This window comes from Podarcis erhardii, assembly GCF_964252035.2.
Source record: "Podarcis erhardii genome assembly, chromosome: 1".
In the NCBI taxonomy this organism is placed as follows: Eukaryota; Metazoa; Chordata; class Lepidosauria; order Squamata; family Lacertidae; genus Podarcis; species Podarcis erhardii.
The window spans coordinates 133,795,092-133,939,270 of NC_138497.1; the positions used below are offsets into that span (position 1 = coordinate 133,795,092).

The 144,179-nt window shown below is 42.4% G+C and overlaps 2 protein-coding genes and 2 long non-coding RNA genes across 5 annotated transcripts in view; 3 read left to right on the forward strand and 1 right to left on the reverse strand.

Moving 5' to 3' along the window:
* Nucleotides 1–456: 456 nt before the first annotated feature.
* On the reverse strand, nucleotides 457–82,965 carry DRC11 (dynein regulatory complex subunit 11). Of its 2 annotated transcripts, none has more exons than XM_081870562.1 (19): nucleotides 82,692–82,965; nucleotides 80,937–81,264; nucleotides 79,391–79,510; nucleotides 73,611–73,802; nucleotides 71,168–71,239; nucleotides 61,364–61,569; nucleotides 44,325–44,409; nucleotides 40,798–40,938; nucleotides 37,291–37,366; nucleotides 31,912–32,018; nucleotides 30,142–30,234; nucleotides 23,489–23,559; nucleotides 21,471–21,553; nucleotides 18,499–18,606; nucleotides 15,856–16,055; nucleotides 8,281–8,367; nucleotides 5,042–5,219; nucleotides 2,917–3,155; nucleotides 457–1,280 (listed from the first exon to the last, which is right to left on the reverse strand). In XM_081870562.1, exons 2-19 carry the CDS (start codon nucleotides 81,249–81,251, stop codon nucleotides 1,140–1,142), a joined length of 2,514 nt encoding a protein of 837 aa, XP_081726688.1. In that variant the 5' UTR covers nucleotides 81,252–81,264; nucleotides 82,692–82,965; the 3' UTR covers nucleotides 457–1,139. The 2 variants fall into 2 exon arrangements, with proteins under 2 accessions (XP_081726688.1, XP_081726687.1); XM_081870561.1 differs by having other exon boundaries at nucleotides 82,683–82,965.
* Nucleotides 47,474–54,199, forward strand: LOC309335438. Its single transcript, XR_014153501.1, has 3 exons — nucleotides 47,474–47,670; nucleotides 48,422–48,537; nucleotides 54,050–54,199. It is a non-coding gene; the product is annotated as an uncharacterized lncRNA (long non-coding RNA).
* A 3,808-nt stretch (nucleotides 82,966–86,773) lies between the features above and the next one.
* Nucleotides 86,774–89,604, forward strand: LOC309328716. Its single transcript, XR_014150844.1, has 2 exons — nucleotides 86,774–86,812; nucleotides 87,298–89,604. It is a non-coding gene; the product is annotated as an uncharacterized lncRNA (long non-coding RNA).
* Nucleotides 89,605–136,877: 47,273 nt separating this feature from the next.
* Nucleotides 136,878–144,179, forward strand: part of ACKR3 (atypical chemokine receptor 3) — a 17,640-nt gene continuing 10,338 nt past the window's right edge. Inside the window, exon 1 of the mRNA XM_081848978.1 lies at nucleotides 136,878–137,021. The gene's annotated coding sequence lies outside the window, so the exon portion shown is untranslated. The remainder of the gene's footprint in view (nucleotides 137,022–144,179) is intronic.

A 144,179-nucleotide genomic window follows, 5' to 3' on the forward strand; every position in this document is an offset into this window, starting at 1 on the left:
TCTCTGTGTGGTGGGGAAATTTATATGGGAGGGCATTCAGTAATGCTCCTCCAGACGACCTGTTTATTGAGCATCCATCCCGATCTGCTTCTGCAAAGCTTACACAGATGGTTCTGGTCTTTATCGAGTGTTCATTCTGATTTGCAACTAGCATTCATCTTGAATTTGTGCAGTTAAAATGAAACCACTGCCCCCCCCCCCGGTAAGTTATACATTTTGAACTGGCTGCATCTTTTGATATTATTGAAAACTGCATGTGCATCTAGTCATTTGCTTTGTAGATTATGAACTCCAGCCAATCCAAACATTTCTGAAATTTGGACTCATTGGTTCTGGAAATCTGCGGAACCTGAGACCTAGGCAGGCCCCTGTAATTTTAAAAATAATCATCATCTATGTTCAGTGGTTTGGATACCATGTTTCGAAATGGAAGTTAAATTAAAATAGAGAATAACCTTTTGAGCTCTGAACATTTTATTGAAAAGTAGAATACATCAAGACGTACAGATACATACAGAGGCTAAAAAAGTTTTGTCAGGCATAAACATATATGATCTATAACACAGAGAAGCATCCCCATAGTGCTCAGTTGCGTTCCTACCTGCCCCAACTTCAGTGCCCAAGGAATGGGAATTCGTGTGCCTCCCTCTCTCTACACTGACAAGTTCTTCAAGTTCTGGGACTTCCCATTCACTGCTCAGCTCTTTGTGGGCTGATGAAGAAGGTGGAAAGTGAGAAATGGGGCTTTGTGGAGCCCCAAGGAGATTCCTTTGCGTGTGTTTAAGCTGCACCTTCAACGGGGGAAACGTGAAGGAGGAGGAATGATAAAAAAAGAGCGTCTAAATATGCAATTACATTTTTAGGCAGATTACCATAAATTTAATAATACATTTGTAAGAATCCGCCTATCCTATCTGAGTTTATAAGAAATAGTCTAGGTAGCAATAGTAAAGTTCAGTGGTCACTAGTTTACCTTAAAGGATTTGAGCGTCACACTGATGCCTTGTTCAATACATTTTTAGAAATAGGCTGTTCTGGGATATCAAGCAGGGAACTGCGATTTCAAAGGAAGACTCCCCCCCCCCTCCATTCAATAGGTAACAATGCTATAAGCTGTGTTGAGTAGCAAGCAACTGTTCCTACTTCTTCTTCTTCCCTTTCTTCTTCTTCTCTTTCCCCTTCCCCTTGTCTTTCCCCTTCCCTTTCCCCTTTCCGGTGTCTTCATTCACGGTCAGCGACTTGATTCGAGCTTTCCCCAAAGGAGTCCTTGCATACCAAGCCTACAGAATCAGACGGAAATAATTTTTTTAGAAGCTTGAAAGTAGGCAAGTAACATGTATTTTTCCGCCCGCTGTAGTCCTTTTCTGATAAGAACCCTAATTGTGGGTGGCTCATGTAGAAGCGGCATCACAGTCTTTAGATCTCCTGAGAACGCTATTATAACGAGAACAGTAGCAATCATCTGCTTGAAGTGGCTCATTAACATGAATACATAGCTGTGGTACTTAAGTTGCTATAGTTATGATAGCATTACAATCTCTGTGATCAACCCTATTTCCCAGGGTATATAACTGTAGTTGAAAATTCTGTTCTTTGAAATTTGGCAACGTCGCAAGATGAGTGAGTGAGTTGGGTTATCTGATTTCAGCGAGCGGGGAAATCATTAACTGTCGCAGGCTTTCCTGATTTTCTTTTCTTTTTTTTACAAAAATTAAACAAGGAATGTCAGCTAGGAATTTTAATAGTGTTTTTGTTTTTTACAAAAATGAAGTAGATGCAAGCGGGCAATGATTACAATTAGGTGATAGAAAATTTTAAAATCATTTTGCAACACTTGGTTTTCAAATACTACAGTATGTGGGAATTCTTTGGCCTTAAAACACTGCCGGTATCCCAAGAAGTAGGAAATGGCTGCTTTTGAGATGGGTCTCTTTCTTGACAGAATGAATTCATTGGGTATTCATCTCAACAAACTTGGGATAATGGATATTTCTCATTATAGACTGGCACTCTTACTATAGGCATGTCATGTAAGGCATGTCATGTTTTGTAGAGTAATAATAGAAAGCACTACTGTTATTCTAAAGTTGGGTGCCTGATTCCATAGAAGAAATATTCATTTGAAATGTGACTGTGGACTGGACTCAGGAGAATCAGAGGTTGCTGGAAGAGAGCTTAAATATAAACGTGATAAAAGAATAAAAAATATGATGTTTCTACATGTACTGAGGAGACATAGGCTAGAAGCTAGATAGTTGGTTTCAGTGCATGCTTGGTCAACTTCAGTGGGATATTTAACTCTTTGTAAATACAGGACAGTTGTATAACCAATTCATCAACAAAACATTTTCTTGCACCAACAGATTTTGCCCTCTCATCATTTTCTCAATATGGTTGGTAGAGAATATCAGCTTGCATTCCACATTATTGTATTTCCTTCATTTATTTTTAAAATTTGTTTCCTGCCCTTTGCTGGAAGACTTTCTGGTGGCTTATACAGTATGTAAAACACGGTAAAAGGCTCATTCATATATTGTGTACAGGATGCAGTGGGACATCAGGATTGACCCCACTGTACCACCCTAGTTCACCTCAGTAGGGGAATGTAGTATCTACATGCAATGTGTGAGCACTGATTGCAAGGCAGGTGTGCAGGACGCTGCGGAGTCTTTATCCCTCTAGATCAGGATGGTCAAAAGATCACAGGTTATCAGGCATATCTGCGCTGCATGCAACACACTCAGCATGCCGGCATCATGCCAAATCTGTGGAGGTGAAGGGAAATCAGGATGTTAACACACACCTCCAAATATATGTTGAGACCCTGGGGGCAAACCATACTCTTGAAAGTGCTGTGCAAAACTCTGTTTTTCTATTTAATTATGGCAAAAAGGATTATCACAAGGCAAGCACTACCTTGTATGTTTCCTCCTCCTCCTTGTAAACTGGATCCTGCCTGGCTAGGCACACCAGGAATTCCGCAGCAGTCAGTGGCTTCTTGTTCAGCTGCATCAGGCGTCGTTCAGTTAAGACTGATTGAACTGCTTTGACTATGTGTCCCTGAGTGTAACCATCAGAAACCTGTGCCAGGCAGCTGACGTTCAGATTTTTGGAGAATACCCCTCCATTCTGCTCAATGATGTGTTTCCATAAAACTGTCCAATAATAAAACACAATCAGGTTATGACCTGAATGTTCAGAAACCTGCTTGTGTAGCAGTAGCAGCTCTAGCAACACAATAATCAGTTTAAGCATCTGACTGCATGTCTACTAATTTAAGAAACAATGAGAATGCCTGGTATCCCATAATGACTTTCTTCAGAAGACTCTGAATGGACACTACAATTAATCTCAAAATTGTGGTTCCACATATCCTGATGCAGTATTTTTTAAAAAAAACTGATACAGGATGTAATAAGCTATAACCTTTGATAGTGTGTGCAAAATCATTCCCGGGACTGGCTCATCCTGCAAAACTCTCCCCAAAGGTAAAAGTACAATTGCTTCAGCACAGGTCATATGGCTGCAGGAATCTGCTCTGACTGTGCTTATTTCAGCTGCTTGCTTTGAAAATGAAGGCAACCAACTATGTGACAACTCTACAGAACTGTAAACTGTGGTTATACCACCCCTAAAACCCTGGAGAAAATTTGGCTACCCATTTCTCCACATTTGACTAAGATCCCAGGGCAAATCATCAGTATGAGAGTGATCAGTCTTAGCAGCAGAATGCAAATGCTGCACAAAGAACCTTCCCTGTGTAAAAAAAATAAAATGCCCCAAATATAATCCTTGCCCTACTTTGCATGTACCATAAAGAATGGTTTAAGACAGAGGTTCAAGACAGAGGTTCCCAAATTTATTTGGTTTAAAAAGCTAAAGGGACCCCTGACCATTAGGTCCAGTTGCGGATGACTCTGGGGTTGTGGCGCTCATCTTGCTTTACTGGCTGAGGGAGCCGGCGTACAGCTTCTGGGTCATGTGGCCAGCATGACTAAGCCGCTTCTGGCGAACCACAGCAGTGCACGGAAACGCCGTTTACCTTCCCACCGGAGTGGTGCCTATTTATCTACTTGCACTTTGACGTGCTTTCGAACTGCTAGGTTGGCAGGAGCAGGGACCGAGCAACGGGAGCTCACCCCATTGCGGGGATTTGAACCGCCAACCTTCTGATCACCAAGCCCTAGGCTCTGTGGTTTAACCCACAGCACCACCTGCAACCCGATAATCACCAAGCGGGTGTCAAAAGAATATATATAGATATTTTAGGATGTTATCATGCATATATCATGCATATATGATCCACTTCCCGGGCTGAGTGAAGACGAAAAGCGTTCACCCAAGCCCAGGAAAACCTCTTGCCGTGAGAACAAGCACCAGATTCAGGGGAGGCGTCTCATCCCGCAATAGCACCCCACTGGCAGGAAGTGTCATTACACAACAGATGAAACAGTTTTCCAAAATTTTCTCCTTTCTTTACGCTTCCACCACCCCGTTATTATTATCCAATTCCCCCCACTGCATCTGAGGTTCCTGGCGCCCTCCTGGATCGTTCCAGCGCCTCCCAGGGGACGGTATTGCCCACTTTGGGAAACACTGGTTTAGGGCCTCCAGGTTTGCATGCTCCCTCTCTCCTCTGGAGATCAGAAACTTTCACTTCTGTTTCAATTAATGGTGGTGACTTGCTACGTCTGAATGCAGACAAACTGTGGCTCATCTTAACTTTGATTTAGTGAAACAAGCCAACGGTTGACTTTTACTGTGCAGGCGACTACTGTATAGTCTGCTACTCCTGATGGTGTTTTTTTGGAGGGGGACATGTTACAATACGTAGTCCAGGGGCCACCAATCATTTTGTGCCCATGGACACATTTGAAACCCAGAGAAACTCTTGTGGGCACCACACACACTGCAAACAACTTTGTCTAGAATGCATTTCTGACAGCCTATTTAATATAATGCACTTTACAAATGTTTTGAGCACGTTTGCATAAATTAGCTTTATGTAAACAGCACATTCATCACGTTTTCAGATACTTGCCAAATCTTGATGCGTAGTCTGGCCTTGGAACCAGAATGATTTTCTTGTAAACTCTGCAAAAGGGTTTGAGGTCTGCATCGAAGGGACGCTTACTGGTTCCTACTATCAATACTCTGTCTTCAATTTTCAGGGTTTTCAAAATTTTAGGAAGTTGTTTTTTCAGTCGCCTGGGTTCCAACTTCCAGATCAAATACAAGTAAATGAAATGTTAGATAGGAGTAGGTACCATATGTAAAACTTTTATTTGGACCAATATACGATTTTAGAACAAACTCACTTGATTTAATTATTATGAAGGCATAACTTGGTATTAGATTTCTCATATATTTGCAGGAATAGTCAATTCTATTTAGCAGGACTTGCTTTGATTACAGTAAAGCAAAAGCTTTTTTGGGTAGCCTGTTCAATCTTCATAGCACAAATATCTGACATATTTGCTAGGATTTGTCACGGTGATTCTGTCCTTCCTTTTCTTGCTTAGGCTCATTTACAGGTTCAGACCCACCCTTGTTGAATTTACAAAACTCTGCCTTGAGACGCTTGCTAAAACTAAGGTTAATATTCTTGGAATAATTGCTAGTCATTCTGTTTATATATCTGCTGAGCTGCACTGTATCTAGCGACAGTATCAAAGTAATGTTCTTACATCATTATTGTGATGTTCCAATGTTACAGTAAAACATATGCTGCTACTCCAGCAGCCTATTTCCTGATGGATCACACTTTTGAACAAAGCTATTAACATACACAAGAAAGAGTGTATATTAACAGTTTTTAAGTTATGGAATCATTCCCATACCTGGTCCTGCTATCTGCACACTCACTATCTGAAAATTCACTTATCTGCACTTAAGAGAATTATGCCCAAAAACCCACTATATGCCCCACAGATTCACTTATCCAAACAGATGAATTCCTTACTTCCTTTTTTTGTGCTTTGCTGGCCAGCGACAGCCATTTTCAGGCAGAAATCAAAGGGTGGGGCAGATCAGACGAATCAAAGAGGAGGAAAAATCGGATAAATCAGGGAGCTCAGACATCTCCCCCCTTTACCTCTCTTTTGTGGATTGGCTGAAGCCATTTCAGGAAGAAATCATTAAGAGAGCGGGGCAGGGAAGAGATCAGATAAATCCCGGATTGGAAATATTTCAATAGGAAATAATGGAAATTGTGGACTCGTTATGTGAACACTCACCCAATGAACGATTTCCAGGAGAAACATTGTGTTCGCTAAGTGGGACCCACATGTAACTATTAAGTTAAAATACTGTGGCATACTTAGGAATAAAAAATACTCAATCCATAAAAGAATATACTTGATCTCTGCTGTATCTGTGGGAAACTTGGCTTAGATAGGGAGAAGTCTTGTGTAACAAGATTTCAAGGCTAGAACCCAGGAGTCAAAGTACAGCACTAATCTTGAGCACGGTCCTCCTGTCCATGCTAAAGTTATTTTCAAAGCACAACTCTGAAGCTAGTTTTTGGTTTAAATTAATTACAAGTTTGTAAATGCTGCAAATAAATTTGATAGATATACTAGTAATTAATTGGATGGTGCTTTGGTATTCTGTCCATGATTGGGACTGGAGTAAGGGTTGCTCCATTCACATTCAGGGGACTTGAAAAGTTCCCCCTTCAAGAAGCAGCCCCCATACACCAGATAACCCTACCGAAAGTGAGGGGCCTCATTAGAGCAGCATCTCATAAGGTACAGAATGATGTTTCGCCCATCTTCATCTCTTACAGTGCTATATGTACATTCATTCAACTAATTAACCCCCCCTTTTCAATATTTCAATTTGAATTAACTGACATGGAAAGGAGAAGAGGAAGTGGGTAAGAACCAGTCAATCAGCACTCTGAACTGAAGCTTCTGAAAATAGGGAGAAGCTATTCCTGTATGTCTGATCAAAATGCCCTCTCCCAGCAGACAGTGATAGCGACCAACTAGGATGACTTTAAAGGAGGATAGGACAAGTCCTTGGGAGAGAGGGCCATCGATGGCTATGAGCCAGGATACTCCTGCTCTACTTCCACGGTTGGAGCCAGCCGTGCTTCTGAAAACCCGTTGGTGGAAACCAGGGGAGGGGAGAGAGTGGGGGGCTCATGTTCTGCTCCCTCTTTGGCCACTGTGAGCTCAGGATGCTGGACTAGACGGGCTATTCTTGCATGTAACACGGCCACCACTGAATGGGCTCTTAGCTTTAACCAGCTTTAACAACTCAGCCAACTCTAAACACTTATTGCATTCACTAATATTGATGGGTGAGATTTAATCATTTGTTAAATTCTCCCTTTCAAATCAATGTGCTTCATTTTGACTTGACTGCCTCCTATGAACCTTCAAATGTTTACACACAAAGGGTACAAAATCAATGCTTGGTCACAGTTTAAGTGTTTATGTGGAACAGTTTGAGATTAACAGACTCTTTCACTTTAGGGTATGAGATACAAAACATTTAATGGAGTACTTTCTGTACATGAAAGAGTTTGTGGAAGAACATTGGCCCAATAACACGTGCAGCTTTATTCCATGAGATCAGTGTAGCAAGCTGTTTATGGCAACTTTAACCAGTAGAGGGCATCAGTCACCTCATAGCCAGGTTCAACATTTACATGCAATTTTTGAAAAGCTTCTCACATGTCTCTGCAATTACACCTAGAAACGACCAAATTTAGAACTAAAATCAAGGGGTAACATCTGTAGGAATAAAGCTTCTTTTCAACTAATATTTCACTAATAGGCAAATTTGCTGTTTTCATTTTATCATGAAAACAAATGATGAATAGAACGTAATTAAGGCATACTAATGAGTAGATAAGAGTTTCAAGATCTGAAGCTTGATACACCTGTGCTTGTTCAAGACTCACATTTGAGCGTCTTATATGTAACTGATTTCTAAAAAGTAAAAAATGAATTCAGATTCTAACATCAATACAAAACTGAAAATTTGGTTTCAATGTTCTCTATAAAGTCACCATTACCTTTACTTTAAAACTCGCCTCTCCTTTTTGCCTTTTAAAATGATTTGGTTTTTTCATTTCCATGGTGCCCAGTGAAGAATTCTGTATAAGCCAGAAATTAGCATATGTTTCGTGACTAACCAGTGGAGGATGAGGCAGTCTGTTTTTCAAAGGAAAAACAAAGACTAGCCACTCAGTCTTGTGATGCTGTGAAATGCTATCTTTTGTTTGTGAACCTGTGATTCTACTATTAAAGTATGGAAAACTGGATTTACCTCCTTTTCAGCTTTAGGCACCTTCTTGTAGAAAGTTTTCTCCGCGTCTCCAATCCATATGACTGATGGTTGTAGCTGTTTGGCGACCTGAGAGGTGAAAGAGTTTCACATCATAACATTTCAACATACCAGTCAGGCTAAGTGAAGATGAGAGTTCTGCATCTTGACCCAGCGCCATGTTCCAGGGATGGGAGCTTCTTTGTGCTTTCCCAGACCACGCAGTATCTCCCTCACTGACTTCAGTCAAAGGAGTCACAGCCAAGGGAACGACTTTCAAATGGGGCTCCTTCGGCTGCCGAAGAGGAAGAGAAGGAATCTGGATGGGACTGGAAGGCTGAGAGGAGAAGGAGCAGGAGCAGGACTTGGCTGGGCCAGGGAAAGAGACAGAGGGATAAAGACTCAGAGAGATTTGCAGATATGAAGGAAGGATGGCTGATGTGAGGAAGGAGGGAGGGAGGGAGGGAGGGGGAGAGAGGAGGACCCTCCCATGGCACCCTTGACCATGGGCATTGCCAGGATTTTGTTGGGGGAGGGCAGGCCTCTTGTTTGGGGGGGCAGAACCTCAGTTAGTTTTGTATTTTTATTGATTTTTATTGAGGGGGCAGCTGCCCCTCCCTATGCCCCTGACCAATCATTAAGTCACCCAAGGGTGCTGAGGCACACAGGTTAAAACTTCTGCCATAGCCTTTTCTTATCCCAAAGATACCCCGCACCAAGGTAGTGGAAGTTTAGGATCAGAGATTTCCTTCTCTTAGATGGGCTCCTTTCCCAGGTTGATGAACCCCATCTACCCCTCACTCCCTCTATAGAATGTGCAGAAACGGCCTTCTTGAGCTTTTCCACTCAGTCTTCACATGCAGCGGAAGTCCCTAACTCACAGAGGGTTTGAGATGCATCACCTGGTTTAGCCGGCCAGTCAAAGGCATTTCCTGGGGTGTGGCTGCAGTCGCCTGCTGAGAGCTTCCAGGAGCCACAGGTGAGAGCTGAGTGCTCCTGAGGGTGGGGGCAAAAGGTGGACAAACTACCCCAGAAGGAGCACAATGTATCCCCTAACACCCCATTCACCCTGCTGAACCCAAGAACATTATAAAATGCACCCTTTAGCCAGTCCATAATAAATTCACTGATAATTCTACCAATTTATTCTGTTAACAATTCTAGATAAAATTATGGATTTTTAAACTATGTGACTTTGGAATTCCTATTTTTCCTTCTCTTCCTGCATTTTTGCTTTTTAAATACACTTGTTCTAAGGAGCTGATCAGTTATACACACTGTACAATTAAGCTTCTACAGTATAATCAATATTGTTAAATAGACAGGTGCAGATCCTAGAATATTACTGTCTGTTTTGCTGTTAAATAACCTAACGCAAAACAGGGAGTGTTCCCACTTTATATTAACTCAGATAAATCTGATGGTCTCTATTTTCTAGTTTACAAGAATTAACTATTAATGAGCAGATTAGCCCATGTGTAGAACAGGGGTATTATGTTGTCTTAATCTGATCAGGATTCTGCTGTTCTGCTGTATTTTTTAACCAAATGAGACACCCACAATCCATTGGTATCTAATTGAAATTGTTGGCAGATATGTAGCAGACTGTATGTTCCAATGAAAGTACTTCATTTGAATTATCCATGAGTAGTTTGAATCTATGTATAATTAAATGGACTATGCAATTAATTTATAATTGAAATTTTATTAGAGTGCTTTGCTCTTCATTTTGTTGCAGCCACCAGCAGATGGCTCCTTAACCTTTCTAATACTGCTTTAAGTGAAGACTGTGATAGCATTTCATGACAGATAAAGCTTGTTGTTCTCAACTGTTCAGCCTTTGTTTCCAGGAAGTGTTCTGTAAACCAGCCCTTTAATGCTTGTTTAGCAGAAGTTTATTCCTTTGTTGCTTGTTCTCATGTTGTGACTGCAGTCTATTTCTATTACAGAGAAGTAGCAATAAAAGCAGCTGTTTGAGGCTTCTATTATGTGTGAGCAATTTGTAGCCTCAAGACTATTTCTTAATGTTATATTTTTAAACTAACTTTATCTCAAGGTTGCACAGAAATACTTTACACATTCAGCGATATCAGCCGAAAAACCCCCCTCAGAAACAAAATAACCATATAATCATGCTTTTAAGCAGAGAATTATCTCGTGCTTTGCTCAATATTCACAAGAATAACATTTATACTCAGAAATCTGGGTGTATTGTGGTGTAAGTGTTCAATTGGCAGACCCTATTCATCAAATGCTGATAATATTTGCAATTATTCAAATTATTTTTCTACTACTACCAGATACATTACAAGTGGTCAGAAAAAAACCAAAAGGATTGCAAGTTATCATGAAGTTAAAGGGCAAGTCTAATTATTTGCTTATACAGATATAAAGTGATATTAACTCAAGATTTATTCTATGGATCTGTTCCTTTCTACTTGATGCTTATAAGATACTTATACTTAGTAATCTGTTACATTTACTTCAGCATAATATATACCTATTTTCCAATGTCATTGGCCTGCTCACTAACACAATATAAATGCTATACTTGTTTCTTTACTCAGCTTTTATAAAATAGTGACATTAACTAAGTCATTCCTATGTAAATATATAGTGGTACCTTGGTTCTCAAACTTAATCCGAAAACCAAGGCGCAGCTTCCGATTTGCTGCAGGAGCTTCCTGCACTCAACTGGAAGCCACGTCGGGCGTTTGGCTTCCGAAAAACACTCACAAACTGGAACACTTACATGCAAGTACCAGGGCGTTTGAGAACCAAGGTCCAACTGTACTTGCATCTCAAGATAATCAAAAACTACCTTTGACTGGGGAAGTAATGAGTGCCTTCTACAATTCTGTTTAAATTAAATTTAGCTAGTATGTTAGTTGGTATGGCCAGCTGAAAACCAGATGATTATAATCACCTGTGATAATTTTGCACACACCGGTGTATAACTTCTAGTGTCCAATCTCTCTGGAAGAATCAGCGAATTACAAGTACCGTATTTTTCGCTCTATTGGACGCAGTTTTTCCCCTCCAAAAATTGAGGAGAAATGTGTGTGCGTCCTATGGAGCGAATGCAGGCTTCTGCCATAGCCGCGCGCAACCCCTCCGGCAGGGAGAGGCTCCACGGGCTATGGCTTCTTTAGCCCTGCGCAGCGTCTCCCGGCAAGGAGAGGCTGCATGGGGCTAAAGGGGAAGCCAAAGCAGCGAGCGGGATCCATCCCGCCCCCTGCCTTGGCTTGCTCCATAGCTGCGCGCAACCCCTCCGCAAGGAGAGGCTGCACGGAGCTATGGATTCTTTAGCCCCACGCAGCCTCTCCCGACAAGGAGAGGCTGCACGGGGCTAAAGAGGAAACCAAAGCAGCGAGCGGGATCCATCCCGCCCCCTGCCTTGGCTTGCTCCATAGCTGCGCACAACCCCTCGGCAAGGAGAGGCTGCACGGAGCTATGGATTCTTTAGCCCCACGCAGCCTCTCCCAGGAGGGAGAGGCTGCACGGGAATAAGGGGGAAGCCAAAGCATTGCCTTCTTCCATAGCTGCGCGCAACCCCTCTGGCAGGGAGAGGTTGTGTGCAGCCTGTACGCTGCTCTTTGGGGCTGGGGGGGGGGAAATATTTTTTCCCTTGATTCCCCCCCCTAAAAACTGGGTGCGCCCTATGGTCCGGTTCGCCCTATGGTGCGAAAAATACGGTAATATGTCAACCCGTGAGGCTAGAGTCTCCCCTGCTCTGCCACTCTAGGAGACTGCTGGAGAGGGCTGAGTCCCTTTAGCACCTTTCAGTACAGGTGGTGCTAACCATTAGATGCAGCTGTGGCTGCTATACAGGGCTGGCGGGGGTCACATTTGTTCCTTGCTAAAGCAACATTGGAGCTCTGTGTTCCTAGAAAACAGCCTGAGCCCTGAGTTCAGCCCAGACCTTCTCGCTCTTGCCTTGTCAGTCTGCCCTGCACCCAGCGTGAGTTCTGCCTTGCTTTGCCACAAAGCTCCCCTCTTCCACCAGAGGCCCCTGATGTAAACATGGAGTTGAGGACGAAGCTCTGGGCCTCCTTGTTCCCCCCATCTAATTCCATCAGCTTCACATGCCCATCATTTTTATTTAGAAAGCCTATCAGTTCAGCTTAGGGGTTGGTTGCTCACCCTTCATCTGAGGTTCACAGGGCAGTTTACAATATAAAAACACAACAATACACAACATAGTTAACAAAGCATAAGCCCTCCTCACACAATTTAAAAGGATTGCTTAAATAGCCAAGGAGAAGAGGAATGTTTTTGCCTGGCGCCTAGACTTATGTAACAAAGGCACCAGGCGAGCCTCCTTACTTGTTTTTTCACAAAGCTTGTAGCTTTGAACAATATTTACAAAAATTTTTATAAAAATAAATATTCAGATATTCCACATTTGAAGCATATTAGTTTAATGACTTGGGCTCCATGATCACTGCAGATGGTGACAGCAGTCACGAAATTAAAAGACGCCTGCTTCTTGGGAGAAAAGCAATGACAAACCTAGACAGCATCTTAAAAAGCAGAGACATCACCTTGCCAACAAAGGTCCGTATAGTTTAAGCTATGGTTTTCTCAGTAGTGACGTATGGAAGTGAGAGCTGCACCATAAAGAAGGCTGATCGCCGAAGAATGAATGCTTTTGAGTTATGGTGCTGGATGAGACTCTTGAGAGTCCCATGGGCTGCAAGAAGATAAAACCTCTCCATTCTTAAGGAAATCAGCCCTGAGTGCTCACTGGAAGGACAGATCCTGAAACTGAGGCTCCAATACTTTGGCCACCTCATGAGAAGAGAAGACTCCCCGGAAAAGCCCTGATGTTGGGAAAGATGGAGGGCACAAGGAGAAGGGGACGACAGAGGACGAGATGGTTGGACAGTGTTCTCGAAGCTACAAACAAGAGTTTGATCAAACTGCGGGAGGCAGTGGAAGACAGGAGTGCCTGGTGTGCTCTGGTCCATGGGGTCACGAAGAGTCAGACACGACAAAATGACTAAACAACAACAACAAGTTTAATTACTTAAGATTCTCTAATGATATAATAACCACCAGCCAGTGGCTTTATGGACAAAGAAACTGCCTAATGGTGAATCTCTGCTCCCTTGGAATAAATTTAAGTAAAATCTCTTAATTTTTCATAGCAGTTGGTAACTGGAATATGTTAGTTACCTCACCATCACTGTGAGTTCTAAAATAATACTTGGCAATTGTCATGTCTTAGCAAGTGGTATTATAATTAGAAAATATGGGAAGGAACTACACTTGGGTCTTTCTGAGTTCTAGTTATCAAGTCCCAAATCTGTATTTTAACTGCCAGTACAGTGGTGCCTCGCAAGACGAAAAGAATCCGTTCCGCGAGTCTCTTCGTCTTGCGGTTTTTTCGTCTTGCGAAGCAAGCCCATTAGCGGCTTAGCGGATTAGCGCTATTAGCGTCTTAGCAGCTTAGCGGATCAGCTGATAAGCGGCTTAGCGGATCAGCTGATAAGCGGCTTAGCGGCTTAGAAAAAGGGGGGGGGAGGAAAAAAACCCCGCAGGAACTCGCAAGACATTTTCGTCTTGCGAAGCAAGCCCATAGGAAATTCGTTTTGCAAAGCACCTCCAAAACGGAAAACCCTTTCGTCTAGCGGGTTTTCCGTCTTGCGAGGCATTCGTCTTGCGGGGCACCACTGTATGTGAGCATTTGCTATGTAGACCACATTCAGATGAGTAAGAACTTAAGAAGAGCTTGCTGGATCAGGCTAACAGCCCATCTAGTCCAGCATCCTGTTCTCACAGTGGCCAAACACAGAGTAGAACCTGAGCACAAGACCCCCTCCCCTCCTGTGACTTCCAGCAACTGGTATTCAGAAGCATGGCTGCCTCTGACTGTGAAAGTAGAGCCAAAGCCGTCCATCACGGCTAGCAGCTACTGATAGTCCTCTTCTCCATGGACTTGTCTAATCCCCTTTGAAAGTCATCAAAGCTGGTGGCCATCACTGTCTGCTGCAGGAGGGAGATCCATAGTTGGATTATGCACTGCAAGAACGAGTCTTCCAGTTCTTGGCTACACACAAGAACTGGAATCAAGAATAGTCAAATGAGACGGATGGATGCCAACAACTAGGTGCCAGACACTGACATCTAGCTATCACTAAAGTGGTACACCTGCATCTGACATGATGTTCCTCTTTTCAAAAAATAACCAACAACACTGAAAGCTATATGTTAGGGAGAAGACTATACCAGGACATTCATTCCTGAAATGCTGTTCTTCTATTTGTAGGATATTAATGATTTCTTTTGTATGTAGAAGCATCCATCACAGATTTTCCATCTAATTGAGACTGTGCATTGTTTCTGACACACAGGTTAACCTCAGGTTAAGAACTTAATTCATTCTGGAGGTCCGTTCTTAACCTGAAACTGTTCTTAACCTGAAGCACCACTTTAGCTAATGGGGCCTCCCGCTGCCACCGCACGATTTTTGTTCTCATCCTGAAGCGAAGTTCTTAACCCGAAGTACTATTTCTGGGTTAGCGGAGTCTGTCACCTGAAGTGTCTGTAACCTGAAGCATCTGTAACCCGAGGTAAAAGGTAAAGGTAAAAGGAACCCCTGACCGTTAGGTCCAGTTGTGACCGACTCTGGGGTTGTGGCGCTCATCTTGCTTTATTGGCTGAGGGAGCTGGCGTACAGCTTCTAGGTCATGTGGCCAGCATGACTAAGCCACTTCTGGTGAACCAGAGCAGCGCACGGAAACGCCATTTACCTTCCCGCTGGAACAGTACCTATTTATCTACTTGCACTTTGACGTGCTTTCGAACTGCTAGGTTGGCAGGAGCAGGGACCGAGCAACGGAAGCTCACCCCGTCACAGGGATTCGAACCACCGACCTTCTGATTGGCAAGTCCTAGGCTCTGTGGTTTAACCCACAGCACCACCTGCATCCCTGTAACCCTGTACCACTGTAGAAAAAAAGATGTTGCTAATAAATAGGCAGTTAAAAAGAATGATTAAAATGTTAGTAGAATTCTTACTATTTACTTCCCAAGTGTGTCATGTGCTCTGTCATGTTTGAAACGTTAAGTTGGTAAGCAATTTAACACTCCCTGCTACAACTGGGGTTACTAGTGAATGATTAGTCCATCGGTAGGCAAACTAAGGGCTGGGGGCTGGATCCGGCCCAATCGCCTTCTAAATCCGGCCCGCAGACAGTCCAGGAATCAGCGTGTTTTTACATGAGTAGAATGTGTGCTTTTATTTAAAATGTGGGGCCTGCCTTACAATTTTATTTTCAATAATAATAATAATAATAATAATAATAATAATTTTATTAATTATACCCTGCGCATCTGGCTGGGTTTCCCCAGCCACTCTGGGTGGCTCCCAACAGAGGACTAAAAACAGAATAAAGCTTCAAACATTAAAACTTCCCTAATGTATTATTGTATTATTATAACAATGAATCAAAATGAGATACACAATAAATCACCTATTAGCATATGGAATAGAATAATTATTGTATAACTAAAATACAGTTTCATATAAATTTGCAGAAAAAAATAAAATAAGAGGATCTTTTGTGTTCCTACCTTAAACACTATGTGAAGCATCATTTGCAAACCAGCCTTGCCAGGGTATTTGCCAGCAATATTAGCTGCAGATAAATTGAAGAGGTTGGCTCCCGTTTCCGTGCAGAGAGCATGAATAAGCATCTTTTTCCCGACTCCTTCGGGTCCAGCCAAAAGTAAGGCTTTCACCAGAGGTGCTTTCTCATGTACAGACTGAGAACCTATGAAGGTGAAATGGGAACAATATGACGATGTATAGGTAGATATGTAGTCATTCCAGTATTCCACCATGTGATTCCCAAGTGCTGACCCAGACATTAGTGGTTTGGGGGAAGACTTGACAGTGCCAAACCAAGAGCTTTTGTTTTCAGGTCAGCGGCTGGAACGTGTAGGGTGATGTCTAACATCAGACATACTCTGAATAGACTCATTTCACCCCCAACAAGATCTTTATTAAAGTTTTTCACAATACAACAGGATAAGAGCTACAATAATTACAAACGGAACGAGTAAAATATGGAGTTGTCTCCTAGAGGCAATTCCAAATAGTCATATTGAAATTTATGGGTTTAAGTAATTGAAGTCAATTGACTTTAATGGGTCTACTCTGACCAAACCCCACTTTCCTGGAAGTATGTCCCATTGAATTAAAAAACAACTCTTGCTTCTAAATAGTTTAGAAAAGAGAAAAAGATAAGAAAATCCCCCACCCTTCTACAAATAGTGTATCTAGTAATGCATCTGCAGAAATTCAGTATGGCAAAACACTTGGCAAGTTATGTACTTGGAGGCCCCAATGATTTCAGTAAAAGAGCACGTACTTAACTATCCTATTGAAATCAACAAGATTTCCAAGTGTGTAACTCTGACTGGATTGCAGTCTTGCTATTTGGGAGTTTCTAATTGTTCTCACTCCTTCTCTGGCCATGGCTTGTGAGGTGAGGGAATTCAATTCAGTTCATACCGTATTGGCCCGGATAATAAGCCTTAAGCCACACCTTTAAAATTCAATGAGGAAAAAGAAAAAAAAGACAATTCCTAAATATAAGCCGCTCCCTTAAAATTGGAGAGGGGGGAATTCCAAAAGGCACCTGCCCAACGAAGCGCAATCACACAACGAGGAACACACACACGACGCTTGCCCAGGGACGGGGGAATGAAAAGGGGGTCAACAAGCACCCGTCCCAAGCTAGCACACTCTCACCACCGAAGCCCATGCGGTCGTCCGCTGCCGAATACAGTAAGCGGAAAACGCCCGCTGCCCAGCTGTAAAGGAACTGCCTCACAGCTGACCAGAGATTGCAGCGCGTAGGAGACCTTGCGTGGGCCGCAGCCGCTGCTCAGCTTGGGGGAACACTGCCTCACAGCTGAAAGGCTTCTGCAGTGCGCCTGGAGCCCACGTGGTCCCCAGCGCTGCAGTCAGGCTCTGCCAAATCCAACAGTGCCGCTGCCACAGACCAGTTCAATGGCTCCCCGCAACCGCGTGCCGCCTCGCAGCCGATCTAAAAGCCAATTTTGGTAAGGTCGCGAATATAAGCTGCACTTTAACTGTTCACGGTCAGAATTTGGGGGAAAAGTGTGGCTTATATTCAGGCCAATGCGATATTTAAAGCTGAATTTATCAAATTAGCACTTTGCGATATAATCTGAGAACCAAAACACAGTCATCCTTCGAAATTCACACTTATCTGAATGTTGTGATGCAGTTCTCCATCCAAACTATGTTTAGGAAAATGCATATATTAGGGGGAAATGTGCCTAAAGATGATTATATTCATGGAAATTATATACAACAAGTATTATATTGTGAGAAAATGCAAACAAAAACCTGTTTATTGGGAGAAATTCACACAAAAATGCTGACTAATCTTCACAATTTTTTTAAATTGCAAAAATCTTGCAGAATTCTAAATTGGAAAAATGAGAATCCAAAATTGACAGATCCTTTCATCCCTACTGCTAACATGGATCTGTTCTGAAAATCTGCAAACTGGCTCAGTTTGGAGGTGTGATAGGATGTTCTTTCTGTAAAATTGACTGGATCATGTTCAGAAAAGTGACAGGAGCTCCACTGCAGCCTAAGGAAAAGCCTCCCCCCCCCCCGTAAAGGTTTATACTTACCATATTTGAACAATATACTATGCAGATAGTACATTTAAGAAAACATACATGTTTGGTTATTAATTTCTAGAGTTTTAGAAGGCAAGAGCAATTAAAAGCACTTTCTCCAATATATGAAATGAGCTGACTAATTCCATAAATGCTTCCATTGTTCAACAGCAAGACACATTAGCTGGCTTGTAAAAGGTAAACTGCAACCTTAGCCTTTTCCCTAACTTGATTAAATTTATAATCACTGGAGCTTGTATTAGCTATTACCTTTCCCAAGTGACTTCCTTTATGTGCTACAGCTCCCAAACTGTTAACATGCAAACAAGAAATGGCAACGAAACGGCATGTCAAACACACAGCAACCACGCTCCCCTTTTAAGTATGCTATTAAAACCATACTGTATCAGTTCAGAATACTTAATTGAAAAAGAATTGTGCAGAATGCTTTCAACCAAAATCAATCAGGCACTGTCATAGCTAGTAAAAGTATATGAGGCTGACAGGAAGCAAGGCATGGTGTCTGCCCTCTGACCATTTCTCCTGTGATCTTACCTAATGGCAATATGCCATACAGAGCGATGAGCTGCCTGACATCTGTGAGAGATGGCATTGGTTCTATGTCTTTCTGCCGAAGGGTAGACCCCAGATAGCTGTACTCACCTACAGGGAAGAGACAAAGGCTTCTTCATAGGTGATACTGTATTATTATTACAAAAGGTGTAACTCCAGACATTCGAAACTGCCAGGGAATACAAGTTTAGCATCCTGTTAAGCCATGACAGATTTAAATCTATGAGTTCTAATAGTTATTAATATGGAATGCATCCCCCAACATGAAGACAAAATAAAAATAGAAGTGGAAATATTCAGCCGGCAATTTAAATGAATTTTGACCCTCATGCTATTTTTCTAGAAATGTGTAAATTATTTCACAAGTATACCATCAATTGGCAAGTACATAAAAATGACAACTGCACAGTGGGCAGAATTCATAGACAAACTAAACAGATTGAATCCTTGCAGCACTGATGTGAGATAGGTTAACACTATTCCAATTTATAGGTAAAGAACAAGGGCCTGATTGTGGGTGCGCTCTAAATGCAGCTGGCATCCAGTGTGCTATCTCTGGGACTACAGTGGTTCTCATTGCTAGCTGAGTCATTCAGAATGGAAACGTGGATTCTAGCTGCTGAGAAGCCACAGAGTATGTAACCCATGGACATAATCACAGGGTTAAGAAGGACTGACATGTGGTGAGGAGAAATGTCTTAAGAGTACCATTTATCATCATCAATAGAAGCATAATCTGTACTTACATTTATGCAAACTTTTTATTGCTAGTATTTATTTACATGAACATATTTTAAAGGTTTTGCTTTTGAAACCTTTATGTGCCTTTGATAAAGGCAAATTTATCAAACAGTAAATTAAATAAGACTGAATCATAAAAATAGAAAAAGTGGGTGTTTTCTTTACAAGCCCACAGTAGAGAGCGGGTGCACTGGCTAAGATAATGAGGTGTGATGCAGGAGGTTGTTAATTCAAGTCTCATCTCAATTACAAACTCACTTGGCCTGAGGAGACAAGTCACTAACTCTCAGCCTCCTCTCTTCCCTATGGAAATACTTATCCACAGCATCCACGCAGGGTTGTTGTGAGGAGAGTGTGGCAATGGGTGTGAGGCACCTTGAACACTGAAAATACTGCATAAATGACCAGTTTAGTTGCCCGTTGGTTGTTAAGGATTTGGATAGCTGGCAGATCTTTTTAGTGTTGGACAAATTTGGCAGCTTCTAGTACCTTATATAGCAATAGCAAATCCATTCTGTGAAAGCTGATCTTTGTATCACCCAAAGGCACAATCCATACTCAAAGCATTTCTCCCAACACTTTGAATACAAGCTGCTTTCTCTGCAGAGGGGAAAGTCTTCCAGTTCTAGGGACGTTTCCCCCTATGCTGAGACTTCAAAGGGGCTCCCTCTAAGCAACCATCAGCTGACTGACAGCTAAAAGGATTGAGGCATGCTCAGAAGAGGCTACAGTGTAGCAACCATATTTGAACAATTCCCTGATGTCAGATGATTGACAGGCAGGTGGTCCTGCCCACCTGTTAAAGTTGGCTCTCAGTGGGTGGGCAAGATCTAGCCCATCAGGCTTAAAGGGTTCCTCCACCCCTGTACTAAAGGGAAGCATTTGCAGGGTTGGATGAAAACCAAGGTGTGCAGAAGTGCAAACAATGTTTAGAAGACTAAACCATAAGGAGAGGAAACACCCCTACACACACACACACACACACTCCAATGTTCAGTGGGCATAGAATACGGGCTGTAGTTTGGGAGGGGGAATGGAAACTGACGTGCAGGTGGTGGAAAAGAGTATTCTGGCTGGTTGGAAGGAACCCTGAACAGGGACATTCTACGCTGCAATCTTTTGCAGCCTTGGAGATTGGAGCACGAGGGATTTGGACACTGACATCATCTGATATCCACGTGGGTTGCCCCTGCCTACCTGTTCAAATTTGACCCATGAAGCTCATCCTGAAAAGGGTCAGGCTTGTGAAGCCTGTTTCAGAGGGGCGCAAGAGTTAATAGCATACGCAGCTCCATGCCAGCAAGCCAGACCTGTTCGCCATTAAAAGTCTGAGCATATGTTGAGATTGTTTCAGCCCAAGAACCACTAATCATTTGCTTTACCAGATAAACTGCAGGAGGGTTTGGGTAATGAGCACTGGCTACCCCAAGTGAAACTTCAGAGGGAAGCAGCAGCTATTGGATGGTTTGGTTGGTCTTTTGCCCCCATACGCCGGCTGGATGACTAATTTGCACATCAGGACCCGAAGCAGTTTGCATAACTGGAGCAGAGTATAAAAGTGAGTCAGAGAAGTGGCACCATAGTGGAACCCACTTATACTCTATCAGATGTTTTTAACTTGGTCTAAATTATGCTTTTGAATAAATGCTTACATTTTTCCATATTTAGGGCTGATGTGGATGTTACTTTTCTCTGCCCAGGTTTTAAAAGCATGTAAGGGGAAACAGCCTGGGATGGCTGATGCCAGTGCCTTTGCAACAGCAAGGGGGTCAGATTTAACTATGAGACTAGAATTGTGCTCAGTTCCTGTGGCATCCCTGAAGAGCACAGTCTGACCTTTGCAGCTTCCCGAGAAACATCTTCAAAACACAGGTAGGGAAATGCTATTGGAAGCCTCATTTAATTTAGTGTTTGGTGCCAGCCAGATGTAGAAATGACAAAGCACCAGAATTAGAAAATATGAAGATTATAAATCACAGACTAAATCCTGAAGATCTCTGCTTCAACTGTCAAGCTGAGTCAGAAGTTAAGCTTATATTAATTTTTATATCTGGAACCAGCTACATTGGTATGAATGGTGTGGCTTGTCTATTCATAGTCTATTATAGGAACACAAGGCAGGTTGCACAACATTGCAATTTTAAAATATTATATGTAAATGTAAAGGAAATCAAGATGTACTTCTGTATTGGTACATAAAGTTAATACTTTACCCACATAATCGCCGAGTTTCACTTTCTTGGCTCTTATTAATATCTGTGCTTCTACCAGCTCCTGGTAGAGAGAATCAATGGTCCTACAAAGAGATACATAATTTAACACCCAGATTTGCAGATAAAAATGCAAATCATTTCTTTAAAAACACACCCTCATGTAAGCATTTGTAATGTCTGCATATGGCTAAAATGTACAATAATTACATTTTCATTTTTAGGGAAAACTCACTTGTACACTTATTGTAACATTAGCAGCAATTGCCATCTATTAGCGGTATGAAATACTGTAGTATGAAATACTAACAATACAATAATGAAATTATTTCATAGAAATTTGGAGTTCAAACCTTTCCCCAACACAGGTCGTCTCACATTATTGCCTCCAGGCTACTTGAAACATAACATCACCGTTCAACATCATTGCAGAGTTCCTGCAAGTCAGTAGAACAGGGTGAACAAGCAGCTTTTAGGAAGGCATTTTTTAAAGAAAGAAAAAGATTGTGTATTTGAAATGCTGGAGGCAACTCTGTAGTACACAGATCTTCTCTTGGACCTAGTTAGTGGTATAATACCACACAGGGCCAGCCCACCCATGAGGCAAGGTGAGGCGACCGCCTCAGGTGGCAGGATCCACAGGGGCGTCAGATCCAGCTGCCCGGTAGCCCTCCCAATGCCACCTCTACAGTGGCCTCTTGGTGAAGAGGAGGAGCTGCTGGTCTCCTCCCAGCCTTGTTTCTGGTGTCAATCTTCACCCACCCCTTCTTTGCTGGCAGGAGAGATACCGATGTGCAGTTCACCTCAGGTGCCAAAATCATAGAATCATAGAGTTGGAAGAGACCACAAGAGCCATCGAGTCCAACCCCCTGCCAAGCAGGAAACACCATCAGAGCACTCCTGACATATGGTTGTCAAGCCTCTGCTTAAAGACCTCCAAAGAAGGAGACTCCACCACACTCCTTGGCAGCAAATTCCACTGTCAAACAGCTCTTACTGTCAGGAAGTTCCTCCTAATGTTTAGGTGGAATCTTCTTTCTTGTAGTTTGGAACCATTGCTCCGTGTCCGCTTCTCTGGAGCAGCAGAAAACAACCTTTCTCCCTCCTCTATGTGACATCCTTTTATATATTTGAACATGGCTATCATGTTTTGGGCCCTGTTTGTGAATGAATCATAGGGGCACCATTCCGTATTTAATCTTGGAAGTGGTAGTCAGAAATGTTCAGAGAGTGGGATGGCCTCCCCACTCCCCCCCCCGCCACTCAATGAATATGGCATTAACTCTTTTGCATGGAGATGGAGTTTAGTAATGTTATTTGTGGTAGTCTGGAAAAATCTAAATAAAAAACAACAATAGACATTTAGATTTGAAGTGTCAGGTAACTGGCAAAGGTAGTAAAGCTACAGCTATTTGTTGTTTGCTTGTTTTTTTTAATGTCCACCCCACCAATATGGCTTCAAAGAGATTCCAGAGCAGCTGGCAACACTATTTACCCTAAGCTTCCTACCGTCAGCCCAATGGGCAGCAATCTAAGAGGCAGCATCAAGGATTGTACTTTATGATTTGTTTTATATAGGGAATAAATGCTGCTTTGTTCAATTATTACAGAAGGACTAGCTAGTGTCCTATTTCAGGGATGTTAAAAACAGATGGAAAATCTGATACATATCTGAAACTACCAGGTGTTCCTACACCTGCCATAAGGAATAAAATTTAATGACAATTCTTCAAAGAACCATTAGAGATATGATGAAAATGCACAGAACTGAGGTCCACAGTACATATAACCTAAAATGAACTCTCTGCAAATTGGTGGTTGACATTTCCTATCTAAATCTCTCTCTATATGTTATCCATTTTAAAAGAATTCTATGTTAGATTCTCCATAATTGCTAAGAAATTGGAGCTACCAGGTTCAGGCTTAGGCATACCAACTTTGACTCCCTTTTGTGTTTGAACAAAGCAAAGAGAGAGAGAGATGTGTCAATGTGAATCTCAGAGGAGCAGGTGCATTTTTACCTGTCAGGAGTCAGATCTTTCTCCTTCTTAGATTTTTTCTTCCTTCCACCCTTTTTCCCTTTTTTCTTTTTCTAAGGATCATAAATGGAGAAAGTTAGCAAAGGCAACACTTCTACACCCAGCTAAAAGTTAGCACAAGATTCTGAATAGTTTCAGTGGCCTCTAGTGATTTAACTCCTCCTGCCTATCTATCTATCTATCTATCTATCTATCTATCTATCTATCTATATCACATTGTTTATTCTTGGATGAAAATTGCAAGCACACTTAACTACACTCAAATACAGTTGTACCTTGGTTTACAAACTTAATTTGTTCTGGAAGTCCGTTCTTAAACCAAAGCATTCTTAAACCAAGGCGTGCTTTCCCATAGCAGCGGGGGACGCAATTTACAAATGGAACTCACCCATCAGGAAGCGAAACATGTTCTTATTCCAAGGCAAAGTTCACAAACCAGAACACCTACTTCCGGGTTTGCAGCATTCTTAATCCAAGTTGTTCATAAACTAAGCTGTTCTTAAACCAAGGTACCACTGTACCTGTATTTTCTTGACCAACTCCCAAAACATTTAATATTTCCCTTGAGCCTTCTTCTCTCCCCTTTGCCCAGTCTGCAGTGGCTCACGTGGGACTGTTCTGGCTACACACTGGCGAGGAATTCCAGCCCAGCTGGACCAGGGAATCTTGGTGTGTCATTATTTCCTTGTGAAGAACATGGAAATAATGTTCTTCAGGAGGGATCAATGTTACATGGTCCTCCTCCCTCTTGAGGAAACATGTTGGATGCCTCCTCCAACACACAGCCTTCATTTTTCAAGGTGAAGTTCAGTCCCACTTGCAGGACACTTGTGGTCTGGGCTGCAACTTGTGAATCACTGCATCAATCTCATTAATTGGGACATACAAAGATTTCAGCAGCACATGCCGTATTGCATATGAGACATTGTGGGCCTCAAATTTATCACATTTTTCTGTCGCCGCCGCTTCTGGCAGTGCAAGTACTGCTCAACAGAGAAGAGCACCTTTACCAGTCCCACAGCTGGCACACCAAGCAGGCCCTCTTTCCATGCTGAGTAACCACCAGAGGACCTGGCATTGTTTAAGAGGGGTGTAGTGATCCCCTGGCGCTGTCATCCTACTAGAGGAGTCCCAGGAGTGTGATTTATAGAAGGTTAGGAAACTAACAGAAAGTATCAGAATCCAAATGTTAAGACCTAAGATGTAACAACTATACAATTAAGTTTAAGGAGCTGAAGTGAAATAACTGAAAAGAAGCTATGTGTTTACCACCTTGAGAAGCCTGTAACAGCCACCAAATTAGAGAGGGGGGGGGGAACAGATAGTTATCTGTTTCTTGAAAGAATTCTATCTCCTAACACATCTTTTGTTTTACCCATTGTTCTGTAAAATAAAACCTTTTATCCGTTTAACGTCTCCCTAGAAGAGTCTTCTTCATAAAAACCAAAACCTGAGCAGTAGTTACGAGGGGGTTTGCCACAACATCAACTCTCTGGCATCTGTGTTACATGATTTTGCCTGGAACAGGGTTAAGGCAGCAGGGAAATGGTGGCCCACAGGCAGGAGCCAGCCCTGAGAGTCTTTTCCACTGGCCTGACAGCCTTTGGGCTCAACCTCTGCCCTCCTCTGAGTAACAGCAGTGACATTCAGAAACAGTAGAGTGACCTACAACCCAGACACTGCGGCACACACCTCTGCAGCGCCCTTCTTGCTTTTTTTGGCAGTTGGGGGGGGTTAAAGGTGAAAGCCTGACAGGATCACTTATAGTGGCCCAGGTAGCCTGATACTGGCTCCCAACTATACCAGCATTTCATTCATTCCAGGAAGAGACAGCTGGAGACTCTGGCACAACGGTTTCCCCAATCACCGCTCTTTTTCTCCTGCTGGGCTTAAAAATGCCGAAGACAAAATAAAACTGTGTATGCCTAAGGGCGTGAAAAGCCATTTTTGAGGAACTGGTGAAGCAGTAGATGAAGAAGGCAGCGGGGGCAAGATTCCCAATGACAGCACTTCCTGGAATGATTGAAAAAACATGAAACAATAGCGCTATCAAACAACTTCTTAAAAAGCTTCATTATACATCTTTAGGCGCCAGGCGAGGACGTTCCTCTTCAACCAGACCTTTGGCTGACTAATATTCTACCGCGTTTTAAATGTGTTTGTGGGAAGGGGGTTATTGTTACTGTTTTGCTTTTCTTCTAACTATTCATTTGTGCTTTTATCCTGTATTTTTATCTTGCGAACCACCCTGAGATCTTCAGATGAAGGGCAGTATATAGATTTAATAAAAAATAATAAAAACAGTAATAACTAAAAGGCTGTTGATTTGAGGAAAGTGACTGATTCATTGAAGGCAGGGGATCTGCAATGGCCAATGATTCTGAGCATTATGAGTGACTGAGAAAGCCAATAAATGAGGTGGCTGCTTGTGTGTGTAAATGGATGGATGTGTCGGGTTGGCTTGGGTCCTATCCAGTTGTGGCACCAGCCCCACCCACCATTGACTTGTATCAATTTCACTTGGTGATCCCATAGTCCTGTCTTTGAACTTGGAAAGGCCCAACAGGAATCGCACTACCATCTGTTATCAGACAGATGAACATTTATTAGCAATACATTTGGGATACTTGCAGAACATTTTATGGGGATCTCTCTCTCACAGACAGACAGACAGACAGACAGACAGACAGACAGACAGACACAGAGGCAGTCTGATGTATCAGTTAATAAACAGAAGCTCTACTGATGCAACATCGGATTCTATAATTAAAGCGGTTTGGGCAGCTCCAGAAAGTACCGTATTTTTCGCTCTATAGGACACACCCGACCATAGGACGCACCTTGTTCTAGAGGGGGAGAACAAGAAAAAAAAATTCTCCCCCTCTCTGCTCAGCGCCCCTTCAGCGAAGCGGCAGGAGAAACGGAGCCCCTTCCCTTTCTCCTCCCGCTTAGCTGAAGGGGCGCTGCACAGCTCTCCCTCTCTGCTGAAGCCAGGAGAGTCTTGCAAAAGGAACCTGAAGCCTTCGGAGCGCAGCGCGAGTTCCTGCTGAGCTCCAAAGGCTTCAGGCGGCTATCCCTGAAGCCTGGAGAGAGAGAGGGGTTGGTGCGCACTGACCCCTCTCGCTCTCCATGCTTCAGCAAAAGCAACACGAAGCCTCCGGAGTGCGGAGGGAGCACTTTCTCTGCGCTTTGGAGGCTTTGCGTTGCTATCGCTGAAGCCAAAGAGCCTGCATTCATTCCATAGGATGCACACACATTTCCCCTTCATTTTTGGAGGGGAAAAAGTGCATCCTATAGAGCGAAAAATACGGTATATCACATATCAAACTGGATCTACAAATATAACAACAACAACATATTACAGTAACATTTTTTATGCATGCATCTGGTATTAGTAATCAAAGCTTCTTATGGGATACATAACACAATACATCTTTGTTTAGCACCTCAAAGACACTGAAGATGCACCAATTTCCTCTTCCCCATCCCTCTTTCTTTTCTTTAGGGTCTATTATCTTTTGGCCCATTATCTTTCCCTAATTTAAAAATGATCACATCATGGAGATTAGATCATTTCTGCTTACATAGACAATGAGCATATGTTCAGCATATTGGCCAACTGTTAGCTTCCTTAAGGCAATTTATCCACTAGAGTAATTTGGAAGTTTTATATACAGTATACTGTGGGAAAAGTCTTTCTAATTAACATCAAGATTTACGGAAAAATTGGCATGTGCTAAGCAGAGACTGAGAAAATATTTTTGTTCGTGGCTTTCCTACGTGCTCTACTTCATGCCATAGAAAAACCTCCTTTTGAGAGAAACTCTTTAACCCCCTTATGAATTTAATGAAACATATTTAATGAAAACCACAAAAACATATCAAAACAGTTAATTAGCAGCAGTCCTCTTTATTTGCATCTTTATTTGATTTTTTCTTTGTGGCTTTTTCTGTTGAATGCATGCAATTTTTTTTTGTGGGGGGGGGGGGGAATCAAGGTGTTGGTGGATATGTGTGTTTTGAATTCTCCACTGAAATCTCAAATTTTAAGTCCAGGAAACCCAAACTCTATGCAACAATGAAATAAACTAAGCCACTTCCTAAGAAAATAATCAGGAATTGCTCAGATTATTTCAAAGTCAATCTAAATGTGGGTATAAGATGAAATAAGCCCTTTCTAAGAGCCCCCAAATCCCTCCTAACCACCTACTTAAATGTCTTCCAGTTTTGCCCCATTTTTTGCTGCACCAGCAAAACAGACATGTTTCCTGACACCTGCAAAGTGGTCCTCTCAGCTATATCCAACATGATTTTCAATCATTAGACATCAGTGATCTTTCCTCCAAATCTGTTTCATATGGGAAGGTTCTGGCTAGTGAAATTATTTTATTTGCCATCTCTGTTGGGAAACTTTTCCACAGTCCAGTTGCTGCGCTGAGAGCTATTTGTGTTATTTATTTAGTCTAATGCAATGCTACTGGATTAGTAAATTAATTGATAATTTGCTAGGTAGTAATTATTATTACTATCATTCATTTTTAAAAAAATTATTGAACTGTTTTGTGTGTTATCTTTATGAATTTGATATATTCATTATATTGCTTTTATAAGTTTAACTGAAATATGGCTTGGTGTAGCTGGTGTTGTTGGGAGCCCTGCTCAGTATGAACTTGTTTATGGAAAGCAGAAGGCAAATATGAAATACAGAAAGACATCTGTGTTTTTGTTCCTTTCCAGTTCCACTTGTAGAGGGAACCTTCTATCAAGCTGCCCCAGAGCAAAATACTGGACTTGCATGGAATGCTTTCATTTTACAAAGCTTTCTGAGGTTTAAATTACCATTTTATACTATTTTTGAATTCTGACGAACAGAGAAACTTATCTTAGAAGAACTGATTTAAATAAGAGTTTCTTACAAATAAGGTGTGTTTACATTACATTTGTTGAAATGTACTACTCTCTTTAAATATATATATATATTATTGCTTGCACCCGATGGTATGATACCTGGACAAATGTTTCATAACTGCAAGTGCTTTATTATAAAAAGGATGGCCTCTATTTGTTGTTGTTTCCTTGAATGCCTTCTGTGATACTGTGAATACTTAACAGAATAATAAGTTGTGAACGAAAATTAACAAAGGAAAATGGATAGTGCGCTTGACAAAATAAGTGGTAGATGGGAAGTCGGTATAGATGAAAGAAGAACTTACTGTGATTTGATGTAAAAACTACAGTTTTTATTTTTCTGGATGAATTTCTGTTTGCTACTTTTCTTTCATTTCAATAAAGCATACACACACACACACACAGACAGAGAGAGAGAGAGAGAGTGAGAGAGAGAGAGTTGTTATTTCTCCATGGTAAATCACTTATCCTATTCTGTTCCTATTTTTATTTTTGCCTTCTGATCATGCCTTGCTGCTGCTGCTGTTATCATCTGTAAGTTGCTGTTGTTGTCATGATCTGTAAGTTGCTAGCAGGGATCAGCTCTTTCTGCAGGATCTCTTGAAGCTGCATCTCAAAGTAAGTCGGTGAGTGCGCCTTGTCTCTAGTGCATGTGCAGATATGCATGTGCATGGATAAAACCATGAAGTATCAAAATCTATGAAGCATCTTCTGGCACTTAAAGAGCCATGCTCTTCAATTCCTGGCATTTCACACACGCACATTGTCAGAAGTTTTTAGTATTTGATGTTTTATTGTGTTTTTATGTTTTGCTGGAAGCTGCCCAGAGTGGCTTGGGCAACCCAGTCAGATGGGCAGCATATAAATAATATTTTTTTTAAAAAAATTATTGTTATTATTAAGTGGTCCATTCACATCATGCTGAGGCTTATTTCCCTTCTTTAACTTGCCGCATTCCCAAAGGCATACTATTTTCAAGGTCTCCTGGCACATCCATAGATTCTGTATATTTCCAAGTTGACCAGCTGTTTCATGGATATGAAAATTGTAAGTGCAGATTATTCTATTTTACTCAAACTGCTTTAGGTGTTGGGTTCAGGCTGGCAGCAGCTCCCAGTAGCTGACATTTATTTGAACATTTAAAGTGGAACTAATGTTTTATGAGCCTGTGGACTGTTGTGAGTTATGTTTTTGTTGTAGAAAGCTCTTCATTACAAACTGAATTAACTCTTTTTTTCTGAGATAAACTACTTGGTGAATTAAACTTGTATTATTGTTTCAAGCAGAAATTGTTCTGGAGAACAGCTAACTCTAGAAATGGAGAAGGAGAAGACAGATAGCAGACATTAGGAATAAAAGTTCACAGCAATGTGAAAAGCTGTCTCTTTATTTCTGCCCTATGGATAGCTGAGAAACAGGTCCAGTTCACACAGAAGCCTGAGTAAAACTATGACTAAGTGTGCAGGTACTCACAGGAAAAATCACAGACACGTTGCTCCTTTCCTACTTCTGCCATTACATCTGAATCTGGCCTTGCGGTTTGTCTCGCTCCAGACAAACCACATCCAATATGCCAACAAAAACTCTTGGCTACATCTCACTGTTGTTTGAAGCAATATAAACCACAAGCAGTTATTTCTGTTGGGAACTTGTAGAAAACAGTGTCTGCACTGGTTCCTAGTTAATTAGTAATTCTGCTTCTAATATAGCTATAAACGTCTACTCACCTTTCCTTTTTTGCCTTTTTGGCCTTTTCTCTCTATCTCTCTATCCACAGCTAGCTTTAAATTCTTCAGTTCCTGGCGCATTAGCTCATCAACCTGTTTGGACAGATATATACAGGGAGTCTGGAAAGGCATGTTTTTTACTCCTAAAGTCTCTTTAACCAGAAAACACAAATCATGTGCTGGAAATAGGTGAACAACACGCACTATCAAATTTTGGTATATATATATTTGTTTTTGCTATGTACTGTAAGATTGGGCATGTAAAATCTTACAAGATCAGGAGGCAGAAGGGCAGGAACTGGAAGCCTGCTAATGGCAAAATTAAGCATATTTTTTATCAGATTCAACCAATCCCTTGTGAATTCTTTTCATCTGAGACTTCACATTATCCAGGGTCCATATCTGGTCTGAAATTAATGGAGTCTCCTGGGCAGTGCAGCTGCTGCCCAGAGGTTCTAGGCTTTATGTTGAGGTGATTAAACACCTCAGGAACTACTATGGCATTCATGAGGGGAATGAAGTGATCTCTTCCAATCCTACATTGTGCTGAGGACCCTGGGAAGCATAGCAAAAGAGCTGGTGAAGTTTAGTGGCTAAGGGTGTGAACTGGGAAGTCTACAGTTTCACTCTTACTCTGCAACTACCGGTACTCTGCAGGTGGCCTTAGGCAAGCCACTAAGGCAGTGAGAGCCTCCCGCCGTTTAAATCTCCATTAGAAATCCAGGGGGAAATCCAGCTTCTGCAAGCAATCCTTGTTGCGCAGATTACCGTATTTTTTGCCCCATAGGACGCACTTTTTCCCCTCCAAAAATGAAGGGGAAATGTGTGTGCGTCCTATGGGGCGAATGCAGGCTTTCGCTGAAGCCTGGAGAGCGCATGGGGTCGGTGCGCACCAACCCCTCTCGCTCTCCAGGCTTCAGGAAGCTATCCGCAAGCCTGGGGAGCCCGCGCGAGTTCCCACACGGCTCCCTAGGCTTGCGGATAGCAGCCTGCTGCCCGAAGCCTGGGGCACGCAGCGGAGTGCATGACTTCCCACCGGGCTCCCTAGGCTGGCGGATAGCAGCCTGTTCTGGGGTCGTGGGAAGCTCTGGCTTCCCCCGCCCCAGCCCCGTGCCTGGGGGGGGGATAATTCCCCCCTTTTATTCCCCCCCCCAAAAAACCTAGGTGCGCCCTATGGGCCGGTGCGCCCTATGGGGCGAAAAATACGGTATTGATCTACACATTTAGCAGAATGAGGGCATCAAGGTTCCTGAGGTGGTATAGTCTCTACTTGAGATTAGAGATGGGGGTTATGATTTAAATACTTCACATTCAAAATGAAAACTGGTATATCAAATAGAAAAGTTTTATCCCACAACTCTCCCTGCTAATTCTTTTTGATTACATAGGAGAGCATTAAAAATCTGATCCCAACCTGAAAATTTCTGGTACAATCTCTTCTGTCACCTAAGAACTCTTTTATCTTATTCTCGCCTCATTCTACTGCATGTGTAGATCAGACCTGATAATGCTTGTAATGTCCTAAAGTGCTATATAAATGCTAAGTAACTACTGTTGTTTATTCAAATGTCTCAAAGCAACTTTCAATTGTAAAAGAGCCCCCATTTCTAACCAAAGGAACTATCAAAGGACTATACTTTAGCTACTTCATAGCACAGAGTGACTGGGGAAAGGCAGACCGATGTCAATCGATTAATATTTCTAACAAGCTTTTACTAGAAATTCTCTTCGGCAACAGCCAGTGTTTGTGGCCTGCTATTGGAAGTTCACCTGTATTCTGATCTCTTCTTCAACTTCTTTCCTCTTTTCCTCCTTGATCAGTTCTGGGTCATATTCCTGTGAGAAGTTCCATCCCTCATCTCTGTTTTGCCAAACATCTATTATCCAAGAGCAAAAAAAAGAGTGGCGTTTTCGCTTTGTTTTATATTTTTTAAAAGTAGCTCTACAGTGATGTTTATATTGCTATTATCTGACAACTGGATAACAGTAACAAGCCCTAGCATCTTCACACCACACGCTTAGACATCTCTACTCAGGAGTAAGTCCCATGGATTGCAGAAGGACTGCAGTTTACTGCATGAAATCATATTCTAAAATGGAAAACCAACATTGTCTGTAATGATTAAGTTTCAACTTTTAGTTGCAATTGTATTAGACTGATTTTTACATAGTCCATGGCAAATATAACGTTATAAAATTGCTTAATTTCAGCTGTTCTGTTGTAGGTTAGTGTCTTTTAATGAAACCTACTCATAATTTATAGAATCATAGAATCATAGAGTTGGAAGAGACCACAAGGGCCATCGAGTCCAACCCCCTGCCAAACAGGAAACACCATCAGAGCACTCCTGACATACGGTTGTCAAGCCTCTGCCTAAAGACCTCCAAAGAAGGAGACTCCACCACACTCCTTGGCAGCAAATTCCACTGTCAAACAGCTCTTACTGTCAGGAAGTTCTTCCTAATGTTTAGGTGGAATCTTCTTTCTTGTAGTTTGGAACCATTGCTCCGTGTCCGCTTCTCTGGAGCAGCAGAAAACAACCTTTATTAGTAGATTTTTTTTTTTAAAAAAAGAACCCTACAACAGAGCAGCTGAAATTAACAACCCTTTAAACTCCTCCATAAGAAGAGGAAAAGAATGACACATCTGTCTTCTTGGTGAAGGCAGAACACCAGTAGCATACTAGTGCACAAGGCCTGTTTGAATCTCAGTTCAAAGGAGACTTGGGGCATATTATAGTTATAAATATCATGCATGGAAGATGCATCTTCATGTTTTTTTTGGGTCTTATTATGATGTATATTATAATTTCCCCCATTATGATTTAATTCTGCCTATCCCTGCAAAGCTGTTGGAATAAAATGAGAAAGACTGCTGCTCATTCCCTGTGTGCCTACAAAGAATAGGTTTGAGAATGCTTGTCAATCACCTTGGAGCAAGATTCCAAGAGTGCAGGATCAGGTTTCCTACCACTGTCCTTGGCCAAGCTTTATGCCCAGAATATTGAGGAGAACGCAGTACTACTTAAAACGCCCAGCTCACCTCTCCTGATTCTCCCATGTTTCCTCTTCTGTAATGTTCTAAGCTGCACAATGAAGGACTGGCACCAAATGCCAGTATTGCAAGCTGAACACAGGAATCAGCAGGGCTTTGTCCTGGCAAAATATGTTTGGGTATTTACTTTGTTCCTCCTGAGTCACTGATCTGGATCAGCAAAGGCATTAATCAAACATGGCCATACTGCACTACCCCTCCTCCCCGCAAAGGTTGCCCTGTTTTGTGAAATATGTGACTTAATCAGGTAGGTTGATAGTGTTATGAGTTTTTCCCCGGGGGTGGCGGCGGCGGCTGTATTCCCGAGCCCCCTTCTAATTCCTGGATCCAGAACTGATTTAATTCCTGGAATACCCAGGCTAGCTTCCTGGTGAGTTAATGGCCCTCTAAGTATAGGCCAGTAAGGCAATAAAGGAAGTGGCTCTGTGCTGGACGAGAAATGGTGTGTGTGTGTGTGTGTGTGTGTGATGTGGGTGAAAACTAGAAGTGAGAAACTGCAGCTGGGAGACAGAACCATGCCCAGTTTCTGCTGGAATCCAAGGCTGTGGCTATGGAAGAAGCAGAACCCTCTTGGGGTATAAATGCTGTGAACCCCTCAAAAGACCTTCACGTTGTATATATTTGTAAATACTATACAAGTTGGAGGCTTTGCTCTACAGAAATAACATGTCTACAGAATGGCCACTTTGACCTGTGAGGATTCACTCGGATCCTCACTGCAACTGTTCAGCCACTGTGAGAACAGGAGGCTTTTCCTAGGTTCTTAAAACAAACATTTAGTGAGTTTTTCTCATATGCAACTGTAATGGTTCTAGGGGTTGCTCGTGCGTAAACCGGTGCAACACCTGGCTGGGTTGCCTGAGTGAACCTTTTCTGTCCGGACAGCCACTCACCCGTGCCTGTCTCAATCGCTGGCAGAATCCGTCAGTGGGCGTTTTTTAAACTTCTTCCAGCAAAGAAGCTCTTTGATGCCTAGTCTCCTCCTACTCTCTCTGTGCAAAAGCCTTCTGCGTAAGGAGGGCGGGGGCAGCGGAGGACCCCTACTCTCCCCGCTGGTCCCTGGCAAGGAATCATGGGACCGCCTCACCGCTTCCCCCATCTGCCCCCCTTCTCCACTGGTGCTACGCTGATTCTCTTCCCCAGAAGATGGGCTGCCTCTCCCCATCCCGGGACGCTCTCTGGGACCCTTCCGGAGCCCGCTCTCTCCCTCCGGCCCTGATGGCAGTTCCCTGACAGCAACCAAAATGGGTTATGCTGAAAAGCATTAATTTTTAAAAGTTGCTCTTAAGCTTTTAAATAATATGATGGATGCACTGAGATATATAAGCTGAGAAAGCTGGCATGCAGTATTAGTAATGGTAGCGATTAAAAAGACACTTCCATCAGGGTTACCAGAGTTTGGACTTTAAGCCTGTGGGGAATATGACCATTATATAGATTATTTGATTTTTACAGAGTTTTCTGGGTGGGTCAGCAAGTTTGGAGTGTTATGTTTTCACATGGACATTAGGACCTAGTTATTTGTTATTCATTGATGGACCACACTGGATTTTTAAAGAAAGAACTTATTTATTGTACTTATATGTAACCAGATGAATGATACCATTTCTCTAAGGACAAGGCAAGCAAAGACTTCACTCTACCTTAAAGGAATGGTAAGAAGGTTAAGGTCACAATGTTCACATATTATAACTAGTAAGGTATGTATAAGAGGGACGCGGGTGGCGCTAGAGGGACGCGGGTGGCGCTGTGGGTAAAAGCCTCAGCACCTAGGGCTTGCTGATCGAAAGGTCAGCGGTTCGAATCCCCGCGGCGGGGTGCGCTCCCGTTGCTCGGTCCCAGCGCCTGCCAACCTAGCAGTTCGAAAGCACCCCAGGGTGCAAGTAGATAAATAGGGACCGCTTACTGGCGGGAAGGTAAACAGCGTTTCCGTGTGCTGCGCTGGCTCGCCAGATGCAGCTTTGTCACGCTGGCCACGTGACCCAGAAGTGTCTCCGGACAGCGCTGCCCCTGGCCTCTTGAGTGAGATGGGCGCACAACCCTAGAGTCTGTCAAGACTGGTCCATACGGGCAAGGGTACCTTTACCTTTACCTTTAAGGTATGTATAGGGTAACCTTTATTCAAATAAATGTGAAATATGTTCATAGTTGTGACAGTATCTTGCAAAAAATCTGCAAAGTCATCTAGTTTTAGTACTTGAATTTCAGAAGGAATGTAATAAAAACACAAAACACACAGAATATACCAATGCTCCAACATTCCTTTCTCTTCTTCTCTTCCCTTCCCCCCAAAATGTTTATCTGTTTTACAAATATAATCCTATGGACAGGATTCCTTGTTTTTTAAAATATTGTTATTGTTTTGCCATCACTTTTATTATTTATTATTATTTTATGATTATTTGGGGTTTGGGGGTTGCAGGAGAGCCCTTTTGTGGGCTGCTGGGCCTCTTGACACCCTAAGCACTCTCTCAGGGCTTTTTGGAGGGTGCGCCTTGCCTTGGCGCTTCCCCCTGTTTCTCTGCGGGGCTCAAGTCTGTCAGATGATTCAGACTCGCACTCCTTTCTACCATCTGCAGAAACTGGAAGGCCAAAAAATAGGACACAATAAAGTGAAAATTTATCACAGTTGGAACACCTCTTAGCTGTTATAGACTCTAGAAGACTGGGATAGCTCAGTCAGTAGAGCATGAGACTCTTAATCTCAGGGTTGTGGGTTTGAGCCCCACTTTTGGCAAAAGATTCCTGCATTACAAGGAGTTGGACTAGATGACACTTGTGGTCCCTTCTAACTCTACAATTCTATGATTCTATGATTCCCTGTTTTTTCTGTTCCTCCAGAGATAATGTGATAACCAAGATTTATGGCTTGACTGTTATTAATCACCACATAATTATCTTTGTCAATGGAGTGTTGACAAGAGACGTCTAATCCACCATGATTCCTCCCCAGAATTCCAATTCACAAAACAGTTCTTCAAGACACTAACATTATGGCATTAGTAAGCCAGTTAACACAAAAAAATGCTAAAAATTCTTTGTCTCAGTCAGTACACACGTGATAGCACCAAAACTTTTGACCATAATTCAACAGTTTCACACAGCTATGAATTACTTCTGCTAAAAACTTAATTATCACAATCTTTACTGCATTTCATTTCCTTCTAACCTCACTTTTTACAACCCCCATCTGTATATATCTCTGTGTGTGTACACTCCCACACCCACACTAACTTAGGATAACACTTCAAGTATCACACACCATCTGTATTAAACAGTAAAAGCTTGGGGACATTAGTGTATTTCCACATGTAATCATCCCAAGCAGGAAAATTAAGCTAGAGGCAAATCACCAGCTGCCTTCCTTTGTTCCACCAAACAATTTTCCAGCTCCCAGCATAGTCTTATAGAAACTGTGACTCATAACAAAGCCAAATGCAGCCCTCCAGCCCTACCCTGGCCTTTCAGCTTCTTGACAACCTGCTCTTTTTTCCAGCCCAAGAAATGCAGGTTTATGACGCTTCTGGTGGGCTGCCTGATATTTGGGTTGGTAGATCACAAGTTGTGCTGGCCTCCTCTAATATATGTACGGTTTTTATAACAATGGAGTGGGAGTTCCTATACTGGCAACTCCTTGAAATATGCACACATCTGTTTTCAGTTAGGTCTCAAGAAATTAACACTACCCTCCTCTTGCCACCGTGTCTACGTGACAAATGGAATTGTTTGATGAAGAAATCCACCATACCATATCCTGTTAAGCTGCTCTGAAATTCCCAGATGCATATTTAGAACATAAATCAATATATATATATATTCCCCCCCTCATTTGTATTTCTGGAGTCTTGCTTACATATTATGGTAAACAAGCCCTATGGTAAAGAACCCACATAAATTTATCTCATTAGGCATGTCTTAAAGCTTGAATGTTCAACTTACATTTTCATTTGTTGAATTAGGCACATGCTAAATGGTTTTGTGCTGTCATGATTGTGCCCAGCAATGGAGTATACTCTGCATCCACAGACTTGCCTGAATATCATGCATTAAATTTTACAGTCAACATTTACGCTAACTATGCTTTCTCTACTTGCCTTTGTATTTGTTGTTTCCTGCTTCCATTACCGGGAGAAAATTACTAGGTGACATTTTCCAACCTTCTTCTTCTTCCTTAATTTACAAAATAAAACCTTGACCTCAATAACTTAGAAACACAAACAATTAAAAGTTGATGTTACAAAACAGGTAAAATCAATAGTCGATGGTATCAGTGGTCCCCATACAACAAGATTCCACTTCCTTTCATCAGGGCATCAGTGCTCCAATTTCACTCTCATGGTGGCTGAAATTGGAGCACTGATGTCCAGAAGACATCCTTGTTGTCTAATATTTCATGAAGTGATAAGTTTTCTTTTCCCAATCTAATCAATATTGTTCTTCATCAGTTTCTGGAAACTGTGGTTGAGTGGATGGGGTTAACAAAGCTAGAGGTGCTGGTGTTTTGGAGTCCCTATGATCTGGTAAAAAGAATTAGGGGCTCAAAAGAATAGAAGAAGAGCCTGCTGGGTCAGGCCAATGGCCCATCCAGCCCACCATCTTGTTCTCACAGTGCCCATGGGAGGGAAGCCTGCAAGCAGAACAGCACTTTTCCAACCTGCCATTCCCAACAAAAGATATTCAGACTCTTACTGCCTCCGACAGATTCAGTTCAGTTTGATTTACTGTGTTTAGTGAGCAGCCATTACATGCATTAAAAATAATCATAACAAGAATACTGCTAATAATAGTGGTTTATATTTCTACTTCCCGACCTTTAAAGGGCAAACCATTTCCCATTCTCCCTTTAAGTTTTATTACACAAATTTGTAAAGCCTTGGCAAAAAATTTGGATGCTCCAAAGTACATATACCTCTCTACATCAGACAACAAAAAACAGGTCTTTGCAAGAGATGTCCTTCCCTTCTGCAATCTTAACAATGGGTGAATGTAATTGTTTCTAAGGTCATCATAAAAAGATTATTCAAGGAGAACATGAGTTATGTCTTCTATTGACATAGAGTTGCAGCCACAAACTCTATCCTTCTTAGAAATTCCTTTATGTCGGCCTGTCCAATCTGCTAACGGAAGGACATTTAGTCTTGCCTGCAGGAAGGCTACACTCATTTTAACATTTGGCAAATCTACGAGATATCTTGGTAGGGATGGATACAATGGAATAAAAAAGCATACAATTTGTTAGACTGACAGATCTTGATTTCAGCAGTTTGTGATTGCATCTCGATGTCTCTAATTACAGTGGTGCATCGCAAGACGAAATTAATCCGTTCCGTGAGGCTCTTCATATAGCGGTTTTTTCGTCATGCGAAGCAAGCCCATTGACAGCTTAGCGGATTAGCGCTATTAGCGGTTTAGCGGCTTTTAGCGGATCAGCTGATAAGCAGCTTAGCGGCTTAGGAAAAGGGGGGGAAAGGGGAAAAAACCCGCGGGAACTCGCAAGATTTTTTCGTCTTGCGAAGCAAGCCCATAGGGAAATTCGTTTTGCGAAGCGCCTCCAAAACGGAAAACCCTTTCGTCTAGCGGGTTTTCCGTCTTGCGAGGCGTTCGTCTTGCGGGGCACCACTGTATTTAACTGTCTCAAAAACCTGTGTGACAAGAAAGGAGGCAGAGAGTCCCAACCTCCTGGGAGCAAATTGAATTTTACATGAGTTTGGGGTCATGTCTTCTAAAGGTGTAATGAGGGGTTTTTATACCTGCTTTAAAATAGCTTTTAACCAAAAAAGAAAGGCTAGTCTAAGGTTTTACTAGGCATTACACTCAGTTCTGCACAGAGTAGTGCTATTTTTGTAGAGGTAGGGACTGGCAGGAATCTGCACAAAAAATTGTTTTGCACTCTCTCCAGTGAATCTAAATTGGTTGTGGCGCTCCATATAACAACTTTGGCAACACCCTGGTCTTATAAAGTTCAAAACTGCACCCAGTTACTCCCTTTTGTATGGTGGAATTGTTGTAGTCCGTTGAAAGTTCTATCAGCTATTAAGAATACTTGACTGGACCTGTGCAAACCACCTGCCTGTCCACTGAAAGACCACACTGAGATTAAATGAGAATACTTGCTGTGGTGTATTTCCTTCAAGCGACCAATTGTAAGTTTTCTTAGATCTGCCAAATATCATAACTTTTGTTTTTGGGTAATTTATAGTAAGATGCTCGTTCTTGCAGTACAAGCTGAACCGATTCATCAGTCTGTGCAATCCCAACTAGGTGTATGAAATCAGGATTGCCTCATCTGTGTAAAGGAGGACAGTAGAGGTGAAATGTGGCTCACATAGCTAGCAGCCATTGGTGGCTTTGTGATCTGTCTTAGGTCACCCAAGTTGGTGGGGATCACTGCTTCTTTTGAGAGCAAATCCCACAGTTTAACTAGGCACTGTGTGAAGTACTATCTTTTGTCCTAAATCTTTCAACATTCAGCTTCATTAGGTGCCCCTGGATTCTCTAGGAAATGAGATTTTCCCACCCTGTAAAGTCTTCTCATAACACTCAATGTTAATGATCACAAATACAATGGTGCCCCACAAGACAAACGCCTCGCAAGACGGAAAACCCGCTAGACGAAAGGGTTCTCCGTTTTGGAGGCGCTTCGCAAAACGAATTTCCCTATGGGCTTGCTTCGCAAGACGAAAATGTCTTGCGAGTTCCTGCGGGGTTTTTTCCCTCCCCCCCCTTTTTCTAAGCAGCTAAGCTGCTTATCAGCTGATCCGCTAAGCTGATAAGACACTAAAAGCCACTAAAAGCCGCTAAACCGCTAATAGCGCTAATCCGCTAAGCTGTCAATGGGCTTGCTTCGCATGACGAAAAAACCGCTATACGAAGAGACTCACGGAACGGATTAATTTCGTCTTGCGAGGCACCACTGTAGTAAAAAAAATATATGGGGGGAAAACCCACACACTGTGTGCTGTTTGCTCTAATGATAATGAAGTGGTATATAAATCTGGTTAAATAAAAAAAGAATAAATACACATAGGGGCTACCCTTACAATTTAAAGGGTGGATAATCAGGGTTCTAGATTGTGCTGGAAGCTGCCACATGTGAAACATGCTCTCCACAGCAAACATTAGGCCTCAACATAGTGACGGCTGGAGGAGTGAAATAGCTCTGGACGTGGAGCTAAACTTGCAAACCCCAACCCCTTTCCTTATGCTTGGCTTCTTTATATCAGTAACAGCTGTCACTTGGGGAAGAGGAGAAACGGAGAAAGAGAGGTGGGGGAGAGAGAAACACAGATTGCTTCCCTCCTCAATTCTTCCCCTGTGCATATATATGGCAATGTAAAGCACTCAGGTTTGAATCTGACAGCCTGCTCTGGTCCTCAGGTTTTTAGGAACTATTTAACACAAGTGGAAGAAAGTTTTAGGAGGGTGGGAAACAAAGAAACGGTCCTCTGAGAGTCCATATGGCTCATATTCCAGGCTGGCCGGAAGCCTAAGCAGAAGCTTACTGTGGGTCTCAAAGTGTACACATAGTTCTCATCCAGATTCTACCCAACATTAATTGAATCAACAAAATTTGATAACAGTTGTGCATTAGCATTTCTTGCCTGCTCTTTCTTCTTTGGTTTCGGCTCTTTTTCTTTCCCTTGCTTTTTCTTTTTTCCTTTTTCTTTCTTTTCTTTTTGCCCCTTTTTCTTTTTCTTCTTTTTGAGTTCTTCTTCTTCTTTAGCAATTATTTCAGCAGCCACCTGGCAGAATGAAGAAAGGAGTCTAAACAAAACAACTAGCTTCATTCCAGAGTTAACCCTTGCAACTTTATGTTATTTTGAATTAATATTTTCTTGCTAAATGATATAGGGTTCAGCCACAAAGATCAGTCCACCCTGAACAAAAATGAATCAATGCTATTATTTTACTCACAATCAAAACATAACATTTCATGTAGCCACTCCTTGAAAGAAGGAACCTTTAGCAATCAATGTCGTTGCTACCACTATCAGATTCGTTATCAGTCTCCTGTTTTCTGATTCATGTTTCTTACTGTGCTATTTTTAAAAATACTTTTTCATTTTTTGTCTATAGTTAAAAAGATTACTTTAGAGATATTGGCACAGAATAACTGTAACATGAAAACTAGCCAGTAGTGGTCCAAAACATCTGGAGGGCACCAGGTTGGGGAAGGCTGCAGCAGCCCATTGCTCAGCAGGTTCTCTTAACCTGGCCTGGGTAGAAAAGACAGGCATGTGCCTCACCTTGCAGAAAGACCCATAGGCTTAAAAGGGAGTGGGAAGCAGTGCTTTCCACGAACAGTAATCAGGAATGGGCACAAGGCAGATCAGGATCTACTGATAGATCTTCTGGCTGATCAAATCAAATTGATGATCTGATTAGCCACCCCTACATGCAATGAAGTAAATTATACTGCTGATATTTAAAAAGCTTGGGACGCGGGCGGGGCTATGGGTTAAACCACAGAGCCTAGGACTTGCCAATCAGAAGGTCGGCGGTTCGTATCCCCGCGACGGGGTGAGCTCCCGTTGCTTGGTCCCTGCTCCTGCCAACCTAGCAGTTCGAAAGCATGTCAAAGTGCAAGTAGATAAATAGGTACCACTCCAGCGGGAAGGTAAACAGCATTTCAGTGTGCTGATCTGGTTTGCCAGAAGCAGCTTAGTCATGCTGGCCACATGACCCGGAAGCTGTACGCCGGCTCCCTTGGCCAATAAAGCGAGATGAGTGCCGCTACCCCAGAGTCGGTCACGACTGGACCTAATGGTCAGGGGTCCCTTTACCTTTATTTAAAAAGCTTGGGGAAGAGGGCGAGCAGAACTGAATTTTCCTGTGGAAGGGCTGTGAGCTCTGTTTAATGCTGGTACTCAAAATCAACTTCTAGGCTCAGAGTTTTTAGTTCCAAGTGCCTATCTTTTGCACCTGGCCCCACCTGGTGGATCTGGGGTTCTAGTAAAAAACCAAGTAGATTCCTTCCCACCTGGAGTCTTTTGCCTGGAGAAGCAGATAATAGTCCAAGCTGCACATGGGAGTCTCCAGGGTCACATATCATCCGTCACAAATTCACCAGAGTGGCTTGTCTAGAGCAGCTGACACTATCTCAGCCCCCCACCCGTAACATGAAAATGATGACACTTATAGTTACAGTGGTGCCCCGCAAGACGAACGCCTCGCAAGACGGAAAACCCGCTAGACGAAAGGGTTTTCTGTTTTGGAGGCGCTTCGCAAAACGAATTTCCCTATGGGCTTGCTTTGCAAGACGAAATGTCTTGCGAGTTCCTGCGGGTTCCCCCCCCCCTTTTCCCAAGCCGCTAAGGAAAAGCCCCCTTTTCCTAAGCCTTCCCCCCCCCTTTTCCTAAGCTGTTCCGCTGATAAGCCGCTTAACAGCTGATCGCTAAAAGCCGCTAAACTGCTAATAGCGCTAATCCGCTAAGCTGTCAATGGGCTTGCTTCACAAGACAAAAAAACCGCTATACGAAGAGCCTCACGGAATGGATTAATTTCGTCTTGCGAGGCACCACTGTATTTCAGAGGAAAAATAAAAACACAAGAGCGTAAGAAGAGCCTGCTGGATCAGGCCAAAGGCCCATCTAGTCCAGCATCCTGTTCTCACAATGGCCAGCCAGAAGCCTATGGGGAAACCAGGATCCAAGCACAAGATCCCCCTCCACTATGAAACGACCCCCGTCTCTTCCCCCCACCCCACATTTCCCGGCAGTTCTCATGACCCCTCTAGCCCATTTTGTAGGGAGCATGGACTCCCACCCATTTTAAGGATTGCAGATATAATAACATGCGTGAAGCACTTTGATATAAATGCTAACTATTGTTATGCAAAGTAGGCAAAGAGCTGTAAATATTTGAGTAAGCATATGAGGAGGGAAACAGAGGCATGGAAGGAACTGGGAGGAAGAACAACAAGAAGAAGAAGTGTCAAGGGTTGAAATGGTGCCGTGGCCAGGATCCCAGCGTCTTATTCAATGGGAGAAGTGGACAAATTAGAAGGTCACAGCAGCTGAGTGAGGTTCATTTCTATCTCCTAAATATCTCCTTTTATCTCCTAAATATCTTCAACTCTGAGTGTCCCTATATATGTAACAAATTCCGAAATGCTGACACTATATAATCTTGTGGCTCTTTTAAGATTAATAGATTTATTATGACATGGGCTTCTGTAGGCTAGTCTTTACCAAAGAAACAGTAACTTCTGGAACACTGTCATGGGGCAATGTTAACACAGAACAGTGGTACCTTGGGTCAAATACTTAATTCGTTCTGGAGGTCCGTACTTAACCTGAAACTGTTCTTAACCTGAAGCACCACTTTAGCTAATGGGGCTTCCTGCTGCCGCCATGCCGCTGGAGCACGATTTTTGTTCTCATCCTGAAGCAAAGTTCTTAACCTGAAGCACTATTTCTGGGTTAGCGGAGTCTGTAACCTGAAGCGTATGTAAGCTGAGGTACCACTGTACGTAGTTACATGCTGAAGAAGTGTGGCCAGTAGCATAAACCAGGGATAGTCAATGTGGTGCCCCCCAGAGAGCCCCAGCCTTCAGTCCATGCTCAAGGCTGATGGGAGCTCTGAGTCCAGCAACATCTGGAAGGCACCATGCTGCCTACCCCAATGAAGATTTGCATGCCTAGCATTGTGTGGGTATAGAAATACTTTAGGCTGGTTTTCGCATTGTTTTCCAGACGTGGGATGGGATGAGGAATGGCTCCTGGAATGTGGCAGAAATTGTTAATACATGTGTGGAACCTTCATGTGACTTGACTGGCAGATCTCATTAAAGGACTCTGCAGAGGAACCGTTTGGCATCTACAAATTGTAACCAGTGCCTCAGAATCAAATTCTCTAATGCAGAAGTCACGTAACAGGTTTTTTTTTAAAGAGAATATGAGTTAGGAAGGGGCATAAAAAGCCCTAGTGCAACTGTGTTCAGACCTCTGAGTTCCAGATGAAATTTTAATTTTAATTTGGGGTCTCCTAATATCCTTTTTGGCTGCACCTGTGGATCAAACCCAGTAATATCAAATTTGGTACTATAAATCTGGGCCTACCATACATTGTTTCAAAAAGGGAATAAATAACAATCCTTTTTTAACCTTATGTCTGAAACAAATGCTACCTCCTCTGGAGTTTTTTCAGCAAAAAGAACAGCTGAACCGCCTTGTTCTTCGTCAGGGTAGTCCGGAAATCTTCCCGTCATGTGTCTGTGTGAAATAAAAGGCTCCACTTCAAAAACAGCACAAAGCCACACGTTGTTTTTAAGTATTAATTCAAATGGTTAGATAATTATATACAGTGGTGCCCTGCAAGACGAACGCCTCGCAAGACGGAAAACCCGCTAAACAAAAGGGTTTTCTGTTTTGTAGGCGCTTCGCAAAACGAATTTCCCTATGGGCTTGCTTCGCAAGATGAAATGTCTTGCGAGTTCCTGCGGGTTTCCCCCCTTTTTCCTAAGCCGCTAAGCCGCTAATCAGCTGATCCGCTAAAAGCCGCTAAACCGCTAATAGCGCTAATCCGCTAAGCTGTCAATGGGCTTGCTTCGCAAGACGAAAAAACCACTATACGAAGAGCCTCACGGAACGGATTAATTTCGTCTTGCGAGGCACCACTGTATCGTTAATCAGCAAAATGTTGTTCCTACTCAAAAGCAGTTTGATGTGGGCAGGTGAAGCAAATAACTAGAGATGAAGTGTGATGTGGTAGAGACAGCTATAGATCTGCAAGACCTGGATGCAACTCCTTTCAAGGGCAAGCCGTGTTCTCTTCCGCTCTATTCCAAATGTATGCAGTGGAGATGGGTTGCTCCCATCTTAAAGGGTTCTTGCGATCACTCTCTTGCAACTGCCCTAAACATCATTTACATTAAGTCTTACTCTGTTAAGCACCATGCATTTCATCCTATATTCTAAATTACTGAGGCAAAACTGTAAGAATGAGATGTTGGACCACATTTTTATGTAAGTTAGCTTCCTGAAATTGCATTCATACATTGTTCCATCTAATTCAGAAATTCTCTGACAAGCTCAGTGCCCATACAGTACCTTTCAGTAATTGTTTGTTGACATGTGGAAAATGAAACCCTGTGTTTCATTCTTCTGAAGTCATTCCCTTGGTTCTGCAAAGTTCTCCTTGTTCATAAAAATTAAGTGTTGGACAAGGGGCAGAATCTGCTTAACGTGAAATATCTCACCCAATAATGGACATCTCTCTTTCCCTTATTTCCAACTTTTAGTAGAGTAAATCCCACAGCTGAGCAGTAAATGGCTCTTTCTTTCTTTCCCAGATTTTTTTTAACATGATGGGGGAAATGATTTTTACATACAGAATTATTTCTAACAAAGAACAAATATAAGGTACAGATCCAATTTTGTATTTAACTTAAATATTAAAAGTCATGCCAGATTATTCCTTTTTATTTTTTTACTGCCTTTCAATGCATGCATTTGAAAAATGGCACTTGGCACTAGAACTGAAGTACAGATGATTTGGCTTGCTTCATATTTAGGCCACATTAGAGAGAAATGTGTTGTTAAAAACAAGCATAACTAATGACTCACTGCAGCCCTTGATTGCCCCCAAGTCAATTCTTTAGCAGTTTCAGCTGTTCCCATTATTAATCTGTCATGTCCTCTGTGGGGAAAGATGGTCCAGCATGAGGCACTGGTTTCAGGCTCTGTACATCTGCGCTATGCTCCATTGCACTGTGCCTCAACATTATGCAATTAGTCAAATTTTAAACATATGTACACCAGCTGAATCTCTGCAGTGGCAAAGGCTGACATGCTGTTCTCGACTCCATCCTGACCTTGCAAATATGTTCCAAAGAGCTAGGTGCAGATGAAAAAGAACTTCAATGCAGAGAGAAGGCTGAATTACCTTTTGTAAATCAATAATGTAGGGCACAAAGAAGCCCTCTTCCTTTTTGGAACAAGAGTAATGTTGAGGTTCGGGAAACTGAGGAGAAGAGGAACATGGTGCTGACCTCCCACTGTGAACTGTATGTGTTGTGCGCCAGTGCCAAGCACAAGCAAGCTCAAGGCAGAGGGCTTAATTGGCCACAGTGCCTGCTGGATCCTGCCCAATGTTGGGGCATCAACTGGATTATCCTGTTCTTCAAAATGCAGTAATAAAAATTATTTGCAGCCTAAAATGTATATTTAATATCTGGGGTTGTTTTAAGGCTGTGGTTGTAATTTATTGCAGTTATGACTGCTTTTTTAGATTCTGCTAGGCCAACCTATTCATGGTTTAACTCGGGACAGTTATATCCAATAAAAAGGCTCCATTTCAGAGGGCCAAAGAAACTTCTCATATTTCCATGGTTCACACACATACTCCCTATGATGCTCATTTACTATCTTAGTGTTAAAGGGAAAATTTGGGAACCATTACTCTCCAAAAGGTTCCACCTTAAAAGGAGTTTTGTACAACATTACCCAGTGTAGATAATGCCAGGGACACTGACCCACAATTTCCTCTGGTCTCCAGGAGTCCTGGCACTGCATAGTCATACCCCCAGAATAGCACATAAGAGACAGTGATCATTAGGGTTTAAACGTTCGGAGAAGCCAGAATTGTTCCAAAGGCAGTAGATTCAATACTGACTTTCTGAAATAATTCCTTATGTTCAAATAAGCAAGAATCCGAATATCTTTTAGTCATAGTTCTAGCTCACTTTTATGTTGGGGTGTAGCAGATTAACTGAAAGCATTCAAAATAAGCACTTTCTCCCTCTTTGGGTGGCATTCAATACTAGTCCTATTCAGGCATGATTGATTTCGGGTCTTTCATTTTAATGGGCCTACTTATATATAACTTAGTTGGATACAATCCTTTCATTTTTTAATCCTATGACCACTTTGGCACATAAGACATACTGTATTCCTTGGGACTCACCTATAAGCAAACACGTTTACAATTATACTGTAGGTCTCAAAAGAATTGAATTTGTAACAACATTCAAGTATTTTTTTTGAAAATCTACACCAAAGAAAAGTGAGTAGTATAACAAAGAACTATGTCACAGTTAATTAAAGCAAATGAACAAAAAATATTCTCATTATAAATAATAGTATTATGATGAACTTAAATTATTTTAAGAGTACTTCAGCTACAAAGAGCTTTCCCAGTTTTTAAAAAATACCCAGCACTGAATTGCAAGGAAGTCTCTAATCATACACTTTAGTCTCCAATTAGAGCATAGTTCTGAAACTCTTTCTGGTGCCCGGCAGACTTTGAAGAGAAAGAATGCTTCTAAAATTAGATTGGTATGTCCCTTTCGTCATTGCAGCCACCTTAAAATGGAAACACGCATGAAACTTGGTTGTGGCAAACATCCCAGGTTCAATCAAGTTGTGAGGTGGCACAAGTCTGGCAATTCTAAAGCTGTATTGCTCCCATAACCTCTGATCCAATAAACGTATGGACCTCTACAGAGTGTGGCTTGCAGAATGCAGAAAACCCAGGTATGTACATATTGACTTGCAGACCTAATTACTTTAATTGCCAGTACAACTGGAGGGCATTGGGAATACTTTTCACAGCCTTGACTCAAGGTAGCCAGAGGGCAACTTGGCTGTGAGGCCTGGAAGAGAAGACCTGCTCCCTGCCTTGCTAGCCCTTGCCCACCTGACAGACTCCAGCAACAAAAGCTAAAGCTGTTGAACAGACTCTTGGGCTGGGGTGCTGTTTAGGGGCTTTTGTTGGGGTGGGGTTGTTGCTGTTATTTTATATTAATTTATGTATCTTCATTTTTATGATGTACATGGAAACTGTTTGATTGGATTGTGTACTTTTTGATGTTTTATTTATGGTTTATGACTATTTTTGTTATGTTTGAAATGATGAGGGTTTTTCCTGTTGTAAGCTACTTGAGCATGGTTGGACTATGGAAAGGTGGCATACAAGTAAAACTATGTATATATGTCCTTATGGAAGAGTACGGCTTGTATTCATCCCTTTTTTTGTTATTGCAAGATGACCAGTTTTAGTCAGTAATGTTCATTCCCCTTTTTGAAGTTATTGTAAAATTTTGTATTCTGTATGCTTTTATAACTGTAAGTCACTTGCAAGCATTTAACATAGTGAGTCACAAATAAAGGCAATACATAAAAATAATTAAAATGTGATTATTTGTAATAATAATAATAATAATAATAATAATAATACAGGTAAAACAACTTAATTTACTCGCCCTTCCACCTCTTTGTCCAATAGGAAGGTGCTGCTTAAGTACCACCCCTGGTGATCCCTGGACTAAAAAGAGGGAACCCAAGCAATACTCAATCCTGGGTGTTTGGCTGCAGCGCATGTTGAACTGAACTCTAAAAATTGTATGTAGTAGCAGAAGGATCTCTTTGTGGAAGGCGGGTGTAAAAAAAGGTTCTGAAAATTCAACATTGGTTTTATTTATTATTAATTTATTAAATGTGTATCTTGCCTTTCTGTGTGGATGCCCAATATGGCTAACAATAAAATACACAGTTACAGATAGGTAGCCGTGTTGGTCTGCCATAGTCAAAACAAAACAAATTCCTTCCAGTAGCACCTTAAAGACCAACTAAGTCAGTTCTTGGTATGAGCTTTCATGTGCATGCACACTTCTTCAGATACACTGAAACAGAAGTTTCCAGACCCTTCTATATAGTGAGAAGGTGGGGAGGGGTATTACTCAGAAGGGTGGTGGGAATGGGTGATTGGCAGATAGCTGTGATGAGCCTGTTGAATTACAACTTATCACCAAACTCAAAACCATGGAAAAACCTGGTCTGAACAAAGACCTTGGATTCTTATCTCATTATACATGACAAAGCCATTTTTCACCTTTTCACCCCTTGCTTTTTCCTGTAAGACCTATTGCAGTCGTTAAGAGTCGTCAACAGGCTCATCACAGCTATCTGCCAATCACCCATTCCCACCACCCTTCTGAGTAATACCCCTCCCCACCTTCTCACTATATAGAAGGGTCTGGAAACTTCTGTTTCAGTGTATCTGAAGAAGTGTGCATGCACACGAAAGCTCATACCAAGAACTGACTTAGTTGGTCTTTAAGGTGCTACTGGAAGGAATTTGTTTTGTTTTAATAAAATACACAGTAAAAGGTGCAACAGCGTGCAACTCACGTAAAAGTTGGAAATCCCTTGAAAGTTGGAATCCCTTGAACTCTCAGTTCACACATTATATTTTGACATCCAGGATGTTTCATGAATACAATTATAAAGTCAATGTGAATATGGCAAATAGAGGTTTGTAAATACTTGCATTATATAAATATATGTCAGGGAGCTGTGATTACCTGTGATTTTTCATGGCTGCATTCATATACGTTTTCCCAATGTTTCCCTAACATTAATTTCCCATTATATTTGCGCTTTCGCATGAACACTAAACCTGCACTATATTTTGCTATATTTACAAAATATAGCAAATAATGTGAAAGCTCAAATATACTGCTGAAATTAACAATCATGGAAACATAATAAAAACCAAGCAAACGATTGTGTGCAAGCAGCCTTGGTGGCTAAAGCTGCCTTCTTAACCTCACTTACCTGGGAGGAATTCCCACGGAACTAAATGAGACTTATTTCTGAGAAGACATGGTTAGGACCCGTGCTTTCTTTCTGGAGTACAGGCACCTTTTTCCCTAGAAGAAAAGCCCTGCTTGGGGTTGCAGCCTAAGCCAGGTTTTCTGCCACACAAAGTCTGAAATAGCTAAGGCCAGCCTCTGCAAGGTTCAGTGTGCAGAAATAGATCCTTCTTGAAGCGTTTACAGTGTGTGTCAGAGGGACAAAATTGGGGTGGAGGGAAGGAATATTTGACAGCAAGGAGTGGGGAGGGAGGAAAGTATTAAATAGCAGTTGAGGGCAAATAAGATGGAGCTATAAAATATTTCAAATAATGGGAGGCAACAGAGTTCCCCATGAATGTCTGGCTCTGCCACAAGCATATATAAAAAATATTTCAAAACACACTCTTTTATAAATTGAAAAGCACAGTGAGATAGAATAAGAGAGACTCTTTTGGGTAAAGATATGAGGAATGCTGTGTGTATGATGTATATATTCACAGTTTTGTAAAACAAAATTCCAATGTTTACATGGAGTGGTCTTCACTTTGTGTAATAAGCTGGTATGCTATATTTCCCTCCAAATACTTCCTCCTCCCTTACCTGTATGTAGCTGTTTCATTCTGCTTATGAGTTACTTGGAAATTTGGTTATAACTGAGTTAAATGTGTGTGTGTGTTTCTTAAAACATATTATTTACCTGGACCCTCAAGTGTAATTAGCAAAAGATGCCCTAGGGACAGCCAAGAATTCCAAATTATTTTAGTTAAGATATGCAGTGAATTAATTGTGTCAAAATACACAAAGGAGCTGCACACTGTACACCCTAAATAATGCTAACAGACTTCTCCCTACCCACCTTTTTGCAAATCATTCTCAATTTAAAACTTACTCTCTGTATCCTTCAAAGTGCTGTACTGATGGAGATTTATGTCAGTACAACTCTAACCTAAACATTTCCCTAGTAATAGACTCAACTGTGTACTACCTAATCTCTACATTTCTGCATGGCTCTACGTGCGCTGCTCCCTTCTCCCTCTCGCCATAACTCCTCTCCCTAATTGCCTAAAGGGCTCTGTCAAGATAATAAAAAATAGTTCTTCTGAGAATAAGGATAGCTGCACTCATTTTCAAGATTATAAGGAATGTTAGATTTGTTATGAAACAAGACATGAAAAATTACTGTGCAATGTAAGAAGCACAGTCAATCTTTCTGGGGAGTAATGGGCTCTGTGTTTCAAAATCCCACCTTTTAGTCATTCTTTACAACCAGTTATGAGGCAAATTTTATTTATTTTTGTTTTTATTGCATAATTTTATTACATAATAAAAATGGTTTGGGAAGGAGGGATTGTTATAGCAGTGAATGTTTGAGGAACAAAATCCTCCCCAAGAGATGCTTCAGAAGGGTCCAAGGGCCACAAAAACCTGTGTCTGCTCAGATAAATAAGTCCCACTGTATTCAATGCAATGTCCGCCCGAATAGTAAGTCTAGGGCTGCAGGCGTAATATAGAACAGTGAATCCTTGGAGAAGACTGATAAAGGCCGAGACTCGGGGGCACGGCTGTGAAGGAAAGGAGAGGGCTGCCTTAAACTCTAAGCTGTGCTCCAAAGCCCAGAAAAACAGCTTGGAATGAAGGCCCGTTGCTGTCTAAGAAAACCCCAAACCTTGAAGAAAAGAGAGGGCTGAGCAAAAGGATTCCAAAAAGCTGAAAAGAAAAGATCTTATTCAAAAAACACTAATGCATTCAAGGACACTAATGTAGGCGGCAGTGAAGATGGCACTGCCCTCAAGAGGCCTTTTCCTCTTTGGAGAAAGAAAACGGTCACAATATCTAAAGAGAAGAGTTTGCAGCACAACAAGAAGCCATAAAGGAGCTTATTGAAGACACTTGGAAAGAGTGAATGCTCCCAATGGAAACGAAGTTGGCAGAACTCAACACAAGGCTTGACTCTTTAACAGAAACTACAGGCAGGCATGTTCATTTACGCATGTTCAGTACGTGCACAACCATGTGTAAGCGCATCAGGCCGAACCCGGAAGTGGCCCAGAAACATCATAAAGATGTCACTGAATCGTCACTAAAAGGAGCAGAATGGGGGCAGGCTGGGGGTGGGCCGGGATGTTTGCAGCTTCCCAATGGGTTTCAATTTTACATGATTTCCCCGACACACACGGTATCTCCGAACGTAACCCCCTGCGTAAGCAGGAGGCTGCATGTACAGCAACAAAAGAATTAAGCCAAATCCATAACAAAAAGATCAAAGAATGAAAAGAGAGATATATGCAACAAGTTTGAAGATGCAAATTGATTCTCCTATTTTGATTTTCTACATTTCTGGGTTTTTTTTAAAGAGGGAGAGGAAGAGAATGATTCTGCACAATTTATTGCTTCATGGCTTAAATCACTGCTTCCAGACCTCAAAATCTCTGCTGCTGATTTTGAATGGGCACACATGGCAATTGCACTCAAACTGAGAGAGAGGTTCACCCCCCACCCTGCCTGTGATATCATTGTCTGCTTTGCCCCTTACATGGAAAAGAAGGAAATCTGGAACAAATGGAGAAACCCAAAATCTAACTTAGAAAAGTATCCTAGTTATGGTGATGTGTTTCAGATCTGGCTTCTGAAACACTGAAAAAGGGGGAAATTCTACATGCCTGCACTATTAAACTGCAAGAGACCAGAAATTTCTGAAATTCTGTCATTCACTAAAGAACCGACTTAAGAAAGCATCTGACACATCCAAACCATTCTCGAGATGGACAACCAGAAAGTGCAGCAGTTAAGATCTCAGTCTGATGTTATCAAGTAAGAAAGGGATATTGGGGATATCAACAACTGGAGAAGCCAGGCTCAAATGAACAGCAGCTGGCCTCTCCAGAAGCCAACCAAAAGGCAAAGGGAAATGTGGTCAGAAAATCCTCTTGAACTTCTCGCTTTTCCACATTTTGTGGAGTGTTCATAAGGGATGAAAGATTTGCATGCTAAGCTATGCTACGAACACAGAAAGCCGTCTTATACTGACCTAGATCATTGGCTACTGCTGCCAGAGGTAAGATGCCAGGGGTCAGAACTTTGGCTGCAATATGTGCTGATCCCTGCGATTTCCCCAAATGCAGGAAACTCGACTGCGTAATTTCACTGAGTTATGGACTATAGGCATTTGATGGAGAAGCTGCCATGGGTGCTTGCTTGCAGCGGCCTCCAAGGATAGGGTCAGAAACAGGGTCATAAATGTTTCTGTCATGAATCACACCTCCGACTACCTCACACAAATAATGGACAAACTATAAGCCTAAGCACTGAAAAAACAATCGAAACTGGCTATGTTAGATCCTTCCTTTCCAACATTGTGATGAAATGAAAAGAACTGTGCAATTTTGGATTTCTTTGCTTTTCAGTCACTAACACATAACCTTCACTCAGCCCACTGAAAATTTATTTTTGTGCCACCAAGTCCAGCCTATATTTTAATGCAGGTCATAAGCAAATTTACCCGAATTCGAAGTTTGGCTTAATATGATATGTGAACTAAACTAACTTAAACATTAATTCAATTCTAATGGCATGCTATAAGAATCCCCCCCATCCACAAATTCCCAGCACAGCAAACACAGTTTATTTAGAAAATATGGATGAAACCAAGAATTTATTTACCTCACAGCCAGTAACAATAAGCTATTTTGCTATGTTGATTCTCTTGAAGGCTGCTGCGTACTTCTGTTCTAAATGGCTTCCTTTCTGATGTTTTTGAAGAATCATTTATGCCTCTAGATTGTCTATGCTTACAAGTGACTGTAATTTATGCCTGGATTAAATCTTTTATAATCAATATTTTGAATTGTGCAAGGCATTTTTTAGCCTCATGTCAGTGTTGTGCTAATGACATTACTGTTACGCTTGAGAAGGCACTTTGATTAAGGAGGGTTACAAGTGCATTTTCTACTAAAGAAATCGGAGAAGGCAATTTACCATTAAAAAAAAATTAGATGACTGTTGTTCCTATCCTTAATTTTTAGCACACACTAGACATTATTGTATCAGAACATTACACTGCATGTTAAGAGAACTATTAAGTTTCATTCATGGTAATAATGATTTTATTCGAAGAAGAATGGAATAAATAGCACATATACAAAAGCAGTTACAATGGTTTCACACTATCTTGTTTCTGGGGCCTGCTCTAAATAAACCTTTATGCTTAGGAGAAAAGAGAAACTGGACTATCAGTTTAGTTATACAGAAATGTAATCTTTAATTTATTTATTTTTCAGGGATGCTGGACAGTGAAGATCAAATACCTTCCAGATTCCTAATACAAAGCATAAGCTGATACAAATTGGCCAGAACCTTGGCGTGCTTTCTGTGACTTCTGAAGTGTGAAAGATGATGAAGAGAAATAAACCAGATGTCTTCAATTAGAAGCTAGCCCTAGTCTAATGCGGAGAGCCCATTTATCAGTGCTGCTAATTGAAAAACTCTGTTAGCTTTGCCGTCCAAAAAACACATTACAGTGCCTTGGGATGCCAATCTCATTAGCTCCCACTTTTCATATTTGCAAAAGAGAAACCGAGAGCTTTGTGTTTTTATCCATGTAGTTATCATGTCTGTTTCCTCAAATAGCCAAGCTCAACTGCCTGACTTGGAGTCAAAGCAGGGATCCCTAAAATAAGGTAAGGTTTCTGTATACTTGGGGGACTCCCTAGGTATGCAGAAGCATGGTCTGCCAGCTATGACCATTCATGGACAGAGATCGTTTGGCCTGGTAACCTTCAGATTGGGCTAGAAGAGATGAAAACTATAATCAATGCATTCCCCCAACACAAATCAAACAAAACAAAACAAACCCTAGGCCAAAGTTGTGGCAATTAACACTATTCAAGGGGCAATTTACAAGTTGTTCATCACTTAATCTTCCACCCACACTCATCAGGAAGCAATAAAATGGGCAGACTTGAAGTGTTTAATAAAAGGCAAAGCAGCAATTAAAGGCCTTAATACTACTTTGCCTGCCCCAACTAGACAAGATGGTGCTGCAATTGTAATACAATTCACCCAGCTCACACAAGAAATGAGTTCTGAAAAACCACAGGAGTCAACACAGAAAACAGCAGAATTCAATGGGCAGATATTGTCTGGATGCACTGTAGCAAGTGAGTAAACGAAGGATGTCAACTCTAGAAAAAAGCACATGTGGAAGCCTCAAGTGACCTGGCAGCCCCTGGATTTCTCCAGGGATAGACATTTACCCTATTTCGGGTCCATGTCAGTTTTACTTGAGTTTGTTCATAAGACAGTGATGTCCTGTTTGCACATCCAAAAATCTCTGGATTTTTAAAAAATGCATAGAAAAATTCATATTTAAATACCTACATATAAATTATGTACTCCATCACAAAATACATACAGTGGTACCTTGGTTTACGAACTTAATCCGTTCTGGAAGTCTGTTCTTAAACCAAAGCATTCTTAAGCCAAGGCATGCTTTCCCATAGCAGAAGAGGACTCAATTTACAAATGGAACACACTCAACAGGAAGCGAAACATGCTCTGCTTCCAAGGCAAAGTTCACAAACCAAAACATGTACTTCCAGGTTTGCAGCATTCTGAATCCAAGTTGCTCATAAACTAAGCTGTTCTTAAACCAAGGTACCACTGTATTTAACTACACATTTAATCTTAATGTATGCATTTCTATGCATGCTTTATGCATTTTGGTACACTTTTTTGAGCTGAGAACTACGTCACAAAATTCAGAGAAGTGAAAAATCCAAATGATAACAGTATTATAATCTGCATATTAGTCCAGGAGGTGAAAATCTGGTTTGCTTAAAAATTGACATGTGATCATTTTCAAACACTTAATGGAATGGCAAAATCAAGAAACTATTTACAACTGTTGTGGTGACACAACTCAGCATTTCAAATTTTGTAAACGTTAGTGCAATAGGAAAAATATTGTATCTGGTGGCTTGACTCTGGAGTTTAACAGGCTATATCACTGGTGGCTTGACTCTGGAGTTTAACAGGCTATATCACTGCAAAATAACTTTTTCTATTTGTTTAATCAAGTTCAGAAAATGTTAGAAACAGGGGCTTCTGACTGATCCTCTCCTAAGCCACCAAGCTGCCTCCATTACTGTCGGAAACCCCATATATTTATGTCTAGACTAAAGTAGGCAACTTTTGCCATTGCACAGAAGCTGCATCAATGACTCTGGCCTCCTGTAAATCCCACAGCACTCAATAAAACAGATTGACTACATATGGGCTTAACTACCCTCTTTGTGGAAATAAACATGATTCACACTAATGGTATGAAAAGGGTTATACAATTAAACTAACAACAATTGAATATATCTTTCAGGTTTCAAATTGAGTAAAATTTTCCTGCAAAGCAATTCTTAGATGTTTCCCTCTTCAATGTGTTCATTCTTTACGGTGCTCTCCTAACCTTCAGTCTGTTCCTTCTGCTCCCCCTAAAATACTTCTCTTCTATTCAGTGGACCAACACGCTTAGCCATTTGTTTTGACTGCTTATCTATTAATCAAGAAATGTATTATCTAGCCAGGCATTTATTCTTTTCCTATAATGATTAATAATGCAATCATTTTCAAACTTTCTACATTCAGAGAACACTTTCCACGCAAATTGTCTGCTAAGAAATTGCCCATGAAGAATATTCTAGACTGATTACTGGTCAATATGTGGCACAACCAACAGTGCCAACTCCAGATTTTGGGATGTCCACATGAAAGTGGGTCTCCTTCAAATATGCCTTCATGTGTCATCAGTCATCCTGCTTCAAATACGAAGGACATTGCTTCTCATCCAGTAGGGTGGGGCAAGCTAGATGCCTAGTGTTCTTTTTGGCTTGAGTTGTTTGTGAAATGTAAGACTGCTCAATGTCACTGTAGGGGCCTCTGGGGCGATTTATATTTCCTAGTGGTACCCAGCTACACCAGTACAGCTGTACCCATCTGAAATGTATGGACTGCAAGGAGACCAAGCAGGATATATCTGAGGAGGGACAAAATGAAAACTAACAAAATGAATTTCAATTGGGACAAATGTAAGGTTCCACACTTAGGCAGAAAGAACCAGCTGCACAAATATAGGATGGGGGACACCTGGATTGCCAGTAGTACACGTGAAAAGGATCTTGGAGTCTTAGTAGATCACAGGCTTAACGTCAGTCAACAGTGTGATGCAGCAGCAAAAGCTAATGCTATTCTAGGCTGGATCAAGAAAAGTCTAGTGTCTCAATCAAGGGAAGTAATAGACCACTCTATTCTGCCTTGGTCAGACCACACCTGGAATACTATGTCCAGTTCTGGGAAACACAATTTAAGGAGGATATTGACAAGCTGGAACACATGCAGAGGAAGGCAACCAAGATCAAGGATCTAGCTGGTGAGAGCAAGAGGGGTGAGAGTCTTTCCTTGTGGGCTGCTGAGATCACCTTGGAGCAAGGGGAAACAGAGTTCCACAAAGGCAGTCTAGATCCAAAATGGGTGTAACTGGCTTCCCAGGACAAGGCAAAGCTTTTTCCAGCCGAAGCACAGAGCCGGGCAGGGCAGGCACCAGATCAGGGCTCCCAAGATCACTCTCCCAGAGCACAAGACTCTTCATCTCAGGCTCGTGGCCCCAGGTTGGGCAACAGATTCCTGCATGGCCAGAGGTTGGACTAGGAGGATATGGGAATCAAGTCTTATGAGGAATGGTTGAGGGAGTTGGATGTGTTTATTCTGAATAAGAGGATATTGAGAGGAGGTATGACAGCCATTTTCAAATATCTGAATGGCTGTCCCAAGCAATCTTGTTTTCTCCTGCTCTGGAGGCCAGGACCCAAACCAATGGCTTCAAATTACAAGAAAGGAGATTCTGACAAAACATCAAGAAGAACTTTCTGACAGTAAGAGCTGTTTAGCAGTGGAACAGGCCCCACAAGAGGTTGTGGACTCTCCTTCCTTGGAGGTTTTTAAGCAGAGGTTGGGTGGCCTTCTGTCGTGGGTGCCTTAGTTGAGAGTCCTGCATTTCAGGGAGCTGGACTAGATGACCCTCAGGATCCCTTCCAACTCTACAGTCCTACAGTCTTTCACTTTGTTTCTCAGTCAAGTGGGGGGCCACTCTCAGTCTGGAGGTTTGGCAAGTGCTTCAGTATGATGTCTGCTGACACCAGGCTCACTAGGCTTCATATCCACGCCACATGAACTAAGAATGCTCCCTTGAACAAGGGTTTCCCAAGCACTGCCTAGTTTTCCTCCTCACTTATAGGGAAAGGGTAAAAATACTTTGAGAGGGATGTGGGGGTGGGAAGGGGAAAATACAAAAGAAAAAGCTCAAAGCTACATGCTTTAAAAAACATCTTACTACCACTATAGGAAAAAAGACAGTAAAATTGATTTAATTGCACAAGTGTGAAGCTATAGTAGGAAGAAGGGCTTATTTTCTAGACAAAACAAATACTTGGTAAAAGAAAACATTATTAAACTCTCTGAACTATGGATTGATTGAATCAGATAATATCAAGCACTTATACTAAATATTAAATTTATCTTTGGACACAAGAATGTATAAGTATGGTGAAAAGAAATACAGAATTCACATCAGCACCCAAGCACTATTATTTTATCTTTTATTATGGAAACCGTTCTTTTGTCTCCATCCTCCACTTCCTCTCCCCATCTGACTCCTGCTTTCCACAAACCTCTGAAAGCTTGTTGACATTGCACTTGGCCCGCCATCCATTTAAACCTAGTCTGAAAGGGCATTTCTTTCTTCTCCATCTAAAAAATTAATCTACATTTGTCAGAATAATGCATAGTATGTACATGAAAGCTACTATTACTTAGATCTTCTGTTATTAGGTCAGGAATGCCAATTTAGAGTTCCCCAGGGCACTTCAGAAACACATAAATCCTCCATGAAATTCAGACTAATGTGTTCTAGCCAGAGGCCACAGGATGGGTTACGGCCTTGATTGTGAATCTGGCTGAGTTGCTCTCCAAAAGGCCCAGTGTTTACTTGATTAATGTTTTGATTCCCCTTCAGATATATCTAAATCCTGATATTCTACAGAACTTTGGGTTGCTTTAACTACAATGGGAGCATCTTAATGCTTAACTCTTCAGAACCGGGGAAGACTGACCTATTTTGAAGAATTAATCATAGTAACTTTTGCAGTTGAGATTCAGACTGCAGTTCAGAATCCCTAAGACGGTGTTGCATCCAGCAAATGGGGGGCGGGGACAAACTTTCTTTTAGCCAATGTGGGTGGAGAGGCAAAACACCGGTGGAGACTGTATCTTTGTACAGTAGGTATTGTTATACAGTGGTACCTTGGTTCTCGAACAGAATCCGTTCCGGAAGTCCGTTCAATATTTGAAAACTATCAAAAACCAAGGTGTGGCTTCCAATTGGCTGCAGGAGCTTCCTGCACTCAACCGGAAGCTGCGGAAGCTGTGTCAGACGGTCGACTTCCAAAAATAGTTCACAAACCGGAACACTCACTTCCGGGTTTGCGGTGTTCAGGAGCCAAAACGTTCGCGAAACCAAAGTAGGACTGTATTTATATTGATTTATACCCCATATTTTCCCCTGAGAGGACTCGAGGCAGCTTACAGATGAAAACAAGAACTGCTACAAATACAGAAAAACCAATCATTAAAGTACAATTAATTCTGTTTAAACATACCAACAATTACAATACAAACAAGCACAGCACCAACCATTTAATCAAAAGCAGCCAGTTCCCCAAAGCCTGTTGGAACAAGAAGGCCTTCACCTGCTAGAGGAAGGACAGCAAGGAGGGACCCAGTCTAATAATAATAATAATAATAATAATAATAATAATAATAATAATAATTTATTTTTTATTTTTAAATGCATTTTTATTAAAGATTTTCTTGATTTACAAAAGTATGTGCAATGTCTCTTGTATTTTTTCCATGTAACATTTTTACAAATCAGTTTCATTTGTTGAGACATTAGGTGGGGAAAGGGTTGGAGGGGGGGAAGATGGGTGGGGGTGGGGTCAGGTGGTGAGGTTTCTATTTTGCTTAATGTATGTAGGGTTTGGTGTCAGCGTTGCTTGTGCAGGTTCTCTGCTGTTCGCTTGTGTTCCTTTGGTGGTGAGAGAGGTTGGGGATGGCCTAGGGTGTGGTTGTTCATTTGTGGTTGGCTGTGGTGATCTTTCTTTTCCAGTGTGAGTGGGGTGGGTGAGTGTTTTGGATCAGGTTAGCCATATTGATTCGTATGCTGTTGGTGGATTATTGTCATTGTCCTGTTGGGCTGTGTATGTGATAAAGGGGAGCCATACTGGGGTGAAGGCATCTTCTTCTATTTGTCCCCGTGTCAGTTTCAGTTTATTGGTTAATTTTTCTAGTAAGACTGTTTCCATACTATTTGGTACCACTGGTCCATGCTTACTCCTGACAGGTCTCTCCAGTGTCTGGTTATGGTGTTTCTGGCTGCTGAAAGTAGGTGGGTTATGAGTTCTTTGTGGTGTAAATGGGCATTACTGTCTTGGAAGATGTTTAGTAGGGCCAATTCTGGAGTGATTTCTAATACTTGCTTAGTTATTTTACATATTTCTAGTATGGCTGTTGTCCAGAATTATTATTATTTATTTGTACCCCATCCATCTGACTGGGTTGCCCTGGCCACTCTGGGCAGCTTGCAGCGCGCACACACACACACACATGCACACACACATATAATATATTATATATTATAGATATACACACACATTGTAAAACATTAAACTTTAAAAAGCTTCCCATGGACTGCAAGAAGATCAAACGTATACTGGGACTCAGGGACACCCAGTTGATTGTCAACAGTTGATCTAGAACAGCTGGCGTAGGGCACCATAGACTCTTTTTGTAGCTGCAACATTTTGAAGTCAATTCAAAGTCATGTGATTGAACACCTCTCTCTACAAAAAAATAAAATCGAATCCCTGTACAAAGCCATGTAGCAGCATTTATATGGAGAAGCATTCAGTCATGCAGACCCCAATTGCCATGCAAGATGGTACAGCCCAGATACAGGTTTATCACCTCAATGAGAAGCAGGCCTTAGCCCTACCTTAGGTAAACTATGAACCAGTCCTTAGGATTTGCTGTGTAACTGCCTACATTCCACCCTTCCCACCTTCAAAGAAACTACAGAAAGCTTCTCAAGCATAAAATTGAATGAATATGCAGTTCCCTGCATATATCTTGAAAGCCTCTTTTGGAAAATACTAGAAACCTGTAAACAAGCAAGTGGGGGGGGGGCTGCGAAGCAATGATTGCACGAAATCCCCCTTTATGCAGGGAAGAAGGGAGTGTAGATCCACAGGTGCAAAAGCAAAAAAGCAATCTGCTGCTGTAGATTTCTGAACCAGAGTTCCTACAACGTGAGCAACTCTAGGCCCATGAAGTAACGATGACGCAAAGAAATGAGATGGCCTAATAATCTACAAGTGAATAACAAGTGTTTCTCCAAAACTGTTAAATGCACAAAAGCAGTTCCAATGGAACTAGATAAAATGACAAGTGTAGTTGCTGTGGTAATATATATAAATCTGCTAGTTCCTCACCGGCATTCAATGAACCACTGGCGGATCTGGTCCTGGAGGCTCTCTTTGATGTCAGGACCTTCAATTTCTTTCACACGCTCTTTGATGCTTACTAGAGCTTTCTGGAAGTCTAATTCATGTTTCTCCTGAAGTTCACATCTTATATTATCCACCTTCTGGGCACGCAGTATTGAAATGCTAGGTTTTTTGAAATGAGGAGGTGGAATCTAAAAAAGAAGCAGGAATAAACATAAAAAGAAGTCCCACGTTGTATTCCTGGCTTTATTAACAATGTTATTCTGGTACAGTGGTACCTCCGTTTACAAACAGCCCTGTTTACAAATGATTCAGGTTACGAACTTCCGCAAAACCAGAAGTTTACCTTGGTCTACGAACATTACCTTGGTCTAAGAACGGAAGCCGAATGGTGGAAGGGCACTGGTTGCGGGAGGCCTCATTAGGGAAAGCAAGCCTCGGTTTAAGAACGGTTTCGGTTTAAGAACGGACTTCCAGAATGGGTTAAGTTTGTAAACCGAGTTACCACTGTACTAATATCAGAGGCAATTATTTCAAGTTCTGTCACAATCAAATGTTATTTCCCAGTTTGTCTTAATATGTTCACTTATGTGTCTTGTTTTGGCTAATAGCCCATTTCCTTCATTCCACTTCTCCTTTCATCTTTAGCATCTGGATTAGGATGAGTTCATAGCCTGCCCTACAACACTCACTCGTGTGACACTGGCAAGTGCTACATAAGAAATGCCTGAATGTGTGGACCACATTGGTATCAGTTATATGGCAAATCAAGTGGTAAATCAAGCCATGTTCTTTGCTGAGTGGTGGAAGGAAGGCATGCTTTGTGGGTTCTACCACAGCGGAAAGTGCGCCTGTGACTTTTGAGAGCTGCCACCATCTGAGTAGACACTGCTGAGCTAGATGGATCCATGGTTACCTCAGCTCAAGAGAGCTGCAGATGATCAGCTGCAGAGAGTGGATGCGCTGCCACACAGCGTTTCCTTTCTCAATACTATGCTATGAGTGGGACCATCTATCACATTTTTTACTTTAAACAGATATTGTCTCTCATAGTCTATGATAGCACCGTAAGCACTTGAAGTCATCAGAGTTAATTCACAGATTGCTATGGAAGATTGTCTGATTAGTGTGCAGATTAAGCATGTGGTCGTCACATTTTCATTCCATAAATGGATGCAGTGTTTCTCATGAGTAAAGGGTACTTCAACCAATTATCACCATAAAAGACACGTCTCCCCATCCTTGAACCACTCCTACCGATATTTTTTACTATCAGTTTCACAGAGATGTTTGGAACTACAACTGGTTGATACAGCACTGACTGAAATGAGTCCAGTATCAAATTTCCACATTAAAACAGGAGTAAACTACCTGTACTGTACATCTAAGGATGCATAGTAAATGCTGCTGGATCAATTTATTCCCAGTCTTAACTTAATTTTCTCAACATCAGGAAAGACCTGTTTCTTTAAAAATAAAACAGACAAAATCCCTAAATGTACACAGTGGATAACTAGGAATGTTTCATTGTCAATTAGCAATACTGTAGAAAAATGCTTTAAGTGTTAGGTCATGGGACGCTTCATAAAGGCGGGTGAGAAGACTGCTGTTTAACAAATGCAACGTTTATCCATGTCAGAAGGGTGCCTAGGATTTTTAAATTGAATTTCCCAATGTTTGCACTTCCCATTGGTTCTGTTTAATTAGTGAAGTATTGTTTCTAATTTGTTCACTTAAATTTTATGTGCACTGTTTAGTCAGTTGCTTCCTGGCATTTTCTTGCAGCTGGTAAGAGACTGTGAGAAAATCCGCTTCCCCTGAGGGGGGAGAACTGTGGTAAAATGGATAAAATAAAAATTAAAAGAGTAAAATGCTTTAATAAAAAAATACTATAGATGTTTCCCATTATTTTAATAGCTTCATCTAAGAAAAAGTAAACCAGCATAGGGAGCAAAAGCTCAGCCTTCTTGCTGCTTTTATTACAACATTTCAAGAAAAGATGTTCATTTTTACCTACTACTGTGACTGTAGATGTTTTGGAAAAATTAATAGTTGAATCCTGTGCTCAACTTCACACTAGCCAGAGTTCTGTATTGGTTCCATTTAGCCTCTGCTGACCCATCTGGACTCCCTGGGGGAGGAGCAGCCTTAGCCTGAGTATTAAACTCGCTCAGATTTCACTCCCAGCCACCATACCAACTAAAATTACATTCCCCTTCCACTCAGTGCCCAAGAATCAACTTCTGCACTGTCCACCCCACAGCAGAGCATAGGATTTCAATGAAATCTGCTGCACTCAAATCTAAATCCCGTAACAGATGATAGGGAGGATGGCCTCATGTCATACACACAAGTGGGAACTTTGGTGACAGGAACTATAGTTGAAAAGGCACTTGGCACAAAAAACTCTATGTACAAATAATCTGGCATCATAATAAATTCAGAGCACTGCCATCACCTCTTCCTAGCTGCTTCCCCCCGCAAGAGCAGTTTTTGCCTTAGGGAAGGAAGATGGATGACTAGTTTAGGGACCACAGCAGAACGGTGGTATGTTTTGCTCCTTCTGAATCCATTGCCAGTCATTCAAGGGGGGGGGGGGAACCTTGTGTATTCAGTTGCCAGTTGCCACTGCTTGGAATAGTTGTCCCATGCCTAGTCCATCTAGCCCAACATGCTCCCAAAGTTGACAGCAATGCCTGAAGCTAATAATCTTCTGCTGTTGCTTTCTAGCAAATAGTACTGTGTTCAGTTGTCCATTTGCTCAGTTTGGAGCAATGCTATGGGAGCCATTTAAAACCAAATTAAATTCGCAGTATCCAGAATAATTGGATGTCATCAATAAATGTAGCCATTTCACTGCTAAGGAGATCCCATCTCTCCATTATTCCTGCTGCTTCCTGTTCTTTGACCTGTTAGCAATCCATGAGTCTATCCTCGAATTAGCAGTATATGCTGTTAATTTGCTCAGGAACCTTTCAGTTTGTTAAAAGTTTTTTGGAAGTCTAAATATGTCTACTGGATCCACGTGGTTGCTGATACTCTCAAAGGACTTAAATTTGAGGCAGGATTTTCCTTTGCATAAGTGATGTTGATCCTTACTCAGAAAGAAATGTTTTATTGTATGTTTGATAAATTTAATAATGTTTACCACCAATTTCCCTAGGACAATAAACTAACTGCCCTGTAATTGTCCATATCTGCCTCTTAGAATCATAGAATGATAGAGTTGGAAGAGACCACAAGGGCCATCGAGTCCAAGCCCCTGCCAAGCAGGAAACACCATCAGAGCACTCCTGACATATGGTTGTCAAGCCTCTGCTTAAAGACCTCCAAAGAAGGAGACTCCACCACACTCCTTGGCAGCAAATTCCACTGTCAAACAGCTCTTACTGTCAGGAAGTTCTTCCTAATGTTTAGGTGGAATCTTCTTTCTTGTAGTTTGGAACCATTGCTCCGTGTCCGCTTCTCTGGAGCAGCAGAAAACAACCTTTCTCCCTCCTCTATGTGACATCCCTTTATATATTTGAACCTGGCTATCATATCACCCCTTAACCTCCTCTTCTCCAGGCTAAACATGCCCAGCTCCCTTAGCCGTTCCTCATAAGGCATCGTTTCCAGGCCTTTGACCATTTTGGTTGCCCTCCTCTGGACACGTTCCAGTTTGTTCGTGTCCTTCTTGAACTGTGGTGCCCAGAACTGGACACAGTACTCCAGGTGAGGTCTGACCAGAGCTGAATACAGTGGCACTATCTTGATATTTTAAAAAACATTTACGTTACATTGGCTATTTTTAAGTCCTCTAAAACATAAGTCAATTTAACAAGTTGCTTTCTTTTGTTAGACAACCAGTAGTTTCACCTTAGATTCCTATTAGAACTCTGGGATGGGTGCTCTCTGGGCCTAGTGACATCGATTTTAATTCATTGGTAAGTCCAATAACTTCTCTTATCACTTTTTCACTCAGTTCCCTAGTCTCCATGCATTTGTAATATGCTCCTTAATTTCTGCCCCACTTCTATTAGTTTTGCCAGAATTGTGCTCCTTTCCATTCTCCTGAATTAGACAGGAATTCACTTTTCGGGGGGGGGGGGATATAGTTCGTTAGACATAGCTTATGAAGCACCCTGGCATTCTTTTGAACTTGTTGGTACTTTCCCTAAATTAAAGCATGCATTTTGAACTTCTACAGCCATGGTTCCAAACAAGGTTCTTGGAGATATCTGTTCCTATTGATGCCTCCCTGCCTTTGAATGTCAGAATTTAAGGCTTAAATTTAAAAAGTATCTTACAATTTTTATTTTTTTTACTACTGATCAGTGTTGCTCCCATTCAACAGAGTAAGGAGACTGTGGCTGAGGCATCAAATGAAAATGTGGAGGCCAAACTAGAAGTGAGCACAGTATGTGAGGCAGCAGAATGTGTTTCCCTCTTACATGACATGGGAGCTTAAGCAGGCACCTTAACTTAGCCTTTTCCCATGTATTTTGATGCATGAGTGAATTTGTAAGTACCACGTGAAATGAAATTGGCTTTTTGAAATCCTAGAACTGAATTCTTCATCTTCTTCTTAATAACCTGCTTTCATTGTGCCACTTTCAATTGTGCCCCAAGCTTCAGAATGCCTACTAAAATCTGTGCGTAAGCTATTGTGGGTATTCAAACCAAAGCAAACACTTGATCCTTTTACACTCTACCCAATATGTAGATTTCCTAAACCTGGGAGGTATTTCACCTATGCTTTTCCTTTAGAATTGCCTCATATTGTTACGTTCAGGCTTTTTCCTGGTTGTGCAAATTTCAAATTTGTTAACTCACCCTATGAGCAGTTACTCATTTAAAAATAAATTTATACGTCTTAGATGCAGGCTGCATATTTAGTAGTATGTGATGGTCATATCAGCAGTAGAATAATACATCTTAATGAAGGTTTCCTATGTGAATAGAAACCATTATGTTTACAAGCTTCCTACAGTTAATGACCCAAAACAGGATAACGAAATTCACATATTTAGCTGGGTCCTCTGTCAGCAATAATATGCCTATTAATAATTGATGTTTCTGTAAAAATAGGCTGCAATAGGCACTTCTCGTGTTTGTCAAATGATAGGACTATATGGCCCATTAACTTAAAATGCTTATCTAATGTTTGATGAGCTTTGTCTTAAACTGTTGTTTAAATTGATAAGGCAAAAGTGGACATTAGTCCATGAAACAAACCATTCCAGCCCATCAGTCACAAAGTATGCTTTGTTCTCGAAAAAACTCCTTATTTTCATTTTTAAAAATGGGAATTCGTTGAATTTCATGCATGATGGTCACAGTTTCGATTCACCTGAAAAATAAAAATAAACTCTGGTGTTGGCCCTAGGAATCTGCAGGTTAGCTGATAATTAACTCAGAGCAACAGTTCTGAATGTAGGGTGCTCAATAATGCAATAAAGAAATATTTTACCAATGTAATATGACAATGAGAGTTCTTGCTAAATTCACTAATGTTGCAATGAAATAGCTGCTTTCTTGATAACGTTCTAGGTGTGCTCTGGGTATGCTGTTAAACCTCTTTTACTAATCTAATCCCCTCATTCAAAGGAGATTACTAAAACAGTGCATGCTCAAAACAGGCCTGCCACACGCAGGAGCATACCTAGGGGTTGGGCAGCTTGGCTCCTGCCAAAGGCGCAGGCCCAGGGAGGCATAAAAACCGCCCCTCTCCACTCTGGTTCGGAGCCCGCCTGCCTGCCTGTGCACTCCCTGGGCCACTCCACTGCTCTGGGTGCCTTGGCAGAGGAATGAAACGGACAAGACGGGCGCTGAAACAGCTCCTGGCCAAGGGCACATGGCCACATGGGTATCCCAATGGGGAAATGCACACAGTTCCAAAGGTGTTACCCCTTTGATAGATAGGGCTCCTTTTTTTGGCATGGCGGCAGCCTCTTGCTCACTTTTGGAAAATGCATTATTTAGAACTAGTGGAATGTCTTTTACCAGTTTTGTATCTTTTAAGCTGCTTTCACTATATCACTAGTACAATAAGACAAAACCATATTTCTTGTACGCCTAGCGATTGCTTATCTCCTGAAAAGTAAAAAGGTGCCCTTTCCCACTTCCTCCCTCTCAAAAACTGCCTTGTCTCTATGGGAGTTTTAAAAATCTAATTTCACACACACCCAATCCCAATTCCCGCAAAGTGCTGCAGTTTAACACCAACAAGAAAAACCTTGCTAGCCTGCATCAGAAGTCTTATAGTGCTCTATAGTTGTAAAGGATAACTTTTCCTTCTTTTCCAGGCTTGTGCTGCTAAGCTATACAGAGCAAAGGGGCTTAGGACTGGGGTTGGCTGTCACACCTGAACATGGTGCAGCTTGGGGACAAGAAGATTCCTAAATTTGGAATGCAATGTGAATCTCCTTCTCCTCTTTCTTGAAGGAACAGGTTTCCCCAGAATTCCATTCCTCTACGTCCTCTGGATTCCAAAGGTCCTGGTCCAGTTTATTTGACACAAGTTTTTTTTTCAGGGAGCATCCTACTTTTTTGTGAAATGAAAAACCAGCAGATATATAAACAACGGTTATTTTAGAGTATAAAAAGGATGTAAAGTAGTCAAAGTTTGGATTAATGAGATCAGTAACACAACAAGGAACTCTAGAGAGTAACTGCAGAAAATAAATAAAGCCAAAATGGCATTTTCAAATATGCTTAATGAAACAGACATCTGACACCCCTGAGCTATCTTATTTTCCCGTTTGCAGGAGCTGAAGAATATTCACGCTCTACTTATTTATAGAGCTTGAAGTTTTGCTATAAGGAATCTAATTATTTCTTTGACCACAGTTTATATTATTTATAATGAGAGCCATTCTATGGAGAGATTTACTTTTCTAACTAGCTGAAGCACAAGAGGAAATAAAATACATTATTCAAGCCATGTAATTAAATAAATATATATAAGATATACATTAAAAGAGACAGAGAGGAAAAGTTACTGATGGTCAAATTATGTCCTTTCACATGAAAAAGCTGCATTTAAGTACATTCTAAAAGTGATTAAGAAAATAGTATTTGTATATGGCCATCCATAGCTCAGTTAGTCAAGAAGGGCTCAACTTTTTCCTGGACTTGAAACAGCACTTGGATTGCTGCATCTTTCCTGGGCAGCCACTCTTAAGACTGCCTGCATGTCACACAAGGCAGAAAGGAAATCATGTTTCCATGTACATGAGCTAACAGCAAAATATCTGACCTGCATGCAACTAACACCACCCATCCAAAACTTGTTTCTCCTCTCCACTGGCAAGGAATAAGGCCCTCCTACATGTTGAGGGCTGCTCTTGAGTGTTGAAGGTCTTGGGCGGGCTGGAAATGGCTCCTTCATTATGCCAGCAAGAAAGCCACACAGGCTTTTAACAAGGGAGAAAGGCAGAGAGAAAGAAGAAAGAAAAGAAAAGAAAAGTGAAGTGAGAGATGGAGGAAAACTAGATTAAGAAATAGGAAAGGTGAGGACATAGTTTGACCCTGACTCCTGGAGCAGCAAGGGCAGAAAAACTGTGGGGGGAGCTCTCTCCCACGCAAGGAATAACGATGGCCTGATTTGTATAGCCCGGCCTCCTAGAGCAGAAGGAGCAACCCAGATGAGAATATCTTCCTCCCCCATAGGAAAAATTAGTCATTCTTACTAGACACGTCAGTATTTGTTTGAGGATAAGTTTAAAACAACAGAGGACCATGTGCAATTCATGTAACTCTGAATGCGTAAGAAAAGCAAGCCCTGCAAATAATTTTATAGTAATAAAAAAAATATGCTGGTACAATCATATATCAAACCCCACATGAACACCAACATGAACGTATATGAGACCTACCAGGTTCCCCAAGTGTTCATGGAAAAGAACATAATCTTAAAGAGGATCACAACCAGGACTTATGAATAACAAAAGGCCCTTTTTATTCTGAATTAATCCCACCCATACTCTCTTTACTGGATATTAATTGACTGGCAAGACACTAAGTGATTTAAATCTAGCATATCTAGACTAGCGTCCACTTCCCTGGTTCATCACAGGGCCTTCTTGGCAGTGGCGCCCTCCCTTCAGATGTCAAGGAGATAAAGAATTCGACAACATTCAGAGGACATCTGAAAGCAGCCCTGTATCAGGAGGTTTTTAATGCTTGATATTTGTATTATGTTTTTAGATATGATGTAAGCTGGCCAGAGTGGCTGGGGAAACCCAGCCTGATGGGCAGGGTATAATTAATTAATTAATTAATTATTTAGCAGGACACATTCCTCTACCAATGGGAAGGCGTCAGCCTATGGTTTAAAGGAGTCATCTTCCTTTTCCCACCCTGGTTCCTTGCAATTACCTATGGGTGGGGAGACACTGTTGATAGAAATTGTGTTAATGCTAAGTATCTTTCTTTCTCACACATTTAGAGAATATTTTTCGCCACTCTTTGAATATTTTTCAGAAACCCATTAGGCAGAGGAAGCTTTCTTTAAATGTTGGGCAGTGATAATAATAATAAATAACAACAACAATATCCAAATCATTTCTAGTGGGTGGCAGGGGTGTATGACTATGAGAAGTACCATTGATCCAACTTTTGATATGCTCTTCAATCACATCAATGTCATTTACAATATTGGTTTGGAATAAATAGCACATTAAAACCTGCTTGTAATTTTTATTCTTAACCTCATTTCTGCAGGTATAGCGTATGGGAGAAGTACCCATGCAAGGATTCCCATGGGGTTCAATAGGAGCCAATGTGGTGTATTGGTTAAGAGCGGTAGTCTCGTAATCTGGTGAACCGGGTTCGCGTCTCCGCTCCTCCATGTGCAGCTGCTGGGTGACCTTGGGCCAGTCACACTTCTCTGAAGTCTCTCAGCCCCACTCACCTCACAGTGTGTTTGTTGTGGGGGAGGAAGGGAAAGGAGAATGTTAGCCGCTTTGAGACTCCTTCGGGTAGTGATAAAGCGGGATATCAAATCCAAACTCTTCTTCTCTTCTTTCCTCGCTCTCACGTGCACTAGGAATACACTATTGGTATCAGGCCAGTGACTTTGCTGGCCCCTGCCAAACAGCTTTAATCTGTTTTAGTCTATTCTATTGCAGTTTTAAATTATGGCTGTAAAATTTTTAGAGATAATTTTATTGTTTTACCTTTTTAAAATTCCACTGTGATGTTTTCTCCTACAACAAGTGGTATACCATGGTTAAGAAATAAATGAAGTGTGGGGAATGAGCAGTCCCTTCCCCTGAGATGCAAGATGTTTCTGCCCTGGGGCAACAAAGTGTGGGTTCTACTAAGCGCTATGGGAATCCTCCCTGAGTGCTACCTCCTGAAGTGACAGAAAGACAGGCAAAACATAGCAAGGACTGTGCACTTGCACAAATATCAAAGGAAATTGTAATATTTATTAACTTAAAAGAGTCATATTCAGTACTGGTGTGGGAGAGAAGCTACTCTATCATCAATGTTAGGTGATGACTTAAGGAGCAGCAGTGCAGCTGACCACCCCACACTTCTCTCCTCATTTGCCACTTAGTGGTAGTAGTGATATACTACATTCACCCCCGACCCAAATTATCACTTTTCTGTTCTTATTTTGGTTAGGTATACAGGATACAGTATTCGTAATGACAACTGGGAACTGTTTTGATGTAGACATTTATTCTTGTTAGCAGGTAACCTTTATAACACAGAGTTTTAGAACACCCATTTGATAGCATCTAAAATCTGGAATTATTTAAAATGGCAAATTGGAAGGAAAGGTACATGAAGACTCACCATCCCTAGAAATACCATTTCTTCTTCTCTGAGTTTCAAACTTTTCTTCCACTGGGCATATCCACGCCAAAGCTGAATTTGGAATACAAACGTAATGAGATTAATTGCCCTTTTTACAACTTCCTGCACAGCAGCAAGGGGAAAAACAAATAGAGGAAGGAAAAAACAGACTCCAAATCTAGCAATGTATCATTAACAGTTACCATCTGGGGGTTTTGGCATTGGGTCTTAATCTTTCCTGCTTTGTTTATAGTGTAATTTGGAGGTGATAATTCTGTGAATTCATTTGGAATTTGTATGATTTATCTTTTAACCCATTTTAATCCTTTATTTCTCTCTGTCTTTTCAAATAATTTTGCACAACACTATGCACACAAATGCTATGCAAAGAAATGACTTAATCATTGAAGCTGCATCCTTTTTTCACAAAAATACTTTTCAAATGCAGAAGTAATGTAAGAAGGGATATGTAGAGTTGTAAGAATTGAAGGAAATTCTTAAGCTTTCATCAAAAAGCGTTTTACGATCATAGGGTAACATCCAACTAATTCATACTCAGGGTAGACACATTCAAATTAATAATTCCCCCCCAATGAGTCTGCTCCAAGGATAAATAACACCACCCATACATATTTACATAGTCATGTTGTTGAGAAACATGTGCTGGTCATATAATCTAATATGAAACGAATGCTCCTTTGATTGATATCAAGAACCCTGCTGGTCAATTTTCCCATAACACATTTTCTGCAAATTTGAGGGTTGGATTTATATTTTTAAATGAAAACTAGAATGATTTTCGATCTTCTACCAAGAGCCCATGGGTTTTCCAGCTGTTTCAGGGGCTGCATGTGCTCCACAGGGCTGTGGTTGCCCATTCTTCTAGGCATAAAAAAAATCTGTTTGCCATTTAATGTCTTAGGAAGCTTACTCCTTCAATATTATCACTAGTTTTTCATTTAAAAACAAAGACAACTCAGCTTTCATTTGAAATATTCCCAGTCGGGGGGCGGGGGGCTACAAGGAAGACATGAATCCTGATGGCTTCAAGTACCATCCCTTGAATGCATTCAGTGACACGACTTCTTACAAATATTACAATATTACGATATATCTTATAGTTACCTGATATACTTGTTTACTAAAAATTGTTAAGTGAGCAGGATATTTTTGGCAATTTACAATTCTTCCCTATTGTTGTAAGTGCCCCTATCCTGCCAAAGATGCCATTTTTATCAGAGAAACAAACAGCTCACCAAACAGCTGTTTGGAAACGTCACAGCAGATTTCAGTATTGTAGAATATTGTAGAATATCCATTGTCTTGGAGTTGTTGTTTCCCCCAGTTCCTCCTGGCTCAATGGAACAGAAAACTATAGTGCCTGGAGCATGGAACGTGTGCAGAGGAGGGCAACTAGGATGATCAAGGGTCTAATAGCCAAACCTTATGAGGAGTGGTTGAAGGAGCTGGGTATGTTTAGCCTGGAAAAGAGGAGCCTGAGAGGCGATATGATAGCCATCTTCAAATCTCTGAAGGGCTGTCACATGGAAAGTGGAGCAAGCTTGCTTTCTCCTGCCCTGGAAGGTAGGACTCAAACCAATGGCTTCAAGTTAGAAGAAAGGAGAGTCCGACTAAACATCTGGAAGAAGTTTCTGACAGGAAGAGCTGTTCCACAGTGGAACGGTCTCCCTCAGGAGGTTGTGGATTCTCCTTCCTTGAAGGTTTTTAAGCAGAGGTTGGTTGGCCATCTGTCAGGGTTCTTTAGCTATGATTCCTGGATTGCAGGGGGTTGGACTAGATGAGTTGTAATCCCCAAAAAGATTGCAAACCGGGACACGCACTTCCAGGTTTGACGTGTTTGTAATCCAAGACGTATGCAAACCAAGGTATCACTGTATGAGAAATTGCGTTGGGAAAAATGGAACTCCACAGCACCATCTGGTGTCAGAGTGCTATAATGCATAAACAACACATATAAAACACTTTTTCTTTACCAATCTAGCAGAGTCCTATGATTCTATGGTCACCCTCCAGCACCACAGTTGTGCGGTGGCAGCTTCCAGATAGATCTTGCAGGAGTTCCACAAGACCTCACCAGAAGCTGCTGCCTCCACAGCCACGCAACCCTGGTAAGGGAGGTGGTAGCACATTTGAGGAGCAGGAAGAAGTAATGACAGCAGGAGGCTATTGGCAGCAGAATAAGGGATTATCACAGATCCAGGCTTTCCAAGCTCTTTCTTACAGAACTTTCATAAAAAACCCTGAGCTTTCTCCAAGAGACCTCTAAAAACATCTCAGAAAGTCAATTAACAAAGCATGCCACGATTAGAAGAGATTGTGGATTACTAGTTTAAATATAGATTATTCTCTTTTTCCAAAGGCAACTAAACATGCATTCCATTTTCATAGCAATATATCTCTGATTAAAAAGAAGATATTTTACCTTCTGAATGAATAACACAGCACCATCTATATCTAGGCCTTTCTCACCCGTAAGCCTGGCTAGCCTCTCTCTCTTTTCTTCCAGATAGATTTGCTTCATGAATGTAGCCCGGAGTCGGCCCTGACGAGCCCGCTCAGCTATTTGAATGGTTCTAATAGCTTCTTCTAAGGGCATGAGCTTCACAACTTTTTTCTATAACATAAAATGGAAGCATAGGACAAAAGTAAATACATCTAGAACATTGTCTTTATCCTGTCCCAGAGGAATTCCAATTAAAGTATGTTGCTCGTCCTATTTCTTTGCAGAAATGTGTCAGGTGCACAAAATTCCATCAGAATGCATGTATTTTATACTCCTGCATTTATGCTTCCCACTTTTTCTTTGCTGCTATGGCAGCATACTAGGTATCAGAAGCCATGGGAAGCTTTTCAGCACACCAAAGTCCTTTCGTTGGATGCCAGACACCCTGGAAACATTTCCCAGGTTCTCTAGAACCTATGAAGGCAGGAGGGAGACATGGGAAGAAGTGTCCTTTTGACTCAGATGACAATGTGCCCCACAGAACGGCTCACAAGGCTGTAATGTTTGCCTCAGATTAAAGGCAAATGTTACAAATAAAAAAAAACCTAAGGTTCAGAAGGAGGAGGAAGGCATTACAAACTTCAGCAGTGCCAGTAACTTCTACTACATGTTTTATTAAAATTTGCATGCATAAACTTCCTGCTTCTTCCAAACCCTTGTTAGAAAATCTATATATGAGTACACTTATAACAACAAGAAAAATAATGCATGTGGATTCCAAGGTAATCAGGAATGCGAAATCAGGGAAGTCGCCAGGGCCAGATGGACTGTCAGCTTGCTATTACAAGAAAATGGAAGAAGTTATATCTCAACTTTTAAAAGAAGCGATGAACGATATACTAACCAAAAGGAAAAATACCCGAGACTTGGAAGGAAGCCAGTACAGAACGCTAATCCCCAAACAGGGGACAGACTTAACACTCATCTCAAACTACAGACCAATTTCATTACTTAATAACGATTACGAACGCTTTGCAGCCATCTTAGCGGAAAGACTAAAAAAGACCCTGAGATAAATAATCCATGAGGACCAAGCAGGCTTCCTTTCCGGACGACAGATAAATGACAATGTAAGAAACCTTATTAATATACTAGAATACCTAGAAGCTCGAAACGAAAAACCAGCAGTACTTATGCTAGTAGACAAAGAAAAGGCATTTGACAACATCTCTTGGAGCTTTATGAAAACACAAGTTAACTTAATGGGTGTTGGAGAAACATTTTGCAGAGGAATAGAGGCAATATATTTGAAACAGCGAGTCAAGCTTATCATAAACAGCAATATCACAGATAGTTGCACAAGGCAAGGGTGCCCACTGTCCCCACTGCTATTTATTCTAGTATTAGAAACCCTGAATAGGAAAATAATAGAGGATGAGAGGATAAGAGGTATAGTAGTATGGGGGAAATCCTACAAATTAAAAGCTTTTGCAGATGACCTCATTATAACCACAGAAAACCCGAAAGAAAGTTTACCAAGACTGTTGGAACTGATAAACGAATACAGGCAGGTGGCGGGTTTTAAACTCAATAGCAAAAAACCGAAATTACTGGTAAAAAATATGGGGATCCAGGAAAAAAGTGATTTACAAGAAATTTGTGGTTTGGAAATTAGCAAAAAAGTAAAATACCTGGGTATATGGCTCATGAGAAAAAATATTAATCTATTTCAGGATAATTACTGTATTTATGTGTATATACTGTGTATAACATGACCCCGTGTATAAGACTACCCCCCCCCCCTTTTTAACATTATTTTTTAGTAAAAAAAACCTAGTCTTATACATGGAAAAGTACGGTACATTAAGACCTGGAAGGAGATAAAAAAATATTTTGAGATTTGGAGCAGGTTAAACATCTCCTTTGGGGGAAGAATTTCTACAATAAAAATGAATGTGCTCCCAAAAATGATCTTTCTGTTCCAATCAATTCCCATGATCAGGGGGAGCAAGCCGTTTCAAAGATTGGCAGAGGGACATCTCAAGATTTATCTGGCAGGGTAAAAACCTCGGGAATAAGCACAAACTATTAATTGATGTTGAATTATTTGAATTATGGTGCTGGGGGAGACTCTTGAGAGTTCCATGGACTGCAAGAAGATCAAACCTATCCATTCTTAAGGAAATCAACCCTGAGTGCTCACTGGAAGGACAGAACCTGAAGCTGAGGCTGCAATACTTTGGCCACCTCATGAGAAGAGAAGACTCCCTGGAAAAGACCCTGATGTTGGGAAAGATGGAGGGCACAAGGAGAAGGGGACAACAGAGGATGAGATGGTTGGATAGTGTTCTCGAAGCTACCAGCATGAGCCTGACCAAACTGCGGGAGGCAGTGGAAGACAGGAGTGCCTGGCGTGCTCTGGTCCAGGGGGTCACGAAGAGTCGGACACGACTAAACGACTAAACAACAATTAATTGATGTTAAGGGGGGGGGTCACTGCCAGATATGAAACTGTATCATGACGCGGCTTGTCTCTCCTAGATCTGGGAATGGTTGACGCTACAAAACACTGATTTGCTGGATCTGGAATAATTCGATAATCAGTACGGTTGGCACACTTATCTAGGATATGAAAAGGCTTCTTGAACCACGTGGTTAGGAAATCGTTATATATGGTGTGGGCTAAGTATAAGGACTTACTGAGCCAAAAACACCATGGAGGCTATCCCCGACAGAAGCATTTTCGGTAAAAAAAAAACACATGAGAGGTAATTGTCAATTCACCAAGATTTATTGGAAGAAAAGGAAAATAGGCTAAAATTTTAAAAAAACTGGAAGAAATTTGAACCCATTTAACAGATTGGTTGCAAATGAACGAGACATTCCAAAAAGACAAACAGAAAAGGCTTTTCCACAGAACTTTCAAGACTAGAGAAAGATTTAATTCAAAAAAACCGCTCTCTTAAAATTTACAGACTTATCCTTGACTGGGAGGTCAAGGAGGAAGAAGTAAAATCAGTTACGGTCCAATGGGCCAGAGATTTTGGTTACAATAGCCAAATGGAATCATGGGAAAGGTTATGGAGGGAGGACCTGAAATTCACTGCGTGCTATGATTTGAAAGAGAATTTCATGAAAATGCTTTACTGATGGTATCTAACACCTTGTATAATTGGCCAAAATGTATAAAACCAGGTAAAGCATTTGTTGGAGATGCAGGGAAGTGGAAGGCATGAGGATCCACATGTGGTGGAACTGCAAAAAAAAAAAAAAAGGGAATTCTGGGATACAATATATAACGAGCTTCAGAAAATGTTTAAATGTTCCTTCCCTATGAAGCCTGAAGCCTTTCTGCTGGGTATAATGAGTAATGAAATTCCAAAAAAAATAAGAAGAATTTTTATGTATGCAATAGCAGCAGCGAGAATTCTAATGGCAAAAGGATGGAAAGGAGACTCCATTCCTTCCAAATTGGATTGGCAGACCAAAATGTTAGAATATGCAGAGCTAGCAAGAATGACAGCAAGACTCTGAGATGATAAAGATCAAATATTTAATAGAGTGTGGGACATTTACAGAGTATAACTAAAAGAACATTGTAAAAATCTAAATTCTTTGGCAGGCCTGAATTGACTTCTGCATGAAGTAAGAGAATTTTACAAAACCAATACAACTGAAATAACTTAGGAGAGAGAAAGGAAAGTGTGTAATCGAAAATGTAATATAAGAACCACAATGAAAGTCATGTTGGAATTAGTTACCGTATGTATGAATCTAAATTTTTTTTGTAATATGTATCGATTTTGGATTGTTTTTGTTGACTGTTTTGTTTTGTTTTTAAAATCAATAAAGCATTTTTTAAAAAAGAATTCCAGGGTAATTCACAACCTGATCTAAACAGGTTATTTTATAATATTATTTTTGTATTGGACCATTTACATGGTGCATTATATGAGACAATAAAAGCAACACACTCCTGAATGAAGGGGCTCACCATTTATAATTTACCACAGGGGGAAATAATAACAGGAATATCTGTCTAGGACGCAGTAATCATGCAACCAACTGACAGCACTCCCCATTCCTGGATCATAATTTTGCTTTGTCTCCATCAACTCAGGAAACAGGATAACTTTGTTACCTAAAAATCCTAATATCTGCTCTCTGTCTAGCACTCCTGCATGGAAAGGTATGCTGTGCAGAGAGTCAGAAACAGGATGACAGATGTAAGAGGTGACTAGATCATGGGCCTTCCTTGGGTGCTCCAGAATCTACCACTATCCCTGTATTAAGAGTTGGTCTAATCACATGGCAGAATGAGACAACTATTTCAGGTGGTGTTGGGTGGCATCCATCTGTCTCAAGAGAAAATGGAGTGCACCTCCAGGGGTGAAGTCAAACTGCTGCATTAGCAGCACCAAAGTGACTGCTCCAGGATGCAACGTGTATGGAGGTCCTGGGCTGCCCAGATGACAAAACCCTCTCGCAGCCTCGCTGATGGGGTCCAAAGGAAAGCAGAGTAAGACATTTGGCACCATCAAGACTGTGGGAGTTGCCAGAAAGTGGCCTACTAGATGCCATCCAGCCGTCTTAGGGACTCCATTCCAGATTTGTGTCGGATTTGCTCCTTAGCCTTTTCTTCTCCCACAAGTCAGCAGAGGTTTGAAATCAGAGCTTTCCTTCTCCTAGAGGGCTACTTTCCCAGGTTGATGAGCCACATCTGCCCCTCACTTCCCTCTACAGCAGTGTTTCCCAACCTTGTGCCTCCAGCTGTTTTTGGACTACAATTCCCATCATCCCTTGCCACTGGTCTTGCTAGTCAGGGATGATGGGAGTTGTAGTTCAAAAACAGCTGGAGGCACAAGGTTGGGAAACACTGCTCTTCAGCACATGCAGAAACCACCTTCCTGACCACTGGGTCCACTATTGGTCTCGTCTGCTCAATGCGCCAGAGCCTCTCTGTGCATGCAGCAGAAGTCCCTAACTCACTGAGGGTTTGAGATGCATCAGCCACCCTCACCTGGTTTAGCTGGCCAGTCAAAGGCATTTCCTGGGGTGTGGCTGCTGTCGCCTGCTGACAGCTTCCAGGTGCCACAGGTGGGAGCTGAGTGCAGGGTGGGGGTAAAAGGTGAGCAAAGGTGTTCCCCCCACAGAGGCACTACCCCTCCCCTAACACCCCACACACCTCTCAGGTGCAAACTGGAGCATTCCTGGGCCACCGCCTTGCCTGCCTTATTATTGCCTGGTTCTCTCACCAGCTGGCCCTCCTACTACGGCTTGTATCCCTGGTCACCCAACCTGGGAGGCCTTAGGAGTCGTTACTCAATGCAATATGTTCTGGGCAAGGTGGCCAAGAGAGTGCATGAAACATCACTGTGGTTTGCCACAGTCGCTAAAACTGTGGAAATGTTATAAAATTTTAAATTAAGTTCGACATCTTTTCGTTACTAGGTTTAAGCATGAATTCTAGACACTGCACTGATGGCAGTATAGGCACTCTCCCGGCACCTCTCCCAGAAGGCCTGGCTGCGAGGAAGGATGCTGTTGGCCCTTCCAAGAGCGAGTAAGTGAAGAGCAGGGACTAGAAGAGAAACTGCCTCTGCTATCACCACTAAGGCATCAGATAAACAAGGGTGGAGAAGAGGAACAGGAATAGGAATGGGTCAGCAATGGCAGCGGAGGAAGAAGAAGAGGACAGCAGGAGGTAGAACCATCTCTTTCAGCAGCCCTGCCTGAAGTGATTACACAGATATACTCACAGGTTCGCCATCATACATCCCAGCATCAAGCATTATCTGAGCAAGGATTTTCTCCCTCTCTTTCAACACCTTTATTTTCTCCTTAATAAAATACCTTGGGATTGGAATTTCAATGTTTTCCTATTGGAGAGGAAAAGTTAATTTTGTAAATCATGCTGGTCATTCAATGAATACAATTTCTCTACAAAACAGTCAAAAGTGCCCAAGTAAACATACATTTCTGGGAATGCTGAATTATGGATGTGCATAAAAAGTTGCTATTATTCTGCTATTGTCTTAACTTATTTCAGCAATATATAATCCCAATGAAGGGATTCCTGAATCTGGTTATGTTGCCTTTCAGTTGTCTTATAACTGAGAGCTCAGCTATGAAATGGGTTATAAATCAACAAGATAATGTGATATATGAACACTTGAAGATGCTAATAAAAACACAAAAGGTACTGCATCAGGCTGCAGTACAGAAGATAGCTGTTGAGTGTACTTATTCCTTACTAATTATTGCATAAGAAATCCTTAAGTGCAACCCACCGTTGGAAAGAGCAACTTATTCCAACGTAATAGGATGTAGATTGCCAAAGCTGTATTATTTATATTTGAACGTCACTCACAAATACTATCTTGGTAATCTGCCTTTACAGGTAAAATAAGAAAATGCTGTAACTTCAATATGTTGTCTAGAAATTAGCTAAACAATTTCTTTAATGTGTTGTATTTCTTGCTTGGATAAAGTGCTTACACGGATCAGGGCTAGCCAAAGACACAGATGTGGGTATTTCTGCATGTGGGAGAAGAATGAGACATTTATGGCTTGCTAACCATTAGAACAGGAGATGCACCACTGACAGGCTATTTTCCCTCAAACCACCCTGATGAAAGAGTCTTTTGAAAACTGCTTTTGGAACTTAGGGGTTCTCAAGGAGCAATTTGAAGGTTCTCAGTAGCCATCTTTTGTAAAGGTAGCTTTGTGTGAAGAATATAAACATAGCTTATGTGCTGAATTTACAGTTTAACATCTTTTTTTTTTAAATGAAAGTTTGATGCAGTTCATGATGTGGGCAACAGGTGGAGCTGTATGAGAGAAATAAATTAAATCCGTGATTCTCAATGAGGCTTGCTGGGGTATTATCAGCTCCCCCCACCCCAACTCACTGAAGCCCAGTTTTTGTATGTGTTCCTTGATTACAGGTGAAGGTGGCATGTCTCCGCTTAGGTCCATCCTTACTATCTTCTTTGCACTTGGTAGCCAGGGCTTAGATTTAATCTGTTGTGGGTTGGAGCAATTTTTTGCATTTCTATGATGAAACTGAAAAAACCTCACATACTATAGTTGAAAAATGGAAATGGAATAACAGTTCAAGACCCAAGTGCCAGCAAGTATTCAATGGAGTGGGGCTCTTTGAACTTTTTTCATGTATTTTTTACAAGTGAGAACAATTGGACAACTATATTAAGATGCACAGAAGTCAGTTATTTAAAGAAAACAAACAGTTATTAAGAATTTGATTCCACAATATGAAAAACAACATGAAGGGACTATACTTACAGGAGCCAGCTTAAGATCTTGTAAAATGTCATCAAAGTAATGATATTCTGACAACTCCAGCTCCACCATTTCATTCTTTAACTCCAAAATACGACCCATTACTCCATCAAGCATTTGCCGAATAATTAAACGCTTTTGTGGGTGAACAATCTGGTCATAAGCAGCTTCCAAATTGCGAAATATCTGCACATACTTGACGTAGAAAGTGCCTAGCATTTGAAACACTACTAGGCGATCTTTCAATGGTTTGTGGGATTTCTCTTCTATCTCCTTCTGCAACAGGCAGTTGAGGGACTCCTGGGCTTCCGCCCACATTTTATTGTAAGTGCTAATAAAGTGGGGTGGGGTTGGGGAAGAGAACACTTTAGTACATACAAAGAGAACAAATTAAAATATAGCAAATAGTGCAACCCTATTCATGTCTACTTAGAAGTAAGCAGCACCAAGTTTAAGGTTACCATATTTTTTTCCAATGAATCCGGGAACACTTTTCAGCTTCAATGGATTTTGTATGGGGACTGACTTGTAAATCTGGGGACTGTCCCCAGGAAACGGGGACGTCTGGTAACCTTAACCAAGTCCGATGGGATCCACAGGTACTTACATTTAACCAATGTTGAATGGGATTACCGCCCCCACCCCCCGAAAATGCAGGGTCTGTGGTTTAGTGGTTTTTTTGGACCTGGCTTTGACCCTGGATGCCCAAGAGTCAGCTACAGCCAGAGTGCCTTGGCCCAGCTGAAATGGGTGTGCCAAGGACACCTGTTTCTGGAGGAAGCACATCTTGATTATTGCATTGCATTTGAAACAGGGCAACTCCGTGGTCCAGAATGTTAACAGGGGAAACTTTTCAGAGCATGGCTCGCCTAATGGAACAGCTGCACTGGCTTCAAAGTTGGTTCTAGGCAGAATTCAGAGCATTTGTGATGACAACGTTTAAAGGCCAAAGTAATTTAGGATTGCCTTAGAATCATAGAGTTGGAAGAGACCACAAGGGCCATCGAGTCCAACCCCCTGCCAAGCAGGAAACACCATCAGAGCACTCCTGACATATGGTTGTCAAGCCTCTGCTTAAAGACCTCCAAAGAAGGAGACTCCACCACACTCCTTGGCAGCAAATTCCACTGTCAAACAGCTCTTACTGTCAGGAAGTTCTTCCTAATGTTTAGGTGGAATCTTCTTTCTTGTAGTTTGGAACCATTGCTCCGTGTCCGCTTCTCTGGAGCAGCAGAAAACAACCTTTCTCCCTCCTCTATGTGACATCCTTTTATATGTTTGAACATGGCTATCATATCACCCCTTAACCTCCTCTTCTCCAGGCTAAACATGCCCAGCTCCCTTAGCCGTTCCTCATAAGGCATCGTTTCCAGGCCTTTGACCATTTTGGTTGCCCTCCTCTGGACACGTTCCAGTTTGTCCGTGTCCTTCTTGAACTGTGGTGCCCAGAACTGGACACAGTACTCCAGGTGAGGTCTGACCAGAGCAGAATTCAGTGGCACTATTACTTCCCTTGATCTAGATGCTATACTCCTATGGATGCAGCCCAGAATTGCATTGGCTTTCATCTTCAAGGAACACTTGAGCTCCTGGGCCGTATTGTAATATGTGTCTCTTACATCTATGCACCTAGGGGAGAGTTGTGCCTGGATGGGTCCCTTCCTTGGAGGCGCCTCTGCTAGCAAAGAGGCTTCTGGGCCCCGAGGAGCGAGCCAGCCTCCTTCTCCCCGCGAGCAGAGTCGCACTTACTTGTGGGACATGACGGCGGCGGCGGCGGCGGCGGCCCAGACTTCCGTTCCTGGCGGGGAGGACGAAGAGGGGCGCCGCGGACCCTGTTCCTAGAGGGGGGTGGGCTTGTTCGAAGGCTCTTTCAGCACGAAGCCAAGCCGCCCCCGCCGCCGGGTTTTGCACGGCCACACCCGCAGCCTTCTCCTCTTGCTCCAGGCGTTGCTTAGCAACGGGGCGCCAGGCCCAGCCAGGCCCGCGGCGGAGGCGCCCCGGGAGGTTGCTATGGGAACACCCGGAGGCGGAGGGGGCCAGGGCGGGCCGCGGGGCAGCAGCGCAGGGCCACGTGGTGCCGGGGGGGGAGGGAGGCTGTCTCCGCCCCCCCGCGCCCCCCCGGGCTGCCTACCTGCCCTGCTGCTGCTGCTGCTGCGCCCCCCCCCCCAAACACTAAGGCAGAAGAGCAAGGAGGTGATGGGTTGGCCATGCTGCCTCCTCGCCTTTATTAAGCATTTTGTATTTTTATTTTGTGTCTCTGTGCTGTGAACTGCCCTAAGGGCGATGTGTACATATGTCATAACTAAACAATGTTTATGATGATGATTAATTAAATTTGTATACCGCCGAGGGGTATGCATCCGTAGATCTCGCAGCATGAAAATACAAGATAAAAACACAAAAGTACGTAATAAAAACAAGAACAAAAAACCACTAACCAATAACTCCTCTCCCCCCACCCACTCCCACAACCACATTTAAAAGGGTATAAAGGTAAAGGGACCCCTGACCATTAGGTCCAGTCGTGACCGACTCTGGGGTTGCGACGCTCATCTCGCTTTACTGGCCGAGGGAGCCGGCGTGCAGCTTCCGGGTCATGTGGCCAGCATGACGAAGCCACTTCTGGCGAACCAGAGCAGCGCACGGAAACGCCGTTTACCTTCCCGCCGGAGCAGTACCTATTTATCTACTTGCACTGCGTGCTTTTGCACTGCTAGGTTGGCAGGAGCAGGGACCAAGCAACAGGAGCTAACCCCATCACAGGGATTCGAACCGCCGACTTTCTGATCGGCAAGCCCAAGAGGCTCAGTGGTTTAATCCACAGCACCACCCACGTCCCTTAAAAGGGTATAAGAGGACGTTAATAAAAGACAGGCTTGTGCTGGATGGGGGGGGGCAGCATGTGTCCCCCAAACAAGGAGCTTGCCCTCCAACACCCCCTAATTGCTCCAATCCTGTTATTTTCTTTCAGAGATCGTGTAGGGCACAACTCTGCCAGCTAGAAATATATGTTGCTCTGTCTGTGACACCCCCCCCAAAAAAACTTCTTCTTTTGGTGCCACCACCATCCTGTCCCCAAACACTTTGCAGCACAGAGAGAGGTCCCCTTATAGTCCTAACCCATTGCCAGAAGTAAGCCTGCTGAATTCAATAGGATTTACTCTGAGTAGATGTGGTTAGACTTGGGGGTGGGGGTGGGGAGATAATTCCCTTGACATTTACTTTCCAGCTACCCATAGATGTGATTTACTACCTTCTCACTTCTCTTCACTTCTCCCTCTTCAGTCCACATCAGTCCACTTCCCCACCTGCATCCACTTCCATTTAATACTACTTTATTGACCATCACCCCGAACACCCTTTGTTGAACTCACAAGTGAACAAAATAATAATTTCCACTCTCTGAATACAATCCCTTTTATCTTGCACTGCAAAGGACAAGTGCAGTTATACTTTTGGAATGATAGGATTGGCACTTAGGTCTGTTTTTCAGCATGAGTGGTAGTTTTAATTTCAGGTTCCTAACTGTCCTCAGGCCATATAACCTTCCCTAATAAGCTTTCCTGGTTACTTCATTTTGTCTTGTAATGAAGTCTGTGAGCTAATGTTGTCCATGGGCAACATTGAGGGTGTGGGGAACAGCTGCTGGCTACAAAGACCTACTGCTGCAGTGATGCTCAATTCAAGGCAAGATGGTCAGTACTGTACTGTAGTTTGTTTTGTTTGACTTTGATACAGTAGCAGCATGTTCCTCAGGGCTGCACATAGTGCGTGGACCTAAAGGTTTTGGAGGAAAGTTGAAAGACATAAACTTCAAATTTAATTGGAGGAATCCCACTCCATACTTACAGGGAAAGTGACCCCACGGTGACAAATATAAAATGTCATGAATAATAAAAATGGAGTTGGCCAGATATTAAATATTATGCCATATGCCACAAGTTTTACTGCAGAGTAAAAAACCTAAATCATGGTTTTTTGTGCAAGTTAAGGTAGATTTTAAAATAGTAATAAACAAAACTATGCTTGGCATTATACACTTTATTATGAAATATTTTCATGGGAAAACAGGGTGAGTCCCCCTCCCTTTTTTCACCAGTATGTTCATGTAGGATGCCACTCTAAAACAGATAATGTTGCAAATCTTACACACAATACAAATTGCACTTAACATATACCAGATGTTTAGGCAAGAAAGGAATACTAAACCTCTGGCTATTAGCCAAGTAATTTATTAGCAGATAGTTTAGAAAACTATTTGGCTTAACATTTTGCAAGGGTCAGTGTATATATTCACAATACATCAACACCAGAACAGTGTCAAAGTTTAACCAGTTAGGAGGTTAGAGGTCATTTTTGTAGTATAGTAAAAAGTAAATATCAGGAAATTAGAAACTAAGCAGTGATGGCCAGAACATGTGCAATGTTTAATATTTTCTGCAACCTGCAATCTGTCAAGTTTTAATGTTTTTAATATGAATGGAAATAGAACTGCCTCTGTACCATATGCAGGTTAAAACATGGCTGAAGGATATTATCCCACGACATTTTCTTGCTGAATACAGCTGGTTAAGGACCCTTTCTACATATATCTGTTGCTTTAAAACTACACCTGCATAGAAATATGATGAAACCAAAATTGATGTTAGGGCCCTCCAGGTCTCCCCCTGGTGCCCATGAAGCCTCTGAACCCCCTTTCCGTTATCAGGTGAGGGTACTTAGCTCCCTTCTCCTTGAGAAGTACATAAAGCTGAGAGGAAGTTGGAAGAGCTATCCTCTTACTCATTTCCTCTTTCAGCTCAAAGTACTTTTCAAGTGTGGCAGCTAAGCAGAAAGAAGGAAGGAAAGAGGAGAAGAGAGGAAGTGAACTGGGAGACTGGGCAGGGGGAAGAAAAATGGGCTGACCAGAAAGCAGAAAGTGGGATGCTGCATGAATCGGGAGAGGGAGAACAGAGCATCAGAGCATCAGAGAGAAGGAGAAGGGGAAATGCATGCCCTGAACCCCAGTGAAACCGATCCTCTTGCATATTTAATGGTTCCCTGCACTCCCCAACCACAATCACATGATAGATTATATTTGTCTGAACTGTAATACCATAATGGTGGCATCTTAGTTTATATATTTCCCAGTGACCTTATACGTGCACGTAACAAAATGAGTAGAAGATGGAATCTTAACTGTCTACCATTTTCCAGCTCAACATACTTACATAGCTGCTTCCGATGAGTGGAAAAACAGTTGGAGGCATGGTTTTGAACAGAAAATGGCTGGAGGGAATAGGGGTAAACATCCCCTTCAGTGTTCCTCCACACCTAGACCTAGACAGTGTCAGTTTATTGGTTTTCAGCCATTACCACACCTGGGCACTGATTTAAAATGCCCACTGCCTCTTCTGGTTTTGATGAAAGATGAAGATAGAACTTGTTGTCATTTACCTCTTGACACTTCTCTTCCTTTATCCATATTACCTCACCCAGGAGTTTCTTCATGTAGAAGTTTAACAGCATGGGGGATAAGAGAGAACCTTGCAGGACGCCAAAGCACAATTGCCAGAGGATTGAGCAGATGTCCCTCAGCACCACCTTCTGGAATTGGCCAGCCAAGTAGGAGCAGGACCATTCCAAAGCTGTGCCTCTGACACCCGACTCAGACAGCCTGTCTAGGAGGATACCAGGGTCATTGGTCTCAAACGTCACTGAGAGGTCCACAAGAATTAAAGAGCTGTACTCCTCCTGTCGAAGACAGGAGTGCCTGGCGTGCTCTGGTCCATGGGGTCACGAAGAGTCGGACATGACTAAACGACTAAACAACAACAACAACAACAACAACAACAACAACAACTCCTGTCTCTTTTGTCTCAACAGAAGTTATCCTGCAGGTGACCAAGATGTTGTTGTTGTTTAGTCGTTTAGTCGTGTCCGACTCTTCGTGACCCCATGGACCAGAGCACACCAGGCACTCCTATCTTCCACTGCCTCCCGCAGTTTGGTCAGACTCATGTTTGTAGCTTCGAGAACGCTGTCCAACCATCTTGTCCTCTGTCGTCCCCTTCTTCTTGTGCCCTCAATCTTTCCCAACATCAGGGTCTTTTCCAGAGAGTCTTCTCTTCTCATGAGGTGGCCCAAGTATTGGAGCCTCAGCTTCATGATCTGTCCTTCCAGTGAGCACTCAGGGCTGATTTCCTTCAGAATGGATACGTTTGATCTTCTTGCAGTCCATGGGACCCTCAAGAGTCTCCTCCAGGACCAGAATTCAAAAGTATCAATTCTTCGGCGATCAGCCTTCTTTATGGTCCAGCTCTCACTTCCATACACCACTACTGGGAAAACCATGGCTTTAACTATAAGGACCTTTGTTGGTAAGGTGACCAAGATGGTGTGTGCTAAATTTGGCCTTTGGTGTTCACAAAATAGTACAGTTGTATTTTCCCTTTGCTGAAAAGGGACGTTCTTCTCTTTGGTTTGTAAATCTAACCGTGGTTTTTTGTTTTTGCCTGTTACATGCTAAGTTGGCAAATATGGTCAGCCAAAATTAAGTTTGAAAGTTCCTTTGGTTTGAAAGGGAGGCAGTGAAGTGCATGCTTCATATTTCACAAGTGTGCCTACTTTGCACTGGATTGTTTCCCCAAATATCCCAAAGCATCTCCAAAGGGTTAACAATCTGGTTTGAGCTGACAAGAGAATGGAAAACAGACTGGTCAAGAGAAGGGCTTCCCTTCATTTGCTTCTGCATCACTTCCCCATGGAAGTGAGTATCGTTTCCCCCTCTTTCCAAGCAGGTATGCTTTTATTGACAGGCTATAAATAAACCTTCCAGTGTGTGAGAAAAAAGGGGGGAAGAATAGCAGCTCTCTGTGTGTGACTGTGTGTGTTCTAGTGGCAGGATGTTTTTTATGATCCTGTTTCTTGTAAACACTGATGCAGCTTTTGTAGCACAGATGTGAAGGAGGTGGCTACTCATTGTTCTAACACCTGCTGTCCTTTAAAATGGACACTATTTCCATAAGTCATTGAGAAAACACAGGCTAAGAAATATACTTTGCAGGCCAAGCCTTGTGGATAATTTGGTAAAACCATTGAGAAACTAGCACCTGCCCAGTTTTCATTATATTTTATTGGGAGAGGAAAGAGATTTCCTCCATCATAATAATTATACAGAACAATGGTTTCAATATCCAAGGTGTCAGTGTGAGAAAAATCCTAACAGCATTTTTTAAAAAAACCGGCTGCATTTATAAATGAAAGTCGAAGCTGTAATTTGCATAGCACTGTAAATTTCTAGTATTGTAATAGTTGTGTTTGAGATGACTAGAATTGCATTGCAAATCACTAACAAGATGTTTATAACCATGTAACAGTATATTAATAGTGCTTTAACTCAGAAGGTAGCATTCTCAGTTCTTTCACACACAGAAACTTCCAGAACCCTCTTGAATTAAGTAGAATAGGAAAGATCTCTACACATCAGATCAATACTTTCTGCACTAAGAAATGCAAACTGACAATGACCCATGAGCCAAAGAGATATGTAACTCTACAGCCATTAGAAGACATGTGAAGGCAGCCTTGTAATGGGAAGTTTTTAAAAGTTTAATGTTTTGTTATGTTGTTAAATACGTATGTTGGAAGCCGCCCAGGGTGGCTGGGGCAACCCAGTCAGATGGGTGGGGTATAAATAGTGATATTATTATTAAGGAATAGTATTTCTCCCTACTTTGATTGGAAAAATGTTGGAGGGTATGTATTGTATGACTTGTAGACTCCTGAAAAGGGAAGTTGAAAACAAATTGTATGTTCAGCAACACTTCAGATAACTTCAATTAAAGAAGCATGTGAATTCTATCTAATCTATTACTGTGCATATAAGGATTTGGGATCACAGAAGGCTCTTTCCATCTAGTTCTTTCTTTCTTTTCCTCTGCTCCACCTGCTGCCAATAGGCTCATCACAGACTTCCTCAACTGGAATGAACAGGATTTTGTATGTGTCATACATGACAAGGATCCATAGCTTACTGTACTTTGAACCAGGGCTCACAACAGAATCTATTGGGGCTCTTCTTCACAATATGTGAAGCAAAAATGACCAAGAGGGTATTTTGAACATGTGCACAGTTCATTTGTCTCACTAATCCCAAATTGGGGACATGCGATTCAAAGTCCAAAGGAATACTGTACCTTCCAGATAGGTTTGTGCCACATTTTAGAAATTAATCACTTATACGGAGTCCTTGGAAGTCTGGCTTTCACAATGGAAGATTGTTGTAGCCCCCCTTCAAGAGGAAAAATGACTGGCCTGTAATATATGCAGTTTGATTCTATGGGAACGTATACATCCGTAATTTGTTCACACATTTAGCCACCTTGGCACTTCCTGCGAACTGCGGCTGCCCCAGTTTATCAAATACACTGTGGTGATTGTTGGCTCCATACTTTTCAAACTGCTGCTGTGTGCTGAAGTGTTACTGCCTCCTGAGCCATAAGACTAATGAAAAAAACATTCTGTTTTCACTTAACGTGCTGCCATTCCTAAGCCTTTCAGTGGAGCCAAAAGGAAACCCACAAGCCAGACATTTTGAAGCTTGCGTGTGGAAATAATAAGACAAAAGAACTAATTCAAGTGTATGCATTTATGAAAAATGTAATTTTTTAAATAAAGTTTAGTATAAAAAGTTTAGTTTTTATACCGCAGGAAAGGGCAGTGATTGAGAATGCTCCTTAAGGACCTCGTGCTGAACTGCATTGAGGCCAGCATGATTTATAGCTCTCATGAGGTGCGTACATAATGCACAATAATGAGCAGTCAGTGCTGGATGCAGGCACTCTTTGGGGGTGCTGGGTGCGTGTCATCCTCGTGTCATCCCTGCCCCACACTATTTGTCAATTAAATAATGCACATTCTGCTGTTATACAGTTATGCAGTACAATCTCATCTTGCACACATTTAATTTGTGCAATTTCAACCATACATGATTGAAGGCAGACAGGTTGAAATTGTGCAAGTTAAATCCAAGCAGAGCTTGAAAGCTCTTCTTGTGCTGGGTCCACTTGGCTTACCTGGTGCAAAAAGCTCTTTTAATATCCCCACCTTGTTTGCTGAGCAAAACTTGCTCAACTTGTAGGCTCTGGGAGCAATGGGGATTCTGTCTCTCCCCCCCTCACTATCACCCACTAGCCACCGAGCAACTCCAAGGCTTTGCTTATATTGTGGTACCTCAGGTTAAGTACTTAATTCGTTCCGGAGGTCCATTCTTAACCTGAGACTGTTCTTAACCTGAAGCACCACTTTAGCTAATGGGGCCTCCTGCTGCTGCTGCGCCGCCGGAGCACGATTTCTGTTCTCATCCTGAAGCAAAGGTACTATTTCTGGGTTAGCAGAGTCTGTAACCTGAAGCGTATGTAACCTGAAGCGCATGTAACCCGAGGAGCCACTGTACATGATTTTTGTGTATACGCAGAACCATTGGAACCAAACTCCTGAGGAAGATGCGATTGTAAAGTAATCCATTTTGTGTCAAGAATGCATTTCTCAAGGGCTTGCTCCCTATGTGTGTACACAGAGAGCGTTTTCTCAGGTTGCCTCTTTTCGGGGCAGGGCTGTAACACTCCACAACACCATGTTGATAACTTGTCTATGAATGAAACAGGCACACAGGAAGCTGTACAGTAATTTGCCAACCCCTCTCTCTTTAAAAGGATGGTGGAAGCACTAAATTAAGGGACAAAAACAGAGAACAATGTTGTGCACTCATTTGAAAACATGCCCCCCTGAGTGTACAGACAACACAGCTTGCAGCTGCCACTTCAGATGTGATCGCATGATGATGGTGTGTACAAATGGAAATCGCTATGTCCAAAAGTGTGCTGTGAGTAGGTGACCCAAGGCTATGTGTGTGCACCACCTTATAGTCTTTTTCCAGCACACCCTGAGGAGCCCCAAGGACATCACAGGGACAAGCCAAGCTGCTCTGGTACCCAGACCAAAGGTCCTGATTCTGAACAAGGTACAAGTATTTTATACATTTCCACAACAGGTGACACAGCCATTGCTCCTCTGTCATTTAAATAGAATAAAAACACCAAATGCCGGTGTGTGTGTTAAAGGAGCTCAGCACATGGAGCAGAGCACACTTCCCCTACCTTCAACAAAGGGACCCATTGGGAGGCCTGCCCCGCTCACCCTGAGACAATGTGAGGCAACTGCTTCAGGTGCTGGCTGCTGGGATCTGGGGAGGGGCTGTGGTGATAATCTGGCTGCTGTTCCTCTTCAGCCTCCTGCCATCCCTGCTGCCCTATTGGAGGGCAAAGCTGTGGGCGCCTCCCTCCCCAGCCCCCTGTGCGCAGGTACCATGGAGGATACAGTCCCCTCTCAAGTGTGGAACTAAAATTCAGCTGCCCATCAGTTCGGCTTCTGTCAATGGAATAGGGCAGATGGCAGGAGTGGCAACCTGAATAAAATATTGGGGGGAGGGCAGGTAAGCTTCACCCTGCATAATTAATCACATGACATGGCACATTTAAATGGCAATGTCCATCAATTAGGGGGGCTCAGCCCCCTCAGATATTTTAGGGGGGCATGAAGGGACACTGGCCCTCAGGAGTTGACTCCTGTGGCTGAAGGAGACATAATAATGTCCTTTGCCTCAGGTAGCAAAACACCCTGGGCTGGCTCAGGTTAGAAGGATTTGATGTTCTCACTCACAGCAGCATCTGAGCCACTCAACACGCCAAGTTCCTTTGGGCCAGAATAAATGTGTATTAAATTGGATCTGCCATAGTGAGAGATTTAAAGGGCTGGCAGGGCCCATGTTTTGGCTGGCCCCGAACCTGTTTTTTAAAGTTATTTCACCCCCAATGAGACTTCACATTAGCTCCACCAAGAGAGAGATAAAATGTTAGAAAAATCAAGATGCAATGAAAAAGTATGAGCTGGGGAGCATTCAGATTCCCTCTTCCACATCCCTCCACACTGAACTTTAAATTGCCCCCAGACCTATTTCTTCTTAGGGCTTGGCAGGCCTGGGTCCTGCTGCCGTGTCTCCTTGTGCCTCAGTTTGTGCTGAGTTCTCCTGCCTCCTGCCTGCACAGGAACAATAGCAGAGGCATCAGACGTGGCACTGTCTACCAAGACTGACACAAAATTCTCCCATGCCACACTGTACATTAATTGGCAGTTTGCCTGGACTTCTCGTTTAACGCTAAAACACTGTACTGGGAGAAACTCCCATGCAGACCTGCCTTCCAGGAACTTAGTAACTCACCCTAAAATTTGCAAATGCCCTGGTCCTTGAACACAGCTGGAATTCTGTACAGAAAACTACAGGACAAAGGAGTTAGTTTCTTAAGTGCACTGAAATTGTAGTTGGTGTGTGTTTAACCTCAAAGCATCCTTGGGTTTTAATGCCAAATTGCACAAGCAGTTAACCTTCCCTAGAGGTGCAAGGCTGCTTGGTGCCGTGGATTCCTTTCTTGGCAGCTTCTCTTGGAAAGTGAAAATTTAAAACAGGCGTGTGTGTGTGTGTGCACGCGCGCACTTGTGGGGGCATTTAGTTATTTATACAAATGATGCAAAAGAAGGCCTTGGGACTTTAGTGGAAACATTTGGGTTATGGTTATTGGCTGCATGACTCATTCCACAACTGGAATACAGCAGTGGGAGTGATTAATATGAAGCAGTACAAAAGGGAGCTCCTTTCACACTTGTAATGTTTCAGTGTTAAAAGGCTAATGTTCCATCAAGGGATAACTTGGTTAGAAGTGATGGAGGGCTGCCCACAAACCAAGAAACTGCCGATTAGAGAGTGATGTACATTTCAGATAATTCACTAGCATCCAGGGATCCGTTATTCAGGGGTCCTGGATAAAAAGTCACCTGGCACCTTCTTTAGGAGGATTTAAGAGAAAATGTATTACACTGGAGTTCTTTGTATTGAGCTATTTGTAGCTAGGACTATAGAAGACTGAAAGAGCAATTTACTAATCACCGATACAAATGCAAGGCATGTGATGGAATGAGTAGGAATCCAATTAAAGGTTCAGGGAATAAGAATAGTCTCCTATAAACTGGGAATTTGTTGTGTAATACTTGAGTAATGACGGGGTGCCCAGAAGACAAATCAATATGTGAAAAGGGGGGGTCACTAGGTGGCGCATCGGAAGATGGCTGACAATAACATCTCTCCGACCCACACGAGGTAATTTGGAGGCTATGATGGGGGTAATTAGCCTCCTTAACCCCCCCAGGATTGTGGGGGGGACGGCCCTTGCCTGCTGTGCCCTATACCACCCCCGAATTTGTGGGGGTGGGGGCACTAGGCACAAAGCCCTCCTGTGGGATTCCGGCACTCCTGGACGCCGTCTCTGATCCGCGCCTCTAGTTGCAAGAATCTTCAAAAGAAACAATTTGGACGAGATAAATTGCACATACTTCAAGGAAGGAGGGGGAGTAAAGACTGCTGACAGAAGAGATCTCTGATAACAAGACAAGAATAAAATATGAGAAGATACGTCAAGATACGGTACGGCAAATGACTGAGGGGGGAGGGGAAAAAAACTTTCCTCTTTCATCATCATCATCATCAACAACATCATCTAGTCCACCTTTTGACTAGCATACATATGGTCACATGTACTGTATACATATGGTCACATATGGACTGTTCTATTATCAAGTAGTTCAAGAAGACAAGAAGGACATGCCATCAATTTGATTTGAAGTAATTTTTTAATGAAATGATTTTAGAATGTTGTATTATTTTATTGTTGTTAGCCGCCCTGAGCCCGGCTTCGGCTGGGGAGGGCAGGATATAAATAAAAATGTATTATTATTGTCAGGGGCTCAGGAGCAGAGGCACAGGGAAGAGAGGGAATGGAGAGCGAAGGGGAAGAATCTGAGGGCAGCGTGGGAGAACATGACAGTGGCCCGAGAGATTCCATGAGCTTCTCCAGCGAATCAGAAGATTCCCAGAGGGGGGCGCCGATGGCCAGGGCAAGGGGGGTCCCAGGGGGGACGCGCCAGAAGCAAGGGGCCAGCGGGGACTCCCAGAGCAGCGGCTGGAGATCAGGACCAGCTTCCCCACCAGAGCGCAGTGGGGGGGAAGAATCCCAGGTATCAGGGACAGCGTCTCCTCCAGGAGGGAGAGAAGATGAGGTACGGCTGACCACGCCTCCATCGGAGAGCGAGGGAACGGTCAAGAGAAAGGTTGCCGGCTGGGCGCGCGTGCCAAGTTCAAATGTACAGGCGAGCGGCACAGCAGGTAGCCCGGATAGGGAACCAGGTCCTAAAGCCCGCCGGAGGGAGGGGGAAGAATCAGGGGACTCAGCGTCAGAAGAGTCCAGAAAGAGTGAAACCCCAGCGGGCAGGAGGGCCCAGAGGAGGAAGGAGCTAAGGAAGAGGTGGAGCAAGGCTAGAGTCTTAAACTGGTGTGGAAGGGGAGGAGAGTCAGACGGAGCTTCGGCGGTCTAGAGCTTAAGACGTAGAGCTGCGCGCCAAGGCTTTGAAATGGAAACTGAACTTCAATAAAGACTTTTGTATATATGACAACGACCTGGCGTTGGTCCTCTGTGAGCTGGGACCTAGGGCAGTTCTGACAATTATTATTATTATTATTATTATTATTATTATTATTATTATTATTATTATTTTGACCACTGCTACAATGGCCAACTTTCTCAGTCAATACAATCCCAATTCCAGTACTCCACGGTTAGATAACAGGCACACCGCAGGAATGTAGGTGTCACAGAAAAAAGCTCCAAGTAACGCAGGAAAGTGGACAAATCTCTGCGAATTAAATGTAATTCAGGAAGACTGTTAGTTATTGGCTGTGTTGTTCATTTCTTAAATTTACATTATATTTTACTATCTATTTGTCAACTATACCATCTCTCTCTCTCTCTCTCTCTCTCTCTCTCTCTTACACACACACACACACACACACACACACAGAATGGCTGCTTGTCTGGTCCGGAGGTGGGCAGTGGTTGTGGCCCTGAGTGACAGCCCCTCACCCACCGAGGGGGGAAAGGACTTTGCCATGGTGAGTGGCCGTTGGAACACCTCCCTAGCTGACTGCCACCCTGAAGTTCAAAATTGCCCTATCAGGGGCAAGCTGAGGGGTGGGGCCTGGATGGCGGGCCGGACTGGAGAAGTCTTCACTCTGGTCCACCACCTGGAAATAAAGGCTGACTGCTCCCGAGTGCAGCACTGCAGTCAGCTGAAAAGCAGCGCAGAGCAGAAGAAGGATGGCATGGAGACCAGGAGTGATGAGGCATCATGGAAGCAAAGCAAGCAGGATGGGATCACCTTCACCATTGGAGTGATGTGTTGGCATAACTAAAATTAACCAGATTGTGTGAGAAGCTACTTGCTACAGTTTTTCTGTGCCCCTATGCTGGAAGAACTTTCTGACAGTAAGAGCTGTTGGACAGTGGAAAGGTCTCCCTCAGGAGTTGGTGGACTCTCCTTCCTTGGCTACGGACATTTAAAGCAGAGGTCATCTGTCAGGGATGCTTTAACTGAGATTCCTGCATTGCAGGGGGTTGGACTAGATGACCCTTGGGTCCCTTCCAGCTCTAAGATTCTATGATTCTATGAAGTGTTATGCCAGAACCAGGACTTATTCTCCCAACATTCAGCTCAAGAGCTAAGTAGCCAGCAGGCTTGCAGTTTGGGGTTACTCCTGGATTTAGTTCCGCCTCAGGCTCCCCAGGCAGCAGTGGGGTAATGGATAGGAGTGGCCGGAATTACCAACTTTGCTTTGTACACCGGCTGATCCTTTTCTTAGAGACACCAGACCTGGTCTTGGTCATGCATCCTGTGGTCTCTTCTGGATTAGATTATTGTAAAGTCCTCTATGTAGGACTGCATTGAAGACTGTCTGGAAACTAACAGAAATATTAAACAATGAATGTAAAATGTCTAAAATGTATAAAATACTGTTGGAATGGCATCTGAAAGATGAGGAAGTGAAATCGGTAATGATACATTGGGCAAAAACTTTGGATATAATATCCAGCTTAAAGAATGGGAAAGGTTGTGGGAATGATAGGATAAAAATTACAGCCTGTAATGCTTTGAAAGAGAATATGATGAAAATGATGTATAGATGGTATATTACACCAGTGAAATTAGCTAAAATGTATAAGACAAATAATAAATGTTGGAAATGTAAAGAAGAAGAAGGAACATTTTATCATATGTGATGGGAATGTAAGAAAGTAAAGAACTTCTGGGAAATGATAAATAATGAGATGAAAAAGATGTTGAAATATACATTTTTTAAAAAACCAGAAGCATTTTTACTTGGTATTATAGGTGAGGATATTAATAGGCAAGATGTTAAATTGTTTTTATATGCAACTACAGGGGCAAGAGTATTGGTAGCCCAGAAATGGAAGCAAGAAGAAATTCCGATGAGGAATGGCATTCGAAAATAATGGACTATGCAGAATTGGACAAAATGACAGAAAGGATTCAAAACCTGCGAGACCAGAGATTTACAGAAGAATGGAAGAAGTATATCAACTATTTGAAGATCAATTGTAATCAACAAATTACGCTAGTAGGACTACAAGTAGTTTTGTAAGGAGAAATATATGAAGTGCTACAAAGTAGATAAAGAATAGAGATATTGGTCATGAGTTTTAAAAGTAACAGGGAAAATTAGAAATGTATATTAAGAGATTAGATTGGAAAATTTTCAGACAGGACTGATGTAAGTAAAAAAATTGAATAAGATGTAAAAATATGCTTAATTACTGTTGAAAATGGTATGTTAAAAAAATATATAGATAGATAGACTGTCTGGAAACTGCAACTGATCCAGAATGCCAGGTTTATTTTGATGGGAGTTGGTAGATCAGATCCCATTAAACCGGTTCTTTCTCATCTTCATTTGCTTTGGGGCACAATTCAATGCACTGCCCCCTTCCCCCATATGAGTCTGCCTCCAAACCTAGATCCACTCCTGTGGGTCCTCTACCACTTCCACTTCTTTGGGTCCTCCTGCTTCATGGCAGGTGGGGGCTCTTGATGGGGCCTTTCTTTGTTAGGGCAGGCAGCATTTGGAAGTTGGAACCATCTGACTTGCCCTTGTGGATAATAATAATAATAATAATTTATTATTTGTACGCCGCCCATCTGGCTGGGTTTCCCCAGCCACTCTGGGCGGCTTCCATAAAAACCAGAAATACACTAAAATATCACAGATTAAAAACTTCCCTGAACAGGGCTGCCTTAAGATGTCTTCTGAATGTCAGGTAGTTATTTATCGCTTTGACATCCGATGGGAGGGCGTTCCACAGGGCGGGTGCCACTACCGAGAAGGCCCTCTGCCTGGTTCCCTGTAGCTTTGCTTCTCGTAATGAGGGAACCGCCAGAAGGCCCTCGGCGCTGGACCTCAGCGTCCGGGCAGAACTATGGGGGTGGAAACGCTCCTTCAGGTATACTGGGCCGAGGCCGTTTAGGGCTTTAAAGGTCAACACCAGCACTTTGAATTGTGCTCGGAAACGGACTGGGAGCCAATGTAGGTCTTTCAAGACCGGTGTTATGTGGTCTCGGCGGCCGCCCCCAGTCACCAGTCTAGCTGCCGCATTCTGGATTAGTTGTAGTTTCCGAGTCACCTTCAAAGGTAGCCCCACGTAGAGCGCATTGCAGTAGTCCAAGCGGGAGATAACTAGAGCATGCACCACTCTGGCGAGACAGTCCGCGGGCAGGTAGGGTCTCAGCCTACGTACCAGGTGGAGTTGGTAGACAGCTGCCCTGGATACAGAATTGACCTGCGCCTCCATGGACAGCTGTGAGTCCAAAATGACTCCCAGGCTGCGCACCTGGTCCTTCAGGGGCACAGTCACCCTATTCAGGACCAGGGAGTCCTCCACACCAGCCCGCCCCCTGTCCCCCAAAAACAGTACTTCTGTCTTGTCAGGATTCAACCTCAATCCATTAGCTGCCATCCATCCTCCAACCGCCTCCAGGCACTCACACAGGACCTTCACCGCCTTCACTGGTTCTGATTTGAAAGAGAGGTAGAGCTGGGTATCATCTGCATATTGATGGACACCCAGTCCAAACCCCCTGATGATCTCTCCCAGCCGCTTCATATAGATGTTAAAAAGCATGGGGGAGAGGACGGAACCCTGAGGCACCCCACAAGTGAGGGCCCAGGGGTCTGAACACTCATCCCCCACCACCACTTTCTGAACACGGCCCAGGAGGAAGGAGCGAAACCACTGTATAACAGTGCCCCCAGCTCCCAGCCCCTCTAGACGGTCCAGAAGGATGTTATGGTCGATTGTATCAAAGGCCGCTGAGAGATCCAGCAGAACTAGGAAACAACTCTCACCTTTGTCCCTAGCTCACCGGAGATCATCAACCAGTGCGACCAAGGCAGTTTCAGTCCCATGATGAGGCCTGAATCCCGATTGGAAGGGATCCAAATGGTCCGCATCCTCCAGGCGTGCCTGGAGTTGTTCAGCAACCACGCGCTCAATCACCTTGCCCAAGAATGGAAGATTTGAGATGAGCAGAAAAGACAGTGTTCATAGAATCATGGAATGGCAGAATTAGAAGGACTTCCATGGAGGATGAAGGCAGCCAAACATGGCTTAAAGTGACCAATATTACTTCCAAATGCTTGCCTCTTCTAAGCAAAAGCCTCCCAGAAGCTACGGACATTATCACAAGCAAAGTGAATCCATTAACTCACCCTCTGTGGATCATTCATATAAACAATGTAATTTATTGCACCAAATAAAATCCATGCAGTAAAATCTACACAGACATTTAGTCTAAGGCCACGCCAGTCTAAAACATAGCAGACTGAGAAATATTAACAAAACTATTTCCCCACTTTTTCTCTCTAAAAATGCTAGCACATTTTCTTAATGTTGCCCTTACCCTCCAACATTGCTCCATTGAAAATAGGGATGCTCTATTCCATAACCATAACCATAATCATAATCATAATCATAACCATGCTATTATTTATACCCTGCCCATCTGACCTGGTTGCCCCAGCCACTCTGGGCACCTTCTAACATATTAAAAAATATATAATAAAACATTAATTTTTTAAAAAACTTCCCTATGCAGGGCTGTCTACAGATGTCTTCTAAATGTTGTATAGTTACTTATCTCCTTGGCTTGGTGGTCACATAACTCCATACTCTCCAATATTTATCCAATAAAAATAGGGACATCATATCATACCCTCCAACATTTCTCTGATGAAAATAGGGATGTCTTAAGGTAAAGTGGGATATTCCGGGAACACATCAGAAACTGGAATGGCTTCTGTAAATCCAGGACTATCCTTGGAAAAGAGGGACTCTTGGAAGGTCTGCCCTTGCATTTTAACAAAAATGTTTAAAACAAAACAATGGAACAATAATAAAAATCCCAGAACAAATTAAAACACACATACAGAGTCAGAACTAAGATCAATAAAACGCTTTGCAGCATTAAGAAGTCTTCAGGGACTGCTTAGACTGGGACAACTTTAAGGACAAGAGGTGAAGCAGCCAGGTGGGGTTTTTAGTGGGGAAGAGGGCCCACCACAGAAAGGGCCCTGTCCCTGGACAGGCCAGAGAGCAGGTACCTGGAGCAGATGCTAGGCTCCAAGCAGCTTCATATAACTAGAGGCTGCCCTTTAAATAACTTGGTTCCAAACCATTCACAGTGAGTCTGCATAGCCATTTGCCTGGGACGCTGTAGTACTTGTGTCCTGCCTTTTGGATGCAGCATTGATCAGGCAATTGGACTTGATGGCCTGAAAAACACCATCTCTATTATTCTACATTTTTTTTGCTGCCTACCCTAAGCATTTGAGTGCTGTTGTAAAACAGATTTGGGGCCTGCACTGGCTGCTGCAGACAGAGAGGGTGTAGACAATTTCATCTGGAAGTGGTAAAACAATTTTGTATATATTCCTGCTAATCTTCACATCAATGTGATTTAAACACTAGCTGAGAAAAAGATGTCACCAATAATTAAACAAAAGCATCTGGCTCCAGACAGTAGGTCTTAATTTATGTCCTTCTACTGCGATTGCACCAGCTGGGGCCAAGCGCTGCATTCTTGTATCTAAAGCCTCAAAGGGTGACAACCTCATCCAATTTGAGAATGAAAGAGCCGAGAATTCAGAGCTTCCTCAGAATGCATTCTTCCTGAGCCCCACCTAAGTTCTTCCCTTCATGACCTACAGCTCAAACACTGCATAGTTTTGCATTTCTGAGCTTGCTTTTTCTCATCCTCCACTTTTGCTCCCACAGCTTCCCTACATGCATTCCTGAAAAGACTGCCTTTTGTACAAACAACCGCCAAGCTGTCTATATAAGATATTATTTTTTTCACATCAGTTTGGCTGCAATGTCAATGTCAGGGCTAACTACAGTCAGCAATAAATATTTCATAAGAGGTGGACAACCTGAACCACAGCATGGTAGATTACGAGAATTTAAGCCCATTTGTATCTTTACTTCGGTGGGAATTTTACTATGATTCTAAGCACACTTACACCTGAGTCCGAGGGCTCCTCTTTAAGCAAAAGCGAGAGAGAAACAAGATGGTGATGATGATGATGATAAAGATTCACTCAGAACTGATTTCCAAAAGACTTACTTCAAAGGAAATCGGAGTACTTTGGCATAAGAGAAAAAAGGGATCAAATTGAGAAAAAGGAAACAGTGAGACTATCCAAAGAATGTTCGTAGTCTCTGGAGCCGTTGGCGATATTAAGCCCCCATTCGGAAGGCTATCTTGTGGTGCATTTGCGGCAGAACTCTGCAGTTAAGATGGAACTGGGTTTTAGCATTCTAACATTGCACAGCATAAAAGTTCCATTCCTTATAAAGATAAGTTTTGTTCCTTATAAAATTAGGACATCATTTATTTTGATAAGCAGAAGGCTACCAGAGGCTGGATGTTACCCCATCCACATTTTGCTGTGAAGTTTGTAAATCACAGGTATTTCCACAGCGGCTTGAGTTTTACCCTGGAACTTTATGTTTCACATCTGAGGGCCTAAGAAGGAAGTTAACAAGTACCCTTTGATATTGCTGCTGCAAAGCCTGGCTGCTAGAGAATGGCTGGGAGCACACTTAGGTCACCCATTCTGCGGTTCGTAGTTGCGAGTCCAGGTACGGCATTGTGTGCCGTACAATGTAATGGAAGAGCAAAAGCAGAGGGCTGGAAGAATGGAGCAGCAACTGAAGTTTCCAGCAGCTTTGTGCATTACTTCTGGCTTATTTTTACTCAGTTGAGAGAAAGGACCGTGTTTTCTTGATATATTGATTTAAAAAAATACATCGTTAGTACATACTTCTCAATTCATCTAATTTTGGTGTAAATATGTAGTAAAATGTTGATTAAATATCTGATTGTTCATTCCAAGAATTAGCATAAAAATCTAGCAGTGGGAAAGGAATCCCTTAGTTGTCCCACCAGTCTGTTTCCATGGTAACCATCCTGATTGCATTAGTTCATAAATCAGTTTCTGTGAACTTTTAGCATTTGTCCTCTCTGATGTCATCAGGATTTGAACCTGCGACCTGGCCATATCTCATTACTTGGTCCTTTTAGCTACAAAGCCATTTCCTTTTCGCAAGGAAAATAAATGCGGAATTAAGCATTTTGCATTGACTTACAGTTTAAAAAAACCCCAACCACTCCATTGCTGCAAAACATATGCAAAACGTAAAATGCATATTACATGGGATCGACTCGCGAGCTGACTCACGGGCTGCAGCCCTTTGTCAGGATGGCTACATCCACATGCCCACAAACAAAAGAAGGCTGTTAATTATATGACTCTAGTATACATTTGTGCACATTGGTGGCTACTGATGGAGTATGCAGTGATCACACTCTGTAAAGATAACCCCAGGAAAATCAGCTTTTATCTACAGCGCATCCCACTTAAAACTGTTACTATTATTACAAACTGGAAGGAAATAATTACTGCTTTGATGTGTATACCAAGGCTTTTCTTTAGTCAGGAACCACATATTGATGATTAAATTAAATTTAAAATGCTGAAACATGTAGTAAATGCACTAAGTTTAACACACTTATATTATCGTCCTATGGTAAATAAACTCCATACATGCTCAGGGGGACTGTTATTTCCTCTCTGGCTCCAAAGCCCAAATTGTTCCAGTGGCACCATGTAATTGCTAGCTATTAAAGCAAGCAGCTATTTTCTGTGCAGGCCCTGTAGTCCTGGTGTTGCTCCCCAAAATCTATGGAAACTCCAACTTATTCTGCACACTACAGTCCAGCTCTTAGCCAGATCAGGCTGCACAGAAAGAATCTAATTCTTTCTGTTGATTTGTATTGGCTGTCAGTTTGTTTTTGAACCAAGTCTGAGGGACTGGATTTGATTTACAGAGCCCCAAGTGGCCTGGGATCATGATGCCTTACAAAGCACCTTGCCCCATATGTGAATACTTCCTGCAAAATCAGGTCAGCTGAAGGGTCATTGCTCTAGATGTCACCGTCATTGTGGGGGCAACATACACAAAACTGCAAAAGAAAACCACAGGTCAATTCTAAGTGTGTGAGGTGTGGTGAACCTAAAGGCTTCTGTTTTATTGTGGGCATACGCAGCAACATGCCATGATGTTAAAAGCAGATTTGACATGGATTTATTCTGGACATGTTCTGCAATGCTTACCGAATGTTCCTGCATTACTGCATCCATCCTCCTCCTTGCCCATTCCATCGTCCATGTTCCTGACCCCCACACTGTTCTCCTGCTCCAGAGATACATTGATGACAGTCTTGTAGGGCAACCAGCCTCCTATCACAAGCATGCTTGAGTCTAATCAATGTTCTTGGGCCGGGTTTTCCAAACTCCCATCACTCCTGACCACTGGTTCTGCTAGTTAGGGATGAAGGGAGTTGTAGTCCAAAAATAGTCGGAAAACCAAGTTTGGGGAACCCTGCCCTAGAGTAAGCTGCCAGACAGCCTATGCCACTTCCCCTCACCTCGGGGGTAAATGGGCAACCAAGCCTTTTGTAGTACACAGTCTGTGTGTGAGGAGGTCTGAGCTGGTTTCTCTTCTGTTTCATACAAGTAGGGAGCCTGAAACTTGCATTTTTCTATACCAATAGTTTAGGAACTTTTACCATTTTGTAACCAAGCAACGTTCTACTGCCTGTGCAACTTTTTCCGACCGCTGTATGGAAAAGCACATGAATCTGACCTTTGAAGAATTTTGTAAATAAAATAGGTTATAACTTATCCAATGTGTGGTCTACCTTTGTGCTAGGGAAGTGGGACTTTGGAGAGAACCATTGAAAGTGGGATACTTTTGGAGTTCAGTGGAAAGGCACGTTTTAAAAGTTTTACAGCCTATATTTCCACACTTTTATTTGCTGCATATTTTGCCGTGTTAAATCTCTGCTGGGATAATGACACACTAGTGCAAGCTTCTCCCTCTTTGTTTCAACGGTGAGTTGGTTGCGCTGTGTTGCCATCCCACCTTACTTCCATCTGGACACTTTCTCTGAACGTTTTCCTGCTCAGTTTTCCTGCTCAGGCTGCGGCTGCTGTGCCAAATCGGGTGTCTGCTTCATGGAAAGCCCTCAGGGGTGCCGGTGTCCAGCAAAAGGAAGATATATGTGGGAGAGGTTACATCACAAAGAAGCAGATACATTTGAGAACATTGCCGAGGCATTCTTGCACTACAGCACATTAAAAGCGGGATAGGGAAAATGAAAAAAACAAAACTGGAGCATTTGGAACATAGAAAGCTATGGGATTTTATCAGGAAACCACAGGGCAAACATCAGTTGTAACCAACTGAGACAATGGCGGGCGCAAATGGTATTGAAAGTGTGATTGCATATAACCACCCCAATGGCATCTTGAACAAAATGCATGCTGAAAGCACAATAAAAAGGATGTGTGGAGCACCCCCAGCTGGTGGGAGAAAAATATTCCAAACATTGCTAAAAGACCACTCTTCTTTTTCTAAGTATTTCTCATGGTTGAAAACCAAGTCCATCATCCATAATTAGGTCCTCTTTCTTTTCATTTTTAATGACTGTTAGCCTTTTGAACCAAGGATGGGGAACCTGTAACCTATTTGTTCCCCCTTATTTCTTTTTCTGTTTTCTTTTGGCATGTATTTTTCAGCCTTTCTGATGGTAAGAGCTGTCCGAAAGTGAACGGCCTCCCTCAGGAGATGGTGTATTCCCCGTCCTTTGAGGTTTTTAAGCAGCGGTTGGATGGCCATCTGGCATGGATGCTTTAGCTGAGATCCCTGCATTGCAGGGGGTTGGACTAGATGACCCTCAGGGTCCCTTCCAACTCTAAAATTCTATGATTCTATCAATTTTCTCCACGCCAGTTCCTACCATCCCATAGCTTCACTGAGGTTAGAAGAGAATAGTAGTGGGTTAAAGGTAAAGGGACCCCTGACCATTAGGTCCAGTCGTGGCCGACTCCGGGGTTGCGGCGCTCATCTTGCTTTATTGGCCGAGGGAGCCGGCGTACAGCTTCCGGGTCATTTGGCCAACACGACTAAGCTGCTTTTTGTGAAACAGAGCAGCACACGGAAACACCGTTTACCTTCCCGCCGGAGCAGTACCTATTTATCTATTTGCACTTTGACGTGCTTTCGAACTGCTAGGTTGTCAGGAGCTGGGACTGAACAACGGGAGCTCACCCTGTCGCTGGGATTTGAACGGCCGACCTTCTGATCAGCAAGTCCTAGGCTCAGTGGTTTAACCCACAGCGCCACCAGCGTCCCATAGTAATGGGTTACCAAAGTGCATTTCATAGTGGGTAGTCCTTAAATGTATGCATTTCATGGCTGTCTGACTTGAAAAGTGGTCAGTACAAATGAGACACTGTATAGTTTTAACCATTTTTTAGCATTTGCAACTAGCATTCACACATTTAGTATTTGCAGTGAAAGTGGTAAATGGGTAGTTTTACTTTCCCCCCACTTTGCATTTAAAAAAGTAAATTAAGATCTGCTTGCTTCTTTAGCATGCAATGGAAACTTCTGAGAAATCCAGGGCTGTCCAGCGTTTCCCTGTTTTATTTTTATCCTTCTCTCCAGGGCAACCTGAGAACACACCAGAGACCACAAACTTCCTCAGGATTTTCTCAGGAGCGGGTGGAAGCCTTCCAAGGATTGTTTTCTGTTCCCCATATGTCCATAGAAGTGTACTGTAAAATGCTTATGTAGACAATTGGTGCTTATAGAAATGATCCCACAGAAAATATGTTTTGCGATATTGTAAACCAAATTTCAAATTATTTTGGCCCAGAATATTGCAAATGCACATATTAAGTCTGTGAGCATATAGAAAAGAATTCTGTGATTATAAAGAGCCAGTACTAGTTTCTTAACAATGAGGAGGGCATGACTCATTTTTACCTCCTTTTTTGGGATAGAGTTACTAGCTTAGTAGATCAGGGCTAAGCTGTGTACTGTATGTGGTACCTCGGGTTAAGAACTTAATTCGTTCCGGAGGTCCGTTCTTAACCTGAAACTGTTCTTAACCTGAAGCACCACTTTAGCTAATGGAGACTCCTGCTGCTGCCGCGTGATTTCTGTTCTCATCCTGAAGCAAAGTTCTTAACCCGAGGTACTATTTCTGGGTTAGCGGAGTCTGTAACCTGAAGCGTCTGTAACCTGAAGCGTCTGTAACCCGAGGTACCACTGTATATAATATATCTTGGTTTCAGCATGGCTTTTGATACTCTTGTTGACAAGCTGTAAAATGTGGGCTAGACAATGCTACTGTTAGGCAGATCAGTCATTGGCGAATTGTACCCAAATGGCTTCTTTACAGCCTGAAGAGAAATGCTGTGGGGTCCATAGGGTCTGGTGTTCTTCAACATCTCCATGAATTACTTGGACAAAGAAATAGAGGGCAGGCTCATGACGTTTTCAGAGGACAACAAAACTGGGAGGGGTACCCATAGCTGTCAATGTTTCCCCTTTTTTAAGGGAAATTCCCTTATTCCGAATAGGATTCCTCGCAGGAAAAGGGAATGGGAGCTATGGGAGTAGCTGATACCGTAAATCAGAGAAACATGATTCAAGATATTCTTTACAGGTTGGAGAACGGGGCACAAACAAAATGAATGTCAAAAGAGGTAACTAGTACCGGTAATTTGCATTTAGGTGAGAGAAGATCATCAGTTCATGTGACAAGGATCCAGGGGGGTTAGCAGACCACAAACTAAAAATGAGTCAGCAGTAGCTTCATTAACTATGCACCCTCAAAACTGGTGCCAGTGTTTTGCAGTGAACACCCCGTGTTTTGCAGAGCTCCACAAAGGAAGCAATAGACCCTCAAATCTGGAGGTTAGAGGGTCACCTAAAAAGCCCAAAGGTGCATTTTGCAGTGCCACACAAAGAGAGTAATTGATACATCAAGCCAGGGTTTAAAATCTACTACAATTCTAGGCTGCATCAACAGAAGTACAGCACCCAGATCAGTGGTTGTCCCATTCATGCACTCAGGGAAGGAAAGGGATGATTGCAGAGAGTTGATCTGTATCCTAAATACAAGGGGAGAAAGTCCTCTGTTTTCATTTTTATACCCTGTTTTTATATCTGTGTTTACTCACATAGCAAATTATATTTCTTTCCAAATTTACTGTGTTAGTTGATGGTACTAGGCTTATGTATAAAACTTTGGAAGGTTGACTGGTTTCCTGCTTTAAGGACCTCACTCTCATAAACAGCAGTAAAAAATATAGCCTGGTAGGTCTCCTTTTCAGTTTCTCAATTAAAGCAGGCTGGCTGCTGGTGGTGTTTGGAAGTGGGAAAATGTTGTGCATTGTCCTATGCTTGCTACATGTGCGCTCTGCTTTTAGTGCTTAGAATGCACTTACATGGATAAAGGTGAATTTCACAGGCTTCGGCTCTCAAGATACCTATTACTGCATGTAACAACTCTCATGAATTGATTTACATTTGCTCTGCAAAAAGTGTTTTTCTTTAAAAGTACTAGAGATGTATTAAAAGAGCTCTAAACGATTCTTGTAAATCTTTTTAAAATGCATCTTGGGAACCCAGAACCACTCAAGAAGGTTCATAATTTGTTACTACTTGTTTTTTTAATAGCATTTTGAAAGCATTTGTAAATATCTATGCACGTGCATCCCAGCAACGTCAACATCCACAGGATGTGGTCTGGATTATTTATTTATTTTAAAATCCAATTCATTCCACCTCATGCCATACGGGCAACAGCATGTTAAACCTCTCCAGTTCAGGGCATAACAAAGCAGCATTAGAAGCAAGTGAGATGCTAGGGCTGTAAGGAAGCCATTGGTTTAGAAGCTGGTCCTGTCACAACGGAGCAAAGCTTATGAGCGCCCAGCAGGACCATAAAATCCATGAACAGCTGGGCTGGGGAAAGCAGAACCTAGAAGGAAAGCAGCCCTGCAAAGTCCACACAAGTTATTGGTTCACACATTGTTTTAATAATTCCCCTGACCTTGTGAGCCATTATGGTATAGAAAACAGACTTGCGTACATGGAACAAAGAGATCCAAATGCCTACTCTGCTCATCTTGAACCAGCTACTATTTTCACTCTGCCCTACCTCACAGGGTTGTTGTGGCTTTTCAGTTGTGAAGAATGAAAAAAATTCCCAGTACAGTGGTACCTAGGGTTACATACGCTTCAGGTTACAGACGCTTCAGGTTACAGACTCCAGTAACCCAGAAATAATACCTCAGGTTAAGAACGTTGTGTTATGTATGGAAGGTCTCACCCTGGCCACCAGGAGTATCGTGTAGATAGTTTTCACTCAGGTCCCCATCAGTTACTTTAGGCGGGGAAGCCTGGGTTGTTGTTGCTACAATGTTGACAGCCGGCTGCCTATAAAAGCAGGCCGGCTGAGCTGTTTGCTGTTCAGTTCTGTTCCAGCTTACAAATAAAACACGGCTTTGTCGTCTGCTATGTCTACCCACTATTCAACACTTTGCTTCAGGATGAGAACAGAAATCGTGCTCCGGTGGCGCGGCGGCAGCAGGAGGCCCCATTAGCTAAAGTGGTACCTCAGGTTAAAAGCAGTTTCAGGTTATGAACGGACCTCCGGAACAAATTAAGTACTTAACCTGAGGTACCTCTGTATAGAATCACTGAATCATAGAAATAAAATTGGAAGGGGCCCTAAGGGACATGCAAGAAATGCTATGCAAGAAAACCAAGTGGAGATTCCTGTTGTGCGCTTACAACTTATGCTTACAAAACAAATAGTAGCTGTTAGTATAGGCATTCCCCTGTGTGCTGTTCTGGAGCAACCCCTGCAAAGCTGACTTCAGAGGTTGTGCAGGGGCAGGAGAGGGGCAGCGAAGGCCCACTGCACACAGAGAAGGCCTTGCTCAGGGCTTCGGCTGATGGGGTGTGTTTGGTGAATCCCACCCTACGTCCTCTCTCTGCATCTTTTTAATCTGCAGTTTCTATAGTCTCACAATTCCATACAAAACCGGGTGCTGGGACCCTTGAATATTGTGACACTGAGCATTCGGAGCCGTCCCACCCATGAGGCAGGGTGAAGCAGCTGCCTCAGGTGGCAGAAGGGCAAGAGGCGGCACCCCACCTACTCCACCACTTCTGGCAGGCCGCATTGCCTCGGGGCAGAGCAGATGAGCGACAAGGCCTTGCAGAATGCCCCTCCTGCTGAGTTTCAATGAGAGGAGGCACTCCAGCACAGTGGCGTAGCGTGGGGGGTGCAGGGGGGGCCAGCCGCACCGGGCGCAACATTTGGGGGGGCGCGCTCGCACTCGCAGCTCTCTGCCCCTACCTGGCTCACTCTCTCTCTCTCACTGCAGTGCTGGCTGTGCGAATCCGATCCGAGCTGCCGGGTCGCCGCCCACTGTGGAGGGGGAGGGTGCCAGGCGTGCATTGCGGTGCGGAGCGGAGAGAGACCGAGGGAGGGACTATCTGGGGGAGGGACAGTGCAGTGGACGCCCAGCGCAGCGCTGAGCGCCGGAGAGAACCACACCCGACCAGCCCAGGCAGCAGCAAGAAGAAGCTGGCAGCGGCGGCAGGTTAGGGGTTAGGGGCACAAATTACTTGCCTTGCCCCGGGTTAGGGGGCGCAAATTACTTGCCTTGCCCCGGGTGCTGACAACCCACGCTACGCTGCTGCTCCAGCAGAAGTGGGGTGGGGCAGTGGGTGGGGCAGGGAGCAGCACATTCCATAGGCGCCGACTCCATGGGGCCTGAGGGGGCCTGAGCCCCCTCAAAAATTCGTTTGGGGGGGCTCAGCCCCCCAATAATTTAAGAAAATTATTAGTTATATTATGCTTTGTAAAATCACAAAATTATGTTGGTATTTTTTATTTTCCTTGTTTGACGATAGTTACCTTTTAAAATACATTCAGTAGTGAGTTAAAACAATAGCCACTCCCGATCTCGACCCATCAACAATCTCGCGGGGCTGGCGTCAGCCCCGCGAGAAGCAGGGATTCCCCCTAGCTCATTAATATTCACCGCCCACAGCGGCAGCCAATCGGCTGCCGCAAAGGGCGGGCCCTCACAGGTTCACTTAAGGTCGGGGCAGCCCGGGGCTCGCCCCTTTCGTTCCCCCCAGCAGCAGCGGTTTGGAGGTCTTGGGCCCCCCCAATATTTTTTATAAGTCGGTATGGCCCCCCCCCCCCAATATTTTTTATAAGTCGGCGCCCCTGGCACATTCCCTTTTCTCTTCAGGTGCTGAAACAGGAGGGGCTGCTCCCGCAAGCCTGACTCCACCCCAACCTGTTTCCCCACCTGTGCAATATCCCAGTGACATGCATGGCTGCCCAGAGCAGAGCCTGTGCCTAACCTTAACCACTAATTTAAAACAGATTCAGACATTGGCCGTTGAATTCATTCAAAGCTTGCTTCCTTAATTTTATAGCAGCAGCACAGAATCTAACCACTTTTAAGATAATCTCTGGTTCCCTGTCCTCTATTAAGTACAGTGGTATCTCAGGTTACACACGCTTCAGGTTACATACGCTTCAGGTTACAGACTCCGCTAACCCAGAAATATTATCTTGGGTTAGGAACTTTGCTTCAGGATGAGAACAGAAATTGTGCTCCGGTGGCACGGCAGCCGCAGGAGGCCCCATTAGCTAAAGTGGTGCTTCAGGTTAAGAACAGTTTCAGGTTAAGAACAGACCTCCGGAACAAATTAAGTACTTAACCCGAGGTACCACTCTATTTTAAGCAGTAATCATCAGTTAAGCTTCAGGTTTGCTGCATGATTAGAGTCAGTGCTTTTTTTTCTTTAAAAAATGTTTAGGAGTACTCATTTTGACTCAAGAAAATCCCCATTTTATAGTTCAAATTGGGAAAAATAAATACAGTAATTGGACAGAAGTACAAAGATTCACAAACTGTTTAGTAGTATCTGTACCCCTATGTGCCTCCCACGAAAAAAGCACTGATTGGACTTCTAAATATAGAATGTATGTTGCTGTTTAGTCATGTCCAACTCTTCGTGACGCCATGGACCAGAGCACGCCAGGCACTCCTGTCTTCCACTGCCTCCCACCGTTTGGTCAAGCTCATACTGGTAGCTTCAAGAACACTGTCCAATCATCTCATCCTCTGTTGTCCCCTTCTCCTTGTGCCCTCAATCTTTCCCAACATCAGGGTCTTTTCTAGGGAGAGTTGTTCCTTTCATCTCTTGACTCCCTACTTTAGCATTCCAATCCCCTGTAATGAAAAGAACATTCTTCTTTGGTGTCATTTCTAGAAGGTGTTGTAAGTCTTCATAGAATTGGTCAATTCCAGTTTCTTCAGCACTGGTAGTTGGTGCATAAACTTGGATTACTGTGATGTTAAAAGGTCTGCCTTGGATTCGTATCGAGATCATTCTATCATTTTTGAGATTGCATCCCAGTACAGCTTTCACCACTCTTTTGTTGACTGTGAGGGCCACTCCATTTCTTTTATGGGATTCTTGCCCGGAGTAGTAGATATGATAGTCATCCAAACTGAATTTGCCCATTCCCATCCATTTTAGTTCATGATGCTCAGGATGTCAATATTTATTCTTGCCATCTCATTTTTGACCACATCCAGCTTACCAAGGTTCATGGTTCTTACATTCCAGGTTCCTATGCAATATTTTTCTTTACAGATTTGGACTTTCCTTTCGCTTCCAGGCATATCCGCAACTGAACGACCTTTTGGTTTTGGCCCAGCCACTTCATCAGCTCTGAATCTACTTGTACTTGTCCTCTGCTCTTCCTCAGTAGCATGTTGGACACCTTCTGACCTGAGGAGCTCATCTTCCAGCGTCATAACTTTCATATGCCTGTTGTTTTTGTCCATGGAGTTTTCTTGGCAGGGATACTGGAGTGGCTTGCCGGTTCCTGCTCCAGGTGGATCACGTTTAGTCAAAACTCTCCACTATGACCTGTCCATCTTGGGTGGCCCTGCACGGCATAGTTCATAGCTTCTCTGAGTTATTCAAGCCCCTTTCCCACGACAAGGCAGTGATCCATGAAGGAGGTAGAATGTATAGCCCTGCAATAATGAAAATGTACTAGGGCATGAGTAGCAGTTTCGACTTCCTTCAAAACACATAGGCATATTCGCTCTGAATATGGTTTGCCTTTAATGTTAGTGTTGTTTTATACATTACAAATGCTGTAATACTTGGTGAATACTACAATATAACTTTGGTTGCAATTGCGCTGTTTAGGTTTCTTTTTCAGCTGTTTTGTTAATAGTGTTTTATAATTGTTTAATTGATGATTAAACAGTTGTTAATTGTTAATTGTTCTATAGATTTGTGCTGTGTTTGTGATATTCTATTATGTTCTATCATGTCATTGCTATTGATTGTTTGTAAGCTGCTTTGGGATTCATTTGAATGAAAAGCGGCACAGGAATATAATCAATCAATCAATCAATCAATCAATCATTTGTTCGAGGCCAGCTGTAATGATAATGTCCTCAGATGTATTGGTTTAAGTTTTGCTTCTTTTAAATAGATGGGCTTATCACTGGGTTTGTTGGTTGTTGTACTGAATTTAATAGCTTTAATCAGAAATATTGTGAACCACCCTGGGGTATTGAAAATTTGCTAAATAAACAGAATTGCTGACTAAGTGCTAGAAGAGGCCTGGGGAAACTTTGGCCCTCCAGATGTAGCTGGACTACAGCTCCTATCCTACCCAGCATGCCCAGAGTTTGCTGGGAAGAGGGAATGATCGCTAATCCACCCTAAGAACTGTAGGGGGGGGAGGATAGGGGGTCTTCTAACAACTTTCAGCTTCTTTAACAAATAGCCACTCCCAGGATTCTTTGGGGAAAGTGGTAGGATAGTGCTTGAAGTGCATGGCATGGATGGGACCTTAGTCTCATAACCAGGGACTCATCCACACTTCTTTTGTTCTGTGCCTAGAAAGCACAGTTCCTTTTGCTTCTCTTGTGCTTTCTAGGGATGGGTCTGAATGGTTTTGCATTTGCTCTCCAGCTTTCCCTGCGAAAACCTGTTCTTTACCACTCAGTTGGAACAAACACAAACAGCAATCTGCAGAAAACTGGTTGCGTTTCGTCCGGTTCGGTGGTAAAGGGCAAATTTGAATGCTGCATGTGATGGAAACGTCATGAGATATTAATGGTCCACTTGAAGAACTTTCTATCTGGGAAAATACATTTCTTCATGTTGGAAGTACAGCAGCAGAGATCATTCAGTGCATGTCTTTAGAGGTTAATCTTGTTATCAGTCTAGATCAGTGTTTCCCAGCCTTGGGTCTCCAGCTGTTTTGGGACTACAACTCCCATCATTCCTAGCTAGCAAGAGTAGTGGTCAGGGATGATGGGAACTGTAGTCTGAAAACAGCTGGAGACCCAAGGTTGGGAAACACTGGTCTAGATGACAGTAGACTATCACTGGCTGGAGAAAATGGCAAAGCTTGAAATGCACCAGGTCATTTTGTAAGAAAAAACCCAGCCTTCTGTTTCCCTTCTGTTTTTGTCACAAGTTTGTGCAGCTCTGTTGTTGCTAGACCACTATTACTGTACAAACATATTTCCATTTGCAGAGGCATATACAGGAATACCTCGGAAGTCAAACAGAATCTGTTCGGAAGTCCATTCAACTTCCAAAATGTTCAAAAACCAAAGCGCGGCTTCTGCAGTCAATTGGAAGCTCCGTTGGACGTTCAGCTTCCAAAAATAGTTCACAAATGGGAACAGTCACTTCTGGGTTTGCGGTGTTCAGGAGCCAAAACGTTCGAGAACTAATCTGTTCAAAATCCAAGGTACAACTGTACAGTCGTTCTGGAAAGCATGGTGTACCATTTCTGAACAGCAACTCCAGGGCAATCCTGCAGAGTTGGAAAGAGAAGCAGCCTTCTCTTGACTTTCTGCCCTGCAACATTTCAATCATATTGATAGTGCAATGCTAGCAGGGAGGAATGTGAAAAGTTGATGATGATGATGATCATTTTGATATTGCCTGGCCTCAGGTTTCTGTTTTTTTTAATTCAGCAGTTAGGCCTGGTGGTCTTTCGACAAAACAGCTCTTAAGGGTTTTAATATAACCAGCATGCTGCAGCCTGTCTATGTTAGTTTGTGCACCACTGGCAGAAGTTACATTGCAGATGGCATAAAGTAAATAGTAGCTCCAGTGGAGCATTAATCTCCATCCTGAGGTTATTCTTCATGGCACATTGACCTATCTTGAACCTGCAGTAAATCACAAAGTATTATTGATAGTCCATCTCATTCCCAAGATGCAACATAAACATGGTAAGTGGCACCTTCCCTTCTGTGTAAACAGACTGCACAACACTTTAAGTAACAGTTACAGCCCACATCCTGGTGGCGGCTCTACATTCCCTCCAGTATTGTCTCTGACAGAGCCAGGGCCCCACGTGCAGAGTGCTAGAGATGGAAGCAAAGAGTCATTTGCTCCAGATGTTTAGCTGACCCTTAACAGCACTCATAAGGCTATCACTGCCAGTCAAACACACACTAACGCCCATAAAAAATATTTACATCTCCTTTAAGAAAAAGATAATGGACACGGGTGTCGCTGTGGGTTAAACCACAGAGCCTAGGACTTGCCAATCGAAAGGTCGGTGGTTCGAATCCCCGCGATGGGGTGAGCTCCCATTGCTCGGTCCCTGCTCCTGCCAACCTAGCAGTTCGAAAGCACGTCAAAGTGCAAGTAGATAAATAGGTATCGCTCCAGCGGGAAGGTAAACTGCGTTTCCGTGCGCTGCTCTGGTTTGCCAGAAGCGGCTTAGTCCTGCTGGCCACATGACCCGGAAGCTGTACGCCGGCTCCCTCGGCCAATAAAGCGAGATGAGCATCGCAACCCCAGAGTCGGCCACGACTGGACCTAATGGTCAGGGGTCCCTTTACCTTTAAGAAAAAGATGTCTCCCTAGGAAGTGTGGGTGTGGGTGTGTTTGTTTGTATGTATGTATTTAAGCAAGCCATGTTAGTTTCACAACTGCAGCAACAGTTTGCCTTCATGCACTTATGAAGATCTTTCTGTTCCTTTTGCATTTGCCTGTTGACCTGGCTTTGTAGTACGAGATCTCTCAAACTGAGGCAAGAACCACAAAGATACATAAACAGATGGGAAAGGGAGGCATAAGCTCCATGATGATGTTCTGATTTTGCCAGGAGGGTGGTGTTGAAGTGGAGCACAGGTACATGTGAATTTGGCCAACTCTGGTCTGCTGGTCATCATCCAACAAACAGTCTGGTAAACAAGAATTGATACTGTGTCCTCTATCTTTATACAATATGAACGGTTCCCAGTCTTTTCTAAAGTCTTCATTGTCATTGTCTCTGAGTCTTCCCGTAAGTTTTGCCATTTCTGCGTATTCCATAAGTTTAACTTGCCATTCTTCTTTCGTTGGTATCTTGTCGTCTTTCCATTTTGGGGCTATTAGAATCCTAGTTGCTGTTGTAGCGTACATGAAGAACTTCTTCCACTCTTTTTGACAGTTCCTGCCCTATAATGCCTAACAAGAAGGCTTCTGGGTTTTTTTTAACAAAAGTTATCTTCAACATCTTCTTCAATTCATTATAAATCATTTCCCAATGATTTTTGATTACTTTACAACTCCACCACATACGATAAAATGTACCTTCTAGCTCTTTGCACTTCCAGCACTTATTAAGAGATTGTGCTGTACATTTTTGTAAGTTTAACAGGGGTCATATACCATTGATACATCATTTTCATATAACTCTCTTTCAAGGTTATACAGTCAGTGAATTTTAAATCCACCTCCCATTTTTCCCAGTCAACCATATGTATATTATGTCCTAAATCTTGCGCCCATTTAATCATTACACATTTAACTTCTTTAGTTTCCCATTCTAGCAACAAATTGTACATCTTCCTCAATATTTTAGTATTGTCTTCTATAATTTCTCTTTGAAATCTAAATAAAGTACAGTATTGAGAACTAAATCCTTTCTTATTGTCTTCTTTCAATACCTCATTTAATTGAAAATACTGCAACCAGTCATTGACGTGATTTCGGACCTCTTCGAAATCCTTCAATTTTAATTTTGGTTCCTTTTCTTTAAGAGAACTCTATATGTAAACTATTTTTCTTTCTTATTTATTTATTTTATTGATATTGCTTCTGTTGGTGACAACCACCACAATCTTTTGTTCTAATAAATCTTACCCAGGCTTTTAGAAGTGATCTCCTGATTATATGTTTATAAAATCCTTTATGCACTTTATCATACGACAAGTATGCATGCCATCCAAATCTATTATCATGTCCTTCAAGATCTAACAAATCTGTATTTTCTAATTTAATCCAGTCCTGGATCCAAGCAATACAGGCCGCCTCGTAATATAATTTCAGGTCTGGAAGAGGAAATCCTCTTCTGTCTTTAATATCTGTAAGTAATTTATATTTTATTCTTAGCTTTTTTCCCTTTCCAGATAAATTTTAAAATATCCTTTTGCCATTTCTTAAAGCATGCTGCATTGCTTACAACTGGCCCTAACTGAAATAAGAATAACATTTTTGGCAATACGTTCATTTTAATCACTGCAATTCTTCCTAACAATGATAAATTTATTCTTCCCCATATTTCTAAATTTCTTTTTAGTCCATTCCATTTTTTTTCATAATTATCTTTAATAATATTAATATTTTTGGTTGTCAACCAAATTCCAAAACATTTCACTTTTTATGGATCTTTATTTCTATATTCCGTTGCAATTTTTAAAAAATCATTTTCTGGTAAATTTTTCACTAACAGCTTTGTTTTATTTTTATTCAGCTTTAAACCTTCCACTTGCCCAAACTCCCGTATTTTTTCTAACACTTTTGGAAGAGAGTTCTTGGGATCCTCAACTGTAATTACAAGGTCATCTGCATATGCCTTTAATTTATACACTTTCTTCCGCACTGTAATTCCACTGATAGTTTCATCTGCCATGCTATTTCTCGTCAGTACTTCTAAAATCAAAATAAGTAATAAAGGTGACAATGGACATCCCTGTCTTGTTCCTTTCTGAATTTTACAGTTATCTGTTATTACCTGATTCACAATTAATTTGGCTTTTTGATCAAAGTATATTACTTGGACCCCTTTCCTAAAATTTTCTCCAAAAGTCATTTCTTCAAGGACTTTTTTCATAAATTCCCATGAGACATTATCAAATGCTTTTTCCGCAACTATAAACATCAACGCTGCCTGTTTTTCATTTCTTACTTCCAGCTATTCTATGACATCTATAATATTTCTTATATTATCTTTCATTTGTCTGCTTGGAAGAAAGCCTGCCTGATCCTGTTGTATAAATTCCTTCAATATTGTTTTCATCCTATTAGCCTATATATTAGCAAATAATTTGTAGTTGTTATTTAATAACGAAATAGGTCTGTAATTTTTTTATTGAACTCAAATCTGTATCTTGCTTTGGAATTAAAGTTATATAGGCCTCCCTCCATATCTCTGGGATCTTCCCTAGCTTTAAAATTTCATTCATTGTAGCTTGTAATGGTGCTAATAGTTGTCTATTTAATTTTTTATAGTATTTAGCTGACAATCTATCTGGTCCTGGTGACTTCCCTATTTTTGCCTGATTAATTGCTTCCAATACTTCTGTTGGTGTTATTGGGGCATTTAGAATTACTAATTTCTCATCTGTGATTTTTGGTAGTTTACTTGTTCTCAGATATTCCTCTATTTCAATCTTTTTTCTGCTCCTGTCCTATATAAATCTGGAAAATATTTGACAAATTCTTTCCTGATCTCTTTTGGGTTGTCTATAAGTTTTCCCTTGACTTTAATCTTATTTATAGTATTTTTCATTTCATTTTTATTTAATTGCCATACCAACAGCTTCCCTGGTTTATTGGCATACTCAAAATATTTGTGTTTGTGTTTCATTTTTTTAAAAAATTCCAGTCTACTTCTTTGCTAATGATCATTGAATATTGTGTTTGTAATAATTTAACAACCTGCCTTGTACTCTCTTTATTTGGTTTGTATGTTAACTCTTTTTCCTTTTTTATCAAGGCATCTAAAATTTCCGTTTTACTCTGTTCTTTCAATTTCTTTTGGTATGCATTTTGTTTGATAAAGAAACATCTCATCACTGCTTTACTAGCATCCCAGACCATCTTAAGATCTGTTCCTTTATTTAGATTTAGCTCAAAATAATCCCCTAATGTTTTCTTTGCTTTTTCTAGCAAGTTCTGATCTTCTAACAAGTCTTTATTCAGTCTCCATCTAAGAGTGAAATGTTTTTCATTTTGCAATTCTAAGATTAAAGGATTATGATCTGATATTGTTCTTGACCTTTTAAACTCTTAATTCCAATTCTTTAGAAATCCACATTGCATCAATTATTGCGCTACTTTCATGCACATGTGAAAAAGTGAACTCCCTATTTAATGGGTGTTTGGCTCTCCATATATCTATTAAATTTAAATTCTCTACCATGTAAAAAAAAAAAACTTGTTGGAAGTCTCCCTTCTTTAGTGTCTTTAGTGTTCTGTCTATTTCAAGTGAAAACACCCAATTTAAATGACCCATTAAAATATATTTTTTTGGTCAGCAGATTCCAGTAATTCTGTTTCTATTTTTTTATATATAAAATTCTGCTTTCTTTTCATTTGGAGCATAGATTCTGACTAAAATAATTTTTTCACTTTGTACTACAATCTGTACTTTAAACAGTGTTTACAAAAAATATGTTTGATAGGGGAAATGTGGATAAAAATGAATATATTAGTAAACATAACACACACAAATGCACTTTAATAGGGGAAATTGCTTGCAAAAATGTGTACATTAGTCAAAACTGCATATAAAATGTGTTTATGATGATAAATTCATACTAAAATGCTGAGGATTTTTTTAAAAGAAAAAAATTCAAATTGCTGCAAAAATTGAACTGAATTTTAAGAATGAGAAACTGAGAAAGCCAAAAGTGACAGCCCCTTTCATTCCTACTCTTTATTTGTTTGATTGCAAGACAATGACTTTCTTGTCTAGCTGACTGCTGAATAAACTCTCCTGATTAAGAGACCCAAAACTCATTCGAAAGTGCTTTTTTTGTTCACCTTGTCTTCTGTTATTGTTGTGGTCCCATTTTGTATTGTTATTATGCAAGGTAGCTAATACACAGGAGACTAAGATTAACACAGGTGGTGACAAAAAGTCCGCTCTCCCAATCCCCTTGATGGGATACATGATGAAGAACTACCTAAACTCTGTTGGCTTGGGTTATAGTTGCTGTTTTTTACATCTAAGATTAATTTTGGTAGCTACTAGCATTGTTAAATTGTTCATGTCATCCTCACCTTAATAGTCTATCAACTGCTTTGCACAAAATAGGCATTCAGGGTATTTCAAATACCATTTCAGATGCACCTTTCTCTGAAAATATGGACACGAATTCACTCCTCAGACAGCTTCTGTCTTCTTTGAAACATTCCTTTGCAAGTATTTGGCTTCTAGCATATAATAAAAATCCACCCACACGAATAAGCTTCTGTCCACTTTCTCATATAACATGGTAATTTACGGCACAATCCCAACCATGTCTACTCAGAAGGAAGTCTGGGGCTTAGTTCCAGATAAATGGTGTTGGGATTGTAGTCTTGTTTCCAGAGGAACTGTTACTCAATTACCTTGGTGTAAAAATTGCCACAAAAAGGGATCACATGGGCCTAAACAGTCTAAGCTGATGACAAAGTAGGAAAAACAGGTTGCTAGCACATCTTTCTCAAAAGCCTTACAGATAGCCCACTCCAGCACTGCAAACAACCCACAGATGATATCTCCCCACAAAAAGTCCGAGCTGAGTTAGCCAGTAGCGCTTGGTGGGCAGGTAATCTGTTAAGCAGCCTGGCTTGGGGGGAATTCCTTGGTCCAGCATTATGGTTAGAGCCTCAGGTTAGAGCCTCAGGTGAGGCTGAGGATGGTGGCAGCAAGCTTTTACTGGCTTCAGCAGTACTCTATCCTGGGTAACCTGGGCATTACATAGCAATCCATGCTGTATTACTAGAACAAATTATGCATATGGTTGCCTTTAGAAAATGGCTGCAGAACTTGTGGTCCTCCTCATATTGCTAGACTTCAACTCCAGCCAAGGATGGGAGTTGCAGGGCAGCAAATTGGAGCTCCATAGGTTCCCTGCCACTGCTTTAGAAGACACAACTGGTACACAATATTGCCATCACGTTGCTGCCTGGGCTCAGTTGCAACTGCTGGCTTTAACTTTTAAAGAGCTGAACAGCTAAGGACCTGAGTAACTAACAGAGCAGTCCTATACAGACTTACCTGGGAGGAAATCCCATTGGATTCAGCATAACTTACTTCTGCCATTTTCCTCCTTTATGTGTCACCCTGTATATGCTCAAAACAAAATAAAAAAATTCCTTCCAGTAGCACCTTAAAGACCAACTGAGTTAGTTCTAGGTATGAGCTTTCGTGTGCATGCACACTTCTGACTTCTGAAGGTATCTGAAGAAGTGTGCATGCACACGAAAGCTCATACCTAGAACTAACTCAGTTGGTCTTTAAGGTGCTACTGGAAGGAATTTTTTTATTTTGTTTTGACCATGGCAGACCAACACGGCTACCTATCTGTACCTGTATATGCTATTCAACACCAGAGGCTTTGCTCTCCATCCCTGTACTGAATGAGGGTTGTATTCAAGAGGGGAAACCAGCATCAGAACACCGAGCCCAGAGTTTTCCAGTGAGATTCAGTGTTACAGTGACACTTTGGCCTTTGACTTTTTGCTATTTGATTGATATGGATATGCGTATTAAGCAATTAACAGAGTGACGTGTGACCTTCAGAAACTAGTAAATCAGCTTCTTAGTCTAAAATCACTGGAGAAAATATTGGGCCCTTTGAATACAGAACTCTGTAAGGTATCAGGTTATCAAAGTAGCATTTCTAATACAAGTCAAATTCCCCTCATTTCTAAATATTTCAGGTTTTAGTTTCCTTTGATTACAATTACAAAATGATAACTGGTTGCTTAAATCTTAACATGCAGCCACAGGATGCTTAAAGCCTGCCCAGTTCCCTCATTCAATGTGTGTACAAACCACATCTGCCTTGAGAGTGCAATGAGAGGCCTTTTATATGCATGCAGACCAATACCGTCTAAACTAATTGCTAAGCTGTCTGATGCATCAGTACTGGTTAAACTTTTGAAAAAGCATTTGCTATTTGTAAAAGATGCTTGGCACCTTTGAGCCAAGTTCTGCTCAAAAGTTCAAGGTTCTTTTTTCTTTTAGTACATGAATGTTGTTCTTGTGCTCTCTTTGGATTTTTATTTGCTCTGGGCTTAACTAATCTTGATCTTTAACTTCATCATGTTTCAAACAGTAGTCAATGGGGTCATTGACTTAGCTCACCTGGGTTTGTTTTTAAGGTCATCTCAACTCTTTGACCTAATTCTGAACCATAAGCATATTCCAAGACTCCTTCATGAGATGTAAACTCCTGCAATGTGGTTAACATTGTAATGAACTAGCAATGTATTGTCTACATTAAATAATAAACAACAACATCAAGCCAGACAGAGCCTCCCCATATTATTACCCCTTATTAGGGTCTTGGAGTTTACACAGTTGGGCATAGTAAGTATTTTACAAATGTATTTTCATTTTTAAAAGTGCAAAGGTTTCCTGCTATAAACTTTAGTATTTTGCAGAAATAGTGAAGACAGTCTGGGTGATTTGAGAGTTGGTGTCAGTGTAGCAACTAAAAGCCAGAGGTATGGATCACAGAATCACTGATTTAACTCTCACCTCTGCCCTGAACTGACCAGGTTGCCTTAGGTAAACCTCGGCCCCTCCCCCCGTGTGACTCAATTACTTTGGTGTAAGAATTGTCATAAAAATATATACAATAAAATCAGTCAATTTGAGTTGTGCCACTCAAATTGGGTCTACTTACTACACCTTCATTTTTTAAAGGAATGTGGAGTAACGTTGCTTCTGGGGCCCCTCCAGGATTGGGGCCCTGAGGCTGAAGCTGCATGTGTTTCATGGTAGATCTGCCCTGGCAGGAGTCTTTCCAAGCCCTACCTTGAGATGCCACGGACTGATCCTGGGACCTTTTGCAGGCATAACAGATGCTCTACCACAAAGCACTGGTTCCTCCTCAAGTGTCAGGCATTTGTGGGTTAAACCACAGAGCCTAGGACTTGCCAATCAGAAGGTCAGCGGTTCGAATCCCCGTGACGGGGTGAGTTCCCGTTGTTCAGTCCCTGCTCCTGCCAACCTAGCAGTTCGAAAGCACGTCAAAGTGCAAGTAGATAAACTTGCCTTCTGGCAGGAAGGTAAATGGCGTTTCCAGGCACTGCTCTGGTTCGCCAGAAGCGGCTTAGTCATGCTGGCCACATGACCCGGAAGCTTTACGCCGGCTCCCTCGGCCAATAAAGCGAGATGAGCGCCGCAACCCCAGAGTCGGTCACGACTGGACCTAATGGTCAGGGGTTCCTTTGCCTTTACCTTTAATGCTTCAGTGTACAGCAGGAAAAGAGAGGCTGGAAACTGGACAAGCTGGTGAGAGCAAGAGGGGTGGGAGTCTTTCCTTGTGGGCTGCTGAGATCACCTTGGAGCAAAGGCAGTCTAGATCCAAAATGGGTGTAACTGGCTTCCCAGGACAAGGCAAAGCTTTTTCCAGCAGAAGCACAGAGCCAGGCAGGGCAGGCACCAGATCAGGGCTCCCAAGATCACTCTCCCAAAGCACAAGACTCTTCATCTCAGGCTCGTGGCCCCAGGTTGGGCAACAGATTCCTGCACGGCCAGAGGTTGGACTAGATGACTCTCATGGTCCCTTCCAACTCTGCAATTCTATGATTCTGTAAATGGGGGCAGAAGGCCATAGATAAGCACTGCATTTTTGCTAATTGGTTTGCCAAATGCCCACGCCACTGCTTATTATTTATTTATTCCACTTTATTTATTCCACTTATAGCCCTGAGAAGTTTTCAAGGTGATTGGCAAAATGTTATAATTAAAAACACATTCAAGTCAGTTATCAGGAACAGAAACAATACGCTGTCCCTCTGATACAACTTCCTTGAGTGAGTTTGACAAAACTCTAATCCTGGCAAATTGTGGTACAGCAATCTCAATTTTCTCTTCAACAATGCCAGCCTGAGTGGCTCAAGGGCTGCTTCTCACACTTTGGCTTGCCTAAACATTTAAAAGAAAGTAATATAAAGTTATTAACATTCCTCTGGTCATTTGCGATTAAGGAAGAAGATTTTGCTCATGTGACTGAGGCAGAAAGGTTCTGGAGGTAGAGGGGGAAGTCCTTATTCCACACTGCAATTTGCTCCAGTTCTATACGTCAAGATAACTTGGTAAATGTTGTTTGCTGTTGTCTAAACAACACACACACATTTACACCCATGCTAAGGATGACAATATGTTGCATTGCTGAAATTCTGTTTTTTGTGTGCCTTGTGAAATGTTCTATTATGCACCCTTAGACAGGCATGATTCTGGCATAATCTAGGACTGGACATTTGGACCCAGTAATCCAGGGCTCCCTTGAAGCCCTAATACTTTCTAGTTCTACTCAAAATGACAGTTCGTTAATTGGGGCCCCTTTCCAAGGCAATTCTGAATGGCAGTGAAACCTTTTAGAAATAATGATTAGATTATAAACTGGTTACTCTAAAGATTTTCTTAGCTAAGTGCAATAACTGCTGATGACAGAATTTCATGCTTGCTCAGTATCCTCCTTCTCCTGTGCTGTCACAGCCCATTGCCTTTTCAAGTAAATTATGTCAGTGACAGCAAATTATGAAAGTACCAATGACATCCATAAGTTACACTTTTATTTAGAGGGCAAAGGCTTAGATGGGGGGGGGTTGGATTACAAAGCGGGGTCATCTACAATAATTAGTTACATGGGAAAGATTTCTAATTACGCTGAAGGTTTTGGGCTTCAGCACTTCAGAAAAAAGGTTTGCCCATTTATCTCCTTTTGCCCTTCTAGAAAGAAATGCCAAGGACCAGCAACATCAAAGCATTTCATAGAAGGAACTAAAATATTATCTGGATCCCTCCCACCCTGCGCTATAAAGATCTGCCTTATTTCTGAATTGGTCCGCCCAGCTCATCATGTGACCTGATAGCATCTACAGTTATGAAATGTGCACATAAAAAAAGCAAATAGCAGGTGCAGATCTGGACCTCTACATTTGCAGTTCAGGTTGGAAGGACAGTTTCCACTGGCATTAACTGAAGTGTCTCTTCCAATGTACACAGCAGGCTTGAGGACCTTGATCTGGACCACAGCAAAGATCAGGAGAAAAGCCTCTCTGCCTCCCACCTGCTAGTTCCTTTGTTTGCACTGTTAATTGCTGATTGTGTGATTGGTATGTCTAGATTGGCCCACCTGCTTCAGAGCAACTTGCCAAGCCACTGGAACTTCCGGGTTGGCGCCAACGATTAATGGCGGATTACCTCCGAGCTCTGGAGGGAATCGGCTCTGCAGAGACTGGGTCTTACCGCTGCGGCGACGCGGGGACCCTTAAAATCACAGGCGCAGAAACCTGTGAGCGTAGTAACTCGGCGGGCACCATTTGCGCCCCCCCAATCCATGAAGGAGCCTTTTTAAAGGCTTCGGAACGGGGACGGGGTGTGGCGCGGTGCTGAGAGTACTCCTGCATCTGCGGAGTGAAGCCGCAAGCCATTATTGGAGAGCGCTGACTTTTTCCTTGGAACATTCGGACTCTAAAACATCAACCCGTGAGTAATACGGAAATTGGAATTTTAAAGAAAAATTTTGCGGATCAGGAACGAGCGGGGAAGGGTTAAAAAGGAAGTCCACCCCCCCTCTTTGTAAACAATTTAAAGCAAAGGACCTGCTAGCTAAGGTCGAGAGAATCTTTTCTTTTTTTTTTTTTAGTAAAAGACTTTAATTTCACGGTTTTGACATTATAAGAATTTTTGCTGGAGGATAAAAAGATTAATTTTGGGAGCTGAAGTTTCACCCCCACCCCCGGACCCGGGAATGTCCCACGAGAGAGCCTGTTGATGAAAGACTGGAAAGTTTGACAGCTGTCAAGTTGGCTGTCGAGACGGAAAAGGAGAACTTTGTTTTTGTTGCTTCTCTTGGTTAATTTGTAATAATTTGTTGAAAATAAGGAAGGGCTGATACAAAATAATCTGACTTTTGGACTTGAGCTGAAAGGAATACTAAGGAACTAAAATCCCCCTAGAGGGGTTTAGTGACATTACAGGAATGGCTGGAGGAAGGAAAATCCAGGCTGAATTGGACAGAGTATTTGTTCTCTTGGGAAAGTTACAAGGCCAATCTGATGTTTTGGCTACAAATGTTACAACTCTGGACTTAGCAGTAAAGAACATTGTTGAACCTGATAAGGACTTGAAACAAGGAGCCTATCCAATTGAACAAATAGAGAAAACGGAGAGCTTTGACAATATGGAGCAGGTGACAGATGTTGTCCCTGAAGAAAAGGAAGGAGAAGCTGAAACTTTGCAGAAGTTAAAGGAGAGCAGCATTTTGAAGCCTGACATGATGACAAAAAAGGAAAATAAAAATCTGATGTGGAGAGCCTGGCCTGAATTGGAGGTGGAAGCTGGAGCTTGGGGGACATTTGGACTTGAAAGGAGTATAAAACAAGATTTGAAGTACCCCGTAAGCTTTATCTTTAAATATGGAGGTCTGGCTGGTAGAAATATAGATCCTGTTGGGCCGGAGCTTCTTCAAGATTTGGAGTTTAACATTAAAGACTACCAAAAAGACCGGCAGAGAGGAACTGAGAGAGAATTGAGAGCCTCGGACGTGAGATCTCCAGGCTAAACAGTATATTGAGACTGATGGATTTTTGTTGGGGACTGAAACTGGGAAAAGGGTGGGTGGAGCTTGGGAATCCAAAGGGTATATAAATATAGTTTGTTTTATTTTTACTTTGCTTTGCTATTGGTATGGAAATGGGGAAAGACGTGGAAGGGAAATTTTTGGTCGACTTTAGGAAAAATGTTTAAGAAAAAATAATGAGGTATAAATATTGATGTGTAAATTTGGTTAAGTTAAAATTGATCTTTTAAAATGGTCTAAATTAAATGAAAATAAGGTCTGTAAATATAAATTGAGGAAATGGAAGAAAGAAGAAAAGTAAAATAATAATATGTTAGAATAAATTAAATTAAGTTAAAATGGAGAAGTAAAGTAAGGATTTGCTGAGCCAATAATTTAAATTGGAATACAAGAAGGGGAGGTGTGAGGAGGTCTGAGAAACAAGTTAAAAGAAAATAAGTATTTGAACTGTCAGGTGTTTTTAATTGTGTTTTTTTTAAGTTTTGGATTTTTGTATTTTTTTGTTTATTTTTGTTTTTGTTGTTATTTGTTTTGTCCTTTTTGAAAATGCTAATAAATATTCATTAAAAAAAAAAAAACTTGCCAAGCCACTGGTCTTATTTTAGCACACACTTTTGTCAACTCTAGAGTATAGGTGACAGCAGGACTCTCATGTGGGAATGTTAAGGATAGTAGCAAGGGATATACAGTGGTACCTCGGGTTACATACGCTTCAGGTTACATATGCTTCAGGTTACAGACTCTGCTAATCCAGAAATAGTGCTTCAGGTTAAGAACTTTGCTTCAGGATGAGAACAGAAATCGTGCTCCGGCGGTGCGGCAGCAGCAGGAGGCCCCATTAGCTAAAGTGGTACCTCTGGTTAAGAACAGTATCAGGTTAAGAACGGACCTCCAGAACGAATTAAGTACTTAACCTGAGGTACCACTGCATTGAATAAGTATTATCCTTCATTCACTCACGCTAGTATATATATATTGTATATATAGCAGAGCAAATTCCCCTCAAAATAGCAGGAAGCTAGTTTAGAGATTCCTTTGAATTTCTTTAGTTAAGTACAGTAATCCAATCTGGTTTGCCCAGATAGATTATTCCTGGTGTCCCCTTTTATCCCTCTTAAAAGAATAAAGACACAAGAGTCTTTCCTCAAAAGTAACAAGAAGTTTACTCACATTTCACTTCACGCTTTGATCCCTGAAAGGCCGGCTTTACTGTGCTTAGTAGCTACATAACCATCTGTGAGTTCATCTCATATGGAGATTGAGATCATGTGCTGCTGGCTGAGAGCCAGCAGACAGAACAAAATGGCTTCGGTAGAGCAGCAAGCAAGACATCAGTGTGAGAGAGAGATCAAGAGAGAGAAAATGGTTGTGTGACTCGGCTCTTTTATGGAGTCACGCTCATCTCTCAGATCACATGCAGGGAGAGGACGCTCCAGACCAGTGGAACAGGAAGTTACACTGACTAGAGTAACACCCCCCTGCCTGGGACCACTCTAGAAAAATAAGGAGTGTTGTACTTGACTATTCCAATGGATCACACCCCACATCTCAGCTCAGTTCCCACTGTTCTTTGCATTGCTTCGGCATCCGTGTGTTTCGTGCTCATTGATATTAATCCTGCAGAAGCTCAAAGTCTTATTCTGGTGTGCTGAATCCTTTTACCCAAAGGATTATTTAGCTTAGAAATGTGAAGTGTGGATGAAGGTGATGGACTACATGGAACTGGCGGAAATGACTGGCAGAATCCGAGACCAGGGAGAAGAGTGGGTGGAAGAAGATTGGAAAAAATTTAAAGTTTATCTACAGAAACATTGTAAAATTAAGGAATGTTAGAAGGATGTTGGAATGAAGCTATGTGGTTTTAGCAGAAATGTTATAAAGGATTAAGTAAAAATGGATTGGTAATTAGTGAAAGAGGAGAATGTAAAATTATAGTATATCAAGATAAATTTTTAGGATAAAAACAAAGATGGAAAGGATTTGCTGAAATATCTAATTGAACTAGAATACAAAAAGGGAGGTGTGAGGAGGTCAAGGAAATAAGCAAAGGAAAGAAAGTTATGTAAAGGTTGGATTTGTGGTTTTTTTTTCCTTTTTTTTCTTTTCTTTTCTTTTCTTTTCTTTTCTTTTCTTTTCTTGTTTTTGTGCTTTGTTTGTTTAACTTTTTCTACTTTTCTTTCTGTAACCTTCAAAACTTTAATAAAATCTATTTTTTTAAAAAAAAAAAAAGAAATGTGAAGTGTGACTAAATAAAAAAAGCAAGAAAATGCTAGAAGCTCCATGGGTCATTTTAAAGGGTGATGAAGAATTGTGTGCTCTGGCTGACACAGCTTTATTCAGGGAGGCTGGGTGTGCCAGTGGCCACCACTGTGGGACATTGGAGAGAGAGAGTCTAAGATAAACAGTGCCTGAATAAAACTCACCTAAAGGTTTCCAGCAGCCTTCAATCAGGTTTGGAAGGGTTTGGAAGAAACCAACAAAAGCCAGGCAATGTGCTCCACAGTTTCCTTCCATCTTCACTACCTCCTTTCCATCTGAAAAGGAAATCCACTGGCATAAAGGACACAGCATAAGAGCACTCACTTTGGATTGGCTGACATTTGTGGGAGAGGGTGCTTAACTTGACTTAGACCTGCTTGGGGGCAAGAGTTAAATTCCTTTGGCCATCTTGTACTGTAATGCCCTGCAGAATAGAAACACAGTACAGCAGGCATTAGCTTAGATAAAATCTAGCACTATTAGTCATCAAACAATTTCACTAGAATGACAATAAACCCATACTCTTCCATTCATTTCCCTCCCTTTAATACAGGCTGAAGAGAAACCTGAATGATGCAAGAGAGAATAGTAGTGATTTGGGATAGAACATTCCAGTATAAAACAGCAAGAACCTATTCTTGACGGACAAAGGAGCTGGATATTCAGTTTGATCTTGTGTTTATGAGACTAATTCTATGCATGTTTGATCTGAAGTTAAGTGCCTCTGAGTTAAATCAGGTAGGCTGTCAAATAAATGTGCACAGGCTTGGAGACTTGCCCTTTATGCATCTTTACTTGGAAGCTAGTCCTGATGCATTTTTCTTGGAGCTTCGTCCTGCATAAATGTGCATCACATTGCGCTCTCTCTCTCTCTCTCTGTGTGTGTGTGTGTGAGAGAGAGAGAGAGAGGGGGAGAGAGAGAGAGAGAGAGAGAGAGAGAGAGAGGGGGGATTGTTGTGGAAGTGCCATGAAAAACCTATTGGACAGAAAGGGTTCTGAATAATCAGCAGCATTTGCACTGTAAAAAATGGCTTGTTAATTTTTCTTTTTCTTCCCTCATATTCATAGAAACGGGTCAAATTTCTGCACTCATTTCAAATGTGTCCTTTTAATCTTTGAATTTCATGCTTAATTTAAAAGTTTGGTATCAGTTACTATATATACTTCAGGGACGCGGGTGGCGCTATGGGTTAAACCACAGAGCCTAGGACTTGCCGATCAGAAGGTCGGCGGTTCGAATCCCCGCAATGGGGTGAGCTCCCGTTGCTCGGTCCCTGCTCCTGCCAACCTAGCAGTTCGAAAGCACGTCAAAGTGCAAGTAGATAAATAGGTACCACTCTGGCGGAAAGGTAAACGGCGTTTCTGTGCGCTGCTCTGGTTCGCCAGAAGCGGCTTAGTCATGTTGGGCACATGACCCGGAAGCTGTACGCCAGCTCCCTCGGCCAATAAAGCGAGATGAGTGCCGCAACCCCAGAGTCGTCCACGACTGGACCTAATGGTCAGGGGTCCCTTTACCTTTACCTATAGATACTTCTGTTTAATTCAATCTAAGATTCAGGAGGAGGTTTTTTTAATCTGAGACAAAGTGAAGACAGCAATGTAAGAAAGGTCCTTTTTGGAACTAGCTGAGGTGGGCAGTGATGGGTGGGAGAGTAGGGCTAAGGTCTTGAGATTGTCATCCACATAGTCCGTAAGTATGCCAGTGTGCCTTTCTCTCTACTGGTGGGCTGAGGAGCCATGAATCTCGCTTGCATTTCTGATTCCAGCATCACTGAAGGAAGCTGGGAGTGAAGGGGTATCTTAAAGCTGCTGTACTTCCACAGGTAGCTGCCTTATACCATGATGGCTGGCCATTGACTGGCAGTGGCTTCCCAGGTCTTTCCTCTGCCTGGAGATATTAGGGATGGAGCATGGGCCTTCTGCAGTCAGTGCATGGCTGTGCTCCTCCCCTTCTGTATGTCAGTGGGGGTGCCAGTTACCTCTTTTGCATATATTGGGGTGGTGCATGTGCAGAAATACATCCCCCCCCCCATGCATGGATTACCCCTCTCTGGCCTGTGACTTTACTAATTCATCACTATAACTAAACTAGGATTTGAAGCATGGTCTTTGGCAGCAACACCTCACTCTCAAGGCCCCTGTAAAATTAACATTTTTGCAGCACCTCCTGTTGTCATGTTGTATGTTTGGTCATAACTGAGATTTTTAAAATCACTGGGTTCTTTCCTACTCTAAAATTCATATACAGTGATACCTCGGGTTACATACACTTCAGGTTACATACGCTTCAGGTTACAGACACCGCTAACTCAGAAATAGTACCTCGGGTTAAGAACTTTGCTTCAGGATGAGAACAGAAATCACGTGGCAGCAGCAGGAGACCCCATTAGCTAAAGTGGTGCTTCAGGTTAAGAACAGTTTCAGGTTAAGAACGGACCTCCGGAACGAATTAAGTACATAACCAGAGGTACCACTGAACTGTATATAAACTGTTCAGGATGGATTGTCCCACAGCGATGTATTACTGAGTTTTGGAGTTTTGGAAGTGGAGTTTCCCCACTTCCCGGTTATGCTGGAGCATCTATCTGAATGTTCTATTCAGTGAGCATTCAGTAAAAAACAAAACAAAACAAAACAAAACAAAACAAAACAAAACAAAACAAAACAAAACAAAACAAAACAAAACAAAACAAAACAAAACAAAACAAAACAAAACAAAACACACCTCTTGAGCAAAGGACTGGACTGAATAATCATCCCCAGGCCTATATAAGAAGCCTAACATTTATGTAATATTTATTTAGAGCTTCAGCATGTTCAAAAACCCAAGGCTAACCACAGCTGGCAGACATGATTTAAATTAATGCGTATTCACAATGCTTATTTGTTATTAAAAATGAGTTTGCTAAAATGTGCAAAATAAAATTTCAAACCAAGGTATTTCTGTTTTTACTCCCACATCCTCCAAAAAGTTAACCATGTTAGTGGGACAGAATTGCTTTATTCAAAAGTGTTTGGTGCATGCTATCCACATGTACTGGTTGGGCGTTTTATAGCTGTCAGCGCTGTTTCAAAAGCTTCGCTGTGTAGGTGTGCTTGACTTGCATCTCACCATTTATATTGTCACTAAAGCGAATGACTGTTTAGCTGATATTTTTCCTAGGGAGGAATTTTTTGAGTAATTGAAGTGTGCTTTGGATTTAATTGTACAGCAGAAAGTGTGTGCATCTTGAAGTTTTTATAAGTTTTTATAAGTTGGTACATTGCAACATTCCTTGTTGTTAAGTGGGGTGTTCTAAATGCTTTGCTTTTAGTTCCCTAACAGCCAGTAGAGCCCCCATGTTGCTTTTCTGTCATTTGGTCCAGGAGGACAGGTGTGTTTGTTATCCTCCATTGTAGAATCTTTTCAGATTTTGGTGCCAAGGGAAAATAGTTAAGCCTTTTGCCCCCCTCTCCCTCCCTCCCTCCCTCCCTCCCTCCCTTGAAAGAAATATTTCTTTCTCTTTCTCTATGTGAAAGAGGCTCCATTTTATGAAGAGTCTTTCTGTCTATGGAGGAACTTCACTGGAGTTGTGAAAAGATTTGTGTGCACATTCATTCAAAGGAGAATGCATTTTAGAGGCTGAATAGATGCATTTTGACCTTACAGAACAAGAGTCAAGTTCAGTGTAGATAGAACAGATTGCAGTTTCCAGCGCCTTACAGAACCTTCATGTCAAATCAAAGATGCTTGGTATTAATTTTGAGTAACAGCACAATTTTAGGGACATCTATATTAAATGAAATAGGATTTACCCCAGGTAAGTATTTCTAGGGTTGCAGTAAGTCTTACGTTTCCAAGAATGAGTGCTAGATCTGTTCAAATTCCACTTTAGGCATGGAATTTCTATGAACAAATAATTATATTTCAGCATTAATTCTCAATCTGTTATCTGTATGCCAACCAAATGTGGAACTCAGACAATATACAGAGTCAATATATTTCTGAGTTATCCACCTGAAGCAGAAACCCTGTATATTTGTGGAAAGATCTAACACAACTGAAAATTGTCCTAAAAATAATAATAAATAACAAAAATATATTTACCCAACAGGAGCTTCCTCTTGACCACAAATGGGAATTGTGAACACATGTGGTTGTTGCCATGACAACAAACACTTGCATTAAATATGCTATTTAAACAGTGACCAATAAATAACAAAATTTCTGAGCTGAATATGTGGCAATCTCATTTTCCAAAGGTAGGTTTGAACAAACTGGATTCAGCCCTTCACTTAAATATGTACACTGTGACCAACTTCATTTGTGAGCCTAAAAAATAAGTGTGAATATGGTATATTTAAAATGTTCAAAATACTAAAGGCAAGTAAAAGATTTCTGTACTTTTAAATTTCATGATTTATACAAACCTTGTGAATTTGAGGGTCTGATATTTTTTCATATCTGGGATTGTCTATATTCCCAGCACAAAAAATGTGGTGTCAAAGATTTGCCATATAACAGGGCAGAGAACTTAGAAAGGTGTATATCTTTTGAAGACATTAGTTAAAGATTACAAGAAACTATCCTTGTTTTAAATAAGCCAGCTATCAGTGTGTTATTTACTGATCCTGAGACTACAAATGGAGCTAAATGATCCAAGGTGCTGATACGGAACCTGCAAATACACAAACTCTCTTGCAGGGATGCTTTTGGTCTTTGGGCAGATTCATAACTTTGGTACCGACTGCCATTCTTCTGGTGATGGTTGAGTGTTTTTGAAGTGTGGCCTCATTTGACTGGCAGTAGACACTAAAGATCCTAAAAATGGCTGCTTCCTAGGCCTCATGAGGAAGGGACAATTGCAGGCTGAGCCATTTGCTCACCCAAGCAAAATAATTCCCCCTATTTGTGCCCTTGCATCCACCATGTTCATGCTTGTTTGTTAACAATACCTCTTGGAAAGAAAATCAGTAAGCTGTGGCATATAATTACGAGTCTCCAAAATGGTGTTTCCCCAAAAGGAGGCAAAAGGAAGTCTTCTGTTTGAAACCCTTGGGAGCCACAGCCAGTCAGGGTAGACAGGACTGGGCTAGATGGACCCATGGTCTGATTCTTGTTCCAAAAATGAATGGGCGTCATGAGCACTAGTAGCAGGGATGTCTACCACAGAGAAAGCCACAGTGCCACAGTGGTTAGGCCATTGAACCAGGATCCCAATCCCTGCTCAGCCACAAAGCTCAGATTTCTCAGGCTCTCTCTCAGCCTAACCTACCTGAAAGGAGGATGAAATGGAGCTGGGTGAGAACCATAAGTTTCTCCATATGACATCATAGGGTGGGATAAAATAATAGTGGTAAAAATAAGGAGCAAGGTAAAGTGGTCCTTGTCTCCAGGTGATGTAGGCCTCTGTAAAGGTAAAGGGACCCGTGATCCATAAGGTCCAGTTGTGACCGACTCTGGGGTTGCAGCGCTCATCTCGCATTCAGCTTTTGGGTCATGTGGCCAGCATGACTAAGCTGCTTCTGGCAAACCAGAGCAGCGCACGGAAACGCCGTTTACCTTCCCGCTGGAGCGATACCTATTTATCTACTTGCACTTTGACGTGCTTTCAAACTGCTAGGTTGGCAGGAGCTGGGACCAAACAAAGGGAGCTCACCCCATCGTGGGGATTCGAACCGCCTACCTTCCGATTGGCAAGTCCTAGGCTCTGTGGTTTAACCCACAGCGCCACCCGCATCCCTGTAGGCCTCTGTAGTTAGGACTAAAACCCTTCTGTGCTCATTCTTGATAACTGTTTCTTCCCCATGCAGTCGGCGTTTCTCAAACTTAGGGCCCCAACTGTTGTTGGACTACAACTCCCAGCATCCCTAGCTAGCAGGATCAGGGATGATTGGAGTTGTAGTCCAACAACAGCTGGGGACTAAAGTTTGGGAAACACTGTACACTGTGTGATGTTAACTGGGTTTGAGCTGTCCACTCCAAGGAGATTTATGAACATTTCCGATGCACACCTGGAACTCTGCAAGGGGGAGGGCAGCTTGGAGGAGGAGCTGCAATGGAAACGTGGTTGGCAGGGTCCTGGCTCAGGGTCCTTGTTCCTTGGATGTTTCTCTGCTTCAGATTACCCACCGTCTGAGCTGCTTCCCCCCTACAAGAACGGGTTGTCAGGGGTTTATTATTACATGCCATGTGTGACATCACTCATTTTCATGGGAATTGTATTGTCTCTGCATATTTGAAGGACCTGTGCACAGTTCTCCTCGTTTGGAATAGAGCAAGCCCACAACTTCTGTGCCTGTAACTTGTGCGCATTCAGCTTCATGTGTATGGCAACTGGCTTACCTCTCACAGAGTTACAATCCACAGCCGCCATTAATGAACTCCCGTGCCCAGAATTCTTGGGAGGGGGAAACTGTGCTTCCCATGTGCTTTAAAGGCCTGGTGTGTGCACAGCTGTACACCTTTGTGCTTCTGGGCTGCTTGTGTACATTACTCATTAAACACTCCACTGTCTGCTATATGGTGCTTTTCAATTTTTATTTCGGATATCTGAGCTGGGGTTTTTTGTTTTAGTGTGCCTGCATGTCAAAAGGTTTATTATTTCCTTTTAGGTTGGTGAAAGCGTGTCACATATCAAGCTACACTTCCAGAAGACCAGAACAAATACACAGGTCATTTCTGTTCCTGTGATGACCAACCACCTACTTTTGGGGAAAACTGGGTGTGTGGGTTGTTCTGCTTATGAAATCATATCCTGCTTAAGCTCTTTTGCTACTGCTTTTCTTTTCCCCTTTTTCTTTTAAAAAGAAAAATTATAATATATTTGTCCTTCATGACCCTCCACCTGATAGTTCATTTATGATCTGCTGAATGCTCAGCAGCAGTTTTCAACAGTTTTCACTTATGGTGCTCAACAGGTACATTAATGCAGAATAGCCCATGATGTCATGCAGAGATCCATGGGGATCCTGCAGTTTATTTCCTTTTATTGCAGGAAATAAGCCATTTTCAAGCCCAAATCAAAATGTCAGAATTGTGGCTGCCCCTGTTCTTGAATGGAAAATGGTTTTGTTTTCATTATTAATGGAACAGAAAAAGAGATTTGAGGCTGGTTGCCCTCCTGCTTGGAAATCTGCTGCCTAAAGCAACTGCTTTGTGCTGTTTTATAATAAGATTTATGCCTGCCATCTGCTTTCTGGTTTATTTGTTTATGCTTTGCATTCAGGAATCCCGTGCCCACTGGACCAGAGTGTTTGTTGTCGTTCTGAAAGGCTCGTGTCGTTGAGCCGATGCTTCCCCTCACAGAAGCCATGGCTGACTCATCAGCTGCAAGTCTCGCTGCCCTTCTGCATGTGTTGTAACCATTGTGGCCTTTGTCACGTTTGCTTCCCATTTACCGGAAACACAGCTCAGGCTTTATCCTTTGTCACATTTATTTGCCGTTTGGTGTCTCAGCTACACTGCCAGGAAACAAGGCTGCAGGTTGTGGCGCATGAGCATCTCTCCAGCTATCTTTCACAATGCAGACAGAGGCAAAGAATCTGCCTTCCTTCGGTTCTCCTTTGAACCTTTGTCCTCCAGCACTTCTCTGGCAGACTTTCTGCTTTCTAATTACTGGAAAAAGAATATTTATTATTAGTTAGTATCAGAGGGTGGCAACCGGATCTTCACCTATGTGTTTGATTGCATTGTTGTTGTTTATCCGTTTAGTCGTGTCCACCTCTTCGTGACCCCCTGAACCAGAGCATGCCAGGCACTCCTGTCTTCCACTGCCTCCCGCAGTTTGGTCAAACTCATGCTGGTAGCTTCGAGAACACTGTCCCACCATCTCATCCTCTGTCGTCCCCTTCTCCTTGTGCCCTCCATCTTTCCCAACATCAGGGTCTTTTCCAGGGAGTCTTCTCTTCTCATGAGGTGGCCAAAGTATTGGAGCCTCAGCTTCACGATCTGTCCTTCCAGTGAGCATTCAGGGCTGATTTCCTTCAGAATGGAGAAGCTTGATCTTCTGAGCCAATTTCTGGCGGTGTTGGGAGAGCATTCTTCCCCCCACCTCACCAAACCCTTGACACACCTTGAGAGCTGGGGTGGCATAGCGGCTAAGTGCCCAAGGAAACGTGTTAATTTAGTTTCCAGCAGATCAAAGCAGCAGTGGAGGTTTGTCTGTTAGAGCAAAGGGGGCACTGCCCCACCAACCTCCTTCTGCCCTCAGCCCATCTGACTGCCTCCGTGTGTGTGGCTGCCATTTTCCTTGGCTCCCCCTGTTGTTGGGCCCCCAGTCCGAATTGGCACCTGGCACCACTGGCACTCATGGATCAATGCCGTAATTTGGAGTGGGGTGCGGGTGGGGCATTCAGACATGCAGTTTTCCTGATCATCACCCCACTGCTACCTGCTATTTGTTTCATGTGGGAAATGTACACATATTCATTCAAGTGAACCAAATAGCTGCTTGGCTATAAGTCACTTGGGGTTGCCTTGGGCAAGATAACAAATGAAATAAAATAATAAAAATAAATGATAGTAACAGCAGCCTGGAGTCGTGGCAATAACAATGGGAGAAATGGCATGTGGAGGATGGGTTAAGGCCATAGCTGTCAACCTTTCCCTTTTTTAAAGGGAAATTCCCTTATTCCGAATAGGATTCCTCGCAAGAAAAGGGAAAAGTTGACAGCTATGATTAAGGCCCTCCAAGAGCACCTGCCTGATTTGTCACTCTTTTATACCAACATGTCAGATATTGACCTGTTAGAATCTTATTTCTGCCATGGACTCACCTTCGGTAACTGTCTCTGTAACGTGGCGGGAGCAATAATAATGATCTACTTGACCAGTTTGTCGACCGAGCTAAAAGTACGCGAAGTGCTTTGAAGCAAGTGAAATGTTCCGGAGCCGCGAAGAGTTTCCACGCCGCTTTGGGGGAGCAGCTGCGCGCTCCAAGTTCAGCACATGCCGCTTACTGAGAACGACTTGCAAATGAAAATTGCAGCCTTCCGGACGAGCGCACGTTGCGAAACGTGATCCTAAGGCTGCCCTTGGATGGGGAAACCAGACCCGCGGAGTTGAAAGGACCGGGATCCTCCTCAGGGCAGGAGGATTTTGGATTTGCAGACGCGCCGCTTTCCCTCCAGTGACAAAGAAGAATGCGCGGGGCGCCCCCCCTCTTGCAAGGATCGCGCCGAGAGGCTGCGAGGAGCCGCGCGGAAGCCCCGGGCGCGCTGCTCGCCTGGCGCTGCTCGCTTTTTTGTTGCGCGCGCGCGCGTCTGGCAGGATGCAGGTGCCCTCGGCCCGCGCGCAGCTCCGCGGAGGGAGGGAGGGCGGGCGGGCGCGGGGCGGGGCGGGCGCGGAGCGAGGCGGCCCCCTCGGGGCTGTGGGGCGGCCCGTGGGCCGAGCTGCCCCCTAGAGGCGCCTTCCCGCCGCGCGCGCCCCGGCCCAGCCCCGCGCGCCCCGATATAAGCGGCGCGGCCGGCGGCCCGAGAGCGCAGTGCCTGGCAAGCGGCGCCCCGAGAGGACGAGCGAGGCGCGCGGAGACGGCGAGGTAGGGAAGGGAAGGGAAGGGAAGGGAGGGCGGCTGGCTGGTTTGCCCGCCCGGGCTCGTCCCGCCGCCAGGCTTCTTTGTTCGGCGCCGGCCATCGGCCCGGAATGTCTTTGCGCGCGGCGGCGGCGAGCGAGCGAGGTCGCTTCTCCGGCCCCCGAAGGGCGCGTGGCCAGGCAGGAGGGCAGAAGCGGAGCGCCGGGCCAGCCGAGCCGCGCTGCTTCCCGCGACGCTCCTCTCCGGACCTCGGCGTCGCCCTCGTCGCTGCGCCGCCAGAGCGGATGGACGGCGTCCCGGGGCGGGCATCTTCTTCCTTCGGGAGAGTTTCCTCGTTGGGGCTGCCGGCTGGGCAGCCGGATCGCCAAGCGAGTTGCAGCACTTGGGCTGCACGCAGCGGCGTAGCGTGGGTTGTCAGCACCCGGGGCAAGGCAAGTAATTTGCGCCCCCTAACCCGTGGATTTGCGCCCCCTAACCCTAACCCCCAGATGTTGCGCCCGGTGCGGCCGGCCCCCCCTGCACCCCCCACGCTACGCCACTGGCTGCACGTCCATTTCCAAACCCAGTGCTAGATGCATGATTTTGGGTGGGTCAGTGGGGCAGGTCAGAAATAATAATGAAGTGCCTGGAATTGCAGCCTATTGATAGGGACCCAGGTGGCACTACCATGCACACTGAAGAAAGTGAGGCTTACTTCTGAGTAAGCCTGCAGGGCATCAGCCTGCAGAGCTACAATGCTGACCACATGCCCTTGGGGGGTGCACGTCAAATGCACTGTGGTGTTTTGGGATGACATTGCACATGTCAAGGGACTCTCAGCAGAAATGGGCTGCGGGCGACAGTCAGTGCTTTTGATCCTCAGTGCTAGTCAGGCCAGTTAACAAAGGAGATTTACATCAAGGGGAAATGCTTTGGCCACATCACAGGAATCTGTATGAGGACTGCACTCCTAAGCACACTCTTTAGAGAAGTAAGTCTCATTTACCCTAAGCAAACATGCTTAGGACGGCAGGACCCAAACCAACAACTTCAAGTTACAAGAAAGGAGATTCCGACTAAACATCAGGACGAAATTTCTGATAGTAGGAGCTGTTTGACAGTGGAACAGACTCACCCAAGAAGTTGGTGGGCTCTCCTTCCTTGGAAGTATTTTAGCAGAGCTTGGGTGTCCATCTGTCATGGATGCTTTAACTGAGATTCCTGCACTGCAGGGGGTTGGACTAGATGACCCCGGGGGTCCCTTCCAACTCTACAATTCTGTGAGTCAATGATTCTAGGATCACACTGCAGAAGTTTCACAAAGCCACACTTTGAAAAGCGAGAGAACTTGTCACCTGCTCTTTTGTATGCGGATCCCTGTTTCAATAGGAAGCTAAACACCCCTAGAGAAAGAAGAGCTGCTTTTGTTTTGTTGTTGTCATTTGTTGGGGTCAGGCAGTCTAGCGGAGCTCCTTTGCTGACAAGCATTCAGGGAACGGGCAATAAACAGCCACCCTGTAACTTTCAGCAGTAATGAGGAGTTGTAAAGTTACTCTGTTTAGTTGCTAAAAGCAGGATAATGAGGGTTAAAAGAAAAAAGTCAGAGTGCCTCATCAAAAGTTTTATGATCCTCTGAAAGTATTAGTGGGCATTCCCAAGAATATTTTATTCTGCAAAGTTTCAAGGCTATGGCAACTTTTTGTTTGTAAGTTTAGATGTTGCCGTTGAGTCTCAGACTTGCAGGGGAAAGTGACAAAGAGTTGTGCAAAGAGGCCTGTGTTTCTCTTCCCTGAATTTTCCACCAGCAGAAGGTCTGATTCATTGCCAAAGGGTTCCAGGAACAAGTTTTCTTTAAAAAGAGAAGGGGACTCCTCCCTTGCCTTGCACATTTCAGATGTTTCTGTGTGTTTGCCACTGTTTTATTAAATAAGCTACAAAGAGTGAAATGTTAAATGTTCTTTTTCTGTCAACTTTTGACTAAACAGAGCAGACGTTAGGTAGGAAGAGTCACATGGTTTGATGGGGAAGAAGCAAAGTGTACCACAAAGACACTTTCCACAAGGAATCATTTTTCTTTGAACAGGCTGATATACTTCAGCAGACAGAAAGAAAGGAGACGTGCTGTTATTTTAATTGACTTTATTAATAGGTAGCAGCATTGCCTATAAATGTCTTCCAATATCGCATGCCATCTAATATTGCCTGCCTAGCTTTTAAAGTGTAAAATGGTATTAAGTTGGGTTCATGCCCTGTTGGTTTGCTTGATCTCAGTCACAGAATCAAAGTTGGGGAGCTGTTGGCAGGATAGCTTTGTGAGCTTGTGGAAGAAGAGCTAAAGGAAATGACAACTTCAGAATATTTAGCTAAGACGTTCTGTGGGTGCTTGAGAAGACACAGAGCAACTTTCATATCTGTTTTTCAGATACACTGCATATGTTTGCACCCAGCAAACAACACAAAAATAAGACTATCTGATGTAGAAGAGGCTGCAATTTTTTTCTACAGCTCCTTTATCATGTCTGTTTGAGGTGATTCTTTAGGGCATTGGACTACTGTTTTTCAGGCATGCTTAATAAAAGTGAGTGATGTGTTTGACCTCACATTGAGCTAATTTAATTCTCTTAATCCAATTGTTCAGATCCTGTTCTTACACTTGGGTGGACTGGACTTGGTGGTTCTGGCTTGGGATGGCAGTCAGGTGGATTCTTAGAAATACTTCCAAAGTTTTGCTTTTAACAATTGTAGACAAAGAACATCAAGTTGCTCTGAAAATATTATTGAATATTTTAAAAGCCCTTCAACAGTGGATAGACTAAAGATTTCAGATTTTTAAGACCAACAGAAGTTATGTCAATAAAATAAGAAATTTTGTCTTTGTTTTAATATTAACCATAATAAATGTTGCTGTGGAATCAGGTGGGGGGGGGCGGGAGAGAGAGAGAGAAATGTGTAATAGGAACACTATAGGCTCAGTATTCTACTCCTTATGCAGAATGAAATGATAGGCTGACATGGCAGAATTCTGGACTGTGTCATTTCGGATGGCAAGTGAAGTTCTGTATTTTTTAAAGCTCCCTCTCTTAAAAAAACACTTCATTTAGAAAAGTAGTGCCATTGGGATAAAGACTTGCCCAGCCCCAGCCCTTGATATATAAGGTAGGACTTTTTTACATGGGAAACATTCAAAATAAGAACCCATCCTGCAGTCTGAATTTTACCACCTGATTATCCATAATGTGCAGAATGACTTGAAGTTTGCAGAATTGGGTTCTGCATATTAATTCCAAAATGCCAAAGGCTATGTTAAAAGTAAATTTGCAGCTATGCAGTAACAAAGGCGGGTGCTTTAACTCCATCATGCTTTGCTTCTTGAAGGCAAAGGGGACAAGGGGAGCTATTTGGCTGTGTGACTTGGTTACGGCAGCAAACATCCTCTCACAGAATCAAATTCTTTCTTGGGCAAAGGAAAAGGAAAGGGCGAGCTGGGAAATCAAGTGCCTGGAAGGACTTGGGTTTTTATGTATGAAGAGGATGAATGACTAACAGGGAAGACTGTATAGATCTTTGTTTTCCTGCTATGATTCCAGATGTGGACTGTTTCAGAAACCTGATTTCTCTGTCACCCAACCCACCTGCAGTTCCTTTAAGTGCAGTCTTACAACAGTTACCCAGCCTGCCATTCTTGCTGCCCTTCTAAATTGAGAGTAAGGGGCAGAATAGCTCTGGTCTCCCTGGTCAGAGGACTGAGACCCCCCCAGCTCTGCTTACTGGAACAAGCCCAGACAATAGCCAGACGGGTCTTCTACTGCAATTGTCTTTGGATATGGCTGTCCCTGATCTTCAATATCAACAGCTAATCCCCTTGGCGATTTGAGCATATCACTTTTCTGGCTGGGGCTGCGCATTGTTGGCATGCAAGCATCTAAATAGCATCATGGGGTCTTGCCACACAAACATGGAGGTGGCTGCAGAATAAAAGTAGACTGGGCAGCACAGTTTCTTGAGCCTGTCCTGGGAGACTTCTGACTGGCATGCAGTAGGACCTCAGAGCCATTCATTAACAAACAGTCAAGATTGCTTTGTTCTACGTTTCAGCTGGCACACTGGGCTAGACTCCCTTGCTATTCTGGGGTGAGCACTGGCAGGGGGCCACAAAGCCTACAATCAGCTTAAATCCTTTTCTTTCATGGGCTGTTATTCTATCCTGTTGCAGTGAGGAGGGGCATGGCTTCTGCCAGGGAATAGTAACTCACCCAATTGTTGATTTCACCGTGTTGATCTAGCACTACCGTTGATCAATCTGAGCTCCTTTTTGAAAACATTTGCTTAAAATTCACACTGAAATTCTCATTGCATTAATTGGAATGTGATCCTTTTAGTGGGACAGTTAAAGTGTAATGAGCTGTTGATTCCACAACATTAAACCAAGTTACTTTTAATGTGCTTGACTCAGTCAGGAGATTCCTTTTTCAGTTTCTATTTCCATTGTGGTGATAAGCCAGTACTGTCAGCTGCACTAAGCTGATTAAGGCAAGTCAAAGCAAACATGCCTGAATCCTGCATATAAGCAAGTAAAACTACATTTTATTTTCTAGTTTAAGCATGATTAAAACTTCTTTTCCACTCACCCCTTCTTTTCCACTCACTCCTTACTGATTGTAGAGTATTAGTAGTAACTTAATTCTTTAAAGCAAATAAATTATTTTACTAGCTAGTTAGTATTAGGAAAGTAATGGGTAAGATACATCTAGACAATTTAAAATAGATATGATGAACCCCTTTGAAGAATAGGCTAAATAAATGTGTTGATTTCCTTCATTTACACAAGTTGAATACTGCACTCCAATTGTGCAAGTTGCTTGCATTGTTTGTGCACTGAATGTCAGAGGAGCAGAGATGGGAAGAGAGGGTAGTAACTGAAAGCCCTCCCAAGGTATAGAAGTCCCAGGGCTACAGTCTAAAAGTCATGTGATGCAGCAACCTTGTTGAAGCTAAGCAGGTTTGGACCCGTTCAGTACCTGGATGGGAGGCCACCTGGGTAACATATGGAGTCCCTTCTTTAGCTTCCTGGTGAAAGGGTAGGATACTAATAAACTTTCTCTCTTAAAAACTTAACAATGAGGATTAGAAACTTATTTTATTTTGGGGGGAGGGGGAGGAATTGGTTATAGCTCTAAAGCAGGGTTTCCCAAACTTGGGTCTCCAGCTGTTTTCGGACTGCAGTTCCCATGATCCCTGACCACTGGTCCTGCTAGCTAGGGATGATGGGAGTTGTAGTCCAAAAACAGCTGGAGACCCAAGTTTGGGAAACTCTGCTCTAATGAGTTCCAGCTTCTCTGAGTCGTGTGGTTGTAAATGACATGGTTTTTTTCTTGCTAATAAGATTTTCTTGTTGGTATAACTTATTTTTTTTTTAGTATCAACACGAGTTGAATGCATAGAAATACCACATCTCTGCCCCATGGACATGCCATTAGATGTCCAAATCAGCGGCAGCAGAAGCAGTTAGCAGGGATGAACAGGGATGAACGGGGATGTAGAGAACTAAGTGACATTGGTGGTGCAAGCAGGTAACGTGGGTAGTTTCATGACATAATTCGCACTCTTTTTATTCCCTTGGGAAACATGTATTTTAAACTATATTGTTTGTGTGAGGCCTCCTCTGTCTGTTTTCATGAAATATGAGGAAGATGGCCCTGATTCCCTGATAGCCACATGTTTGTTTACTGATACAGTGGTACCTCTGGTTATGAACTTAATTCGTTCCAGAGGTCCATTCTTAAGTTGAAACCGTTCTTATCCTGAGGCGCGCTTTTGCTAATGGTGGCTCCTGCTGCGTGACTTCTGCTCGCATCCCAGGGCAAAGTTCGCAACCAGGAGCAACTACTTCCGGGTTAGTGGTGTTCATAACCTGAAGCATGCGTAACCAGAAGCGCTCATAAACAGAGGTACCACTGTATCTAGAACTGGACCAAAATAACTCAGAAATTCCTTTAAAAAAAAAAATATTACTTTTAAACCTTACAAAAAAGAAGAAAAAGAAAAGAAAAAAAAGAAAAAGAAAAAAAAGAAAAAACAATACATTACAATATACAAAACGCAACATTAACACATTAAACTAAACAAAACAGAACAAAAACAGTTTAAAAACATACATCATACCATTTCAATGTCTTATCCTTCATTACCTTGTTTCCTCGACCTCCTCTCACCTCCCTTTTTGTATTCCAATTCTATTAATTGTTTCAGCAATTCCTTTCTATCTTTCTCTATTTTCTGTCTTATAATTATCTTAACTTATTTTAACCTTATTTTCCATTAATACTATAATACTTATTTATGGTTAACTCCTTATAATATTTCTACTAAAACCATATAATTTCATTCCAACATTTCTCTAACACTCATTAATTTTACAATATTTCTAGAAATATTTCTAGAAATAGAGAATCTCTTCTCCCTGGTCTCGGATTCTCCCAGTCATTTCCGTCAATTCCATATAGTCCATCAACCTGGTGATCTTCTGTCCGAGGCTCTTAACTCTTTTCCAAGTCCCTTCTGCATGTCTTCTTCATATTTATACATGCACTTTACTTTGTCTTCTGCTGATCTTGTTCTTAATTTCCTTCCTTTGATGCTGAAGAGTAGATCTCGGGGAAGCTCCGACCTAGCAATGTTTTTATTCCTTCTCGACAGGTCAGCCAAATCTCCCTAGTTAAAACTAAAATCCAAAAGATATTTCAGGACGTGTTTCAAAATTCCTCCAAATCTGAAGGTCCCCACAACTCCAATCTCCTCCTGAAAATAACTCAGAAATTCCTAGGCAAATGTTTTTTTTACAGAGACATTTCATTTTCTCACCAACCTGCTTTTCCTCTAAATATTCTCCATTTATTTGTGTGCCACCCCCTTCATGCTTGATCTGGGACATTGTGGAGGATGCAAAATGGAGGCCATGTTGCCCCCATGGTTGCTGCTGCTGTTGCCAGTTGCAAGAGCAGCAGCACCCAAAACAACAACACCCCCAGTTGGGAGGAAAGAAAATAAAATAAGTCATTTTACTGCCACTGCTAATGGTGATTCTCACACTCAAGCAACTGTTTAAGAATTTATGTTTTCCTGGATAAATGTCATGAAATGCACTTCTCCTATATCCCAAAGTTTCTGCCCACAAATAAAGTGCAA

What these genes read in the sequence shown, in the direction of transcription:
- DRC11 (XM_081870561.1), bottom strand. An exon ending in CAGTGGTTCATTGAATGCCG is followed by an intron (nt 44,410 to 61,363) that starts GTGAGGAACTAG and finishes TATTTCACACAG; the next exon opens with ACACATGACGGGAAGATTTC. An exon ending in TGCTTCACATAGTGTTTAAG is followed by an intron (nt 8,368 to 15,855) that starts GTAGGAACACAA and finishes TTCACCTCTCAG; the next exon opens with GTCGCCAAACAGCTACAACC.